General features: G+C 41.9%; 1 protein-coding gene across 1 annotated transcript; it reads right to left on the bottom strand.

The window, feature by feature from the left end:
• Positions 1-82,562: 82,562 nt before the first annotated feature.
• FOXO1 (forkhead box O1) lies at positions 82,563-143,735 on the bottom strand. The gene is made up of 3 exons (XM_021526612.3): positions 143,115-143,735; positions 87,277-88,633; positions 82,563-86,881 (listed from the first exon to the last, which is right to left on the bottom strand). The coding sequence occupies exons 1-2, from the start codon at positions 143,718-143,720 to the stop codon at positions 87,290-87,292; spliced, it is 1,950 nt and encodes a 649-aa protein (XP_021382287.1). The 5' UTR covers positions 143,721-143,735; the 3' UTR covers positions 82,563-86,881; positions 87,277-87,289.
• Positions 143,736-144,179: the final 444 nt, after the last annotated feature.

The raw sequence follows: 144,179 nt of genomic DNA, 5'->3' as shown, positions 1-144,179 counted from the left end.
TGGAGGTTTCTGTCTTGCTCTTATTTGGTTGTTCATGCATAGGCACTTTTACAAGTTTATTTTTTAATCAGCACACTGCTGTGTATTTATGATAGGGATCGCCAAAGAAATGACCTAGCAAAGAACTGGACCATACACTTGGAGCAGAAGGAGGTGTGATTCATGACTTGTCTTAATTCCTGGAGGAATTCATTCCAGATGTTCAGATAACAAGCTGAAGCTTGTTTCAATGACCAGGAATTACATTATTCCAGCAGAGTGAAATCTGTGACAAGGGTGACCACTTAGGAACTTTAGCAATTCAAACAACCTTCAAGAACATCCAGAAAGGGCAAGCTTAGGCACTTAATTCACACTGACTTCCATTGGGATTTAATCCTCTCTCCTCAGTTGATCCATCTAAAAGCTTGGTACCTCCATTGAGCTCTTTCAACTGCCCATAGGGAGAGACAGATTTCTTTAGGGAGCAAAGAGAGCAGGTGCCTCTTCCTCTCCCCACTACAAAGACTTGGCTTTTTCCAGATGCCTGGTTGTTAGGCAGCTAAAGAGAGGAACAATAAATCTCATGCTTGGAGTCAGTGGGCAGTAGGCACTCCAGAGGAGTCAATCTCAGTACTCTTTCGGGCCTCAGCAGGAGATTTTGAGTTTGTTTTGATGATCCATGCAAAGCCATGTTGGAGAATGTGAAGATGAAGTCCAAAGTGCTCTACACAGCCTGTGCTGCTGCAAAGGCTCTGTTCTGTAAAGGGCTAGAGGCCTCTATTCCCAGATCATCTGAATTGCTACAGCCCATCCAAGGCATGGTGAAAGTGTGGATAACTGAATTAAGTTTATTATTAAGAGTAGGATCTGGACTCTGGATTCACCCAAAGCCCATGGGGAGTGTTTTTCATGGAATCATGGAATAGTTTGAGTTTCAAGCTACCTTTAAAAGGCGGTCTAGACCAACTGCCCCTGCAATGAGCAGAGAGATATCTTCAGCCAGATCAGGTTGCTTAGAAGCCTCACCTGGAATGTTTCCAGGGATGAAGCATCTAACACCTCTCTGGGCAACCTACTCCAGTGCTTCCGCAATTATCCACTGATGCTCCTTTGAGTAGGCAGGAATCCAAGAGCATTTTTCAGCTACAGGAATATTGTCCCCCTGCTCACCAATCTTCCTGCCTGCTCAAGCTCGTCTTCAGCCAACTTGTGGCCGAGCCCTTCCAAGACACAAAATTACCAGGGTGACAGGAAATTATGTCAATCCCTTGTTGCTATTACCTGGATTAAAGTTAACATAGCTGCTCACATTCTGAATAATTAAAAAAAGTTTAAAAAAGTAATAGTTCCCTTGGGAATCAACCAACAAAGAGCCTGGTATTAGGGATATAATTTCCCATCATTGCAGCATTCCCTTTACCCAAGGATGCCAAACTACTCTGACTGCTTCAAACTGTGTGAGCTAAACCAATAATTTCAAATTATACTTCCAAGGTCTTTTGTTGAACAAATTGAAAACAAATTTCTTGAACAAACTTTTTGAATCTGGGGGACATTTTAAAATTTTGGCTGTGTTCAAGAATTGAAGAATAAATGGAAGGGTAATTTGGAGACCAAAACAGAGAAATTTTACATATTTTTGTGAATGTGTCAGTCACACTTACCCACTTTCTCAGCATGCAAGGGTCACTTTGGCACACCTGGACTGAAATGAGTGGCATCTACAGCTTGAGTCAATATTATTTGAAAAGAGCAGAGGCTACCAGCTCAGGCTCTTTGATGTTGCTGCTTGGTCATTATCTTGTTGAAATGTCATCCCTTTGACATTTGAGGCAGATACACAAATAAATAAAAGGAAGGGCTTATTTATGTTGAGTGCATGAAAATGACACTTGTGCATTGAAATGGACATGGAAACTGCATTTACACGAGCATTTTATTTGCAAAAGACAAGGCTCCATAACAAGATGCCTGACACAGGAACAAGAAGCTAAGGCAAAAGGTGTATTTATCTATTCTAATGTGTAATTCCAAAATATAACCTTTCCCTTCAGTTATTATTTATCTAATTGCACAGCCAGATTTAGTTGGTACATTTGAAAGCATAATTAATTGCAATGCACTTGGTAATGTTCCATTCTGCACCACCTGTAAATCAAACTGCTGTAATACAGAATTGACTTTTGGAAGGGTTTTCATCACACTGTGTGCACTGAAAATAATTAGTGATCCAGGAGGGCAGTTACTTTTATCCTCCTAATTGGATATGCTGGCAGTCCTTATGCCCTTGTGGTCAGATGTTAGCCTCATTTGCACAGTTCCAACCAGTAGGATTACCACACTTGGGTGGTCATGTGTGTATGTAAGAATATAATTCACACTTTTCAGTTCTGCAGCTGTTGAACTGGTGTGAGCTGTGACTTTGCTCTGAAATTATCAGAATCTGTGTTGTCCCAATACAGCACTGAAAGACTACCTATGGCTGAGGCTTAGGGGTGGTTCTCACAACCCTTTGCAGCTACCATCAAGCCTTCAAAAGCATTCTGGTCTGGAGCTGCCTTCTCCACTGATTTTTCACCACTTGTTAATGTTGGAAGAAAGTGTTTACAGAATGTGACAGCGTGACAGTTTCACAATACTTTGGTTCTGGCAGCAGAATCAGCTTAAGAAATTCTCTCCTTTCTCCTGCCTTTGACACACAGGTCACTGACCTTTCAGTTGTAGCAACACAACTATTTGTAAAACAGTATGATGCTCTGGACAAATGACATAATTTGGTTAAACTGCCTTATTTTCTTTTTCCCTACTTTTGACTTTTAGGAATGAAAATGGCAAAAGGAGAGGAAAGCTTTGGTGAAAGAAGGAGTGGCTGTGGAGGGAGGGAACTGACTACAGAGATTACCACTAAAAACCTCAATATTGTGAAGCTACTATTCTGAAGCTCTCTTGGTGTTTGGGGTTTTGTGATGGTTTTGGTTTTTCTTCTAAAGCATAGTAAGAGGAAGTTGGCAAAAACTAAAAGCATGAGACTCATGTCTTTTTATCTGCCTCAAGTGCAGATTAGTTGTTGGAAGACCAAAATAACCTCTGTGAAAAATTCTTAGACATGTTTGGGGCTTTTCTTAATTAATGGGATAAGCTCAGCCAGTAGCTTTCCTATCCCACATTTAGAGAGCTGCTGCTACGGCAGTTTGAACACTGAGCACAGATCTGGATCCACAGAGCAAGCCTTCAGTGTGCACCACATGGATGAAACCCCTGAGAGAAGAAGCAGGACTGAAAAAGAGAAGGAGGACAGGTCAGGGATTGGGATGGAGAAAAAGAATGCCAAAAAATCTTCATCTCAAAAGAAAAGGGCCACTGGGCTGCTGGGACCTGTTAGGGCATGAACTTCCTCACAACTGGAGATCCTGGAAAAGAGTACAGCCATGGGATGGCCAGGATGGTTGGCAGATGACTTTGAAGCTAAGGAGATCCAGAAGCTTCATGTACTATAAGGTTTCCTACTGGAAGACTGATAAACCTGAGATTTTTTCACTGCTTTTCAGAACTTACTTTTTTGAATGAGCAGGATTACACTGGTTATCTGAAATAGCCAAGAGGCAAGATAACAAGGAGGGAAAAAGAAGAGGAATAAGACGAATACAGAAGAAATATGTGGCTGAGGAAGTTAACACAGTTTCAATTTGCTAGAAAATAGCTTTCAGTGTGCACAGCTTAAGAAAAATGGGAAGCAAGATGAGCACCTCTTATAAAATAGTAATACTTATTTTCAAGTACCCTCACTAAGAGTTCCTTTTACATTATTTTTCACTGGAATAAAACTTGGCAAGTCCAAGAAAACATATCTGAGAAGATTTTCCTCAAAGTCTATCAGATATTACATGGAAAGTGTATATAATTCCCAAAAAGAAAGCAGTGTTGATTGTGAAAAAAGATTAAGAAAGAAGTTTCAACAGCTCAGAGTAAGAATATGATGATATTTGGGTTTTGGGGTTTCAACAACAGTAAAAAAATTTTTCAAAAGTCAAGAGACTACACAGAAATTAAATCTCTTTTCTAAACTGATTCTAATAGTGATGATTTTAATGTCATTTACAAACTGAGCTCTCTGTACATGAGCTATTTCCACGACTGTTATAAGAATATAATGAAAACCCAGGTAGGTATTCATGTGAGCTAGTTACAGCAAAGTACATAAGCAGCGATGGTGGTTGTAGTAGTGGAAACAGTCGTGCTTCCTAGGTTGTCGCAGCACTAACATGCATTCAGAAATCATAAAAAATTTATTAATTAATCCAAGGTATGGAAAGTTCTTTAAATTCCAGACAGATAATAGAGACAATAAATTTTTAAAATGCAATAATCCATTTTTGTGAACCGTCTCTTTGACATAGATTTTTACTCACTTGTTTTGAAATGCAGTAAAATAGAATAAACTAAAATAGATTAAAATGAAATGTGTTAATAAAAATACTAGCTGGAGGATTAAGGACAGATGGCTTAGAAGTCAAGATAATAGTAATCTTTTTCCAATAACTACTTCAGACAGAATCAAGGTTATCAAGAACAAGAGTGAGGTGAGCCATTTGCATACTATATAACCAAGCTATCCTCTTCTTCTGCCTGAATTGCAATCACTAAAAGGGCATAGATTTTTGGAAAATAGCATGTTGTCTGTAATATCCCAGCAAATATTTTCCATCAACAAATGCCAGCCTGCTCTCTGTGGGTAAGGATGTAAGAATTCAGTATCAGCAAATTGCAGGGAGTGACGGGTCTTCAGAGACATACAACGGTCTTCCCACCCCCTGACCTGGATGAAAACAATTCCAGACTTCTTCAGGGGGTAGGACTGAAACCAATTTCTTAGAGACAGCCTTGGACTTTGCAGACTTCACCAACTGCCAAGCTTTTGCCTGCTGTTTGGCAGGGATCACACAAGTATGTGCACCACAATAATATGTTTGCTGGTAAAATATTCTCATATAATATATTACTTGAAATAGTGTCTCAGGAAACCAGATAAAAGGTGTTCTGAAAGCCAAAGCAAGTTTGCAAGTCTTTGTCTATAAATATTTTCTTTGGTGTACATCCAGCTCTACTGGGAGAGACCAGTTTTACTTTAATACTAGTACACTAGCTAAGTAGCTACTTTCAGCATGTAATTGAACAAAAGTTTCTGCAGATGACGGAGAGAAATAAATACTGCAAGAGGGTAGTTCATTCTGTCTCTATTAGACAGCATTTAGGGGATGATGAACCATCCCCTGGAGATACACATATCTCTTGATTGCAAAGAGAATACAGATGATTAATTTGGAGAACACGCTGCTGAGTCAGATTACTGCTGTTAATGAATTACCTTTTCACCAACTGACACAACTTGGACAGGACTTCCTGGAAGAAATCAATGGCTGTGATCTGTTTTGTTGGTGCCAGCCATCATTCTCTTCCATTTGCACTCACACTCATGGGGTAGGTGAATCCAGTTTAATTGAAACACAAAGCATGACTTGAGAAAAGTTCAGCTGTGGCAACCACCTGCAGACAGGAATGGTTATTACACAGGCCACAGGTGAGAGTGCCCCCATGACTGCCTTCTGCACTTGCCTACAGCAGCCATTTTCAAGACAGGGCTAAGAGACAATCCAATATCCACCTGCTGAAAGGACAGCTGCCAAGATGATGGAGCAAAACTGCTTTTAGTAGTGGCAGATTGTATCAAGAGGGGTCACAAACAAGAAGCACAGATTGGGAGGTTCAATTAGGAAGGTTTAATCAAATAGGCAGGGCATGCAGTGCTGGAACAGGTTATTGAGACAAGTTTTGGGGTCACCATCTTGGACAGACTTCAAGGCTTGACTGAAGAAAGCCAACCAAGCTAACAAAGCACCAGTGACAGTCCTGCTCTAAGCAGGCAGCTGGACTGGATGAGATGAAGAAGTCAGAAGTCCCTTCCAACCAGCATTTCTGTGGGAGACTGAAAGTGTCTCAGAAAAATTCTCCACTTGAGAGAGATGTGTGTGCTCCCTTCCTGTTCTTTCCTTCTTCTGTGCTCCACATACGTCAAGCAGCAGCTCCCAGAGGTCATACAGGAAGGATTATTTCCTCAGTATGCCTTCCTCTTCCTCATACTCCTTCTTCTGACCTCAGCAGAGCTGCACACATTTGCCTGCAGAAAGAATGTGACCTTTTGACAATAGAGCCATCCAGCAATTTGTTCTAGTTTTAAGCTATTTCCCCCCATTACCTCTTAGGTTTTTCCTCAGTCTCTTTGCCACCAATGGAAAGATTTGCTACACCTGGAATGCAAAATTTGGGTTACCACTAACTGCACTGTAGTGCCCAGTTCAACAAAATGTACCAGAAACTTGGTTTCAGCCAGGAGCTTTTCTCTTCAATGGAACTTCCCAAACATTTTTTGAGGTTTTTTAAAGCAGAAATGGTAGAGAAAGGTAAGTTTGTTAAAAATTATGCACTGCATCATGGAAAAGCAAATAAGCTAGGCTGAAGCAATAGTGATGACATAGATAAATATATTACCAGTTATGAAGTTCATAATTCAATTCATATTATAGCTATGAGTTGTGTACATTTATAAATAAGTACATATACATATATCTCAAATTATAGGGAGATACATGTTTACATGTGTGTGTATATATGTATATAAAAATTACACACTAATATTTGTGCGGATTAATTGGTTTCTAAGCATATGCTTTGTGGTTACAGAGGAAAAAGGCAGATACTGCATAATAATGCAACATGGAAGCCACTTGATTCTGACTACTTCACCTGCTCTTTCTACAATAATTGACTTACACAGCATTAGTACTTAAATTTAATGTCGACAGCCATACAAATACAGAGCAAAATAACTACCTTACAAGATTTTATTTTTCCCATTTCAGTGTCTCCCCGTGCCACAGAAGTCAGGCAATACAGAATATCCAGTAATGCACCATGCACAAGCTGAAAATTGGCACTTACCTAGAATTAAAACTTACTCAGAGCTGAGAGCAGACATCAGTGAAAGATGCAAATTCTTTACTGCCCATTTCCCTTCTAGAAATTCCCAAAATACAATTAACATTCTTTAAATTAATTACAAGTTGATTTTAATCAGAAGCAACCTCTCACAAACAAGTAACATCTTTAAGAATGGGAGACGCTTTTCCAGGTAACAGATCTAATGACTTTAAAACCATAATCTTATTATATATATGTAAAGTTTTGATGGATATTTTCAGTTAACATTTTTACTGGCCATAAACTATTATTCCCTACCAGACTGAGACAGCTAGCCTGAGGGGAAAAAACATTTCAGTCTTAGAACACAAGGCACATAAAAAAAACCAAAAAACAAAAAAAAAACCAAAACAAAACAAACAAACAAAAAAACATAAACAAACAAAACAAAGTTGGGAAAATGCTATTTTTAAACAAACTATGAGCATTTTTCTAATAGGTTTTGTGTACAATATATTGCGATCACTGAGTACGTGGTGTGTCAGAGAGCTTGGACTGGTGTTCTTTTGGGATGTCTTGCACAATTTGCTCTTGTTTTTTTTTCCAATACAGATCACTGTGGTTTCCCAGAAAAGCATATTACCTCTGTTAAAAAATGTGAGGAGATTTTACTGCTAAGTTTTCCTTTTTTCCTCAGCAAACATCAATGGTATAAGTGGTTATAATGGATGGTCAATTCCATCAAGTTTCATTCACTAGGAAGCCCAGAGCATACATAAGCACAGATAAGCTGAGCTAGAAGGTGCCCTCACACCAGGTGTTGTTGCTGATACCTTTTCTGGTTTTTAGCTGTAGGCTTTCCTTGCACCTGACCTTGCACCAAGGACTTGTCAGAAACTGGCCTGTCCAGCCATACTTGGCACAAAGGGCAGATATAAGACATCCTGCACTATAGGGGTTGGGATCCCTTCCTAGCCCTCCCTCACTGCCCTTAACACGCAGCATGAGTGTTTCTGCATAGCCACACCATTCTCCTTGTTCAGCTTGTAGTGTCCTCCCCTAAAAGGTGACAAGGAGAAGATGACCCACCAGCTCCAGTGTAGCCCTGTGCCAGTAGTCACTGTCTCTCTGTAGCAGCCCTAAGTCTGTTGAAACCTCTTGTTCTCTTTCAGCATAGGCTAATACATTCATACTGACTGAGCAGAAGCACCAAAATCCACATTCTGGTCTCCAGCGCTGTCTTCTTGCTATACTGCCTAGAAGGATGAAACAGGCACATATATAACAGACATCTTCTAGGACCTAGATGCTAAGGTTGCTCCCCCTCTGTGCTACCTGCAGAGTTAAGAGGTAGGTGTCTGAGAGACCATGCTGGGTCCTCATCAGGAACAGCTGTGTGCTGGTTTCAACATTGTCGCTGCTTTGCCTGGTGAAGACATACCCTGGGAGTGAGCTTGCTGTGAAACAAAAATTCCTCTGGACAGAAGCAGACACAAAAACCACCCACCTTCAAAGTCAGAGCCATAACCAATTAAGAAAACAACTCCAGAGTCCAGTCGTCATCAGCTGCTTATAATTAAGCTGCATTTCCAAAACATTTGAAAATGTTTCCCACCCACAGAATGGGTTGAAACACACAAGCTATCACAAGAAGAGCATGAAGGAAGAGTGGGACATTGGTGATCTCTCTCTTGAGAAATCTATGGTACGGAAAATGGGAACAAACCCTCCAAAAATATCCGCTAGGGCTGGATTATGGTCCACAGGCATCCCAAAATCAAGTAATTTGTTGACTACTGTTAATTGTTGAAGGGATTTTCTTACACAGAATATGATCTCAAAAGGAAACCCTCCCAGGGAAAAGGACCTTCCCTTATTTGAGAGCTTGTGAGTTCCTGCAGGCCAGTGATTTCAATGATGTTCATTGGTGAAAACAGTCGGAAGCCAGCAGTGATTTAGGAACCTTTCAGGAGACAGTTTGATCCGCTAGAGTGTCTGGGTTCCCTCAGCAGTATTTTGACACAAAGCATCAGTGTTCTGTGCACACAGTGACACAGACAACCCAGGGCTTAGCTTGACTAGAGGCACCAACAAGAGACTCAAAGGAAGAATATGCAAGCTGGCTGATTACTGATGTAGCCTCTTTATGCATAATCTCCGCCCACTTCTTCACTTCATCAGCATGAGACAATGCCCTATTGTATTGGTTCAAAACAGGCAGTTCCTCCAAGACAGACATCTCTCCCTTGAAGCACAGGGATCTGCAGTTCTGTGCACAAGCACAGGTATTTGGTCAAGTACCCATCTTATCCCATTCCAGTTTTCTTCAGTCCATTTGGCAACAGATCAGCAAGTGAATCCAAACAGCAGTATTTAAACCTCTCCGAACCTCTCATTTCCTAATCTTCTAGATAATTCAATTCCCTGCACATTTTCAGCATTAACATTGAAAAAGATATTTCCCCTTTCTCGTGCATTTTTAAACATGTGTTCCAATATCCTGAAGAAAGCTGAACTACAAGCCTCAAGTATGTGTGTATTACAATACACTCAAAACAGATTAGAAACAAAATGTTTTCCATCTATCAGCTTCTGCTTGTCACAGAGGCAAAGCAGTTGCATGAAAATCTTTTTACAGCACCCACCATCATTTGCAACCTAATGCCACAATGCCCCAAGGCAAGGCATGTCTTTTACTGCTTGCACTGAACTACCGGGGCCTCTGTCCTCCACCACACCTTGCAAACCAGGCAGGCTGGCAGAGCCTCTGCCAGCCAGCTGCAACTAAGGACGTGTCCCACCAGGACCTGCAGCCAAAAGGTGCCTGTTGGAGGGTCACATTCTATTGCCATGGGCTGCTGAAGGTCTTCTGCACCCCAACACACAGTGTGCCAGTCATCCATAGCAGCATCAAAGCTCAGGACACAGCTGGCTTTGTTCACCCACTTTCAAGTGTCATTTGACTGTTTTGTCACAGTTCAGTCATTGTCCCAAATGGCATCAGACTGGGTTTGGCTCCTAATTAATATGTATTTTCTAGGAGGTGAATTTGCTGGGTCAGAGTACAACAACAGTGTTGCTCCTGTCTGCTCCAGAGAGGACAACCCTGAGAGATCTCCCAAGCCCTTCAAACACAAGCAATTTTGCTGCCCTTCCTTGCATTATTAAAATCCAAGCCAAATGTTGTTTGAGGATCCTGCCGGGGGTATGAACTGTGGGAACACCTTACTCTTTGGGCTTAGTGAGTAAAACAAGACCACGGATGACTGAAGAGTATAAAATACTGAATTTAACCTTGGGTAACATGGCAGTGTGTCCTCCATTTCCAACAAAGTACTTAGATAACCTAAATTACCTAATCTTATGCAGTAAGTATTTCAGATTTGTAAGAGGCACACAACAAGGAGAAAAAAAACACTTTGCATCTTACATCCCAGCCAGAAGAATGCATGCACAAATTGCACCAAGATTCTCATACCTTGTTGTGCACATGACTTAGAATCATACCTTACAAAATAGAATATTTTTTCTTTTTTTCAACAGGTCATTATAGAGACAGGTTATACTTGACTTTTATAGGTGGATTACCTTGGTTAGGGACTAACAAGGCTGGGGGTACTTTGAGGCAGCAGCACAGATCTGAAGCCAGAGCAGCTGCCTTCGCTCTGGGGGTCCTGGTGTGAGTGCCACAATTTTGTCCCCAGCCTCTGCTTCCTTTACAAACAGTCACCACATCTTCAAACAAGTTGACTTGTATTAGTTCTGTCAGATTTCAGGCTTTGCTTTTTTTGAGGTTAATTTCTCCTTTTCTCTTTCCAATGAATCACAGAATCATAGCATATCCTGAATTATAAGCGACCCACAAGGATCATTGGGTCCAACTCCTGGCCCTCTACAGGACACGCCAAGGATCATACCACGTCAACACTTCTTGAACTCTCTCAGGTTTTGTGCTGCGGCCACTTTCCTGGGGAGCCTGTTCCAATGCCCAGCTGCCCTGTGGGTGAAGAACCTTTTCCTGATATCCAAACTAAACCTCCCCTTACACAACCTCAGGCATTTCCCTCTATTCCTGTCACTGGTCACCACAGAGAATAGATCAGTGCCTGTCCCTCCCCCTAACAAGGAGGTTGAAGACTTCAGTGAGGTGTCCCCTCAGTCTCCTTTTCTTCAGGCTGAACGGACCAAGTGACCTCAGCCACTCCTTGTGTGACTTCTCCTCAAGGCCCTTCACCATTTTGGTAGCCTGCCAGTGAGGCATGTGGTAGGTAAAGAAATGCTCTGGGCAGGGTTTGTTCTGCAACAGCCTGCCAGCTGCCCAGCAGATACACAGCAAACTGCTGATAACCAGGTGCTGCTGGGGAAGGTACAGGGAGCCTGGCAATCACCCATCAGGTACTTATTAGACAGGTGCTGTTCTGGCCAAACAAAGGAAGATTATATTCAAGCTCACGACAAGCTTATTGAAACATAAGACAAGCAATTCAATGCAAAAATTTCAATCACAGGACGATTTCCAAATTAAAATTGCTTCTTTTGCTATTTTTTTTACTTTTCCTCTCACAAGCATTTGACTGCTGGCCTCCTTTAGAACTAACCACTGAGCTTCATTTTGGATCATGAAGCTGTGGGGGAAATCACTTAAGTGCACTATTAATTAGGAAAAGAGCCAGAATCATCTTTAGCAGAAAATCCCCAGGCTTGCCCAAAAGCTGTATTCTGTCCAGAATTGTGATTTACCTGTACCCGTAATTTCACAGGGAAGACTTGCAAAGAGCATGTCAGAAGAAGCCACTCTTTGGCCTAAAATGCAGTGTCCAAACTTTCTTCACATACTTTCTGACAAGAGGTAGCCATCTCCGGCAAACTTTTTTATTACATGCCTCAATGTATAGCCTATAGCCTGGCTTTTCTTCCTTTCCAAGTCCCAAGGCTCCAGATGAACTCCTACATGGGCAAGGAAGACACTGCCACATTCAAGGGGGACAAAGAGACTTCCTTGGCCCTTCACTTTAGCAACATTTCCAGAGAAAGGGGCAAGACTAAGTTACAGCATTCCAGGTCCTGGTGAGGAGACCACAGCCTGACTACAACCCATGGGAAGCCAGATAAGTGTTTGTTCCTCTTCTGAGAAGAAGCCAGAGTATAAGAACATGAAAATTCCTGGGATCATGTCCATCATGCTTCATGTACTGAAGATACCATCAGTGACCCTTTTTGTCATTTGGGGAGGTTAAGGTTAGATAAAAGGAAAAATGTTTTCCCTGGAAGGATGGCCAGGCATTGGATGAGGCTGCCCAAGGAAGTGGCAGATTCACCATCCTGGAAGTGTCCAAAAGATGTGTGGATGTGGCATTTAGTGCTGTGGTTTACTGGTGAACACAGCTATGCTGTGCTGAAGGTTGGATCTGATGATCTCAGAGGTCTTGTCCTATGTTCATAATTCTATGATTAGCAGAGCCAAGTCCAGCCATGATCACAACCATGAACATTGTCCATCTATCCCCTGTCACTGGAGTAGCTGGTCTGCTCCAGAAAGGTAAAGGAAATGGAAGAGGCATTAGCAGATAGACAGTGCCTCTCATTGAGCTTCAAACTGTGCTTTGGGTAAGATCCAAACCAACATTTGTTGTGTTGCTCTTTTCCTAGTGGAGAGCAAGACATGCATTTTCTAGGTCTAGTTTCAAAGCAGCAATTTAGCATCCTTACTGGGACCTATCCTCCTAAATCCTTCCGCATGGTTGATCCTCCTCTAAGTCTTGATAAAATCTAAAACTAAGTAACATGACCATGCTCCTGCTCTCATCCAAAGTAGGTATGGAGCTTTGCTGGAATGTTGTGTCCCATCTGGCCCTGTAAACACAGCACCAGGCACAGCCCATCTTCATCTGCATGGTCACAACTACTAGAAGGAAGGACTTGTATTGTGATATAAAGGTAGCAGCTTTTACCCTGGCCCTGAGAAATATCTGGTGATTCCCCAAGCCCTCCAGAAAAAGGGTGGGGAACTGGGCTTGTACAAATTCAAGACTTTCAGGTGTATCACAGTATGGGAATCCTTTTTTCATGGCACTTAGTGAGTCAACTCCCTTTTGCAAGCTTATCATGTTAAATCACTATTTTTCTGCATCTCAGCAGGGTTTGCTCAATATGAAAACAGACTACACAGGGCATTAACTTGTCTGTCCTGGACCTGCTCCAGCAAAATACAGAATTCCCAGCATGTGAGAAAAATTCCCACCAGGAGCATTGCTCTTTGTGAAATTACTATATCCAGTGTTGGTCTCTTGGGGATTTTTGCAGTGAATGTATTTGAGTTCAATACCAAGTTGTTTGTAGTCCATTTTTGCAAATATCAGTCCCTTTGGGAAAACAGTTCGGGATACATTGAATTTTACAAGTCATTCTGCAACTTCCATGAAGAAACAGTTCTTGGTCCATCCTTACAACTCAAAACTCTGAAGCAAGTTTTCCCTTGGGCAGGTTTGCACAAAAATAAAAGAAGCACTTAATTTTCCACATAATATTAGAAAGTGAAAGCTGTGAGCTCAGGCCCAAGTTCAAGCCACCTCCAGTGTGTTATCAGTTAAATTGGCCCCATTGGCCAATGGCACAAGCAAAGTCATCTGACTGAATTCTATTTCATAGTGAGCTAAGGTTAGATAATAAAAACACATTGTATTTGTCAGAAGCTGAAAGTACACTCATGGACCTTCAATGGCTTGCAGTAACTTGTTCTGGCACTGTTGAGTGGGTTTGCATCTGAGACTTGAGATTTCTTTGTGATTTTCAAATCTTTCAGCTTCTTGTAATGAAACAATTCACATACCACAAAAAGAGAAAAACAATTAGACAGTTAACCAATAAAAAGGCTCATACGGGTCCATGTACTCACCAACACATTTGAAGCCATGCTATTTTACAGACTAACAACAATTAGTTAACATTTCAGCACCTTGTATTTGAAGTTTCAATGCATTATTGTTGATTGCATTAACCAAGGAAAACTCTTTTGGTTAATAATTGCATATTCTGGTTGTAGATCCAACGGGAGCCCTCCCCAGTCCCTGACCAGGAAGTAACACCCATTGTACCAGAGCTGCTCCAAGCAGCATGCAACACGCCACGTGGCTGCAGACGAGCAGTCGTGTGCCACCCCGTCACAGCAGGGCTGGCTCCAGCCTCATGCACTGCCTTGCTCCCAGAAAGGGACAGGGACCCCAAGTCCCATGCCTCGCTGCAGCCTTTGCAGCACAGCCTTTATGTCAGAAGTGTTTCCCTCTTCAGCCTGCTTTGCAGTGATGTGTGGTCACCCCACAAGCACTGATCTGCTCCTGGTTGTGTGACCACACTGCCACTAAAGTTTTCTCCTCTAAGGCTGCAGCGCTGGGCCAGCTGAAGCAGGGATGCTGGCAGTCTGAATAGCACAGTGACCATCTGGGGAGGGAAATGTATGCTGGCAGCATTGGCAGCTACTGTGTGGTGAGCTAGCCCTGCCCAGCTCTATCCTCACAACCAGATAGGGACAATGCACTTTGGCCCATAGGTCTCACCAAACATCAGATCCCAGGCTCACCTGTGCATCATTCATCTCTTACACTGTTTTTTTCTTCTCCAGCTTCCATCATAAATGAGGACAAATATGCCCTGGGCAAAAAGTTTCTGAGAGCTTTCTTCCTTACTCAGATGGTGGAAAGCATGCAAGTTTTGGCACCTTGCCCCATTTTCCCCAAGACAGCCAGACCTCTTGTCTCTTATTGTCTTTCATTTTCCCCCAAGGCATTTCAAAATAAATAAAGACAGGTGCCAAAATCTATTTGCTCTTGCTTCCTAATCTTTTTGCATTTATCATAACACAGACCAGTGCTTTATTACATGAGTTGCCTATTTCTTCACATAGGCACCCCATATCTGAACCTCAAACTCTCTGCCTAGACAAACAACACCAGTGCAAAAACAGAAAATGATTCCCTTTGCTATTTCAAATGCATTGAATAAACACCAACAGCTACACTTGTCCAAAAGGGACCAAATGAATTTAATATTTTCTAGAATAAAAGGTCTTTGTTCAAGCAGTTCTCCCTCCTGCAAGCCCTAAAACAGTAAAACTTAGTGTGGCACAAGTACACTCTAAATCAGCATAAGAGAAAGGTCTTTGGGCAACTAAGAGAAGAAAGAGCTCAGAATAAAACAGTCTCCAATTCAGGGGGAAGACCCAGACTGAAAATCCTCCTTTCAAAAAGATCAGAGTCTCCCAAAGATTGAGGTTTACTTCCCAAATATATACAGCTATATACAGCTCTTCAGCCTGGCTCTGCACAGCAGTTGCTGTGCCTTATTCTGGGCTGTTCTTGCAAGTGTTGCTATTGCACTGGTCAGAAGAGCATCTCCCAGACTGTGTCATTCATTTTGTGACCACTCAACAAGGCCACCTGAACCTGCTGGTGTCTGCTGGTGGTGGCACTCTTTTGCAGGTGCCCCAGCCCAGTACAGTCTCATCTGTAGCCGCTGCCACTGCCTTGGCAAATCAGGACTCCTATGAAGTCCATATGGATGATCTTGCCCTGGAATTCCCCTGCCCTTTCTCAGGCTATTTCCACTTCATTATCTATAAGAAGTCTCTCTGGCTCTTTCCTTGCTGGAGGAGAATAAGATTTTCCCACATTTCAATCTGCTTGATCCAAGGCTATACCAAGGATCATCTTACTAGGACATGTGATGAAAGTATTTCCAAGAAGGTATCTCCAGGCAGAGATAGTAGCTCTGCTATGCACCATAATTTCATGTGTAATATAGAATAACTTACACTGTCATATAAGGGACCAATCCTGCCTCTTCCATGTCCTCTTATATTTTGTTCTTTCATAGAATCATAAAATGTTTGGTGATTAGAAAGGACCTTAAAGATAATTTAATTCCAACACCCTGCCATGGGCAGGGACACACTTTCCAACTGAACAGGTTGCTCCAAACCTTCTTTGTACTGAAGACCTTCAGTATAAAATACTTGTGGACCCTCACTTCCCTGGGCCATTTCTCTGATGAGCATCAGCCTCTCCATTAGCACAACTTGCTGTTTCAAGGCTGAGAGCTAGATTCATTTGCCTAAATACAGGTGAACAAGCCATTGCCAGCTGCCAACAGCATCTGAGGCATTGGCACAGTGACAACCATACCCTGCTGAAGCGACAGCCAGAGGCCATACAAGCACCCAAGGATGCCTCAAATGGCACTACATGTTTGGGTTTAGGCAACTGAGTCAGGTCCACAGCATGTACAAAGCACACTTCTTGCCTTGGGCAAAAGTGCCAGCCTTGTACTCAACCAACTACAGCCTCAGTTCAGTAAGCCAAACCAAAGATGTCCACATGCTTGGGAAGGAGCATTTTGGGGTGTCCAAGCCATGCCAGCGTGGCAGAAAAACTGCATGCCCCAAAGCCTTCAGGAAGGGACACAGTCTGAAATCTTGTCATGCATGGAGCAGCAACAGCTACAGGGGCAAGGTGCTGAACTTGAAGCTCTAGGCTGATGCAGCAGCCTCCACTTTGGTTTCTCTCAGTAGTAAGTTTACTTCAATGGTTGATACCATTTTAGAATGTTGCCTTATATTTATTTTTTTTATCTGTGCAATAAGTTAAAAAATGCCATATGCCTGTTTTTATATTCCTCAGGCTTCATCCCCACACACACCATACACACAGTTACCAGTTGAGTAAGGAATGCAACGCATTTTTCTGTGGCTCGGCACAGACTCTGGTATACCAATGCATACATCCAGTGTGGGCGTACGAGAGATATAGATGCCATATGGAAATCACATCTGACACATACAGCTTGGGACAAATGGGAGAAAAATCTGTGCCGCTCACGTGCACCATGGAAAGAACTTTTTCTGAAAATTGTTGTTAGCTTTGGCTTTATAACTCTCTGATACACGAAAGCACAGATGCCAGCTTGTTATCAGAAATGAGTTGGAGGGAGAGATAGGGCTTGACTGTGTCACAGAAGGAAAATTGGTCACCCTCAGCTTCCTTCCCTCACCCAGACTTGCAAACAGGCTGGACCCAGCCTAAGGAGGCAGCTGTGCTACGCCCACCCACCGACTGGCAGCCCCACATCGGCATTCCCATGACTGCCAGGAAAGAGCTGGCTGCCATCCTGCCTCCCAGAGCTCACTCCCTTCAGGGGACAATAAACACTTCACCTTCTAAAAACTGGATTGCCAGATACTTTATACAGCCAAATGATAGCTGATAGGCAAAGAAGAGAAATCAAGCGTGGCAAGGATTTTAAGGTGGGTTGAGAAAAAGATAAGTAAGAAATAGGACTTAATTATACAGATGTTATGGTGATTAGGGTCATCCAAGTAGGTAGATAGATTTGCAAATCCAAGAAGTTTTGCTCTGGTGACATCAATTTCTTCCCCTTCCATCTTGCCTCCTAGACAGCACAGCCCTCAGAGTGCCTAGAGGGAGATGACCTTGGCAGTCCCCCTGCTCCTAATGACAAGGGGGGTTGTACCAGCACTGATGCCACTTGTTTGGATGCTCAGGGCAGGCTCAGCCCGCAGCAGCACTCAGGCAGTCTGAAGAGACGCTGCTTTTCCAGGGGTGGGGAGTGAGGAGGAGGAAGACGTGATTTATGGAGGAGGCTGGCACCGATCCACCGATCCAGAGGTTTGCAAGTAGAAGGTTCTATCACCCACTCTCTATGCAAAAAGATTCATACCACCATCAGTGAAAGTCTGAACAAAGACCCAAGGGCTGGGCTGGTGAAGGGAACATGTTGTTCTCTAGTGTGAAATGAATGTGGAGTTGAAAAAGTTGGATTTTGGGTGGAGCTGGGGTGGTCATGCTTCTCACTGGTTGTGGGTGATGCAGGCAGAGCCCTCCCCTCAAGCCCCACAAAACCAAAACTGCAACACTGGGAGCTGAACTGGAAATTCATTTGTTTAACCCTTAGAATGCAACTTCTAACTGACTGCAGTTGCTCATAATCATCTCAGCTGAAGTGAAAAATGACAAAAGGTCCCAGTTTTTATGTCCCCAGCACCAAACCTGTTTTTACTACTTACAAAGTGCTTTGGGGGTGGTGGTATCAGTTGTTGGCATTTCCCATACAAACATTTCCCTCAGCAACCATTATTCTCAGTCAAGCTAATCCAACATGAAATCCTAGTGCTAACACAGTCCTAGAGAGGGGACTAATTCTTGTCGGTCAAACAGCAATGGAGGAGGAAAAGGAGGAGGAGGAGGAAAAGGTCAGAAGACAGATGCAGGCCAGGTTATTAAAACAGAAGGGAACCAAAAGAGTCTCACAAAGCAAGGGCCAAGGAACGTGCCTGCTCTCCTTCTCCTTCAAGCAACTGCACAGCAAGGTACTGACTGTAAAAACAAACACAGCATTACAATGCAGAGGCAGGAAAAACCAAATCCCAATCACACAGAGGCAGAGAAGAAAAAGATTAATCAACTTATGCCAAGCCTAATAATAACATAGTCCTCACCATTAGCCTCCCCAAAAGAGAGGAAAGGAAAACAAAGGCGCTGAAACATTAAACACAGGAATTAATGGAAAATATCAGGCAAATTTAAGAATAACAAGGAGTACAAGACTGCACACTGGCCTCCATTTGCCTTTTCTCCATTACACATACAGAGACAGATAGAAAAAGAAATCACCATTCCCAGCCATAGTAAATCTGGAGTTTGTCTTTAGGAAAATTCTTTGTAAGCCAATTGAACTAAGATAGCTAAATTTTGTTCTTCTGAATGCTCTTGACTTGGTAGAGTCATTCTACTGAATTAGATATGAAGTCATTGTGATTGTATTTGAATCCTGCTCTGAACTCTAACAGAGAGAGAGACCTGTATTGCTGGAGTTCAGGAGTTCTCAGGGAAAAGCCTGAAGCGGAGCATGTTCATCCTTGAATGGCATCCTCCAGCCAGGCATGAGCACAGGCTTCTGCAAAGCCAGGCTCTTGGGTCTGCTGTGTTTTGTCCCACCCAGCACAGTGCCCAGGCTCAGAGCAACATTTTGCCATGTCTTTGGCAGCTGTCCTGACTGAGGGATGGAATTCATTTCACCCAGCTGTGAATCTCTACAGAGGAGATATTTCCAGATGAAATTGTCACCAAAGGGATGCTCTTGGCAGACAGTGCAGAGAAACAAGCCTTTCTAAAGTGAGATTCATCTCACCTTCAACAAGGTGTCTAAAGTAAATCAGGCGAGTCAGTCTCAACAAGTACCAATTGCCCTCCATTGCATACTAAGGTACTGTGGGTGTCTAGTTCAGGTGAAGGTATAGAGTAGTATGAGAATAATTCCATCTCTAGTTTATTTCCTATGCACATATTCAGAGGATGCATTTATTTATATTTTATTTATTTTCTTGCATAAGAGCAAGAGGATGGGAGTAAGCACATTCTCCTCAAGGACTGAGAACCATAACTCACATTTTCTTTCCCTTCTAGTTCCCAAGCCTCTTTCTATTATGTTTTTTCCAACCTCAGCCCTCCCCACAGCCCCATCATCCTTTTAGTCATGCAGTGATTCTGCAGTGATTCCTCCTAAATGGTCCCTTTCCTCTTCAATCCTTCACACTGGCTATCCAGCCTGCCCAGCCCAAGTTTCTCCAACCAGCCCTCTCACTCAGCAAATCCAAAGCTTGTCATTGTTCACCCTTTGCAAGAGCATTGAGACTGCAAGAGAAGGCCAGAGAAGTTCAGACATGGATGTCACAGGAGAACCAGTGCCCAGGCTGGGGGAAAATCCCTTTTCACTCAGTTGCTCCCCTCAGTTGCTCCTGCCATGCAGGAAGGAAGAAATCTTTTATGGATGTAAGTGACAAAGCCAGTCATTTATACATGGATGAGAGTTTTGCAAGCACTGGCAGATTTCCACACTGATACTAAGGTACATCCCTGATGCAAGACCAACATCCTGCCAAATTTTGAATCCATGTCACAATGTGGGGGATGCAAAAATTCTCAGAGAAAAGGCCAACAGAGCTTTTTAATACTGATACTTATTTTCCCACTGTTCCTCTTGGAAATGGATAAGTCTGGCTGTTTTTTTTCCCCTCTCTCACATTTCTCCACATCAAGTGTCAAACACTTGAGACAGGTGAGGAAATTCTGACATGGTTATAAAGACTGTCTCCAGCAACTTCTGTGACAGTGGGGCTGTTCCCCATTGCATAGCAACGTAGTATAATTTACTCACAATTCTCATTCAGCTCTGAAGCTCATATGACTGCTTCTAAAACTTTCCATGCCTGCTTTCCAATAGACCAATTCTGCTCTCACAAAGAGATGGCCTTTGCTGACAACCATGCCAAATCTTATGTAAACAAGGTTAAAAATTTATTCACACCGGATCTTCATCTGGTTTATTCCTGGCCCTGTTTCAGTAGATGTAAGTATGCTGAAACACTGAGTCTATAGAGTCCATACCTTTAAAGAAGCTCAGCTCAGTACCTATAGATGGTGGTTTGTAACATGCCTTTCTCAAAGAAACCACAGCAATGTTCCTAAAACTTATTCAGAGTGCAAGGATGACATGAAGAAAAAGGCTTTGAAAAGCTAATAATATACTTTTAAGGAGTTCTTCTTGTATGTGAGGATGTGAATGGGCTTCCTGAGTTCTGGTCCTCCCCTCTTGTACAGATTCTGTTCACTTCCTACACCTATAAAATCCTACACTCAGTGTCACATCAGCTATGTTGCTCACATAGAATCATTAAGCTAGTCATTAAGTTTCTCCAAAGCAAGGTCACCCCTATCTGCATACTTCTGAGGGTCCAGCCTACACTAGAAGTTGGAGATTCAGCTTTGGCACACAATTTCCTGCAGTATTTCATTCTCTCCAACACTGATCTAACCCTGAATTTCCTTGCTACTCTTTCAACCAAACCCATTTCCCCACCATGGACCTGGAAAGCTGATGGTTTCCTTTCTTTATGCAACAATGTTACAGATATCTGAACGCTGTTACCACTAATTCCCAGCCCTCTTTTCTTTCCATTAAATCAGGCCTGTCTACACAGCACAGGACTTTCAGATCATAGACCACTGGCATGAATCTCTTCTGAATACCTTCCACAGGCTGACTTTTGTCACGAAGCCCAGTCTCCACAACCAGCTATGTCATAGCTGAGGATCCACTAACAGTGGGCAGGATGGACAACTGAGGGAGCATGTCAGGTAAGACTTCTCCATGCACACAGAATCATAGACTGGTTTGGGATGGAAGGACCTTAAAGATCACCTAGTTCTAACCTTCCTGCCATGGGCACGGACACCTTCTACCAGGTTGCTCAGAGCTCCATCTTACCTGGCCTTGAACACTATCTGGGATGAAGCACCCACAACTTTTCTGGACAATTTGGTCCAGTGTCTCACTACCCTCATAGTAAAGAATTTCCTCTTAATATCTAATCTAAATCTACCCTCTTTCTTGAACCCATTCCCCCTTGTTGTGTCACTATGTGCCCTTATAAATCATCTCTCCAGCCTTGTTTCTTGTAGGCTCCCTTCAGGTACTGGAAGGCCATGCTTGGGTCACAGAGTGTAGTTCATAGCAGGGGCCATGTAATGCGGTCTGTGTTATTGCCATGGTCCTTACATCTCTCTCAAGGCTGTATGGCAGAAATAGAGTTAGAATATTGACTGAGGCTCTTAAATTAGCCTGCCCAGGTGGAAAAAGAAATAACACATGCCATTCAGGAGGGGATGAATAAGGATAGGCAGAGTGCACCCTGGAACAATGTGAGAAAGAGCTGACAGAAAGGCCCAAAGGTGTGACTCATTATTGAATAGCTGGAGGACATTAGTTTTTGGTTCATGGCATGTGGAATGAGTGCTGGCAGACAGGATACCCACCAGACCTCTCCTGGGAGCTGGTAATACCCACCCAATGGCACCAGTCAGGCTTCTGCATCAGTACCACAAACCATAGAAGGGCACCTTGCCAAGTGTTTTTTTCAGGGTGTCCATATACTTGGCATGGCTACACTCACCAATTTTCAGCAGGCTTCAAGCCTTTCCTCGCATCATCCTCTCAAACCACAGAGCCTGGAATATCTCTACGTCTGCTTATATAATACTCCCAAATTGGTTTTCACATTTTCTGTGAACCACACACAAAACCTTTGCCTTAAAGCAAAACACCCTTCTGAAGCAACAAGGAACCATAACAGGCACTGGGATTCCAGGACCGAATTCCCCCTGCTAGTAAAGAGCAGCCCCACACCACATCATCCCCTGTGTGTAGGGCTTGGAGAGGTGTGTGACAGGAAGCAGCTTTTCCCCAAACACCTGCTGCTCCCCTAAACTCCCCCACCTCAACCTCAGCATGCATATAAATTGCTGCAACTGTGTCAGAAGACCAGGAATGCATCACGGAAACCCTTCCCCTGTAACCATAGCTGGATGTAACGTTTGCAAGTGTAAAGCACTTATGTTTGTGCAACAGCATTTCCGTACACTGTGTTCCACCTGGAGCACGGGAAGAGGAGTTCACTGTGACCCTGTCACAGCATCATATTTAGGCACAATCACACTCTGCTGCCATGAAGGAGGTGAGGGAGTGGGGAGTTGAAAACTCTCGTTCAGTGCCAGCTGAAGCAGTAAGTGACAAAATTCAGGTTTCCACCCACTTTCTTCTAAATTTGACATTTTGCAGCTATCATTTTCCACAAATCTGAGGAAAACGTACTTTTAGGAATAGCAGCATGACTCTAGTCTACAAAACTCTTAGAATTCAAGTCACTTTATTGATAAATGTGCCAAACAGCAATGCAGGCATTTAAGAGAGAACATTAGGAAGAGTACTGTAGAGGTCAGTGCAGCAGGACTGCAGGAAGGACCCCACAGTGACTGCCAGCTTGTCAACAAAAACACTCAGATGCACATCAAAGTCTTTGTTTGAGGGTAAATCTGTTATCATTCCAAAAAACATGTGATGAACTTCATTTCAGTAAGGGATATATACACCTCTATTTAATCTCCCCTTAAGCAGAGACAAAGAATGCTTTTATTAGCTCAACTGTCTCTTTATTGTCACTACTACCTGGCACATGGCAAAGCAAATGGGGGAGAGACCAGACAGCAAACTAGGCTGGGAAATTACCTACCATTTGTCAATTTGGTCATGGATGGTTTTCAAATAGATAAAATCCAGTGGCAGAAAGGCAGGTAGCTGATGAAACTAATGAAAATGCTGCACAGATGGAGTGACCTGCAGTCTGGTGGTGTGTGGGGTTGGAGGCTAAGACATACTCCACACCCCAAGGGTCCTTGGAGAGCTATGAGGAGCTGTCCCTCAGCCTCCCACTGGACTGTGAAACAGCTGTAGAACAGCTCAGTGCTCCATGGAAGGAAACAGGGCCCAGGGAGTGACTGTACAGAAGATCATTAAAGCTGGGGTAGAGGGATCCAGATAGCATTTCACTGTTCCAGTTAATCACTCTGTGAAAAGTACAACAACTAATCATGAGAAATAGGGAAGAAGCCATCTCAAAATATTTAACAACCTGGCTACTGAAGGAACATTCAGGACCCATAAGAAAGCAAAGATACACCTATCCAAATCTACTAGATGAAGAGTTGCATATTGCTTCCCCATCATTTTGCATATCTTTCAAGGGAATGTTTTCAATCACATCTGTTTCACCAATTTAAGTTAAATTTAAAGAATATTGGAGTCAGCTCAAAACTGCATTTCTCAATTATAAAATTATTTTTCACAAAAAAACCAAAAAAAAAATACAAACAGAAAGGCGAAGGGAGAGGAAATGTGCAATCCCAAACTGCAACTCCTGGAAACAGATGGAGCTGAAGATGATTTCAAGGAGAAAAACCAGACTGTTCTGCACCTGGGGAGCTCAGCCAAGTAGAGGCATTGTAGCAGTGTCCTACCACTGCTGCTTCATGTGGCAACAAGAGTTTGTGGTCCCACTGCTCTGCTGCAGCTCCGGCTGCAAAGGTGGGTGATACTGTGATACACATCTGCCAGGCTCCATCAGTGCTAACACACCTAATGGTTGTTTGAAACACTTCCCATCCTTGCCAGAAGCAATTTTGCGAAGGTGTAGTTTGGAGTTTTGCCCTCCACTTGGTATTTATCCTGCTTCAAATGCAGTGAGATATTTTTTAAAGGTAAATATGTTTCCTCAGTAAAAAAAAAAAAAAACAAAAAACACCATAGTCAGAGATTGTTACAAGCTTATAGATGTTGCCAGACAAAGCCTTACCAAGATCACAAGATTTGTGTAGCAGAATTCAGAATTTGCTGTTTGACTACATACTACCCTATGTTGCAAGGTCCCAAGATATCTGGGGCCTCCAGATGCTCTGAAAATAAAGTAGCATACTTAAAATAGCAATATGTTTCAATAAAGCTACCAGTGCTACTAATTATATTGCTATTCTATCAATATTCCAACCGATTATTAGTACCATTAATTATGAAAGTAAAGTAATAAGCCAAACTGAACTAAAACTGAATTTTTAAAAATGGAGAATCCTGAAAGCTCTTGCATTTTAAGCAGTTTGCTGAAGAAATTGATGTTAGTCTGTCAAGAAGCAGCTCGTTTGCTAACAAGCCATCAGAAAAGCTGACAAAAGTCAGTACACTGAGCATTACTGTATTTGTAATAGTTACAAAGGACAGTATCTGGATAAACAGCTTTAAACCTATCCATATAGTGCCTTTTTTTCTGAAAAATATATCAAAGTTGTCTCCTTCGGTAGCTAAAAGTAGGTGCTTTCTAGGGTTTAAAAAATGTGGCATTGACCTAGACTGTCCAAATGTAAGTTAAAGTCAACACTCAGAGGGGCCCAAAGCAAAACCTCGGACCTAAATATCTCAAGTTTTAAGAAGTTCTAAGTCTGGTTCATAGAGATGCTTCACATAAGAGGGAGGTGCTCTCTGAGCTTCCTTTGTCCTGAGGACTTCCATAGTCCTGCCAGTGGTGACATGCAGGTTGCACCTATGTGTCAGGCAACCCTCCCCATCGCCTGCACCACAAGGACAGTTTCTGGCTTGCTTTCGGCTCTCAGCCACCAGCCCTCAGGCTGGCTCAAGAGCTCTCTGTGTTGTGAAGGTCCCTGAAAAGGAGAATCCTGCTCTCAGGGGTGACCTTACACGGCAGGCACTTGTTTGTGTCCCCCACTTGTCTGTCACTGCAGAAATGAGCTCCTTGATGTGAAGACCTGCTCAGACCTTCCCATCACTGCAGCCCCAATGGTCACTTCAGCCTCCATCGGTCTCCTGTTTTTGTTGTTGCTGCTTCTTTGGAAGAGTGCGGGAGAAGTCAACACTCATGTATGAAAACAGAACTCACTTTATGTTACATCAGTAGCCTATTGACATGGAACAGCACAGTAAGCTTTCTTGCTGATAAATAAAAATTATTAGTTTAACTGATGGTTGTATATTCATCATTCTTGATACACAGCAAACATTCTGGTTGTCAAGCAGGTAGTATCTGACACATCTGCCCTGTTGTTTATCTCTTAGGCTACACTAACTCAAGCACCTCATCCTGTCTTCATTCTTTGCCCACCCTCTCAAAAGGGGTATTGATAGTATGGCTATATTTGCATATCCGTAACGTATTTTCTTTTTACTTCCAACAGTACTAGTCTAATAGCGGACTTCTGAAAACTTCTAAAACCCGCAGCATACACTTAGTACCATTGTTAATTCCAACCAGTTGCTACCTGCTAATATAATAAACACATGCTTAGGGTTATATTCAGACTCCCTAAAATAGCCTTAACACTCCAGTTTTGGAACCAAAGCTCAGGGAGACAGGGGCAGTTTGGCTTGGCTCCCTGCAGAGCCTTTGGAGACAAATAGTCACAGTGTCCACATTAGGCACTGTATAAGTACTGCTTCGAGAACACAGCCCCTATATCTCTGTTGGCTGGACAAAAAGCCAGCTCTGTAGCCCTGCAAAGCCAGTGGCTTTTTCAGCTCTCCGTTCCCATTAATTTAGGATTTGTATGTAAGTGCAACTCGTGTGAGGCTCTCTAAAAAGCAGACAGGGTACTGCTTGAAGGGTCCCATTCAGAGAGAGTAGAATTTTAGCTAAGTTTGTATCTAGAATCATTAAAGTCTGTCAGGCACTTATAAATCCTTTTCAGAGCAATTTAGAAAATTTACTTAAGCTACTGAGTGCCATCTTGCTACATTATTGGAATAGATTCAGAAGTCAAGCAGTTCTTCTGTGATCATGACAATTTCTGATTAATTAAACTATGCTCTTTACATCCAAAAGTACATGAAACATGACTCCAACCCCAGCTTTCAGTTTTTACAATCAACAAGTACAAAAGTGTAGTTCTTTCCTCTTCCACCAAGATTTAATGAATTTCCTTTTGGAACTGTTAAAATCAAGAACAGCAACTGAAATAACAACCTTATAATAAGACTGGTTTATACACTCATTACTTTAACAAAAACTGGAAAGAACACAGGCAAAAATAGAGAAGATTTTCAGTGCTGGGTCTCACATGCAATTGAATTTCAGACTCCCAAAATTGATACAATGCCACATGCTTTGTCCCAGAATCATTATTTTTCCCAGCTCTCCCCTCAAAATTGCCACAAGGTATAACATTAGCCTAACCTAAACATGGAAAGAGACAGAGAAGAAAACTGACACTTTTGGGTGATGATTGGACAACCAGTAGCATCAGTTCACAAGCAGCAGGGCTGCAGGGTAGACAGGAATAGAGAAGGCTGCAGAGCCAAGAGGAAATAAATGTGGTCCCCCATGGCTCCCTGCAGAGGGGAGGCTTTGGGTAGCAGTGCAGGAGGAAGAGCATTGTAATTGGCTGAGCTTTTTCATTTCACAAGTAGCAAATCTTATGCTATGTGATGCTTCCCTGACCACGCAGCCCCTGCCTGATATGGGTGATTTCTGCAAGCAGAAAATAGGCAGGTGTGCACCCCTTTGGCTGAGCTCATGTCAGGCAGCTGCTCTGCACAAACCCCACACTACACCAGGACCCTGGGCCCTTGCTTACAGCTTACCCACATGGGTTCGAATTCCAAGGAAATCAGGGAGTCTGAGTAGCATTGGAACCCATGTGTGGTGGGAAACTTACCCTCTCAAGCCAAGGGGAGGATGGATTTATCTTTTAAATTCATCTCTTGCTTTCTCCACTATAAATAGTCCTGCAATTTCCTTTCCAAGGTTCTATCAAAATTCCCATGTCTTGATAATTGGACAAGATCAAGAGACAGTAATTGAATGTGTGTAGCAAAATAGGAAGGACAAACGGGAATGAGAGAATTACAAAAACGAACGAGTCTGGAGAAAGAGATGGGGAAAGTTCCTCACATCCCATGATTGACTAAGAGAGGGATTGCTGAGGGAAAGGTAAAGGATGACCTGACAAAGAGCTATGTTGTACATGAGAACTGGGCAGATTTATACTGTGCAAAACTTTGACATTAGACAAGCTGCCCTGGAAGGAATTTTGCCCATGGAGCTAATCTGGAGAGATGACCAGGAGCACAAGAGAAGATGGGGAATGGCAAAAGGGAAGAACTCCTCAGCAACGAGAAACAGATGACCAAATGAAAGTGATGCAATGCCAGGTGGGAATCATACAATCACAGAATGGTTTGGGTTGGAAGGGACTTCAAAAACAACCTAGTTCCAATCCCTCTGACATTAACAGGAATACCTTCCACAAGACCAGGTTAGTTCCAGCCAAAACCAACTGGGGAATATTCATTGGGAGGTCATTAGAGCACCTGCTGAATGAGGAAGCAGGAATTTGACACAGGAGAGCTTACAATGAGAAAAGGAAACTGGCTGGTTGTGGAGAGAAAGGTTGGAACAAGCAGCCAGATTTGGCACAGGATGAGGCAGAAGGATGTGTTGATCCTGTACACTGAAGTAAGCAGTGCTTCTGAGCCCTTCATCAGGAAGTTAAAGGCTGTGCCAGGAAATAGACATAGAAAAAGTTATTATTAAATTAAAACCCAGAAGGTGCCTTCACACTTGGCCTAATTTGGAAGAGCTGGATTTTGCAGCCTTGGAGTTCTTGTAAGGCACTTGGTGCATGTATATATTTGTACTTTAGAGCACAGGAGAGGTTCAGTCTGTCCCATCACAGAAGCCAAGAGTGTGAAACCAGGGCTTTCCTTCTCTGTGATTTACAGCGTCTGAGTCTTCAGCTGAAAAGTTCATTGGCCTGTCTTGTTTGTGCTCCACATTACAGTACCTAATCTCACATCTGATCAGTTGTCAGACAAGGTTCATCAGAGCTGTCTCATCTCCATTACCTGCCCCTATCCCAGTTTTTCAAGCTTACAAATCCACCAGTTTCTCATTTCTGTGGGAGGAGACCTTGCATCACCTCTACAGGACTGGCTTATTTTTACCTACTTTTAATTTCATTGTGCTGTGTTTTCCACATGTTTTGAACACTGATATATCTCTTACTTATTGTTTTTCTTTACTCAGTGAGACTTGGATAATCACTCTAACTTCCTTGGGACACGTTGACGTCATTCATGAGTCACCATTCAGCAGAGTCCTTAGCAGGCCACTCCTTGGGGGTGCAGCTCTGGGAAGCCACCAGATAGCCAGGTGCTGCTGAAGTGGCAAGAGAACAGACCTGACAGCAGTACTAAGAAGAGGACAACAGCACATACAGCCCCAGCACTCAGCTGTGCTTCACAAGCAAGACCAAGCTTCTTGTACAGCACCCAGTGGTGTGCAGACACATCCCAGCCTGAGCAGAGCACTTTCCCTCAGGCTCCAAGAAATTCCACATAAATTAGAAGCAGCTGAGAAGACTCATTGTTAACACCAAAAAGCTCATGGCATAACAGCCTTTTCCTCTCTCTTGCCTGTTCTGCTGGAAGCCCTCTTCTTACCCTTCTTCAAAACCCAGCTCCCCGAGCCAAGACCCCCAGCCCACATGTAATAGGATTTCTGGTTCTCTTATTTCCCAAACCCCATACTGCTTCACACACAGCCTCAGTGCCTACATTTCTGCTTTCCAGCTCTTCCTACAATTACTTCACAGATGAAGCACTCATTGCTGACCTCTTTCACAGCCCCTTTCCCTTACTTTCTGAGCCCACCCCCCTCCACATCTTCATCTGAAAACATTGACTCGAACATTCTCTAAATTCCTCACTGAAGTGTTCCAGGGATGGCCATAGAACAGATATCAGAGCCAAACTCACCATGTTACACAAGATCAAGTTAGCACCTCTGAGCTGATCCTTCCTTAGCCATAACAGCTCCTTTGCTCACCCACATCATCGCTGCACAATAATTTCTTCTCTATCACTACCTCAGTGTTCCTTAAGTCCGTGCAGTCCTAAGAGACTAGGCAGGAGCAGCTGATACCTTCCAGCCACCTCAAAACTAAGACATATGGAGAGAAATGCTGATGAATTTTGAGATGTATTATGTGACAGGTGCTTTTGACTCTGGTTATCTGAAATGAGGGGGAAGAGGTGGAAAGGGTCTCAGATGGAGAGTTTCCTAGTGGAGGTTTAAATATGCCTAGCCATGAATCATTCTTGTCTATACTGACCACAGAGCATCACATCTGTTGTTTTTATGGTCAAGGAAAATAAAAAAAGAAAATGACTAATACATCCTTATATAGACAAGCCACTTGAGTCAAGCCTAAAGCAGAGTCTGCTAATTGGACAAAACCATGGCTCATAATAGCATTTTAACATTTCTCCTACTTACTGTTTGTCTTTCGGTTAGTTACTGAAGGGTGTTAACCTAGAAGTGGTCACCTTGAGGGTTTGAAGTTACAGTAACACCCCATTAAGCAGTACATGGCAAATTTACTTCACACCTGGCTTGTCAGTGGTAGCATTTCACACTCTGAAGGCTGCCAGCCAAGCCAAACAGCAGCACAGGCATCCATGCAGTGACTGGCAGTTTTACAGCCAGGAAAGCGGGCAGCATTGTTCCCTCTCTTGAAAAAAAGCATAGGGGCTTTCAGGCACACACTGTGAATCAATCACATTTATACCTGAAACTTAGCTATGTCTTGTCTGTCAGCACTCATTGTACAGAAATATGTGCACATGTGCTCCATGGTGGACAGAACTACCCAGTGCATGTGATAGGAACAGCATCCACATTGTTGGAAGCTCAGCACATAGACTCATATCCCAGCAGGGATAAAAACACATGACAAAAGCACACACAACACTGAAGCTGTGGAAATAGATCAAGTATTGGCTTGTATAAGTGAACCTCACCTTCCTTTGCTGTCACTAAGCTGGAACCTATGAGGTTCCAGTTGTGCTCTGGTTAATACTTCTGTGCACTCTGGAGAAGTCTTCATGGTTGGGTCTGTGGCTTTCAGTCCTTTTTGCCCTTATTCCCTACTGATACACTTAACAGATTACACCACTGTGGCCTCAAATCTCCTCTGCTACCATTAGACCAGCAAAAATACAACAAGGGCAAAAAAAATATTTCTGTATTCCTGTAGTTCTCCAGTCTCTGTTCCCAAATGTCTTCTGAATTTATGCCAGCTGCTTTACATAGGTGCTATTCATGTTTTTATTTATGTATGAAAATGTATTTAACCTACAGGGTGGGGTTTGCTTCTTGTCCACCAAACAGTGCTGTCTTCAAACATGCAAATTTGATCTGTTTGCAGCATCCAAAATAGAAACATTGCACTAACAGTAATTAGATCAGAGTTTAAAAGGATCAGATCCTCATTAAGGCTTTTCCTCAAAGGCTTTACAAGCTTAGAGCTTGAATCTAATCTTCAGTGTCAGCTGAAAGGGAAGCCAGGGGGGTTGATAAAGGGGAACAACTATATCTGGCACTGGTTGATGCTGGTGAAAAGAAGAAAGAGGTTAGTGCTGCAAATAGTTAAATCCATAAGATCTTTGAGGGACAGCCCCATCCTGGGGGCTCTCCTAAGAATCCCTGCTTTCAACAAGACTTTGGTGCATTGTAAAGAAAAAAGCTGAAGTGTTGAGTGCCCTGACTTTCTCACCCTTCCTCTCCCTCCAAAGCAGATGTCACTACAGGCAGCCACATTGAGTATGTGGAACATCTTTGGAGAAAAAATTAAAAATGAGGGTGTCGAGCCAGCCAGATTTACTCTGGCCTGTCTTAATTCAGTCTTCCCAGAGCTTCATTCTCTCTTTTTTTTTTCCTCTCTGTTTAATCTTGGTTGTTTGTTCCCTTCTTCCTGCACTACTTGTGCCCCTTCTTCCACACCCTGTTTCTAAATAGCCCAAACAAGTCACAAAAAAATCTGGTGAATTTGCAATGGTTTTATCATCCATGTTTTACAGATAGAAACGTGAGAGACAGAAATATTAGGTACCTGACAAAATCCAAAGAAGTGGATCCTGACCAAATTCTAAGAAGTGTTTGTGTCAGGGCACAGGCCCAAGCTACAAAACCACCTTTCCTGTCTCTATCCATCCATTCACACACAATGTGTTTCTTGTCTACTGTCCTTGCAACCAGTTTTCTTTTCTTGCCTCCTGTTGAAATCTTCAGTTTCATTACTCCTCTGCTCCTTAAAGTTCTTATTTACTTCTTGATCTTTTGCTTCTATCCTCCTAGGTCTTTACTGGCACCCCAAAACATCCCCTTATTGGGGTTCAGTAGATTGTGTCAAAGCTTTGCACACCCCAGGAAAGCCTTACACTTAAAAAGTATGAAAGGCAGCAAGAACTTAATATACAATGGCAGATTTATTTCAAATTATAGGAATGGGTTTAAGATACAACTTAAGAGCCTGGGATTTAATATGGAAGATGAGATAGAAGAAGTAATCCAATTGATCTAAGTCTTAAATATGGCACAGGTCTCTACTTGTAAATTAAAAGTAATAATTATGCATTACCTGTAAAAGCATTTCATTTAATTTTAATGGCCTTTGCAAATTGCATAACTAGATCATTTGTTTACAAAAGTAACACACGCATTGATCGCAACAAGTTTTACAGGACATAAAACTGAGTGGAAATACATCCACATGTTTGACAACTATGAACTTCAAATTTCCCTCACATAAGGAGAATACATATCCTCTTTCAAAACCCAAGATCTTTTTAGTCTAAATCTTACAGTTTTAAGAACTGTATTTGTATCAGATGAATGATGTAAAAATGCTCGTATACAAATGAATGGATTATAAAGATTCATGAGGCAAACTGTAGTCTATAGCCAGAGGAAGACTAGAGGAAGCCTGTCTACTATGAAGCAAGGATCAGAGCATGATGCTCATGAGCCATTGAGGATGTGTGATATTACCCATTGTGTTACCTCTTAACACTCCTCAAATAAGAAGGAAGAATCTAAAATATTTTTTCAGCATTGCAGTAGTGCTTCTTCTGCATTACATTTCACTTCCATTTATTAAGATGGATTATCCACTTCATGCTAAACCCTGACATCCTTTTAGTCACTAATTAGCTAAATTCCCATCAGACCTGCTGCTACACAGTTCTGAGATTTGTGTAATCAGTTAGGCCTGACCTAATAAGAGTGGTTTCATTGTACAATCAGACCTCAGAGGTATAAAAGTACATGAACAGATAAGAAAGAAAAAACAGAGTGTTACCTCATATTGATTTCAGCGAGTCAATGGGAGGTCTGAATAAAGACTGGGTAAGAGCCTGATAAAATATTTCTCTAAGGTGTTGATGGCCCTCTTTTTATTCACAAGAATATCATTTCTATAAGCTGACAATGTCATCTGTATTGTGCTAATTTAAGTGCCTCCAATTTTAAGAGAAACAACAAATAAGTTTAAGTATTCTGTACAGAAGACCAAGGATCTTAGATATCAAAGCAAACACAGTGAAGAATTCTCTTGTTCAGTGGTCTCCATAATGGAAAAGGAGGACTATCAGGACTTTACCCCTCAACCCCTTTTCCCCCTCTCTCTAACATCCCCCTGAAAATCAATCATAGAATCACAGAATATCATGAAGTGGAAGGGACCCACAAGGATCATTGAAGTCCATCTACTGGTTCTGCACATAATCATCCCCAAGAGTTAACAGTGTGCCTGAGAGCATTATCCAAACACTTCTTGGATCTTGTTAGGGTTGGTGCTGAGACCATTTCTATGTGATGCTTGTTCCAGTGCCCGACACGTCTCTGGGTGAAAAAGGTTTTCCTGATATCAAGCTTGCGCTTCCCCTCACACAATTTCAGACCATTGCTGAAGGTCCTGTCACCAGTCACCACAAGAAGAGATCGGCGCCTGCCCTTTCTCTTCCCCTCTCAAGGAAGTTGCAGACTGGGATGAGCTCTCCCCTCAGTCTCCTCATCTCCAGGCTGAAAGACCAAGTGACCTCAGCTGCTCCTCACACGCCTTCCTCTCAAGGACCTTCACCATCCTCACTGCCCTCCTTTGGACACTCTAACAGCTCAATATCTTTCTTATTTTGCGGTGCACAAAACAGCGCTCCAGATGAGGCTGCCCCAGCGCAGAGCAGAACAGAGCAGAACAATCCCTGCCCTGGCCCAGCTGGCCCTGCTGTGCCTGGTGCAACCCAGGACAGGGTTGGCCCTCCTGGCTGTCAGGGCACTGATGGCTCCTGCTCAGCTTGTCATCAAGCAGGATCCCCAGGTCCCTTTCCTCAGCACTTCTCTCCAGCCTCCCAATCCCCAGTCTGTCTGTACATCCAGGTGTGTCCCATCCTAGGTGCAGAAGCCAGCACTTTTCCTTTTAAAATTGATATGGTTGGTGATTGCCCAGCCCTCTAAATGGTCAGGGTCTCTCTGCAGGGACTTTCTTTGAGGCAGTCAACAGCTCCTCCCAGTTTATTGCCATTAGGATTAGCTGAGCCTTGGAGAGCCAGAGGCAAGCACAGTGTGGATGCATCCAGATCATGTACAAATCCAATCTCCCACCTTTCTGTGGGATCTGGGGCCAGACCCATATAGGAATTTGCCAGGATCACTGCAGCCAAAGAATGCAGTGTGTATAGACACTACTGATTGCTGTACTCAGAGAAAGGTAGAAACTTTGGAAGAGGGGTTAGTGAGGCAGAGTACAGATTATGTCTCTGAGAAGATGGGGTCTGGAGGCAGGTAAGACAAAGGAAGACAAACTATTGAAATTTAAATAATCCAATTAAGCCATTAGTGAATTCAAATAACTTGTGGTTGTTTCTTTTTTACAATTGAAAGCTATGGAGAGGAAAGCAGAAAACCTGACTGAGAATTGCTGTCGTGCTTTACAGATGTGCCATTATACCTGCTGAGTGAAACCAAAAGTAATAGGATCACTACCTCATTCAAGACTAAAACTTCACCTGCTAAGTGAAACTGATGTCCTGTTCACACAGGCCAGCCAGGGCTCTGGGCCCAGATCCAACAAATAACAAAAATAATAACTTCATTTTTGCTTCTACTTCTTATTTCACTTAAGAAATATTATAAATTAATAATATATTAATAAATACTACTATATATTATAATAATATAATAATATATATGTTATATTAATATTATAATATTATAAAATAAAGTTTTATGCCTTTAGTTTGGTAATAAATCTGACCCCTTCAGATTAGGCCTTTCAGATTTAAAAAAAAATTATATTTATACCAAAGAAAGAAAGTAGTGATATGAAAAAGAATAAAGAATCTAGGCAGTGAGACACTATAATCTCAGTAATGCTAAATGAGAGAATTTTTTCCATGGCAATAAGACCATACTCCTATCAGAACTAGGAACAGGTACTTTGTTCAAATCTTTTCTGCTTGTCAAAAAAGAAAAAAATATTAACAGCAGTACGGATGAAAGAGGTAGAGAAGTCTCATAAGCCAATATCTGCTGTCTAAAACAAGCAATGGTTCATCTGGACTTCCATCAGACTCCTAAGGAATGTCTTAGCTCAGCCTCTGGCTGCAAGTGAGCAAACAGTGTACCCAACATAAATATATCCTACAGTCAGAATGAGAAGTAAACCTTTCTGCATGTCAAAACATATTTAGTAACTGAACAGAAACATACAGGTGTAATGGACTACCTTGCATTAACCATGCAGATCCCCTCAGCATGTGAAGATATTTGAAAGAAGTCAGATTTTGCCTTTCTCTCCTCATGGAGTTTTGCCATCTTACTCCTCCAGCCACAGACATTGAATTTCATCCCTATTCAGGTTTGCTTGGGTGCAGCCACCCTGTCACCCATACCTCTGTTCAGCATTCCACTGCTGTGACCTTCACACAAAGCAAGGAACAGCAGCAGCTACCTAAAATTAAAAACTGAACAAAATCTCCTCCTGAGCTGTGAAGACACATGTATTACACACACAACACCAACTGTAGTATTTACTAAATTACTGTCCTTCACTTTGTCTTGTCTTTACATTATTTACACCCATATGTCCCAACCCTGATGCCAGATTACTTCAACTGCCACATAAACAGTCTCTGCTCTATTATTCAAGATCACACTTTTGTGCCCTTAAGTTGTCAGAGCCTGCTGGGATGCAATAAAATGTTTTCTTTCTTTCACATATTTTGAAAAAGGGCATCCTATATAGGAAGCTGTGAGATAAATTTCTGTCTCCATCATGCTCCATCTTAAATTATGGGTCTAAGGTTCTGGAACACAGAGCCCTCTCTAGCTGTAAGGTCTGGGTAAGAGGTGAAGGGCAGCTGTGACTTAAATACACTTCAACGCACTATCTCAAAACACATTCTCCAATTATACAACTCTCCCTTAAGCCCTATAAATTAAATTTCTAGACAATAATTGGTCTTCCTCTAGTTTTTTTTTTTTTATTTGATTGCTTTTTTGGAATGAGGATCCTCCACATTCACACCTGACTTCTTAGGTCTGTATCTTTGTAGATATCTCTCTAATGATTCAGATTTTTTTTAAATGAGGCATCATATACAAAGTGTGATTTTTTTATTCTATTCATTCTTTTAATCCTTACACAAACAAAATATTGGTACCAATTCCCTGGTTGTAATTTCTTGTTGATTGATTCATTGTTCAGCTATAAATGCAGTGATCAAAATATTTAGAAGGCTTTCAGGAGGTCATCTAGTAGTGCCCAAAGGCAGAATTGACTATACATCAACAGTTCTTGGCAGCTGCTCGTCTAACCGGTTTTTAAAAACCTCCAGTGATGGAGATTTCATCATTTCCCTAGGCAACCTGTGCCAGAGCATAACTACCCTTATCATTAGAAAGTTCTTCTTCCCAGAAAGTAGGATCATCTACTGGAAGACATATCAGTCACTGAGAAATGCTTTGAGATAACGCTGTGCTGTCATCCAAATCCACCAGGTGCTTACTCAGGCTTAACATTTGGTAAAGGAATATGCCATCCTTGAAAGATACAGAAATGTTTTTGAGCCACTCCCAAGACAATAACTGATAGCAACCGATTCTGATTCAATTAACCACTGGCTCCTGAGTGGTAATAAATATCTCAGTGGCTGCTCCTGGATATCTTCCACACAGTGAATAAGAATGAACTGGGAACTACACTTCTCCAAAATATTTAATTCTTAAAGAATAGATATTGGGGGGGGGGGGGGGGGGGGGGGGGGAAATTGCCTGGATCAAACACTGAAAGCATCCAGCCTGTGATGAGATCCAGATGGCATTGTGAAAAATCATCTTAGGCTGGATTAGGCCAAATATATATTCCAAGTGGTTTTGCCAATGAGCAAAAAGAAGAAAAGAAGCTTCCAAGAAGGCCTTCTGAGTTTGCAATTTAAACTGGCACGCCCCGCAACATTATCAAACCACTTTAATGACAGGCAGCCTTGTGAATGTGTGCTTATTTCATACATGGGTGTTTTAAAGCAAAGGGAAAAAAAAATGAGAGCAGTTGTTTCATGACACAAGAGAAAGGGCAATTTCAATGGTGTTATAGCTAGCAGCTTTTGTTTGCTCTCCACATTTCAAGAAGGAAAATGGAGGCCAGGAGAAACCAATCCATTTTGGCCAGTTCAATTTTCCATGCCTGAGATTCTTGACTTTAAAATGAAAGAAACAGAGATTAATCTTATTTCTTCATTAAAATTTTTAAGAAAAATATTGAAGCTGTTCTCCTGCTCTATTGAAAAAGCTTTCCATGGTAACCAGATAATGAGAGTTAAAAAAGAAAACGAAATACAAAAAAAAAAAAAAGGCAACAGAAACTCCAAGTCACAATCACAAACCCTCCATTAAAATTCTATTCTATTCAGTTCCTATCATTCACTTGGTCTCCATCCAAATGATGGCTAAGCCACCTCCTTTTTTTACTTCCATTATTTGGCAAGAGTATCTGCAAGCTCTGTGCTTGTGTGGAGGCTCAAACACGTGCAGAGGCTATGATGTAAAAGGAAATCCTACAACCCCTAGAATGAACCAGATGGCACATGAAACACTACAGATGTGAGAGCAGATGAACACTGCAGTGGTTTTCAGTGGTCCCATTCTGGACTTCCAGGGGACTTGTGCATGAATTCACCCCCTCTGACTCAGGCACATAATTGAAGAGTCTCTTCACCCGTGGTCACCTCATTAGTCAGTGGAAGGAGACAAATATTTTGAGTCCACTCAGGTCCTGTGTTGCTCTCAGAGAGCTCATTCTTCCACCATTACAGAAATTTGGAGCATCCAGATTCCTATATTAGATATTTCCTTTAAAAGGCAAAAATTAGATCATAATGTAATCAGAGTTTACAGTTTGGTGGAATTCCATCAGGGCATCTTACCTAGGCAACTTCATGCCTTGTGCAATGTGTGCAGGCATCTCAGGGACATGTGAACCTATGAAAAGAGCAGGGAGGCCTCTAAATTTTTCTAAGAAATAACCTCTGAGAAAGTTTAGACCCCAGAGTGCAGAAAGGAGTTTTCATCCCTTTTAGATTCTCCATTACATGGATAATACAGGAATTCTGTCTCCTCTAGACTCAGTTGAAAAAAGGCAGTGCAAGAAACCTCAGAGAGGACTCCCTGTGGGCACCAGAACCCCATGGCAAGCCCTCCCCTGGTGTGAGGGTGTTTCAGACCACTTCCTCTACAGGACAGCTGTAATCACAAAGGCATGGAGCATCCAGAGGAACTCTGTCTGATTCTGGTCATACAGTTCCCATCTTGACAGACCAAGTGATCAGTTCATTTCTGTAGCTATGATTAGAACATGTCAACAGGGTAGGTCCTAGAGCAAAACTCAATAGACCAAGCTGAATGTCTGCTTTCTGGTTCTCTTTGTGTATGTGCACATAGGCATGTCTGCCTGTGACTTTCCCTGTGGATTCCTCACCAAGAACCAAGGGCTTAAAAAGCTGAAATCAAGACTATCCCAAAATAATGCATCCCATGTTTTAAATCAAACCTCTCATTTTCTGGAAGTAGGAACTTAGTCAGTATATTGTTAGTCTTCACACATTGCAGACATGATCATTTAAAAAGGCTTAGGATTGTCTGCACGCCAGATTCCCTGTCATTTTGCAGCACTGAGGCTTGTGTCCTGGAAAGGCTGTAGCAGCCCCCCTAATCCTTTAAACTCAACCCTTCCAGACTACCAACAGCAAGCAGGGCCGATTTTGGTTCAGCCTTTGGTGGCTTTTCTGTTGCATGTTAGGCTACCTCTTTTTCACTGTCCCCAGCCTGAGGCTGATATTTTTGGCTGCAGCGTCTCTGGTGTTTAACTCACAGAGGGGTATCAGAAGGGCAACTGCCCTCCTGCCCTGGGGCAGTGTGGACTGGGAGGAAGCAGGAGATCCACCCAATCCTGCATCCCTGAAGGAGCTGCCCCTGCCTGGCTGGGGAGCAAGCACCTGACTGAGCCAAAGGGCTTTCCCTGCTCAGGCTCCAAGGTCTGGGAGCACCTTACCTGTCATCTCCAGCCATTATCCCGCAACAGTCACCCCTCCAAAGCAAAAAAAGGAGTAGCAACAAGATGTGAATATAAGGAAAGCAGAGTGTCCTCACCTCTCCACAGATATAGTTGCCCAAACTATTAAGTCTGCAAGAAGAAAAAAAAAAATTAGAAGAACTCTTTAATCTTAGTTTGGGCATGACTAGTAATTAAGCTAAGTGTTGTATTACCAATATGTACAGCGCATGAGATTTAGTTTCTCAATGATGAACAGAACTAGAAATTATGCTTTGACAGACTTACTTAATTTTATTGATTGAAAAATCTAGCTAAATATAATATAACTAATATATAGCTATCAATTGTTCTGTTATCCATGTAACAGCAAAAATTGCCCTGGTACTGCCTGGCAAAAGAAGAAAAAGAAATTACATGAGATGTCTGTCTCTCTTTTTACTTCCCACCATGAGGTCATGCAGAGACATGCATTATCCTAATATGGGCTAGTTAATAACTCAATTTAGAAAGAATAAGTATGCACACTTTCATGTTGTGCCATAATTACTTGCTAATGATAAATATAAATCTGATCAGGCAGGAACTCTGGAGGGTTCAAAGTATCCTAAAAAAGTCATTATTTCCAAAAAGGGTATGTTGAACAATTAACATTAAGTTATTTTCCTAAATTCTTGGTGAAAACCAGCCCAGCTGCAGGTCTGACATTCTGAGGTAGGTCAGAGCTTTATGGTCCCTTATGGGTTAAGAGATACCCAAATTATAGAAGGTAAATCTAAAGGGAAGACAGACAAGTGGGAACTCAAGGATTAATTCATGGGTCTGGTACTCTCAGCCTCCAGATTCCTCTCCCGCAGATACCAAATCTGTACAAAGAAAAATCCACTTCAGTATTCCATTCTCCTTTTGCTTCTCAATGAAGACAGGTCAGATAAGCTTGTTCCATGTGAGTCTGCTTTGCTGTTTGATGTAAGGGGCCTATTCTAGTACCCCTAAATCAGGGATGCATATTAAGCACTCATTGCCATTACAATCTTGACTCAACCAAAACTCCAGGGGTAGTTTATCTTTACCATTGCAATTAGAAATAGAGGTGGCTTTATCCTTCTGAAATGGATATATCAGCAATGAAATTAAAAAAAAAAAAAAAAAAAAAAAAAAAAAAAAAAAAAACCACAAAAAAACAAACCTTTGGTGTATCAGGATCTTCCACCATTCTCTGCTGAGAAGTTTGAAAGGACAGTGGGCTCCTGGCAAAACAATATTCAAGCTAAGACTGGCTTTCAGGTAATATAAAAATGTTTATTCCTCAGTGATCGAACTGTTGTTGTAATTGGCTGGAATTTGTGTGTTTCCAAAATAAATGACTGACTGCAGGGGATGGTCTAATGGGTGGAGGCTGGTATCCAGTCACAAAGGCGTATCCATTTTTAAATAAAATTATATACTAGTGATTGCACTTTGGCTCTCATTCACAATGGACCAAACCCCAATAATTCTCAATAAAACAGCCAACCATCAACTACTGAGCCCCAAACAACTCAGACGGAGGATTAAGGTCAGGAAATCACTTCTGCTAAGATATGATGTTATGAAAATGTTTCAAAATATGAACACTGAGGACATAAGGTCAGCTTTGGGGCAATCTGCCAAGCAGGCTTTGCTTTCAAAGCCTCGCTTCCCACTCACCAAGCCAGGGAGGGTCTGATTTGGTGTAGATGTCACAGTTTATGCAATATCACCCAGCAGAAAACCAAAATGCACGTGTCCCTCACTGACTCAGCAGAACAGGACTGCAGGGATGTGGTCTGATGAGGAGGAATCACACAGAAGCTCAGGTCACCGGTTCCCCTTTCATAGTCTTTCTCCTCCTAGGCAAATAAACAATCCACAAGCTGGCAGATACTCAGGATTTTCTGTAGCCCACAGACAGGGCAGCGCAGCAGATTTGGCAGCACCCAGTCACTGCTGACCCCCAAGTGCACCTGTGGATATGGGACCAAGAGCCCAGACACCAGAGACCTCTGTGAGCTCAGGGATGCTGATGCATGGGAAACATATCATCCTCCTTCCCTCTTTCTGGGTAATTTCTTCCCTCCCCCAATCCCACTGTCCCTCTGCCTTTCCCCTGTACCCTGCTCCCACCAGACCCACATCACGAGAGGCATTTCTTAATCTTTTCTCATCATCCCACTTCCTGCACCTCCCAGCTGTGAGCTGCAATGTGTGGATACTAACTTTGGCATTTCTGGTTTGTAATGAATTCATGCTCCTCTCTTCTTGAACTTAAACTCAAAAGTCATCTGGTGGGAACAGCTATCCTCTCTTTTTCCTTTTCAGTTAATTGCTGAGGGACTACCCTTCACAGGCAGACCCAGAAGTTAACCTCACAGGCAGACCCAGGAGTTGACTTCCTTGTCACCCTGCTTTGAGGTTTCCTGCTTCAATACTGCAAATAATAAAAAAAGAGGCAGAGACGGGGAAGCCTCTCTTGTAACACCTGGTCACTATCTGTTTGCCTAAATAAATATTATGCTCCTCTTTTTCTTGAGTTGAAGGTGATCAGGACTATTTCCCTGCAAGCAGAACTAAATAAGCATCCAGTTAGACTGAGTGGGGAATGAGGAACTGCAGTTCAGTGTTTGACATACACGCTGCTATTGACATCAGCAGGTCTGCCTGCACACTGCAGGTGTGGGATGTGCCAACCAGCCACATTCACAACATTTTGGGATTATCCCCTGATGGCAAAGGGGCTCTATTATACAGCACATGGCCCTGGATCTCTTCCACTGTGGTCCCTCATAACAATATCAGACTCAGGATCATAGAGTATTTCAGTTTGGAAAGGACCCATAAGGATCCAACTCCTTGATCATCCCAGGACTACTTAAAGCTAAACCACATGACTAAAAGCATTTTCTGGATGGCCCCTTGAACTCTTGACAGGCTTGGTGCCATCATGACTTCCCTAGGCAGCCTGCTCCCGTGATTGAGTATTATTCATTTTCATACATTTCTTAAATGAAAAATTCTGAAGTAATGAGGATTTGGCTCTAGCCCAAGGTATAGTGCTGTGGCACTATGAGAGAGCCCATGTTGCAGACTCCTGCTGTGGCAAGAGGGGTGTGGGCACAGGTCAGGGCACACAGCCCTCCGAGAGCACAAAGTGACTGTGCAGGGCAAAGGCATGCACACCTGCTGCCCTCCTGGGACAACAGGAGCTGTCCCAGGACTGTGCTGGGACTGTCTTAGACTCAGTTCAGCTGGCAGATTTCAAAAGTGACCCAGGGAATAAGTCAAGCTGAAGAGACAATCATGGCTCCAGTGTCCACAGTTCTTTCCTGACCTTTTCTCTTTAACACTATGGACATACCCTGGGGGGCCAAAGGCACAGAGTGCCATGTGAACACAGAGCCTTTCTGGGAATATCCACGGTGGCCTGCCTGCAAGGCTTTTGTCACTGGGAAACAGGAGCCAGCAAAGATGCAGGATCCATTTAAACCAAATGGTCCATCTAAACCACAGTAATAGGGGGCTAAGCTGCTCAGATTTCCTCCCATGTGCCAAAGGGTAGGAGCATGCACTCAGTCACTGTGCCCCAGCTGATACTCAATATATTTACTGTGCTACAATATGCTGATCATATGTCTGAGCCTCGAGAAATAATTAACATTTCTGGTTTGATTAAGTGAAAGTCCCTTTTGAAGCTGCAAATGATGCTGCTACAATCTATCAAGCAAATATGTACTGATGAATATTTAAAAATGCTAGTTATGCAAATGTGCACTTAGGGAATTTAAAAATACATGTAATTAATCTCTTTGGGGTTGCTGAGATCTGTTGAGTGAATACATATCCAAGAAGAATAATCAAGTCAATAAGCCAACAATGACTATTCCAGGAGGATACTTTCTCTTGTATCTCTCTTCTCCACAGATGATGGTAACACACAGTGGTTCTAGAGCAGACTGTCATCTTGTTCTTCAGTCATTTCTGTTAGATTGCAATAACTGAGGCTAGCTGATGAAGCAATCCCTGCCACAGCCACATTAATCAGGATATTAAGTCTCATAACAAAAACATTGCTGCAAAAAAGAGAGTATGCAGCATCTTTTCTAGATTAAATGTTTGTGGTTACATCCTTCATTCCATCATTTCCTTAGTGAATGTCCTCAAACATACTCAAAGTCCTCAAATATACTCAATTCTTATTTTTGTAATGTCTGGGCCCACGGCACCCCACTCCATGGTGGAACCCTCATCCCCAAGTGTACGCAACTCCCAGGGAGCATGGATTATCTAAAGAAAGCCATCCTTGTCCAGAGATATTAAAAACCTGGTGGAATGTGATCCTGTAAAACTTGCTCTAGGCTGAACCTGCTTTAGCAGGAGGATTGGACTAGATGGAGATAAACATCAGCTTTCTAATACAGGGAAGAATCCTTATTCTCCCAAATCAAGTGAATATCATACTGTTACTTTCCCAATACACTAAATATCAGCCTTGTTGGAGAAAATATTTCAGGTTGTTTTCAAAAGTAAGGCTTCCATGTTTGTTCAGCATGTCAGTCTGTCTCTCCCAATAACCTTTTAAAACATACACCAATATTAGTTAAATTTGCTGTAAAGGCTGAATGGATCAGCAGCATGTGTCTCCTGGCCACTTATCATTCCCACTCTAGCTGCCCAGTTGCCCTCTCATGACTTCTACTAAGCCTTTCAGTCTGTCCTTGTGGAGCAAACACATGGCTCTAGGAGCCACACATCATCTCCAGGCTATACAGTGTAAAGGACCATTGGAGGAATCTGGCATCTTTGAGATTTCTTTCCATTTTCTTAATTTTATAGACATTAGACAAGGGATTTAAAATTTATTGGGGGATCGATTGGGAAAAAGACAGCAAAAACATGCATGCAGAATATAGTCTCATTAGACTTTTGTATAATTTTCTCAGAAGACAGTATTTGACAGTATTTTAGAAACTACATTGACACATAAATCTCTGTGGTTACTTAACTGGTGACAAAGTAAGAACCTGGAGATTGTTCTACCTAATTAATCTCCTCTTAAGCTTTCATATCTTCTTGGGTATAAGACTCTTAACCTTTCTGGATATTCTAGCTAGAGCTATTTCACTTCTTCCCTTATTCATGTCAATTGGTAATTGGCTTCATAATCTGCTCAACAGGGTTTCTATCTGAGGTACAAGAGACTGAGGATCAGATCCTCCTCATAACTCATTTCTACAGCATTCAAAAACCAAGATTAATAAAGCCTCAAACCATAATTCTCCACAGGTTCACCTTGCCACCAAGGAGAAGAATTTGTACCTGAAGGAGGAAGCTTTTGACTGTCAGGGTTCCTTCTTTCTGCAGAGGATTCAGTCTGCAGCAGGCTCCTATCTCTGGGGGTCACTGGTATCTACTGCTGGCTTCTCCATTAACCCATCAGCCCCTACTGCCCACATGCTCCAGCACCTAGGCTCCAACAAAGGCACCCAAGAAACTGTATAACTATTTAATCCTTATACTCAGATAATAACATTGAGCCCCTAATGTCGCACACTGACAGCTCTGTTTAAGAAGCATAGCTAATTTTTTATTTATTTCACATAAATAACTAAGACAAGCAGTCCATCTCCAGACTTGCCAGAGTAAAACAGAAAGAAAAAACAAAAAAAAAAACAAAAAAACCCACAACTTTTCAGTGAGAAAAGTGAGAATGCAATACAGGCATTTAAAAATAATGGGTTTAAAATCATGGAAGATAGTCCACTATTTCTGGAAAGTATATCAGGATCCTCCAGAAGGCATTGAACAGGCTGCAGAGCTGGGATACAGAGAAAGAGCAATGTTTACTCTGTGGAGAGGTCTACGGTAAATTTGGGCTGCACTGAAGCTCACAGTCCACATGGACCTGAGAACTCTCCATCACACACATTGTGACACAAGCACTCTGCACTTTGGGCAGCCACCCCACCCAGGAGCAGGGCTGGTCCCAGAGCAGGCTCAGGAAATGGAAGGGCAACAGGGTGCCAGCACAGGCCAGCAGATGGGAGTGAGGATGGTTACATTCCCTTAGCAATTCCTTTCCAAAAGCATGTAAGCACAGCACAGTCTTTCACAAAACCAATGGTGAAATCTAGACCTAGGGCCAGGCTTGTGCACAGAGGTTAAGCTCAGCCTTTAGTGATAGTGTTAGCTTCACAGATACCTTTTTTAGTTACATCTGAATCCATCACTACCACACTTGTGACCGTAGGAACAGCACCTGTACCTCTAAACCCTGCCTGATGGAATCTGATGGGTGTGAACAGGAGCAATGAACTGCAGCATAGTTCAGCAGAACTGACTAAAGTTTAGGAAATGGCAGCTTGTTTCTCATTTCAGACATCTGTGAGAAAAGGACTATCATGTTCAGCAGTGCACTGATATTTTCATATGCTAAGTTTCAGTAACAAAACCACATCTCTAGTGGAAATATTGACACAAATATGAACAGTGGCACTAAATACTTTTAGAAAGGCATTTTATTTCTGAGCTTAGGACTTACTGTTTCAAACGGCCACGACTAGTCATTCTCATAAGCAAATTAGGTCCAATTATCTGATGTCTAAATTAGAATCCTCTCCCTCCTCAGCTCCATTTGCAGCAATTTTTAGCACAAGAGCAATAACAGTTAAACACACTTACCTAATTATAGATAATGATCTTTATAAAGAGCTGCTAGAATATATGCTAAGCATCTTAGCATAAACATACTCATTCATTCCTACAGCAAGATTATGGTAAAGCCTAGTGATCATGGCAAATAGTACCCCTGTGGAAGCAACCTGCTCAGTAACAGGACACCATGTTAGTTAAATGGTCTACCTCCTCCCTTTCTTCCATCCCATCAGCTGCAGGTGTTCATTTCCAGCTCAGAAAGATCTCAGCCCATACCTCACATCAGCACTTTTGTGGAAAGAGTCCTTTATTACCTCTGATTTGTGACACTGTCTCTTACTGCTGCCATGAGGCAGACCAGCTTGAAGACTCATTTTGTCCTAGACCCCCAGTGCTCTCACACTGTTAAATAAAAATTAATGATCAAATTCTTCTGCCAGGACAGATTAAAGTCACCACTTGTCACAAAAGGTCCAGATTACTTCAATATGACTGGGACAGTCAACATAATAGAACTCAAGTTCTTTCCAGTCCTCCTCCTGCCTTGCATCCTAGAAGCTCAGGAGCCAATGCTGCTGGCAGCCAAAAGGGACTGTGCCACACTTTCCACCCTTCCCTGCTTGACAAGACCAGTTTCATCTCACAGAGGGAAGCTACTGGAAAGACAAGCTCTCCTCCTGTGACCATGAACTCCCATTGGCATGTCTCTGACAAACACTTATGCTGCTAAGAGAGAACTATTAGGAGCTGAAACACAGCCCTTGCACAGGAGAAGCAGCTGCCAAGGCTCTGGGATGATCCTTTGGCCAGCTTTGGAGGACCCAGATCCTAACATGCTGTCTGGAGCACACAGATTTTTTCATGTCTGCAAGCTCTGGGGGATGAAGCAGGCAGAGCAGCAAGAGCATTTCCTCCCTTGCTGCCAGCAAACCTGAAAAACCACAAACTGTGGGGCTGGGAGGGACTGTGGGAGCAACCTCTGCACTGCAGACTGGTCTGGCACCTGCATCTGACACAAGAGCCTCCTGAGAGATATTGTACTGTTCAAAAAGTTTCCTCCAGAGTGGTCTGTGCTTTTGCAGCTTTGATAGCACTGGGCTCACTCCCCTGAGATTTTATCCCTGCTTTGTACCCCTGTGAAATAACAAGAGAGAAAGCCTAGTGCAGACCCTGGTCTGCAGTTCTGTGCTCCTGCCCATCAAATTGCCAGCAGCCACCTCACCAGTTTAGGCAAAGGCAAAGGCCTGCTGTAGCAAATTCTGCTATCCTGATCAGAGCAGAAACAGAAATTCCTTCACAGAACATTTTGAGAAGCATCATATAGGACACATAAAAGACATGTTGCCATGAGTTGTTGAGGGTCTGTATCTCTTGAGACAAATAAGCCACTTCTGTCTGGGAAAATACACAAGGGAAGCACCTTAGATGCTGTCAGGAACAAAAGAAGATGCAGCAATAAAAAAATTAGAAACCAGCCCCATAAAAGCATCAGCTGCTTGATGCTGCTAAATTACAAGGTCTAGTCAGAGAACAGCATGGTACTGAAATAAAACTGCTTTGAGAAGCCAAACCCATGCTTGGGAAAAACAGTAAAGATGAGCTGGTTACAAAAGAAGTACGTCTGGTGAAGGACCTGCTTTTACATGTGGTACACTATCTGTGTGAATATCAGCACATCTGATGCCAGCGCCGATGACAAGTTACTGTGCAAACCTTTCGTAACCTAGAGGTGAGGTTGCAAGACTGCTAAGAACACCAGCACAAACCTCAATAATCTGGGCCAACTCATCTTGTGGATGCTGCTTGCAGCCTATAGCCAGACCCTCCCCATGTCTCTGTACTAAACCACCATAAAAAAATGGTTTTGGGAAAGTCATATACTAATAGCGTGCAGAGGAGATGAGTATGTAGCTGGTGTGCTGGGTTCTGAAGACTTCCTGCCTCTTACCAGGAAGGGCAGGGTCTGCAGGTGTCATCTGAGGTGAAAAATAGAGTGCAGCTCCCAATGACTTATTCCTAGTTACTGCTTTGGCTTTCAAGGTCTCTGTCAATGAAAAAAAAGTGAACTGTATTTATATGGAAATACAAATGTCTAGAGAGCACATGTGATAGTAGAAAAAAGAAGGACCATATGATTTTGGGCAGGCAGAGTCCAATTGCAGCTGCATGCACACAAAACCCCACTCTTTGTCTTTAACTGACAAGAAAAAATGTGTTTCCTGCTGGTATGAGCAACAGCACTGATTCTTTCCTGCACAGAAATTTATTTGTCCCATTTTACATTTAAGAAACAAAGAAACAGAAAAGGGTTGGTTCACCTGACCTGGAGTCAGGCCTAGGACCCATCTGAACTGGTGAAGAGCTGGCACCTGTTCCTGTGATTCAAGGCTTTCTCTTCAAGAGAACACACCAGAAGAATCAATATTAATAGCACCAGCCAGGAGCTATTCTCCTTCAGTACCTGAAACTGCAGATTTTCTGCCAAATGAGCTCTGATAAGTGATCTGAAATACTCCATCAAATACAATCTTGACTAGATGAACTCTTCCATAAAATACTGCCTCTGCATAACGAGGAAATGTGAAAGGCATGTTCTCTACTGCATATACAGGCCTCTTGCTGCATAGGTCCAACAGGCATTGACAATCCTAGTGTTGACAACTGCTTGCCATAGACCTAATCTGGAACAATAATTCTTGTAACTTCCTTGAATAGTTTCAAATTATTCATTACAAAGCTCATTCACTACTTTCAGTTGCTATTTTTTTTCCCCAGCTAATCCTATACTTTGCAGAAAAGACGGTGTGCCTAATTGGTGTTATTACAAGGCACAGTGGGTCACGTTCCCACCTCCAAGGCCAAAGCTCTAGAGCACAATAATGTCTGTTTTATTATACAAAATCTAAAGTAACAAGATGCTTTGGCAGCATTGGAAGGGACATGAATTGCTTTCATTCTCTTATCCTGCCTTTTTCAAAAGAAAAGCAAACACAGCATGCTCTTCTAACTAGCTCAAAGAATAAGGAAGTTGCTCCATAGTGAGACACATCAATGGGCACCATATTTCACCCCGGGAGAGATGAGAATTTGGCTTTTTTACAATACTATCAGTGGAGAGGATTAAATCCTTTTATCTATTTCTAAGCATAGTTTTCCTCTGGTTTAGATAATTAGATTAAATGGATATAAAGGAGCAGAACCCACAGTGATTTGCAGACTGATACTGATATCAAATACAATAGTTCAGAGCAAGGTGTCCCTGGCTGTGTTGTACTTTCCTGTTACAATGCCCTCAGCATCCTCCAGGCTTCATTCCCTAGCAATGAGGAGAGGAGAGGAGAGGAGAGGAGAGGAGAGGAGAGGAGAGGAGAGGAGAGGAGGAGAGGAGAGGAGAGGAGAGGAGAGGAGAGGAGAGGAGAGGAGAGGAGAGGAGAGGAGAGGAGAGGAGAGGAGAGGAGAGGAGAGGAGAGGAGAGGAGAGGAGAGGAGAGGAGAGGAGAGGAGAGGAGAGGAGAGGAGAGGAGAGGAGAGGAGAGGAGAGGGGAGGGGAGGGGAGGGGAGGGGAGGGGAGGGGAGGGGAGGGGAGGGGAGGGGAGGGGAGGGGAGGGGAGGGGAGGGGAGGGGAGGGGAGGGGAGAGGAGAGGAGAGGAGAGGAGAGGAGAGGAGAGGAGAGGAGAGGAGAGGAGAGGAGAGGAGAGGAGAGGAGAGGAGAGGAGAGGAGAGGAGAGGAGAGGAGAGGAGAGGAGAGGAGAGGAGAGGAGAGGAGAGGAGAGGAGAGGAGAGGAGAGGAGAGGAGAGGAGAGGAGAGGAGAGGAGAGGAGAGGAGAGGAGAGGAGAGGAGAGGAGAGGAGAGGAGAGGAGAGGAGAGGAGAGGAGAGGAGAGGAGAGGAGAGGAGAGGAGAGGAGAGGAGAGGAGAGGAGAGGAGAGGAGAGGAGAGGAGAGGAGAGGAGAGGAGAGGAGAGGAGAGGAGAGGAGAGGAGAGGAGAGGAGAGGAGAGGAGAGGAGAGGAGAGGAGAGGAGAGGAGAGGAGAGGAGAGGAGAGGAGAGGAGAGGAGAGGAGAGGAGAGGAGAGGAGAGGAGAGGAGAGGAGAGGAGAGGAGAGGAGAGGAGAGGAGAGGAGAGGAGAGGAGAGGAGAGGAGAGGAGAGGAGAGGAGAGGAGAGGAGAGGAGAGGAGAGGAGAGGAGAGGGGAAGCCCTTGGGAACACCTTAACCAGGGCAGTTCATGTGTGGACATTGTTTCTGTGATTATAACTCAGGCATGTTGAGAGACTACATCTGTTCCTCAAGTTCTCAATTTATTTCCTAATTGTCTAGATGTGTAAACATTATGTTTTAACTTACATGTAAGATTTAGTTTTGTGCCTACTTGCAAAGTTTATTTCCATTAGATGTTGCTACCTGCCCTCTGAGGTGCTGAGCTTCAGCCACTTTAATCCACTTAGGAGTTGAGCTGCAATTCACAATGAGCCAGAGGTGATGGTAACTGCATAAACATCAGGAAAAGTGCGTTTTCTTTCCAGCACAAATCCCTCCACTTTTCTAGGTCTCTGAGTCTCATTTACAGAATGAAAATATTTTGCCTCTTTGGAAATCTACAAACACAAAAGCATGAGATAAGTGCTAAGTATTAGCTGAGGGATTGTAACACTTCAAAGAGACATTGCCACCACGATGCAATTTCCTTAGCAATGAGGAAAAGACGTTGTTTAGAGTAGAGGAAGAAGATATAATTGCTTCTTGTTCACACAGTGAAAGCATAATTGAAAACAGCCTTGACCAGATGATAAGAGAGGAAGAAATGCTGTTTCCAAAGTTGCTTAGAAATCAGTGTCACAAGCATTGACTGCCCCAAACAGTTGCTTTTAAACTGGGGACAGTAAAATTACAGTCCCTGTCATGCACACCAGCAGTGACAGATAATGTAACTAAACAGCTTCTATTCTGCAAATTAAATGCAAAATTAAATGCAAGTGCTCTCAAAGGGATGGGTTTATATTCATTCAGTGAACAGCCACAGGCAATTGATTACTGAGTGTATACACTAGAAAAATTCACGTTCTCTGCAAGCAGGTGGTTCCAGCTACAGACCCTGTACTGCTACTAGGAGGTGCACATCCTAAGACCTGTGGTGTTCAGTCTGTTTATGCCAATGGGAAGTCTATCCAATTATAATCAATGTGCTTATCATTGTTGGAGTCTCTGTAAAACACACACACACACACACACACACACAAACCATGGGCTGGAGGAAATTACCAGCGAGCCATTATAATGATTAAGTAACCGAGCAACCTCTTGATAAGTTCCAAGTAATTTAGTTTCCCCTGGAGCCACACCATTGAGTCCATAGAGAGAGCAGTGCCAGCAAGACAGTGAGGGTCTGGCAGGGAGGGAAGCCATCAGGCAGCTCTGCTCGTGCAGGCAAACAGAGTTTCTGGAACATTCATCTCCTTAATCACACATCCACTGAGCTCACTTTTTAAAGCTACAGTTATGTTACACACTCCTGTCAAAAAAGCACCAGACACATGATGAAATTTTAAAGAATTCTATTTCCTCTCTGACTACAGCACTTGTTCTGCCTCACATTATTTTTCTTGATAACTTTGTAGAACGGCATTAATTTCCTGTTTGGGGAGTGAGCACCTGGATGGCAGATTCCAGGTCTGCCAACTTTTTTCTTTTAGAACACTGATTTTCAAGAAACAGGGAACACTCTTCTGAGACAGAGATGCTGACAGACTTCTTTATATTAAAACTACTTCCTAGTCCAGTCTTGGTGATTAAGAAACCAAGTCTTAAAGATTGATTGCAGTTTAGCTAGGAGCAACCCTGCAGGAGAAGAGCATGGATATGAGCTTCCAGAAAAACCTGGCTTAGCATTTGGAAGTATCTACAGTGCTATGTTCCTCTGACACAAACCCATAAAGTACAAGTGCCCAAGTAGCACTACTCCATATGCACAAAAATAACAGCACAGGACCTACACACAGACCTCTTAGGCAGCTTCAAATGTCTCTCACCACACAAACAAATACCCAAAAGGTTGGAAGGAAGGAAATGGGTATCAAAGCACTGGAGGAGCTCCCTGCTCAGTGAAATCTAGTCCTTGGAAGCATCATCTCCAGTATTCAAGTGCAACCTCATATTTCTGCAGCTCTGATCCTAAACAAACTTCAATTGCTGGGGAAAGACATCTTCACAACTGTTGTCCTTCATCTGCTAAATAATCAGAAGCTTGTCACCCGTTTTTTTGAGGGTCTTAGTTCTACTTACCTACTTGCAGGAATATAGCAGCATCCCTGTAACTTACTTCACATTATAATGGAACCATAGCAATAAGAGAGCAAAATGTTCTGGTTTTAACCACAGACCATCAGTTAATGTTGCATAGGTAAACATAGTTCAGAGGCAAATAAAGTTTTAATCAAAGGCGATGAGTGTCCCTGTGTCATTTTTCTAAATGGGAGAGAAGCAAACACCAAACTCTACCCTAATGCAATTTTCCATGTTTTTCATGAAAGAAAACATATATTTGGCTGTAAAAGTAGATCTGATCTTTCAAAAAAATATGTTAGTGGCATTTTTTATTATGTCATGCTGGCCCACCACCACCATCAATGAAGTCACAGGCGGGGGGAGATTGATGAGAGCATGGGAAATCAGCTGCATGGGAGCAGCTGATTTCAGCAGAGCAAGGGTAAACCTGTGCTGCCTGCCTTTAAAGACCCAGACCCTGCCCCGAGGGTCCTCCACATGCAAAGGTTTGGCAAATTCAGGGCCCAAATAGCAGAACTTCAAGCAGGAAGTAAGTAGGTTAAAAAGAGACTGCAATGAGTTTTGATGAAAGGGGAACCATCAGTCTGTGGAGAAGCTACTAATAGCAATATTCAGGGAGCAGCCCTGGGTCTGTCTTCTTTAATGTTTTTACAAGTGACCTTGATATGCAAAGCAAGTGTGCTGCTGGTATTTGCTCAAAGCATAAAGGAGACAGGCCTCATTTTTCTTGGAGAGGCTTGCAAAGCCAAGAACTGGAGGAGAAGGTGACAGGAGACACTAAAATGGGATGAAATGCAAAGCTACTCAACACAAGATCATATATTTGTGGAGTAATAGTGAGAACTGCCACCGTAAGCTGAGAGCTCATTAACTGGAGATGACTGAAGAGAAGAAGCAGAGAGCATTAGTTAATTATAGGATGACTTAAGCTACCAGGTAATGCAACTATGAGAAAAAGCAAAGGTGATTCTAGGATATGTCAGCCAAGATATTTCCAGAGAAGACAGATAGTGGTTGTCAGGACATAAAGCAGTGGTGCAACAAGGAATGGTAATAAAGTAAAAATGGCAGTACTAGTTCAGGCCAAAGCTTCTCCTAGCCCATTGCCCTTTCTTCAACTGTGGCCAGAGTAAGAACAGGAAGAATAAGAATAGGACAAGCACATCTAAAACTTCCTTCTGATACTCTCATAGCCTTGAAGCATTTTCAGCTGAGGGGATTTCCTTCGTTAATTGTCATTTGACTGTTAAGCAACCCACAATGGATTTTTCTTCTAAATTATTTTCAATCTACTTGTGAGCAAGTGTAAATTTCTTGAACCCACTTCTGCAAGGACTTCCTTACATTTACTTATCATATGAATAATCACTCCCTTTTATAAATGTTTTGAGCCCTCTTTCAAGTAATTTCATAATATTTCCCCTAATTCTTCTTCAGGATGAAACACAGGGTAGCCAATCCCCATCAACCTTTTCCCAGATTTTGTAATCTTCTGTCACATGTTCCCAAGAGACCTCTGTTTCAGACCAAACAAGTCCCATGTATTCAGTCAGTTTTTACCCCTGGTCATTCCTGCTGCCCTGTTTCATATTAAATAGAACCTTTCTAAGCTAAGGAAAGCAGGACAGTTTTCAAAGTTGGTTAAGTCATACATTATGTCATAAAGATGTGTCCTCCTTCTGCTCCTAATAGTTCCTATATTTGATGTGGATGTGGATTTTTATTTTGCTTTCTGATGGGTATTTATTTATTATTATGGGTACATATTCAAATGTAGTGTTTGTATGTGTAATCCAGTCATCCACGCCCAAGAAATATTAGTTTCACCTTGAAGAGGAACTCAAGTACAAAATCAAACCAAGACAATGAGTGACAATGAAAAGTCCACCGTATGAATTGAATTTAAAGAAAAGTTATGATTCCTCTCTGTATAAAGCACTGAAAGCATCAGGAAAAGAGCAGAGTTATTGAGAATTAATAATTCTGTTGGGACAATGTTGGGACAAGGATGTAAATTTAGTTTGGATGTAAATGAGGCTTGGATTACAACAGACTGTTGATTAGAACAGAGCCCAGAGACTCTGAAACAGCCTTTCAGCCTTTCAGCAGAAAAGTCGGTAAAAAATGAAATTAGTTTCAGGAAGGGCCAGAGTCAGTTTGTGAAACGTTGGTTACCTGCAGTACTGGGAGATTCATAACACAGGAAGGCCCCACCTAGCTATGCATTTAATAACAAATGTGCTTCACACCAGCTCCCTCTGAGGCTGTATTTAGGCCTTCCCAAGGGCAATGCTGCTTGCTTTCCTTTTAGGACAGAGTACAACTCTTTGTATACAGGCATCCAGAGATCTACCAAAAGCATTCACAGAGAAGGCAGAGAAAGCAAGAAAGGGTATAAAGCTTGCTGCTGGTTAGGGTTACAAGCCATTAAGAGATGAAGAATTAGCTTGAGCAGATATATGGGAGTAAGAAACCCACAGGAATCCTACTGCAGAGGAATGTGGTGGGAGGAGCAGGCTATATAATCCCTAACCATTTAAATAATTCTATGCTTATTAAATAGTTAAATCATTTAAGCAATTATTTATGGATTGACTAATCCCCTCATTTATTGTTCCTTGTGTAGACAATCTTGGAGTAACCATTACTGCAAATACTGGAGCTTATAACAGGTCAGATAAAAGAAGTGTGCAACTAGCCACCAGATAGACCAAAAAAAAAAAAAAAAAAAAAAGAAAAGAAAAGAAAAACCAAACTGATTTTGTTTGGAATAAGGGGATCTTTGGTAGTTTTTTGGCCTTTTTTTTTTTCACCAGTCTTAGCATTTATAAAAAAACATCAGACTATAACCACACTAAAGAGAGGGGGAGAAAAAAAGAAGACAGAACTGCCAGAAATCTTCAGAATCACTGGATTTATAACTAAAACACTAGAGGATACATGCTAGAAAGCTAACTAGCCAAAGGTATTATTGTATATGCTGGCATAGCTCAGACACATTTCAGAGAAGTGTAAAGCAACTGTAAGGCATTTCTCTTGGAAAGGAAGAAAACTGGGAGGATCATTTCCATGTGCCCAAAGAGGTCCTGTCTCACAGGCAGGGAGAGTAAAAGTCTTCTTTACTAAATTGCCAGTAGAGGTGACAACCCGTATTCAAAAGAGTAATACTAGTGCAATGAAACTCTCTTTACCTCAGCTGCCAAACAGCTGCCAGGGTTTTGACATTGATTGTAATGCTGTGGTTTAGTGACAAAGTCACCCAGGCAAAACCTACTGTCAAGAAGGACAAAGATTAGAAGTTGACTACAGGTAGAGCTTGTTAAATAATCTTACAACATGAAAATATGAAATATGAAAAAACAATGTCAATTTTCTATAAGGTGCGTGGAAAAACGCATGTAAAAGTTGTTTAAAATTCTTTTTCCTTTAGTGTATGTAGATAATGCACAGTTCATTCTTTTCTCAACAAAAATACACTTTTCTCATCAGAGAAGCACACAAACGTGTGTCTGATAATCACTCTGTAATTTTTCTTTCGAGGCTAGAGAAGGGGTGCATCACAAAGGCAGCTGCAGAGTTGCAGAGGTAAAGATTCCCACCACCCACCTGTAAACACCTCCCAAATGCACATGCATGGAGATCGGCAGAGCATAATGCAACCTCTCTAAAACACAGTCTCAAAAAATTAAAATGCTTGAAATCTTGTTTAGGAAAAAAAAAAACACACACACACACAAAAAAACAACAACAAAAAACAAACAAACAAACAAAAAAAAAAAAAACAAAACAAAACAAAAAAAAAAAAAAAAAACCCACCAAAAAACCCAAAAAAACCCTCACAATTTCTGTTCTATTCCCACTGGGGTTGTATCATCTCATCATCAAGAATAACAATAAAATCAATTCATTACATTCCATTTAAGGCAGCCTCAGGAGAGAGATCAAAGAATAAGAGGAAATGAAAGCTGACCAACTTTATCACCTTTGGAGTCAGTCCCAAAGATCTCAAATTAATTTAGATTGGTGGGGCAGTGCATAAAAGCTGGCAAGTTCTTTTGCCAGTGCACAGCCTCTATACAAACCAGTGAAGTACTGTTATCTCTGGGGCTTTTCAGTAAGCCAAACATTTTTGGGAGTGCTAAGTACTTTTTCCTTTGGCCATTTCAAATTTATTATTGTATACGGGAGGAATATTTTCATGTTTTCCTCTCAAATCCTGCAGGGAGCCATCTCTCTCTCCTGAAAGACCCAGCTGTGACATTTCTGCAAGAAAACTCTTCCCCCATGGGAGGCTGTAGGCCACCAGCCCTTTCTGCTCCCAGCAGCAGCCCTGACTAGCCAGCCACCCTGGAACACCATCCCAAGCAGACAACGGTGCCCACAGGAGCTGGGAGCTGCCTGCAGCAAACCTTTCTCTCTGCTCAAGAGAGCAAAGCAATTCCCCAAAGCTGCAAGTCACAGGGAACTTGTCAAGGCTGCTGCAGCACAGGAGCTGTCTGGAAAGGGGCTGTGACCAGAGGGGGCTGCTCACATGGAGAATGCAGATCCCCCCTCCTCCAATGATTACAGTGGGCAGCACAAAACCTGACTCCAGCCTCTCTTCTCTCATCCGCAGCAGGTCCTGGACATTCCTCACTCTGCCATTTATTTTTGTCTCTTTCCTATGAATTTTATTTCAGATGCTTGCGAACAGCCTTCTGAGCACTAGTTTTCCCTCCAGGGTTTCCTTATTGTGTTTCATTTTCAAACCAGATCATTATTTCCTTTTCAGCCTTTGTTTTAACACCCAGGTCCTAGACAACCAGACGTGAGACTGGCTCTATGTAACTTCTGTCTTATCTCAGGCCAAATTTCACAGCATCTGTGGCACCACATGCCAGAGGGAGAGACATTCTGATAGACACCTTCCTTTCCGTCACTTCCTTGGCAAATAGCTGCCTCTTGGAAACACCCAGTTAGTCAGTGGATCCCATTAGCCCCAGTGATTCAAAGCTGTGTAATCTGCAGCTGCAGACAGGCACTGCCTTTTTCCTTTCCACTGTGTGCAACTCACCAAATGGCATGAAGGTATTTAGCATCTCTGACCTGATTTCTTAGCACTCAGCAATGTGGAGCCCAAGACTACAAGGCTGCAGCATCTCCTTCAAAAAGAGATGTGCTTGATACCTTAACACCTCCTGCATGAGCTGTAGAATGCTTTGAACTGTGCACTTTAGAGAGGCTTCTGGGTACCTAGGCATTCCTCACTGTGAGATCACTGAAACCAGGGCCCTATGACTCTCTTTTCACTCCTCACCAAAAACAAACAAACAAAAAAAATTTCTTAATTCAGCCTCAGTTCTACATTCAGTAGGACGTAAAATCTCATTTAAAAAAATTCATTTTATGGAATAGTTCCTGATCTTCTAATTTTACTCCTTAACTTACCACCTGAGGACTCCCACAAGAGAGTCCCACACTACAAAGTTTACTATATCCTACTATATAGGCCAATTTTGAAAGTTCACTCATGAAAGAAAACTGCTCTAAAGAGCTAAGAAAATAATAATTTACTGCCATCAGAGATCTGTATTCTTCACAACCAGTTTGAAAACCAATACTTTCTTTTGCTAGCCCCCCACTGGAGAGCAGCTAATATTTTTGGAGGTTCTCCTTGCCTGTTACATAGCATGATGGAAATAGGTCATGAATAAGCTTCATCATGAACTGTGTGCTCCAAAAAGTGAAACTCTACCCTAAGTCCATCTATTCATCCACAAGCATTCAAACTTATATGCAAATTAAAAAATAAAGAAAGTTGGGAATTTTTTTAACTGTCTGACCAACTGTTCCTGGACTTGAATGCGAGGAGTCATTTGTCCCAGTGGAGCTCCTGATGGATAGATCCACATGATCAAAACCACTTTCAAAAGCAAAGTGTAGTCAGGCTGCTGGCAAGCTTAGAGGACAGAAGGAAAGAGAGACAGAAGGACTTTTCAGCTGCTTTTCCTGGTGGTCAATTCAGCTGAGTGTCAAAGTACAGCAACAGTCTAAAGCAGAGATGCTGTCACAGGCGCATGCCAGCCTTGCCTGTAAATAAATAAAAGGCATCATTTTCCTCTGCTATGAACCTGGCATTTTTCACCAACACTAAATTAATTTAAAACCTTCCAGAGGAAAAGCCTCAATGTTTAATTTTTCTGGCTAGCCTTAGATTCTTGGCCCTACTTTTATTTTCCATAACATCCAGTTTATTTCTTTTGACGTTTGTTATCCTTCAAAAATGCTATTGTAATTAGATCATGACACTCTACAACTATCTCCAAACTTAAATATTCCCTTTTATTTAAGACACTTTATGTGTAAATTTCATGAGGTTTTGAACAATGTTATCTTGAAAGTACACTGTGTTCAGAGCCAGGTGAAAGGAAAATAAACTCACAGAAAATAAAAAGCAATTCAAACTTCTACCCCAAAACTCAAATTAAACTCTTTTGATCCTCCAGAATAACTTACTTGACTTTATTTATTTTCCTATTCTTCTTTGCTTCCTCTGTTCAGACTGGGAGGGAAACACTGAAATACTGCATGAAAAAAACTGCTTTTTACTGTATTTTCAGCTCAGCAAGTACTGGAAAAATAAAGAGAAAGCAGTGTGGCCTGAAAGTAATCTCTGTTCATTCACCTCAGGAAAGTTGTCTGACTAAGGGATGTTATGTAATAAATTATCTGAAATATGGATCTGTCTGTTTCAAACTGTGTGATTCCTCAGACTCAACCTAAGGTCACTGGTCCTGCCAAACTCATTGCTCCCCAAATTACTTTGAGTTCAACCTCACATAGCTCACCATCAAGTAGTTCTCTCTTCTCTTTTTTCCAGAGTGGCAGTGTCTTAAACCAGAAGGCTGTTTTGTTTTCCCAATGAAACTCATCTGCTGAGAAAACCTCTCCAAAAAGCAAGCAAACTAAATAGCAGTTGGCTTTTAAACATTAAAAGTTCATGCTCAGCCCTTGCTTGTCCCCAGGCGCTCATGACTGCTTCAGAGTTTGGCTGGAACCTATTTCTAACTGCTGGCTACCAGACTTGAGGGCCCCTTTCCACACAAGCATCCAGGGATTGATCTATACATTCCCCCCCAGTTTATGTATGGGCCAGAAGCAGGTGCAGGCCTTGACTTGGCAAAGCTTCATGACCAATTGCATTAACAAAACCTTCAAGATGCTGAATACAAGAGCAGATGAATGCCAGGGGAGGAATCTCTTGAGCTGCTCTCAAGCAAGCCCAAGGAAAGAAGAAGCAGGGGGAAAAAAAGGCAAGAAAAAAATAATAGAACCAGATCCAATAAAGTTCACACTGCCTTTGTATACTAATGGCACAAAATTCCTGCAAACCAGTGATCCCACCAAAGCAGGGTAGTAGGGCAAACAGCAAGAAACTGAGTCCCAGAGGTGGTTCCTTTTACCACAGTCACATTATGGGGTCCAACCACAACCACCCACAGACTATCTGACCTACCTGATCCTGCTGCTACACAATAGCTGACTGTGCTGGATATGACTCAGATTTTATGTTCATGCTGTGGGAATATAATCTCCACCAAATCTGCTCAAAGTGGCATCTAAATCACGCTTGCCTTGTTGGCTTGATTTCCTTGAAGTTTCAGACTACGCTCAGGCTTCCAACTCTCCCATCCCCATCTCAGCCCCCTCATCTAATAACAAAGCACCAAAAGTCAGCATTTCTAGATGCTAAAAAGACACCAAGCATGTTTCTTAACATGCTGACGAGAGTAGAGACTTTTTTTTACTGTTGATGTATTCAACATTATGGAGCCCAAACCAAACTCCTGGGACTTGTAAAGCTACAGAGGGTTTAAGGCACTTGGCTTTGGATCAATTTACAGACATCTATTAATTTGGTGGTATTTTTCATGTCAATTGGTAGATTTCAAAGCAGATGGAAGTAACACACCTTTTTGACACATTTTGTAGCAGCTTTCTTGGGCCTGCCTGTGGATTTGTCCCTCCCATTTCAAAGCCGACTGCCTTTAACATCCAGTCACTGGGGCTCTTTGCCCAAACCATCAGCTGTTCCTCTGAAGGTGCTTCTTCTGCCTGGTCTCTGCATTCCCCCAGTCCAACAGACATGTTCTGGAGAATAGCCCTGCAGTGAAGATTTGATGAAAGCCCTGAAGGGTTCACAGGATCCACATGGATGAACCCAGTCTCCCCGCAGTGAAACACCTACAGAGTCCCAGTGCTGCATACAGTGATCTCTAGCAACTCTCATGCTACAGCCTTGTTTTTAGATCTGCTACTTACCACTTACGCTCATGTCTCTTAAACATGTGGAAAATGCTGATTCAGCCTGTACTTAATGTAAAACTTCTTGTAGTATTAAAAAAAAATCCTCAAGCATGTAATCTAATAATTAAGAAAACTATTTGAGGCAATTTTGAGGTCCTTTTCTTTGAGATTCGTGTTGCTCCACAAGGCCAGTTGGCTTCAGAAATGAAGGATCAGTTCAGGATCTTTAGGATAAAGCTGTAACTGAAATCCACAGGCATTTTTTCTGAAGGGTTAAAAGCAGTGACCATTAAAAGGCTCTTCTGAAGGTCTCCCCTTTAAAATCTCCTTTTTTTAATCCAATCTAGTCTCTAGAAGCAAACACATGGAAATATCATTAATACCCTTTTCTGCCATACAGGTTTGTTTCCTTCCTCTGCTGATATCCAGTACAACTCACAGCATAAATTCACCACTAGAAGGAAAGGCTGTGAATGAGCAGGAGTTACAGAGGTTTCAGCTCCTCTCACCATTTAGGGCACTGGAGTAATCCTTAAAACACGATTCCACACCTCTCAGTTGAAGTGCCCATTAGAGGGAATCTGGCCTCCTCTTGTACTTTTCCTCTTCTTAAAAAAACCATTTCATACTGGGAGGAAAATCATCCAGGCTTAATTCCCCCACTATAAAACTTGATGACATTTTGGGTGTTTTATGAACAGATCAGAGGGACTGACTGTGTACTTTGTATAAGTCAACTAAAGTATAATTCAGGTTTAAAAAAATGTGTGAAAACAATAGAAGTGCAAAGATCCTGGGAATGAAACTGACCTCTTTCTTCTACTGTTGAGGGAATTAAAGGGAATGCTCTTTCCAATTAACAACAGTAGTACAGTCAGTATGTCCCAGGGTCAAAATGCTCCTCCAGTTTCCGCAAGTACAAGATGGAAAGAATTTCATGAGACATTATCAGAAAGAATTCACAGTGAGATAAACACTTACTTCCATTTGTTTTCACTCAGGCTTGACTTGTCACTAGTAATTATGACAGAGGATGTGATAAATGTCCGTCCAACATTTGTAAGAACAATATACTTTACCTAAACATGAGAACACACAGGAAAAAAAGACTAATCATAAGCTAATTACTTCTTTCACTAATTGTTACTGCTCTGAGTCACTGTTTCTACACATTGCCTCCCTTTTTTTTTCCTTCAGAAGTGAAGCAAAGGCACATTTCAACCTTGTCATGTTTCTTACCTTGAATCTTTTTCTTTTAAGGTTATTTATTTCAATTCTCCTTGACAAGAGTTTGTTGATGTTCCAAAACCTACACTTGAATTTTCCAGCCTTCATAAATCTATTTAATAGCTAAGAAGATGTAAAACACCAAAATGCTGTGTTTTCTTTCACCAAAAATGTCTCTCTTGGGGACCTACATACTTTTCATGGAGCTGGAAGGAGCTTGAATGACAATTTAAACCTTTAATTTAGATGCTTTACTCTTCTTTCACCTGCTACTTTTCCAGGGGATGGAAGAGCTCTTCTGACACAGAGATAAGACCTGTTCTGCTTTGCTTTCATACCTTAGCAGTGAGTGAACATCTCAAGCAGATAACCTTCTTACCATTCCTGAAGGAAAAAATAAATATGCTAGTTTCAAAGTCTTGACACTTCCTGCTGCCAGGAGAACAAAAATCACACCAACAGCCCTGGAGAGCAGGTGCCATAGGTAGGTGGTGAGGAAAATGACACAGGCTCTGTTGGAAGACTACAGCTGATGAACCAGATACATTTAGAAAAGTTGACATTTCACTGAGTTGAACATTTCCATCATGAACTGTTGTGGTTCTTTCATCAAAATGTCTGTGCAAGATAGCAAAACTGAACAAACATTTTGGAGTCTTGTAATTACGAAGGGAGTTTTACAGATGCAGATACTTGTGCTACTTCTGGGTACATTCTGTAGAGCCACATGGGCTCTCAAACCCACCATCACACTGTGCAGAAATGGATCCACATATTATGCTGGACATCTTCAGGGATCTGTGCTGCTAAGTAAGGTTTCTACTTATTATTTTATCTTAAATTACAAAGTCTAGATTCTGCAAATAGCTGTGTAACTCCCATGGTACTGAGTGCTCTCCCATTCTCTTTGGCTTCCTAAAAAGTGCAGGATTCTCAGCTTTACAGTAGATTCTCAGCAACCTGCTGGATTTACCCCTTGATAAAAATGTACTGTTTCTTAAGTAGGAAACTCAGGTCTATAATTTACTTAACATTTGAGAAATGTGAGAAGTTCTGTATATACCACAAACTCTGGGGAAATGAATAAAAAAATCCACCAAGTACCAACAAATGAGCAGGGGTAAAATAATCAAATTGCTCTTTAGAAGCTGCGCAGTCTAACAGTTACACAGCAATTTGGAGTTATTGTCAACAACCCTATTGCCTTGGAGACTGGCTGACGCTGGAGAGAAATATTAGATGGGAAATTAAGGTTAACAAAGGGTTTCCTACTGTTGTTCCTAGTAATATAAGCACTTTACACATCAGTTCTAATTCTGTTGAAATGGGAAAAAGGAAATAGGAGAAGAAAATTTAAACACGGACCACCCATTAAAATTAGAGGTACCCTGTCCTCAATAAACTCACTTTCCCACCAGAACTGCTGCAGCCTTACTTTGCTTTGGCTGACTTGTTTGGAGACAGTTTTTTGATTGCAATTGCTTTAAAGTTCGTGATTTTGCCATTAACCCAAGTTCAGTAGCTGTTTTCCAGCAAGGTCTTGCTTCTGTTCAGGTAGAAATATGACATGGCAATGCCCTCAAAGACAGGACAAATTGTTTATCCAAAAACTAAATGCTGAGAGGCAATGTGCGAGCCCAACAAGCAGCGCCATTGATGCAATGCTGTCTCAGCACTGCTCACCCCCGTGCAAATGTTCCAACTGAATATGAACTCGAGACTCTTGATAACAGCTGTGTTGTGCTTTGCTTTCCAGCAAAACTCTGACGTGAATCAAGTGAAAGAAAAAAATTCCCAACTCTCTTACACAGATGCATCAGCAGTAATGAAAGTATTTCAAGAGGTTTAGAAATTCATTTCTATCAAAGACTGCCTTTTCTGCTCTTTTCCCCAAGCACTGTAATGATGCCATCTTGCACTGAGAAACCCTCGGGTGTTCAGCAATGGTACTGCCAAATCCACATTAATATGAGTGGTTATGGTTCTCCCATGCTCCCACATGCTTGGGAAAAAGAAGTTGTTTACACTGAAGTAGAAGCAGCACAGTATGTGCACTTAGGGCATCTTTCATCAGGAACCTGAGAAGGAGCAAACATTTCCCTGGTCAGGAGCATGTCTGAAGAGAAAAGCCTCTCATGCTTCTCATTCACATGGAGAGGAACATACCCAGCCTTGGACACTGGACTTCACTGATTACAGTTTTCCCTGTTTAGTCAGTCCCAGCCTCTCCTTCCCTTCAGCCACAGAGCTGACTGTAGCTATTTTCCCATGCACCTGCCTCTTTGCTAAGTCCTTCATCCACTTACACGGAATTTCTCAGCCTCCATACCATTTTTTCTCTCCCCTCTTGCTACCTTGACCTGCTGAGCTCTACATAAACCTCTATGTGTTTGATAAGATAGCTTTCTCCTCCATACTACTGTGGCATCAGGAAAAGACCATGCACAGGAGAGCTGTTGTCCATTCTGTTCTCACTTCCAGCAGCTGTCCAGAGCAATTCAAGACACCGCCACAGGAGATACTTTCCAGCCCACCACAAACGCAGATGCTTTGCAGGGATGAAGTCTGCACATGAGGACATTGCCAGGGCTGGAAGTTGACCAGTAAGGAAGGTGTCTTCAGGAGATCTGAATTTTAAAAAGACCTACAAGTTTCTACCGTGCAAATTTGTGCAAAATGCATATTTCACATGACTCGTAGCTAGAATAACTTGAATAAATTTGGAGAGATCTTCAGAGGGATGGAAAAGAGCCATTTTTTATAGAAAAGCAACAATTTCCTACACTATTTTGAATCTCTCCTACAAAGCAGGGGGAAGAATGGAAATGAGAGCATTTAAAAAATCACTAGAGTAACAGTAAATTTTAAGTTGTTTTTAATTCTGTCTTGAACTCTTCTTTGGGGAATAAAAAAAAAATAAAGCCTTTCTGGCCTCATTCTCCTGTTACATTTACCTTATGGCAGCACATTGCATTGAAAATTTCAGCCTGCCTGGTTGAGCCTTAAGAACATGAGTAATAATTAAAAACATAATATTGCGCTGCCAAGAATCACATGACTTTAATGATAACCAAAGCTACCAGCTCCACCTATAATCACATCTTTAAAAGAACAAAAATTAACCAGCCACTTCTAACCTCTTTATGTTCATTTTTACTACACCTTTATTTTTTCCCACCTGCCACTCATCTCCAGCTCCTCCCATCCCAGCCTGAGTACAACATGGAAAGAGCAGTCACAGCCTGAGGGCTATGATTGTTTACTAGGACATGTACAGGGAAGATTTCACTACATCTGGCCATTTAATGCTACAGCACATTGTACAGTAACATCGTAATATTTTCAAGCAGCTGTGTAATGCTCTATTCTTTCTGAACCAGTCAAGAGTTTCATTATCTAAATCCATGTGAGAACAGAGGAAGCTGTGTTTCCCCAACTCCTGAAATATCTGCCTCAGGAAGGAAGGTATATTGTCTTTTTGATGCCCCTGTTTTGCTTGTGAGGTGATTCTGTGTGCCTGTTTTGCAACAGCACTATGAAAGCAAACTAATTCAAATCTTCTATGGAAATGCCATGTTTGCTAGACACAGTTTGCATCCTTTTAACTCAAGGGTGACTAAATCTTGAGCATATCTCTAACGTTATCAAAATCTCTATGATCTGAGTAGCTCCAAAGAATGATTGTTGCAGTGTGAGCTGCAGTAGGAAATTAAAAATATGAAAATGATACCCCCGCATTTCAATCACCCCATGTTTTTGTTTTAAGAAAGGGAAATATACTTCCTGTAAATCTTTGGCTAAGTCCAGGACAAAAAAAAAACCACCAACCCTAGTTTAATCCTTCATTTTAGTGTGTGAAAAATAATATCTGTGGCAAGGGCAGATTTTTATGACCTCTAAAGGCATGAAAGCAGAGCTGAAATAATAATGATTATTCAGACTTCAATCTTCCTTACTTTTTGGCTACACAAATCCTACTTCAGGCACCAGGATTTTGATCTGACTAATAAAAACTAAAGATACAGAGATTCAGCACAGTTAGGGAAGCAAGTGCAAGTTGCTGACATGATAAATCTCAATTCACAAGTGTAAATCATCATATTTCTGTGAAGTTCAATCTCTTGGATTTAAAAGGAGGGTAGCTTTATAAGGCTTCAAAGTAGTTTTTGTAAATGATGCTCATTTTTCTATTCTGCTCTTCCTTCCCTACTAACAAGAGACACAGCTCAGAGAAGCACTTACACATACACGTACAATGAGACACCATCAAGTTCCACTATCAAGTCCCACTGGTGTCAGCTGGGAGCTGCATCTGGATTTACACCACCCTAAACTACCCTTTTGACTGGGTTCAGGCCTGGGAAAAGCATCGAGAGCCAGGCAAAGGAGAGGATTGTCCTGCTCTGCTCTGCTCTGCACTGGGGCGGCCTCACCTCAAGTGCTGGGGGCAGTTTTTGGTGCCACAATATAAGAAAGATAATCAACTGTTAGAGAGAGTCCAAAGGAAAGCTACAAGGATGGTGGAGGTCCTTGACAGGAAGGCGTGTGAGGAGCAGCTGAGGTCACTTGGTCTGTTCAGCCTGGAGATGAGGAGACTGAGGGGAGAGCTCATCCCAGTCTGCAACTTCCTTGTGAAGGGAAGAGAAGGGGAAGGCACCGATCTCTTCACTCTCACAACCAGTGACAAGACCCAGGGGACTGGTCTGAACTTGTGGCAGGGGAAGTTTAGGTTCAATATCAGGAAAAGGCTCCTCACCTAGGGAGTGGCTGGGCACTGGAACCCCAGGGAAGTGGTCACAGCACCAAGCCTGACAGAATTCAAAAGCACTTGGACAATTCTGTCAGGCAAGTGGTGTGCTTCTTGGGGATGGTGCTGTGTAGGGTCAGGAGTTGGATTTGATGATCCTTGTGAGTCCCTTCCAACTCAGAATATTCTGTGATACAATTAATCACCATGAGTGCAGGCAGAAACAAGCAGGCTTTGGAAGAGTTGTCAGTGACTCTCCTTCTGAGCATTGTTTTGGTCACCATGGAGTAGCAAGAAGGACAGAAGAGTGTCCTAGAAGCTGTGCAAAATGGGTAACTCAGGCCACCAAGGAGTCATCTCCCATGACAAGAGGGATTCATCAGAAAAAGTCAATAGTCAGGAAGAATCTTTATACAAGGAAAAGGAGCACTGGGGATCCAGAGCCCTGCTGCAGCCTGCAGCGCAGATTGCTACTTATTCCTGTGGTAAGAACACCAGACAGCTGTAAGCAACAGCTTAGCTGAGTGCTCACCAGTAATTCAGGAAATTTTATACTCACCACATCTACTGTTCTCATATTTACTGCTGTGGGAGAGCTGGCATATTCTAGCAAAGCTAGTGGAAAGGGATAATGCTTGAAAAAGGTGAAAAGTGGAGCTTTCTTCTTGGGCTCATAAATAAATGTTTTTAGAAAGGCAAGATTTTACTTAAGTTTACAGGATAACTTCTCTCCTACTACTTATTAGACTGGATAAACATTTTGCAGCAGAAACATTTCACAGAAATAAAGTCTAGAAATTGTCCCAGTGGGCTCTGGTAGTCCATATCATTTGTTATTATTTCTCTCTCAATTTAAAAATACAACTTGATTGTTTTTAAAAGTTCACATATCCATCTTTATACACAGTCAGCATTGGTCTACTGGTCTAAAATAGGGAACAAAAACCCTGAAATGTTAAATACAGTGCTTTTCATCCATGTATATGACCAACTCAGAAATCCTCAGCAACAATCTATGGTAAGAAATTAAGAACAAAAACACACAAAAGGCTGCTGAATGAGATAGAACAGTTGTTCAGGACTCCTTAATGTATTCTCCCATGGATATATTTGTACTTTATAATTCAGTTTCTCCACTGTCTAATTATCTACAGACAATTTAGTCTTGGGTGGATTATAATAGGTTCTGCTTCAGTTCAGCCAAGACAGAATCATAGATGTTTGGTACAAGGCCAGCAGCAAAGGAGTAGAAGATTGCTGAATTATTTTCAGGGTCACTTCTTTTTCTAACCTTCCTACAGTGTGTCCAAATATAAAGTAATCTTACCTTTTTATGTTCAGCACATATCCAAGTCTGAGGTAGAAGTTTTTATGTCCAGCATATATATATCCAGGTCTGAAGTAGAAGAGAAGTTTTTACTTTCTGCCTTAATTCTAACATCTTTGAGAAGTGAATAATCCTAAATCCACCCAAAATCCCAAATCCCAACCCCAGCTCACCACTTGTGCAGGGTCCAGATATAGCCTGCCTACCTACTCTCTAGACTTCTAATATCACTGGTTCTGTCCTTTTTTCAAGGTCAGATGCTACAGACAATGCCTTCTACCTACCAACTTATCTGATGTACAATTAAGAATAAGAGCTTGGTTTTCACTACTTTGCTTCAACCTCTTTACATAGGAGGACCAGATCTTGGGGGAAATGTCTCTTTAAGTGCTTTTGAAAATGACAAGTCTATGTTCCACAGTTCAACCAGTGTGATACTGCTTGAGCCTGGGAATATACTGAAAGAGGGATAAACTGAATGTAGGAGACCTCCACTATTACAGTGCATTAATACCACAGACTTTAACTTCTCTGTAATTCTTACATGCAGCTTCCTGTAATGGTATAAAGTCCCTATTGTCTTGAACAGAACAGAGACTGGTACTTTCCTCCTTTTTATAACATACTTGACATTTACAATACCATCAAAAGTCTTGAGGTTTTCTGACAGAAGCTCTCAAAGCCTTGCTTCCTGTTCTGATCTACGGGCACACATAAAATTCACAGCAGTGCAATATGTGCACTAGCAAGTTCTCAGTTTCAAAAGTGTTCCTGTACTTTAGGGTTGTATTTTTTTCACTTTGCCTCTCCCAACATTGCACTAGTAGCTGATATTCTATTTGAAAATCAGCATCAAGGTGGTCTTAAGCTCCTCTTTGGGCAAAGGAAAACTTTCAAAGTATTATCTGCCAGATATCAACACACACTTCAAATACAATTTTTGGAGTCCCTGTATAACCTTTCCATTGCCTGATTTGCTTTTTCCATCACCTCTTCACCAGAGCTAAAATCTGCTTTAGGGTGTTGATGTGGCAATCAACATTCTATATTGTGAGATGGAAGAGACCCAAGAGGTGCAAGTTCTCACTCTAAACACAAAGGCTCTCCCTGATCCCCCAGTCTTTCTGCCAAACCATGGGAAGAATCTACCTGATTCATGAACACAAGTCCAACTTCAGCGGTTCACTCCAGACTTGGAGTCCCTGGCTGGCAAGAACATCCTGCTGCGTAGGTGTTCAGGGTGACATGAGCTTTAGCTCCTGCCAGCAGAGACACGCCTGGATCCTCCTACAGAGAGCACCCAAGCTGTTCACAAACAACTATCCTGGAGAGCAAATGTTCCATTCCCTCTACAGGTTTCTCGACATTTTTGAATTTCCTATTGTTCCCAGAGAAGTAACTCTTAGATTATAGTCCTGCTTGGTGGAGCACCTTTCCCTAGAGCTAGGAATATGTTGATTGTGTGAAAAATAGAAGGACCTTGGCAATAGCTTCCACCGGATAATATCCATTTCCTCCCACTAAACAACTCAATTTCCATCAAAAAATATCCTTAGAAGGATATTTTTCATTTAGATAGTTGTGCTGTCTCCAAGATCAACCAGTCAGACAGGTCTATAGGTTAATTCCTTTCTCTAATTGTTTTTTTTTTTTTTTTTAGTTAGATACATCCTTATAACCCAAAGGCACAACTAAAAAGCCAATATCCTCAACATCATTAAATCCTTTGCAAAAGATTTAAATTCAAGACAATAAACTAATGTAGTCAGTGGGCTAACATAAGCTAGGTTGGTTTTTGCTATCTAGATTCTTGCAGAGACTCTGCTACATTTATTTGGACTGTTTACATTGTAGATGGCCCCTTAATTACCCCTGTAAAAATCTAGCAGCCCATCTTGGTCTACACCCTTTTTTTACGGCAAGCTTCAATGCCTTTCGATGCCTCTGAGTGACTGTTCTGCAATTAAGCCTGTTTTGCAGGAGTCTCTGGGCTGCAAACAGCTAAGGACACTCAACTCATTCCAGTTCATCCATAGGTCCTAAAGCAACCACCAAGCAAACCTAGATCCCTGGATGTCGTTTTCCATTAACTATTTCAGAGTCATGAGGAGTGTAGCAGCAGAGAATATAATATCTGGTGGTCTGAGAAGTATTTCAGAGAAGAAACTAGTGTGCTGTGATCCTGTTCCCAAGGGGAGATTGCAGTCAGAGGTTGAAGAAAGTTAACTACTCCCAGTTCACAGAAGTGAAGAGCTCACATTGCAAGTGGCAAATCTGATGTGCCAGTGAAACACCAAGGGTACTTACAATGGGTTCAGAGATCATTAAGATCCACAAACTGCAATTTAAGAATCACCAGTTTAGGCTTTAATAATATAGATAGTTCATATATGGCTTAAATTTTTTTGTCTAAACTTTTCATTATGGATCTGCAGACAAACAACAACTTTTCTCACAATCACTGCTCATATCGTAAAGCTAGGTTTCCAAGCCTCCTACCCAGCATTTTCAGGTAACCAAAGGAAAAAAACCTCTCACACTACAAATGTTTTTCATGTAGGATAATCAAGACAGTCCAAATGTTTATTTTCCTGATTCATCTGTAGCATAACTTCTGTATGACTCCATTCAGAATATTAGTTCTGTGCTAGGCAAAGTACTAGGCAGGCTAAAGACAGACATGCATCAGGACTTCAAAAACCCTCAGCACTCAAGGGTGAAAGAAAATTGGAAAAGAGGGAGAGCATGGAGAAATTGTAATGTCAAGTTAGTAGCCCAGGCTAATGGATAAATAAATAGGTCAACCCCATTCTATCAGTCTAACACTGACCCTAGTAAAATACCAACACAATTGACAAAAGGATTGCAAACTATGTAGGAATATATAGACAATGATAATCAACATATATTTATGGAAAATAACTCCTAGCAAATAAATTGATGTCCTAACATGATTTTTTTATAGCAGTAATAGGGGTGGTAGAACAGCTTAAATACATATAAAGGATTTTGATGGGCACCAACATTTGCACTGGAAAGACAGAAGATGAATAAATAAATAAAGTGTGTGGTAAGTTTAATCAAAACTGTATTGTCAAAATGTCAGTTGCCATTGGCAATGACATCAAGCAACAGTCTTAAGAAATGCTCCACAGGCAGAGAATCCCCTCAGGCATCCATGACGCTGACCAATCATGGGTAATGATTTGATAGTAAACTTGCAGTGCTGCACTTTGGCCAAAACACAAATGCAAACTTTGGATCTTTGAACAGATCTGCACTAAATCCATTGTGGGGATCACAGGACTAATGCTGCTTCAGTGCACCTACTTCTGATGTCAAAGGGAACTCTGGAAATCAGACAGGACCCCATAGAATGGCCAAGGGATTTTAAAGATGTGCCTTGTGAAGATTACAACCCATTACTCCATTTTTGTTCTCAAAAGATAAAGAAATAAAACTTTACCAAGGAGCAGAGACTCATCCACACTATCAAAAATACAAGGACAAGATTCACAGGCTGAAGGCAGAGGCAACTGAGGCAGTACCTTCGACAGGGTTGGTTACTCTGGACTCCCTTGATAGCTCAGGCAAAAAAAAACGGTTCTTGCAGGATGCAGTTTATCTGGGAAACCTGGTCTAGTGGAAGGTATCCCTGCCCATGTCAGAAGGTTGGAACCTGATGATCTTTAAGGTCGTTTCCAATCCAAATCATTCCCTATTTTGGTGATTCTCTGATTCACCAAGCAGACCCTTACTTTAGCACAGCAGCAGTTTACACCCAGACACTTAGAGTGGTGAAGAGTCACACGTTTGTTGACATCGTGTTTAAAAAATTAGCAAAGTTAGTTGATACTCTTTATTGATCCCCTGTGAAGCAGTAACAATCTTCCTCAACCCAGAGGGATGGGAGCAACTACAGAGAGATATCCAAAAAGACCATTTAAATTGTTTTGCTCAGTAACTAGACATAAGGTGTTGCCAGCAGTTCTTCTTGGTTTGTCCATGCTCTGGGCAAAAATGGAGATTTTTCAAGAAGCTACCTACAATGCTGGCCTAGCATCTCTAATAAAAATGTTCACACCTGCTGCTTGTTTTTGTTTTCTTCAGGTTCTGCCTTGGTGAGAAGCAGAGGCTGAACAAAAGGCAGGAGTTACCTGGGCCAGTTCACATCTTGTGTTGCAACTTTGTGGGAGGGAATGCGTGCTCTTGCTATTGTAAATTAGGGAGAATAATTCCCTCATCTCTGTCTGGGGTGGAGCTGCCCCTGAATTGCACACCTTTGGTTTCTGAAATACAGCCAAGGGTTATTACAGTCCTGTATGTGACCAAGAAGCAGACAATCAGCTTAATTTGTCCATGCTACTTTGGTTCTGGTACTCTCCCTGTCCTGGCAGCCCTGGGAACCAAGATAATAGAGCAATGGGTAAAGAAATAGAGAGTGACATGGCTATTTTCAGACTACCAAGTGGAATCTGTTCTCCAGTCCAGCAGAAAACTCAGATTTGTTGGGTCACTCTTAAACCAAATAAGAACAGCTGCCTAGCAAGAACACAATCCACTGACAAATGATCAAGCTGACACGTGGAGAGAGGATAGTGTTACTAAGAAAAGTTGCTTAGAGGACATCTGGTCACTTTCTGTAGTGCCAGGTGACAAAACAAAACAAAACAAAACAAAACAAAACAAAAAAAAAAAAAAAGAAAAAAGAAAAAAAAAAGGATTGCAAGATGAGGAGTTTTTTAAGCACTGTGTTTTCTGTGAGTCCAAAACTGGAAATTAGCTCAAGCATCTGTTGTGTTTACCAGCCCAGTTCCTTAAAAATATCAGGTTATGGCCAAAAGGCTTCTCCGGTTTTCCTGTGCAGGGCATTTGCACATACAGATCTTCATTTTATGGTGTGCACAAAGGTGAGAGGGAAGCTCTAGCCTAAGTAAACAGCCTCTGTAGGAACATTTAGGCATTCCTATGTCATTTCATCTGAAGAACTCAAAATATTTTTAAACTGTCATTAACTAACCTCCCAACATTTTATGTGAAATACATAGTTAGCCTCATAGGTTTGGGGACATGATACAGAGCCTGTGGAGTAATTGTTTTTTGGTTTTTTGTTTGTTTTTTTTTTTTACCAGCCCATTTCAGTTACAAGTGAGATGGCTGGAAGCTAACAAATGCTGAAGTTGAGATCTTAAAACTGGAACACATTTCTGGATTTAGCAGATTAAAGTTTCCAACAAATGGAGTTTTATAGCATGAAGTCTCCAAAGCTGAACATCTCAGACTTAAAGACATCAGGCTTAACTTATGCTTAAAGGTCCCTCAGCACCTGATAATCTTCGCAGCTGCTGAGTTTTATTGCTAGAACCAGACAGTTCAAACTGGGGACATCAGCCAGTTTAATAAAAGCACAGCAAAATATCTCAACTGTGACCTATTTCAAGTATCATGTGTTATGGGCATGCTCATGCCTTATCACAAAGCGATGAAAGCCAAAGTTTGGACAGGATGTTGGACTGGAAACAGCAGTTTGCTACACCTGGTTGTGGTGTACTTGTCCATTACAAGGAGAAGCCCAACTTTCTGAGAGTGAAATCCACAGTTACACCAAGCACAGGCTTAGAAAATTCTTACACTGAACAAAACCAAAGGAAAGTAATGAGAGAAGGAAAAAATCTCAACCTTCTCCTCCAAAGAGACTTTTTTCTTCAAAATTATTATGAGGACCTAAGAGTGAACTTGAACATCAGACTATGTCTTTGCACAGATCCATCCAGGCCTAAAAGTAAAAGGCCTCCTAGAAATCTTTTTATAACACAATAAGGCATATGTTGGTTTCTGCTAGCTTCTGTAGGGGCCTAAACTGCAGAGCAAAGCTATCAGAGGGTGGGAAAGTGGCTGGAGATGATATGTCAATTGTCATGAACTCTCTCAAATAAATGGGAATGTGGTGGCTAGCATCCTTAATGAGGCTAGACCCATCAGACCAGAAATGAAAAAAGAAGCACTTGGGACCTTCCATGCCAGGAATAAGTTTAGACTCCAAGTCAGACATACCTTACTGCATTTGCTGGAAAATTTGAGGTGCTAAATCCACAGCCATGTTCCAGTTTTAAGATTTTGTCTTCAGCATTTGCTTAGTTGCAGCCAGGTCACTCTCAACTGAAATGGGTTTGCAACAGGATAAAAAAAATAAATTATTCCAGAGTTTCTAGACTGGAAGCACTGTTTGTAGTTCTGTAAATCAAATGGACCTGACTTTGCAGAGAAAAAAAAATTGAACTGAAATGAGAGAAATAATATTTAAAGCTTGATCCTTCAGGACTTTCACAAAAGTGAAAGCATTCTTGCTTGGCCAGTGCTCACTATCACCTGGGTTCACAGGTACAGTCAGTGGTGTAGGTCTCTACACTTGCCTTCTAGGCTGGATAGTAATGCCTGGGTTTCCCTATGCCTTTCTGGGGAGGCAGTGCTGGCCTAGCAGAGCTCCGTCTCCTAGCCACAGCTGCTAACTCCATAACTTCCAAGACCTTTTTTCTGGCATGTTATGTTTTGGCTGAATCAGCTCCCTGAGCCAGTTCCTGAGCAGCTCCCCTGCATGGTCAGCAAAAAGGTCAGGACAAGAAGCCAGAGTCTCCGAGGCTCTGTGGCCACCAGCCTGTGGAGCCGCAGACGATGTTGGGTTTGGCTGGAGCCAAAAGGTGTGTCCCAAGTGTTTGTTTTTGCAGGCGACTGCTGGTGAGCAGACAGCTAACAGCCCCATCCCAAAACTTGGCACTTGGCTAGATGAACCCCATTTCCAGTTTCCCTAAAGAAAAGTAGCCCTGAAAACATGTCTCTGAGGTGCACATGCACCTACCATTTTCTTGAGACTGTCTACCTACACACCACAAATTCATCTGCTTCACCTTAGCCCTGTGAGCAAATAGGTGATAGATATAGAAGCTGATATAGCAAGCTAATATATATTTAGCAAAAACTGAGAACATATTTGATGTCTTTGTAAGAAACCCCAGGGTATATTCCTGCTTATAGCCCTAGGGATTGAGGAAACATTTTTGTTTTTTGAAGACTGCTTTTGGTTCTGAAAAACCTCCATTTCCATTGCCATCTGCCTCATTTCGACTCCACTGGTTCCAAGTTTGCACTGACAACATTGCTACCTGACATCAGACTCTCCCAGTGACTGAAAATGTGCTCACATTTAGGGTTCACACCTGATCAGCTACACAAATTCCATTAATGACTTCTCAAGAAGCTGTTTCCCAGCAGCCTGGTGGCCAAATTCTCTCCACATGTAGTCCAGACAATTAATTTTATACAAGACTGTAAATACAATCCATGCTATGACATAGTTATTCATTTAGCTATGAATACCTCCTCCAAGTTCATTGCTTTGGCTTACTTTATCAGCTTTGGCAGAAAGACCACACACTGTCACATTGCACAAATGGGCCAAGAAGCTGCTTTGCCTGGATGTGTGGCTGAGAAGATGCTCTTCCAGTAATTTTGCCTGGCTCTGTGCACTATAGCACATCTCAGACCAGGTACATCATGCCCAGCCACTGGTTCAAATGACTGATAACCCTCCCTCTCTCTCTGTTCTGCACAGACTGAGTTTGTTCTTTGCCATTTCTTTCTCCACCTAGCCTTTACTTCTCCTCTCCCAATCTCCATTCATTTACTTTCCTTCCTTTCTGCAGCTCATGTCCTTTTAGTTTTCCGTCTCCTTAGCTTCTTTCTTCCCAAACCAATTAAAATCAAATATGAAAGACTTGGATCATAACACAGATTGCCAGCATACTATTCCATCCATTTATTTGTTTCCGCTTTTCCCAGCTTGTTTCACCTTTTCACAACAAAGACCAGATACTGCAAAGCAGAAACTACTTCCTGGAGAAGGTTTTTCCAACACTCAGGCAGGTAGGACCCCATTCTGCCACATACAGTGCTGATAAGCAGGAGTATAAAACTCTTCAAAGAGTGGGGAACCATAGGAATGTAATAAAAACAGGTACCCAGAAGCCCATTCCTCCTTGATTTCCATCATCTTTCAAAGAGTATGTTTATATCTATGCTCCACAACATTGGACTTCTTTAGGACTATGTCATATTAAAAGCAAGTTGATTATTTCTCCACATAAAACTAGGAACTCAGATGTGCTTTGTTCAAATGTATAGATAGGTGTGTTTCAGAGCTTTCTATAAGCTAAAAGAGCATGAAAGAATAGATTTTTTTTTTTAAATTTACATTCACTAATCAGAGACGTATTTTCTTCTTGCTTTGGAAAAAAAGTCAAAATAAGTAATTAAATATGTTTGTATTGGTATATCAGATTCCTTTCTCAAGTGAGAAATAAGCAAATAATTTTCAAATATGGTTAGATATATCTTGACCTTAAAAGAAATCACACTTAAGAATTTTTTAAATGCTACTACTGTAAATAACACAACAGTTTCCAAGAGAACTGGATCATCTCTTCAACAGAGAGAGAACACCCCTAGTAAACACAGATGCTGTTTAACTATGGTTCTCAGTGCCACTGTAGTTAGAGGTTGCTCTTGCAGCTGCTGAGTACAATTTATTACGTCTGCACCACTAAAGCCTCTAAGAACCTGAACATGCAGAAGCAGAGATCATCCTCCCTACATCCTCCCTTTTATGAGTATTTTCCAACTGGGTAAAACAAACTCTTAAACAAAAACCATAAAACCAGTGCCACTGTGAGACCCACATGCAGCCATCAGCAGGGAGGGCTCAGGGCTCTCCGTGGGCAGCTCACAGGCACTTGTGAAGCAGCAGTGCCTAAAGCAGAGCAGCCTTTGGAGTGGGGCAGCCATGGGTTTGGCAAAGGAATAGGCAAGCATTGGCTGGCCAAGGCTCATGCTCCCCCCTTGCTCCATGGGTAGGAGTCACATTCCAGCAATTAGCACGGCAGCCCCAGGAATGCAGAGCGTGCAGGGCTGGCTGCCTGAGACCCTGCGCCAGCAGATCTGCCAGCTGGATTTCATCCCCTTGGCTGCCAGAAACAGCTTTGTATCATCACTCAGTTAACTAATGCGCAGAAGGCAACTGTGATGTTGATATGCAATTGCCTCTTAAATTATGGAATTACGAGGCCTTCCTCAGTCAGATGATGAGGATGCACAGTAAGAGTGAATAAGGTAGCTGTCTCGGTCAGCTGTGTTCTGGGTTCCCTTTACCCTGTCAGAGGTAAAAGAAGTCATAACTTCTCCACAAAGCTGCAATAACTGACTGAATAAATACCAGCAGATCATTGCACATGAGGGAAAAAAAATGCAAATTAAAAAAAAATTAAAAAATAGTTAATACACATCACCTCCAAATTAACTTTATTCAGAGGGATTAGGCTCACATTTCACTTTGCATTTGCAATAGCCTGAGAGTATCTGCGCAGCTTCTGGAGTGGGTGGCAAAGAACTTCCTGAAGTTCTCACAATGACCTCAACACCTCTTAACATTGCCAATGGCTAACACAGTCAAAATAGGGCTCAGGACAAACTAGGAAAATTTTAGGAGAGATATAGAAGCTTTCAGAACCAGTCACACAAAACTATTGCTTACTACAAACTGTCAGTTGCAAGCTTCTTCAGAAATAGGAATATTTTCATCCTCTTTGGAAAGTGCTGAACACCTTGCGAACACTGCTAATCAATGCACACAAAAGAAGAGCTCCTAAATAACAGCTGATGCCAATACAAACAGGAAGGAACTCTGGATGTCCAGATGCTGACACTGCACCCATTGTTTGGGCGTCCCTAAACCACCGCCAAACCTATCACCAAGGAGAAGGTGGGCAAGAAAAGACAGAAAAGAGAGAATGGATCTGCTTGACAATAAAGTGTAACAGTGCTTTATAAAATGCATGGTTCTCTGTTATTCAATTTGAAATACATTAAAAAGTCAAGATTTCAGTCAGTTGAGGTACCAAATATTAAGTTAATTTAAACACCTTACAGTTTGCATTAACGGAGGTTTAGGTGTCTCCCTTTTCTTTTAAAACTGAAAATAACCACTCAGTCTTGAAGAGGAACATACAGAGGTGACAGCTTTCTTAAAAATTTATTTTGAATGTTTTGAGAACAGTCAGCATTGATCAGACTTCACATTTCAAAGCTTCACAGAGGAAGCAGCTTTGGACACAGATCTAAGGAATGAAAGCTACGTTTGCAATGCATATGGTAGTCCATTAGCATTATATTCTCAACACTTGAGTGAAGTCTATGATTTCCTGCCATGTTGACTGGTGAGCTACAGTATAAACTCACTCTCACAGGGTATTTATAGCTGCTGGCATTCCAGACTCAATTGCAAAGTCTACTCAGCGTCTCTTCGCATGAAGTCCTATAATGGGCTGGTTTAGCTTCGGGCAGCGTAAGACTTACCTTTCCTTCATCCTTAGGCCAGCACTTCTTAATCACTTGCTGAGAGTTAACAAGCCTGCTGTCATTCTGTTAACATCCAAAGGAAAGAGCTCAAACTATAGATCTGGTAAGAATATGCTGTTCTATCCTCCACTGAAACTCCATTCTGCATCATTAAGGCCTTTAAAAAGCAGTAAAACTGGAAATTTCACACACATTTCTCTTCTGGCTGACCTTGGCTGTCAGCACTGGGGAAGCTCCTGCTACTCACACACCACTACTTCTAGACCAGTACTGCTAGGCTCACTGTCCAGCATCACTGCAGAGTATCTCTGAAAAGCTTTCAAATGCCCACATGAATGAGTTTAACTCCTTACTGGCCAACAAAGTAAAAAAAAAAAAAGTAGTGCTTTAGTTAGTCATGGGTGTGAATGGGAGGACGGATTTGTAACACTGTCTTATCCCTGCCCTTAGCACAGCCTCCATAGAGCTGCTAGGGAAGAGCTGCTTGGGATGAAAAGATTTTGTTCCCCCTGCTCTGTCTTCCTCTTGACAAATATCTGTGCTTTTTTTTTTTCTACCCTAAAAGTTTAAAAATCTAACCAGGTTTTTTGCATTTGTTACATGACAGCTTATTATGTTGAGAGCAAAATCTCAGTTGATGCTTCCTGGTGAGAGGTATCAAGCAAGACAGCCAACACAACGTCCATGACCACTGAAAGACAACTGGAAAGGGACTCATGGAGGTTTGAAACCTCCCCACAGAAGGCTGTCAGGCAGCTTCTGGCTGTACTTATTCCCAGCATAATTAAGACTCTGAAGGCAACCCTTGTAAGGTCAGATCAAAAGGCTCACTTAGAACAGTATCCAGTCAGTAACACTGGCCAGCAGCAGATGCAGAGAAGAAAACAGAAAAAGGGACAGGCTACAGACTGAGAAATCCCTTCCCTGGTACACACTCCAATCTTCCAGCACTGGCCATTTAGAGACTTCCTGAGCTAAAGGCCACATCCGGACCATTGTATTTAGTAGCCACTGATGGACATATCTTCTGTAATTTGTATAAACTTTTTTTTAAATCCATTTATACTTTTGGCTTCCACCACATCCCATGGCAATGAGTTCCAAATTTTAATAATACGGTGTGTGAAGAAGTACTTCCTTTTGTTTCAAACCTGCTGCCTGATCATTTCATTGGGTGCCTCCAATTCGCGTCACAAGAAATACTGATTAATCACTTCCTATTCACCTTCTCCACAGCACTCATTTTTCAAACCCCTATCACTTCACTCAGCTATACCCACCCTCACCCTTTCTGCTATTTAATCTCTGCTATGGGCTCTTCCAGTCCTAGCATTATTTGTCCTGTGGGTTTCTTCATCCACAGTTAATTGTAAGCTGAGGTTTGCAAGAAATCATTTTAACAACTCCAAGATGCTTCTCATGGCGGTACCATATCACCCAAAGTTCATTATGTATCCCTGTGTGCTAGACTCACTTTCCCCTTCTCCCTGTGCATTTATCAACAATAATTTCTGCCGGTTTATCAGCTAGTCACAAAATATGCTGAAAACTCTTGCAGAGACCAGCATCATAATTTTTTAATATACCTGGACCTATTTAAGCAACAGGACCCCAGCAGCGGGAGTCCAGCATATTCAATATAATTAGTCACTACTATCCCTATCTGCCTGGCATTCTTCTCAGTCACCAGCAGGCTCTTGCCTTTCTGTACCTACCACACCAGGACCATGGAGATGGAGACAGTTAACAGCTCAAGGAGCCTGCAGGAAAGAGTGCTATACGTCTTATTTTATGTTGAAAATAAACTTCCAGACAGATGTGCTTACAGCAAAAGGGTTTCCCAAGGAAGAATAAGACGTGGAAAGCCTACTCAGAAAGCCCTCTTGTGAAAGCCTTGCCTTGCAGACCCAACAAGGGTCAGTGAGAGCCTCAGCATGCTGAGGCTGGGTGAGATAGGGCCAGCAGGAACAGATGCATGGCTCCAAGACAAGCCCCCTTCCTAGGGACTCCCCTGTCATCTCCAGGTTATTTTCAATTAATAAGCCCCCCAGCAAGAGAGCCTCAGGCAGATAAAACTTGCCACCTCAAAGGCCTCCTGAAGTTTTCCAAGAATGGATGAAGGCTCCTGAGAATGAACTTTGGCTTTGGGGGTCATTTGGGCATTAAATGGAGAGATCTGTTTTATGGGCTGAGAAAGGAGGAAAAGAACTTCCTTAACAAAGCTCAGCTGCCCATTACTGTGGGGAATGGAAAGAAAGACACAGAGTCTTGCTTAGTCCAGCTTCTCTGAGCAGGGTGAATTAAAAAACCTCAACCAAACAGGAACACTTCTCTCAACTGCTATAAATCGGTGGGGGGGAAAGGAGGAAGAAAGGGAGGAGCAGGAAGTGGTAACTTATTTGGACTCCTGAAATGAAACTCCAATACTCACAGGGTTTCACAGCTCACCACTTGTTTTCACCTGGTCAAAAAAACTGAAGCAAAAATTCAGGCCAGGATTTTTGCTGTCTTTGGTTGCTTTTGGACACAACTTCAAACTCCAACAAAAAGAAAGCTCTTTTCTTTGCAACATTAGCTCTTTCCCTAGCAAAAATCCAGTATTATTTGGTCTTTAAAGCAACTACTTAGCATGCTTTCTCATCCCAGCATCTCTCATCTCTCCCCACTCTTTCCAAAGCATATACACTTTTATAACTTCCATGAACTCTGCTGACTTTACTGAAGTTGATTGAATATTTCAGAAACAATTTAGACATTCCTGCCAAACATAATTCCCTGGAAACCCAGCAATGCTCTTATGGAAGATATGGGCTGTTGCCTGCTCAGGTGGTGTCACTCTAAGATACTGAGAAAGAAATATAACCATAGAATCATAGAATCATTTAGGTTGGAAAAGAGTTTTGAGATCATCAAGCCCAATCATTAACGCAGCACTGCCAAGTCCACCACTAAACCATGTCCCTAAGTGACTCATCTACACGGCTTTTTAAATACCTCCAGGGATGGTGACTCAACCACTTCCCTGGACAGCCTGTTCCAATGCTTGACAACCTTATGGTGAAGAAATTTTTCCTAACATCCAAACTAAATCTCCCCTGGGGCAACTCGAGGCCATTTCCTCTTTTTTCTTGTTACTTAGGAGAAGAGACCAACACTCAACTCATCTTTCTTGGAAAAGCCCCTTCATTTAAAGATGGCATGAGCAATTGTAGATGAGCAGACAGGAAGGATGTAAAATGTTGAGGCTCCAAGTTATGAATGAGCTCTTTGTCTGATTCTTCCTTCCACAGCCCTATTATACCCATCAGAAGCTCCCTGCAAGGCTCTTCCAGTTGTACTGCACAAAGCCCTCATCCCTTTTCCCATCATCTCAGTGATAAACATCCCCAGAAGAAGTTTACTTGCAAAAAATACATGCAAAATTTCTGCATGCCCCAGGGTCCAACAGCAAGTAGGAGAACATAAAGTAAGATGGGGCGCTGTCCCTGCCTCCTTATTTTAGCTATCATTTTGGCACATGCCAGAACATTACCCCAGGCAAAACATAATCAGGTAATGAACAGGGATTTGCATGCAATTCCAGCAGTGGGCATGATCACAGCCACTGATCACTGCAAGTTATTCCCTCCAAGGATCTTCACAAATCCCATCTGTGCACACCAGCTGCACAATAAATGGCTGCAAGACCTAATGTCATTTGTAGTTTTAACTGGGTTATCAACTGAGGTGACATAGTAGTTGACGTTTCTACATAAAAACATGTTTATTACAACGATGTAGAACTGAGAGAACTGACTCAGAGCACAAAGATGCTTTGAGGTTTTCCTGCTTGATCAGCAGATTTAAATCCTTTGTTGCCAGATTGGCATAAATTGCTAGCCAGTCCCTTCCCAAGAGACAAGTTTTGACTATCTCTCCTAACAACAGTAACTAGTCATGTACCAATTAGATGTGCATCCTTTCCAAAAACAGCGTCATGAACACCCAAATAGAGTATCTTTGGATCTTACAACCCTCTCATTCCAGAAGTCAGGCTTTTGAAAATGTCAGGGAAGATATCCTCAGCTTCCCCTAACATGCAAAAACTCTTCCAAAATGTACAGTGATGGAAAAAGGGTGAAGCTAAAATAAAGATGGAACTGCAAGGTACAAGCAGAAATTATTTTTTAGCTATCTTTAAATATTTCTATTTCTACATGCAATTAGTTCTTTCATGTTCTTTAGGTCTACCTCTGCTTATTTTAAGATCAAACTGACAGCAATTTTTTTTTTCTGCCAGCACTTCACTTAGAGCCTGCTCTCTGCCACCCCTTCCCTCCCCACCTGCAGGCAAGCAGGGATCTGGGCCTCTCAAGACAACTGTGGCGTGGGTGTTATTGGCTGTCTGTTTTGGCAGCCTCTCATCCTTTCTTCCAGTTCTGTTTTGAAACACAATCTAAATTTAAAAAAATAAAATTAAAAAAAAAAAAAATTAGACATTCTTGCTCTCCCTACTCACTCACATCATCACAGCACTCTGATCACCACAGCCTAAAGCATGGCTGCAAAAGGAGCAGCACCAGGAAGGCTGGCAAATGTTCAGCAAGGAAAAAACTTACTCTGAGAAAAGGTACAGACTTCAGGAGGGGCAGAGGCAAAAACCAGGGCAAAGAGGACCAGGAGGGCTTGGGCCCGCTCTCTTCCACATTTAATAGCATTAGGTTCTAACATGTAATTTGGACTAAAAGACTAATTCTTTCCTGTGGTTTGATGGATGTTAACATCCCCTTTTTTATTATTTTTAATAATGTATTACATAACATTCTGATACACTAATTACCATCTCATGTCATAGCAATTTTATTAAGAGCTTATACTTACAAATACCCATTCTGAAACGATTTCAGGACTTTTTGCCATTTTCTCTGAACTACATTTGTTGAAGCAATGGCAGCATGGTCTGACACCGCTTCGTGCACCTTCCAGTAACAACACATCTCTACACAAAGCTGTCTCGTGAGCCCTGGGAGTCAGGCATGGATTCTTCTTGCGTTTAGTCTCAAAGACTTGTAAACAAGTTACTTTTAGCACACTAGGTTGTGATTAAACACTGGTAACACAGCCCTGTTAGGTTCCTGTACCTGCTACAGTTCCAAATCCAGAAGCAATGCTAAGAGAGAAAAATTCCTTTATACCAAGTAATGGAAAATTTGTTAACTATTCTGCAGTTAGTGTTTGCTCATTAATATGTTATCATCTCACCAGGCAAGACTTGAAACCATGAGGTATTTTTCTGTATAAAATTGCTAATGCCATCAGGATTGTCCAAATGGGATCATCATCATTAAAAAGATTACACGGTGAGGAAAGTGATTACGACAACATCTCAGTAGAAGGATTACTAATCACAAGTAGAATCCTGGTACAAATCTCATTCTCTGTATACAAGAAAGGACACAAAATCTTTTAAACATAATTTATATACATTTATGGCTTTATACAACAAACTGTCAGGGATTGTTCTCATGTGTCTGTAGAAGTACATCAGGCACTTTTTCTGAAAATATCCACGTATGAATTTTAATTTTGCAATGTGACTAAGTCAGAGCAGTGAAGCGTTGAAGAGCTGTCACACCACTCACAAATAGAACTAGCAGTATGTACATGCCAATCTCTCAGATATTGCTGGTTTGTGGAACACCTTCAAAAAAGAGGCCAGTTTTTGTGTTGAATAATTTGCTTTTTGCTTGCATAAACCATGCTGCATCTTACATTATGATTACTAAAATAATAATAATAATAATTATAATAATGAGAATACCTTATTTAAAATCAGTCATAAATTAAGAATCCTAGCAATTTCATATTGAAAATAGGAATTTCAAATCAGTAAAAAAATAAAAAAGTACTAACATACATCCAGTGGTTTAACAAGTGCAAATTTTATACTGTTTTATAATTGGTCCAATTTTAACTTCTCAGGGATGCTCTGTTGACCTAAGCCAATAATAAGCAATATGATTTTTGCTTATAAGTGTAGGCAAACTGTCAGTTTATCAAAGCAGAGCTTTCCAATTAATGCATCTACTACCTAAACATATATCATATAGCTATATTATGGAAACAATACATCTTTATATTTAAAATATCTCAACAGCTCTATAATACAATAAACTTTTAATAACAGTACAAACCAGAGAAAAGTCAAAAACAAGGCTGCATAGGTAAGATCATCTGCACAATTCACAAACCAATCATTTACAACAATTCTGACAAACTAAGTTACTCCAGAAAGTTGGTACTTTTACTGAAAAAGGATTTATAACTAGAGGTCACATAATGTTTGTTTTCAAGGCAGACAGCATGCTCCTTCACCAACTTCACAGTATTCCAGAATTACAACTGCAAAACATTTGAATGGCACCACCAAAAAAAACCCAAAAAACAACCAAACAACAACAACAAAAAAAACCCCCAAAAAAACCCCCCAAAGCCCACACACAGAACAAATGAACGAAAAAAAAACCCCTCAAAATTAAAAAAAAAAAAAAAAAATGCCAAATAGACCATGCAGCCCAAATCTCTGATTACCTACAACCATCTTCTCAAAATAATTAAAAGGGCTTTCTACAGACCGTTCTAATTAAGGTAAGGCTACATTTATGTTATTCATAGGTATAAAAGGAAAGGAATAAAATAGCTGTTTACAGGAAGTTATACAGTAGCAGTAAATAATAAACAGGAGGTATATTGTTAAATGTAGCATGCTCAGCTGCATCCCCATGGAGCATAGCATTGATTACTGCTTTCTTTACATGCAGAGGTGGATTTCATGACAACTTTGGCCTATGTGTATCAGTGCCTATTTGGGAGCAACCATTTTTGCTCATGCAGCAGAATTATCTTCAGAAACCCCTGTATGAGCCCTCCACTTGCTCCACTTCCAGGATTTACTACCATATTTCAGAGACTAGGCATTTGATGGTGAAGATGCTACTAGAGAGATTTTCCTGCAAAAGCAGGTGGCTTCATTGAGGCTTTGTCACTAAGAATATTTGATTTTGCTCAAAACAAGTTCAAATACCAATTTCATGCTGGGGAAGACCCTGTGTCACATCAGCCTCTGGAACTGCCTGACAACCATAATAGCATATCTAAAAAAGTAGGACCCACTGTAATTAATAAGTGATTTAAGCCCAACAGGGAGCTAAATGCTAGCACATCGATAAATACATTGCAGAGCTTTAGGAAAATCATAACAGGATGATTAAATATATGGCTTGTTACTAAACATCATTTACTTGGCATGACCTGTTTCCTTCTCCACCATACACCATCACTACAGGGAAGATGAGTTTCAATTAGAACATTTCTGGTTATGAGCTATTTAGACAAAAGAAAAATCAGTGTAAAAATATTTGATTCTCCTCTTCTTCATATCAGCCAGCCCTAGCAAAAAAAAAAAAGCTGTTAATTCTGTCAGTGCATAAAAAGGGCTCCAAGGAGTTCTGCGACACAAATGTTGTGTAGCAACCAGTGAAAAGACAGGTGAGGCCTCTTATTCATACATCCATGAAAACTGCATCATGCAATTACAAAAAATCAGAAATCATTTATTCTAAGACCCAGTCCTGAAAATGCTCAGGTGCCTTGTCAGTGTGCTAACTCCAGCAAGACCAGGTTTTTCCACAGAAACAAGGTGTCTGTTATTAATACTCTCCCCTACCCTAAACATCATGCATTTGTATAACTTTGCCACTTACTTTATCTTTCTTTTTGAAAAAAAGTAATGTTTTGTCCTGCAATAAGGTCAAAGTTTTTGCCTCCCACTCAAAATTAGCATTTTTGCCTCTTCAAATCTACTGCTTTACAACAGAAACACTGATAAATCCTACAACTGGTGATAATTAAGACAAATTACAATTTTGTAATAATTTTTACTACAATTACGAATTTTCCACAAAAGGTCCTGCTCTTGAGTGCACAAACATTATGAGACCTCCACGAAATAAATATAAATGTGAAGCATTGTACAAGCATCTTAACAATGAATACTTAACACTTTGTGGTAGTTAAAATGGTAATAGAAGCAGATGACATTTCTAAAAATGCATATATAAAACTGATTAAATATTTCTAAACATAAAGTTGTCTATATTTATACATCACACAACAAAAAAAGGGACAGAAATGTTTTGTATTCAAGATCCTTATTAAGCTTTTCCATTATTAGCACTCCCAAGTGCTAGGGAAATTTATAAAAACATGTACTTAATCCAGTTAAAATACTGTACAAAATGAAGAGGTTATGAATGCTGCCAGATCTCAGATTTATTTTTTTTTAAGTTGCCTATGTAACAAAAGTAGATTTTAATTATAAGAAAAATAGCTTGGAAAGTATTCCAAAAATTATCTTAAGCTCAACAATAGTGATTAATCGGACAATGAAATCCAGATATATTCTTGTATAAATTTACACAAATACAGGTAACTTATCAAATGGCATTTAACCTACTGTTTGCTTTGAATAGTCAGTGAGTTTAGTAGGATCATATTTAACAGGCTATTCTATTTCCATATGAAATGTGTGGCAATTTTGAGTAAAATAACACAGTTCATACTGCTGCAAGGCAAGTCCACAGTTATCTCAATTCATCAAAACACAGGTAACATCAACAAAGGTTAAACTTACTTAGGGCATGAGATCATCACAGTATTCTTACAAAAGTTTATAAACTTTTCTTAGACCAAAACAGATAGTCTTAAAAAACAATTCTTCTTCTACAGATCATACTGTACAAAACCGAAAGCACGACATGATGTAAGTAAGAGTCTTTGCTGTGATTATATGGTGTAGTGAATTTGGCACTTCAGAGTAATGAAATTTCCAATGGCACAGTTCTTATCTACAGCAGCACATAACCTGCAAACCTTGGGCAAACATCCTGTACAGGAAAATGCTCTCTCTGCTGCCAACTCTGATGAAGGAAAAAAAAAAGAAAAAAAGAAAAAAAAAACAACAAAACAAGACCCCCAAAAAAGTTAGTGCATGTGCACAGCTTTGTCAAGAAAATTAAAAAGAAAGGTGAAGGACATCTTTGTACTGCTTTTCTCAGTTCCTGCTGTCAGACAAGTCTGGAGAATTTAACCATAGCCTAGGAAGAAAGAAAAAACAACAAAAACAACAAATTAACATTCACAACAGATGATTAAATCTATTAAAAAATATGCTCAAGCTAGCTTTAAGATATTTATATGGAGAAAAAAAAAAGAAATATTCATTACTGGCTAGTAACCAGCAAGTTTTTGTTTAGAACTTCGGTGACAAAACATTAGCACTCCACATGAAGTAAGAGATGTTGGTACTTGACAGTCCTCATGCACCAGTGCAAACCTGATTCTCAAACTAACAAAGGACTGGAAAGTGACTGACTGTTACCAAGGGAGTTCACATGCCAACACAGAAGAACTCCCAGATTTTAAGCATCTTGACATTTCTTTCTTTTCCCTTTAGCTGTTTTGCAGATTTAGTATAAAAAGCACAGCTTACCTCCTACTACATCCTAGCCTGACACCCAACTGTGTGTGGTTGTCTTTACGCTGTGCTGAAAACTTTGGTTAGGCAATACACTGTCAAAGTTAAAATCTAACGTTTCTCCATCCATAAGGTCATTACGGATAATCGACTCCATGTCACAGTCCAACCGTTCAATTAACATGTCATCTAAGTCACTGGGAAGCTTCTCCTGGTGGAGGGAAACAATTCCCACCCTCCCGTAGCCATTGCAACTGTTAACAGGGGCATATGGATTCATGGCATTCATCTGCATCGGGTGACTCATAGGCACTTGTAACGAAGTCTTCACTGTCGACAGGCGATTTAGCCCTGATGTGTGTGACATGGTGTTCACTGTGTGTGACAAGGCACGGCCATTGACTGCAGGCGCTGGCTGGTTATGTCCCTGGTGAGGGCGGGCATTGGGGTTCATCATTTTGTTGTGGGGTGGCTGGCTGCCGTAGTTTGGCACCACCGAGTTGGCGACCATCAGCACGCTTTGGCCCAGTGCCCTGCCGCCAGCCTGGGAAACACCAGTGTCCACTGATGCCAAGATATCATTGTGCGGCGGAGAATCGGAAGTCAGTAACTCCTTCAGAAGTCCCGCAGGACAGTTGTATTGGCTCATCGATCCGTAGCTTGATTTACTGTCTTGGAGAGTCTGCATAGGAATCTGGGACAAAGAGCTCATGCTAGCTTGAGCGTAAGTGAATTTCCTGTAGTCAGGATTTGGTGAACCTATACTTGTGGTCGAGGATGCGAATGAGTAACCCGGTGTTTGCTGCATCAGGGTGCCAGATGAAGACTGGGTTGACACAGTCATTGATGTATTCGGTGACAAGAGATTGAGATTATCCAAAAGATTTTCCATGTTCTCAGAATTACTCATTTCTGAAAGGCTCGGTAGAGTAGAAGTCATTTTGGTGGTTGATGATGGGTATACCATGGAGTGCACATCCCCATCTCCAAGGTCATCTTGCTCTGGCAAAATTGGAGAAAGTCTTCCACTAATTGTGCTAGCATTAGAGCTCGTTCTAGGTCGAAATGTACTCCAGTTATCAAAGTCATCATTACTGTGAGAGCTGGGACTTGCAGGCCACTTTGAGAACTGTGATCCGGGGCTGTCACCATTTCCCTCCTGACCAGACTGAAGGGCTGCTTTTTTCTTGGCAGCTCTGCCTCTGCTTTTGGCAAACTTGCTGTTGTTATCCATGGATGCTGCCCGCCTCCTAGGAGATTTGCCACTCTTCCCTCCTTCAGGATTGAGCATCCACCAGGAACTCTTCCCTGTTCCTTCATTCTGCACTCTGATGAACTTGCTGTGCAGAGACAGGTTGTGACGGATTGAATTCTGAAAAACAGAATAGCATGTAAGAAATGGAGAAGACATGCATCTTTTATGGCATACTAACACCTGCTTTTGTAAGCATGCTCTCATTTTGTTAGAAAACACAGGGGTAATCATCAAATAAGAAAACATGCCAGCCTGGAAACCTCTTTTATCTGCTCTTCGCTCTGAACTGGCTGAAACAAGCTTGCAAAGAGTCACCATGTCAATTTGTCTGTCATCTGCCTCCATCGCATCTGACATTATAAAAAGTTCAATAAAACTGCAGGAACCATTCTGAAATAAAAATTCCACATAAAGAAGAAAAAATAAGCCAGAAGATCAAGAAAACAACTGAAGTGAGTCATCTGATGAGTGAACCTGATTGTATTTATGATTTTTTTTTAAATTATTATTTTATGCAAAGTTCAGGAATGCTAGATCCTTCAGGAATGCTATGGTCCTTTTAATGGATTCTCATCCTGCACATCCCAAAATCCTACAGAAACGCAACACACAAACCGTCACTATTGCCACTGAGCATTAGTGAGGTTTATATCACTTGTTAAATGAGAAAATACATATAGAATACCAGTTGAGGATTAAGTTCTAATTTTTGTAAGTAAACATCATAAATTGCCTAAGAAATCATAGAATATAAAGGCATGTAAAGAGCATAGACAAGCTTGTAATGAAACCCTCAGTCTTAAAACCATAATTATCTTTCAAAATCAACATTTTAATATGCAAAATTGACTCTTCAAATACCTGAGGGCACCAGATATCTTGTGCCAAGAATGGCCAGAGGTACTGGAGCTTTTGTTGACCTCCTCAGCCATGAGTAATGCTTCATGTTTTGCTCTTAAATACAGACAAATTTGAAGAAAAATCCAAAATGGAAGGCCACAGGATGACCTGTTAATAAGAGACTAATCTTTGCATTACCAAGCTATAAAAAAAAAAAATCTATTTTGCTTATATAATTTTCTGCTGAGCACATGTAAAAAACATTGTATCAACAGAAAAGCTTTCCTGCATCTTGACACAATTGCTAACAAAAGGCCACAAGTTCAAAGAGTGCTGAAACAGACAGCCATATATGTTAATAGAACGGTGAGACAGTACATGGTCTATGCTAGAACTGCAATAAATGCAGAACAAGGACAAGGGAACCATAAAACAACACATGTAACAAATGTTTAAAGCCAGAAATTAGACCTCAATGTCAGAGAAATCAGTAATTCACGACCTGACTTCCATTCAGAGTAATTTTCAGCAGCTTGTCTAAAGATCTTAAGTAGGCATTCCAGGCACGAACAGTCATCTCATGGCTTAAATCAGAGACAACAGGCTCAAATTCCCTGCAAGAGCCATGATATGTTTTGGACCATGGAAAGCAGAACAGACAAAGTAGGACTGGCCATCTGCAGAGCTCAACAGTAGTGGTTACTCTGGGATCACAGAAGAGAGTTTCAGTAGATGAGGGCAGCAAGGAGGTGTTTGAGTCCTGCAACACCTTACAGGTGCTACTGACTTGAGACTATGCCCCCAGAAGGGCAGCTTCACCCCAAACGGGGGCACAAGACACTCCCTAACACCAGAGATGGCAGAGCATGGCCTCAAGGCACTGACTGTTCAACCAGAACAGCACTGAGTCAAACCATGTGCCTAAACTCAGAAGCCTTTCCAACCACTCCTCCGAAGAACCATCTTTACAAGTTGTCCCAGTTAAACAGACAGCATCAAAAATTTCCCATTCCTGGCAGTATTCAAGGCCAGGCTGGATGGGGCTTGAAGCCACCTGGTATAGTGGAACATAACCCTGCCCATGGCAGGAGGGATTGGAACTAGATGGTCTTTAAGGTGTCTTTCAGTCCAAAGCATTCCACGACCCTATGACGACTCTATGATTTGAGTGTTTTCTTACTCAATTTCAAAAGAAAGCCATTCTCCTAGAAACTGCTTCACTTCACTTAATCTTACAATCAAAATACTATCTCTGATCTAGCAACAGAGTGCTAGGGAAGGCCTTGGAATTTTATTTGCACCAGGTGCAGCTAACACATAGGGAGGGTAAGCTGGAAATCCGTCTTTGGACTTGCCCGCAGCCCTAGGGGCCGGCTGAGAAGCCTTGTAAGGCCAGCCTGGCGCAGCTCGTTGTTTTCAATCAAGGGCCACAGATAAATCTGTGGCTGACACAAGTCCAGCTCTACAAATGTCGCAAGAAAGTTGCTCTGTGTGGCTGTTGATTAAAAAACCTCCTGCGCCAGTTCATTTTTTTACTGTATTTTGTAAACATACCCGGTTGGCTCAGGATCACTGTTTACTATCAAAATATCAAACACACAAAACATTGGTCAGTGAAAACACCGTGATGAGGCTCAGCTCCCTCTTCTTTGCTACACAAGTGTTAAATATTTAAGAAATCGCTGCTATTCCTTAGTCATCAAAAATGTTATAATCTGGTATTATTGTACTGAGGACATTTGAGGTCGCTCTTTGAGTAACAGAGCTGTCTCCTAACTCTGCCAGCAATGAAAAAAAAATTTTTCCTAACAGGAAAAGGTTTGCGGCCCAGAGCTTGTTACATAAATTCCTGTTTTTCACGCAGCCAGCAGGACATTAAAGAAGCTATGATTTACTAACTTGGAAAAAGTGTTGAAGAGGTAAATCTTGTGAAAATATGCACTGCTGCTAATGATGTTGTGTCTACAAATGCTTGCCAGATGCAAACATGACCTGATAAAAAAGTATAGTTTCAGCAGTGGATCTTGGCAGCTGGAGGAATGGCGCAGCTGTTAGTGGCTGGGGCATGTGGCGGCACCACCAGCCCCAGTACACTGTGGAGATGCCTTCAGCCACAAGTTTCACCTGGACTTCGAAGCAAAGCCTCCCAAAACCTGATCTGAGTAACTCCAAAAACAAGCATCTGCATTTTGAATAGGGTCTTCACACAGCAGCAGTTCATGCCAGATTGCACTGAGCATAGCTGCACTGGAATTTTATCAAAATCTGGGTCAGGATGGCAGCAGGGCTGCTGCCACCTGTGGAGTGCTTCCTGGGATTGAGTTTTTGCCTCTGAGATAAAGTAAATTTACTTCAGCATTCAGACCAGGAATTGTGGATATGCTTATTGCGACTTTCTGATTTAAGACTCAAAATATGCAAAACTGGTATCAGCTACGTGCAATGTGAAGAGCACATCCCGGCTAATAAAACTCATGAAGCCAAGATAATTATTCCCTTGAATCTACATATTTATATCATTCAGCTGTACTTCTGACATTTCCAACAACTCTACCAATATCCAACACTGCATTTAAACCCAAGATATAAATAGCAGAACACACAACTTAAGTTAAACTTGACTAATTGCTGAGAAAAATTATATCCCTATCCAAAATGAAGTTGAGGTATTTATTTTTTTTTTCTTTTTAGCAAATTGGGTTGGTGTTTCACTAAACACCTGAAAACCCCGTTGCTCTGTTAAACTTGAAAACATTGTACTTACTGAGGTGAGACCATCCAGTGACACTTGGCCATATTTCTTCCACCCCAGACCTTGGAGCACCAAAAGCAGAGGGAAGCAGAGCTCCCCTTTAGCCCAACTGCAAGCCTCTCCAAGTAGGACCTAGCCGTGGATTTGTTTTTATCTGGGGCACTGCAAATTTGTAAAAGCCCCTAGGAGTGCTAATGGTCTCTCCCACCCTCATACTTTCATCCATGGGCACAGGCAGGTCTCATCCATCCCACCAGAGTGCCATGAGAGCCACCAAAAGGGAGAGTGAGGAATGGATGTGAGCATCAATATACTTTACAAAAACAAGTGTGTTTGGTATCAAGGTGTATATGCTGAGAGCTTTACAATAAAGCACACCACGGCACCTCAGGGAGATGTAACAAGTAACTATTAACAAAGGTAGGAAGGAGTTGGCCTCTGGAAGCAGATGCAGTCATAATAAACTGAGAGGCCATAGGAGCAACACTGCTTCTATAACACATAGGTCTAGGATTTCCATTAAAATGAACAGTCTAACGACTGCCCACTAAGTTTTCATTCAGAAAACATCCCAGGAGTCCAATGCTTTCCACACCTCTTCCAAGGGGATGGCCTACACAAATTGCCAGCTTGTTCTACCATCAGCTGTGGCGGAATGTCCTGTTAATGACAGCTTACAGCAGGTTTCTGAGCCAGCACAATCTCCTTGTGGTGACAACACCAAAGTTTAAGTTTCGCAGCAGAGAAGTGGAGACCCCCATCCCCCCCAGCATTTCAATATGCTCTTACAGAAGACATTCAACCTGTCTCTCTAGGTCTTTGTATAGGGACTCTACAGCAGGTCCAGATGTTCACATCATCCTCCCCCTGGAGCTTCAGTGGCAAGAGCCATTCTAAGAAGAAGTCATTAACACTCCTAGGAAAGTGTAGAGGCCAGGAAGTTCTCCAGCACACTTGCTCAGAGCTCATTCAGCATTGACAGCCGGACAGCAGCAGCAGGGGCTATCCATAGCAAGTGGCACCATGCGACATCTATCCAAGGCTATGTTAGATCATGCCTGGCAAAACAGGCAGGTTTGCCTGCAATAGCTACACCGCCTGCACCCGTTTTGCTGTGGTTTCCCACTGCACTGCCAAGTTTACGGCTCTTGGATGAAGAGCCCAAGGAGGAAAGAAAACATTGGTAACTCCAGACCTACCAGAATTTCCTTTGGTACAACAGTCTGGTGTAAAGCAATCCTGTTTGTCTTACCTAATAACTATGAAATACAAAATGTTCAGATGCCGATGCTACACATGGAGCTTGGATTTGCCTCAGAGCTAGTGCTGGACAGTCATAAGCACTTGGTCTACAGACAGCACACATATTCTGACACTACAGTGTTCACCAACACAACCACACTGCAGTGTCAGAGGCCTCAAACACTAATGAAACAGCTAATTTTGCCACTCTGTTGTGGTATTTTTTTATTACAGCTCAGAAACCTTCTCTGTTGTCCAGTAAGAGTATGGACAGAAAGCATGTCACTTAGCCTCAGGTCAAAGAGTCGTATTTAGAAGATGCTGGAAACTTGCCACCTGCAGCTGCATGAAGGTGGAAGGCAGGATTTCCTCCCAAACAGGTCATACTTTTTTGGGTCCTTTGTTCTTGGGGAGGTGCTTTTGTTTGACTTCATTTTTTCTCCTGCACTGTTAAACAGTTAAGAAGTATCAGCTGGAAAAAGTGAAGAAATAATTCTCTCTTCCTAGGGGGACCTTGCACTGTTTCTCTGTGCTTTCCATTACATCTGGTAGCATAGTGAGAGTCTTTCCCAGACCACCACCTATGAAATACCACCTCCAAAACATGGAAACACTTCGATAAACCTTAAAATCTTCCATCTTCCATAAAATCTTACCATGTGGTAAGATTTCAGCAATGCATCCATTTTTCCATGTATGAATGTATAAGGACAGGATGGAGTGTGTGTTATTGCTATATGGTTGCTATACATGTCTCCTGAACACAAAGGGGCTTCCTGTGGCCATATGTCAGTGGCATTAATCTAAGTCCTGTACATTCTGCATTCAAGTTCACAGATTTATACTATCCTGTGATTCCTTCTCATAGCTGTTAAAGACTAAAAAAACTTTGAACACTGAAAGTGCTTGGCCATCCTCCAGGTTACATCCTGCTGCCACCGGGGACTGGAGGGAATTTCTTAACCACTGGAGTGTTCTTCTCTGGATCATGGTAACATGCAGGAACAGAAAATGCATACCCAGCTTCAGAAAATGATGTTTAAGACTTGGATGTCTATGACTACATGTCAGAGTGGGCAACTCTGTTGACATGTATTTGAGTATTTTCCAATTGTCATACCCTATATCCTCTTCCTCATCCTAGGCAGACTCCTTGAAAGCACATTACCATAATGGCAGTTTGGACATTTCTAATGAGATTATAACACTGCCTACTCTCCCTGCAGGCATTTTGGAAGAATTAAAGTAAAAAACCATAAACAAGGCTCACAGTATGTCAAGTGTGCACACAGGACAAGCACACACCACATATGATGATCTCAACCAAAACTTTTAACCACTCTTACATTTTCTGTACCTCCAAGAGAGAGACAGGGCCACAACCAGGTTAACCATCACCTACATCAGTGTCAATATTGTGTTTTGTAACTACATTTATTTCTGTGAGCACAATACAGGCATGATGTATCATCAACACATATAGACCAAAATACATAGACATTTGCTAGGATTTCAAAGACAAGAAAACTACATGACACCAGCTAGGGAAAAAAGGGACAAAAAATGCACATGAAAAACATGAGATTTTTAAATGAAATATGATGAATTTGCACCTTCATCCCTCTGGTAAAATCATCTGTGGAACCAAGGCAACCAACAGATTTGTCTAAAATCTATCCATTTTCAAAGATGAAAGAAAGGCAACAATAAGAAGGCACCACAGTGTCATTAAAAAAAAAAAAGGCAAATAGCCATCAGGATAGATGATGGCTTCATTTATCAGCTTCATTTATCACAGCATTAAAAGTTGTAAAGTGTATAAAAATAAATATCAAATAAAAAATTTCAAAGATAGCAGAGAACTATTTTTGGTGATCCAGACAAATTTTAATATTTCCTTTACAAAACTGATGCTGCAAGCTTTCTACTTCAACAGATGGAAAACAAGTGTTTGACAAATATAAGGGGTCCATATTTGTAAATAAACATTTCTGTTTTCCACAAATATGAAACATATATATGCATATATACAGCTCATGAAGAAGTGAGTTCATCAGTGACACAGGAGGCCAACAAGGAGGTCTCACTGAAGAGGAACATTTCAAAGTCAGAATGCCCTTCAAACTAAGGCTTCTTCTCTGCTCTTCTTAAGCACTCTCTCTGGCCTTCACAAGCAGCCTGTGCAATTAGGTCAGTAACACAAAACCAGCAAAGCAGGAGGACATGTGATTAACTTGAGAGACCAGGTGCTATCACAGAAAAGCTGGTAAAGGACTCAATTAATAAAACATCAGAGGTCAAGGAAATAATCAGTCTTTCAAACCAGTCCTACAAAATATTGCCATTGCACATACAAAAGCCTCCATCTTTTGTTCAGGAAAGGTGAGGGAACACCTGCATAATGCCAACACCAGACCAAAAGAATGACAGTGCAGTCCAGGTGAGCACCACTGCTAAGGTGTGCCCATCAAAGGCATTAAAAGCATTGGAATCATCTGTAGTCCATCAAGGCCTGAGGAAGCCTGCTGTGATCATGGAGAGCAGATAGCCCATTTACAATTATTCACTGTGAGCTCTAATGCAGTGACCAGGAATGTGACTCTGCAGGGACACAGGCGCCACACAGCCATAATGGCCTGAGGAAAAGCTATCCTCAAATGCAGAGCAAAAGCAGGTTGTTGCAAGGAAAACACAAATCACAATTATAGGCCAAGTTCATTAAACTGAAAAAAAAAAAAAGTAATAAAGTAGCAGTTTATCCATACAATGCCAGAATGACTAACAGCTCAAATTTTATTCTGCAGCTATATTAAAAAGACTAAGCAGTGTTTATTTTTTTTTCAGCCGGTGGGAATAATTATGATCAGTAGGACAAAAAATGTTAATCAGTCGTTTCCTGTTTAACAGACAGCCTGCTTCACCTCTGCCACTCTCCACTGTTACACCCAATTCATCACAAAGACTACAGCACTGTTGATAGAAATCTTTCCCCTCAGCTCTTTTTCTTTCTGTAACTAAACTGCCTTTTATTGACATGTGTTAGCTCTAATGAAGAGGTACAAAAGTGTATACATGCTAAATATATCAATGCTAATTAGACTAGCCTATCATCTTAAAAGGAACACTGGAAATATGTTCTTACCAGTTAGAAGCAATAAGGTCAGAAGTAGGCCAAGGTCTTAAGTGCAAATTACAGAGGTGAAAGCACATTGTAGTAGAAAATAGGGTTGCTTTTTTGCGGTAGCCTTTGAGAGCACGCAGAGAACTTCCAAGAAAAAAACCACAATCAAAAACCCCAGATAGGATTACTCAAAAAGCTTTAACTGGTTAAGTGAAACAACTGTAAAGATCCCTGCCTGAGAAGCCACCTAAGTTTTACAAACTAAAACCCCTGCATTATGACCGAAACAGATCCCTGCCACTTGTCTAGGTAAAGGCACAAGCAAACCTAGACCTGTATGTTTGGTTTCACCTGGTTACTTTGCCAGGGAGCCGCAGATGTTCATTTTCATGAATTAAGGCTATTTGCTTCCACAAAACCACTGATAACCTAAAGGGCTGTAATGACTGTCAGGACCTGATGGATTTACAAGCAATGTGCTGCCCACAACAGTTGAAAATGAGTTAAAAGTGGGGCAGGTAAAGCAAAGCAGGATGTACTGGAGACATGAACTATGCTCATGGCACTTGCCCCATGCATTGTGCTGCCCATGCCTGGAGAAGCTTGAGGCTGTCCATATTTCTCACCTTGAGAAGCAACATACCAAAGGGGATGTACAGAACCAACAGTATAAAAAGTTCCGTTGACTGAGCCTTTGCATAGAATACAAAAAAGTAAATACATCTCCTTATTACACTTGTATTAGTACAGAAGAGGGAGTCTTTTGATTTAGCAAGAAAAGGACTACAGGACTCATATTCTGTGGTCATGGATGTCACTGAATATCAGTTTTTCAGAAACAAAGAGTCAATGAAAGCAGCAAGCTTCCTCTGCAGCAGGGTTAGCTGTGCCCCACAGGAAATCCCTGGCTTGAGGAAGCTGCAAGGCTTGTGAAAAGAAGGGCAAAGCCTTTTATTTACAGGCTGAACAATATCTTAAGCTACATCTCACTATGATTTGATCTTTATTTTGACTAAAACAAGTGCAAGGATATGCTAGCAGAATTTATACAGTCCCCCAAACTACTGAAAGAAAACTAAAACAAAGTTAAGTAGAATATTTTGTTTGGCTTAAATAATCTTTAGAAACTATTTAGTGCCTCTAATGGTTAAGATGCTGAAGGTTTCATATTTGTAAGGGGACAGTGTCAGCTTAAAAATAACAACCACACCATGAATTTCACCTACTGTTGTAAATATCTGATGTTGATGTAGTAAACAAGAGAAACTGAGGAAAGAAGAAAGTGACATTCCTCTTTCCCTCAGTTTCTTTTGCATCTGAATGCAGTCCAGTACATAGTCACTGTTTCACTATTTATGTTTCCTCTAGCCAATTTACTCTTTATCTGTCTTAAACATGAAAAGAAAATAAATTATCATTTTCCTGTTAACAAAGCAGTAGCAGAAAAAAACTGATTTCTTACATTTTTATTGAAATAGCTTAAATAGTATCATATTCAAGTTCTCTCTAAACTCCTGCGTATCTGCAAATAGGTAAAGGATATTGCTTTATACAGTCAATATTTGTTCATTTCTCTTTGTGTTTTTATACCCCAAATTCACAAGAAGCAATTATACATCTTCAATTACTCCTCTTTGTACATCCCAAGAAGGCACCACATAAACTAGGCATTATGTTTCTCCCCAGCTTCTTAGAACACAGTTTGCCTTGGTACTTATTTTCCCCTACCACAGAAGCAGGTCAGACCACCAGCACACTCTCTTCAAGAGAGCTCTTTCCAATTCAAGTTTGCTCCCACAGCCTAGCAGATTTTATGTAACACAATTTACTACTCCAAAGCCAGCAAAAAACTCTCATCCAATTTCAGGACAGCCTTTGGCTATATTCCAGCGTGCACTGCCCCTCTCCACTGTCTGGCCACTTGCAGCCACCCTCTTTCAAAAGGTAAGGTTAATACTTAAAAGGGATTTTAGTTGATTTCCTTGGGACTTGAAAGACTCCTGTTGGGTGGCTGCACTGTTCATGCCAGCGTCTTCCTCTCAGATCCAGCTTTTTTGTGATGTTCTTCAGGCCACAGTTCAAGAATCACTGGCACTCATCACTGGGTTTTATGACATCTGCTCAGTATTATAAAGCCAGAGTTGTCCAATCTTGCAAAACATGTAGCACCATCTCTGAACAGTTACCCCCAGACAGGCTCACAATTTTCAGTAGGCTATGGGAGGCAGAGCAGTATTCCTCAGAGCAAGTTGGGCACCCACAGGAGGGAAATCTAAAGGCCAATTTCTTTCTTCACACCCATTTTGGAAGCATTCCTAGTCCCTCTCTACTGTAGGCTGTACTCTGTATTTAAGAGACCCTTATTAAATCAAAGAACTATTTACAATCTGCATACTGGCAAGTCCACATTCCCATAGAATGTCATCTGGCAACAGTGACTCAAATCATCAGCTCTGTATTTATTTGCCTTCCTCCTTCACAAACAAGAAAAGTAAAAAGGACAAGAAAAAAATCATGTTTTTAATGACAAGAATGGAATTAACAGAGTAAAGCCCAAGAGCTCTGATGCACCAGCACTCATTACTATACCCAAAAGTCCTTTTTTTTTTTTAAGCAGTAAAATATTACAATGAGGACAATGAAAAGGAAGACTAGCAGCAAGCACCATTGTGGCTTGAGATCTTTTACGTACACGTCTGCTGCTAGAGGTGCAGAACCCCATTGAATACAAAATAAGACAGCTTCCAGAGTGGGACACTTGTGCAAAAATGAGTTTTGTTAGACATTTCGGGTGCTAGATTTCTCCTACCAACTAGGTCTAATAAATTACCCCTGCTATTTCTTTCCATGTGATATACACGGGTGCTCAGAGAGCAGACCTCATTCAGCATCCCATTCCCCTGGATAGAGCCTGACACAGGGAAGCTCTAGGCACAAGGTGCCTTTTAACCAGCTGGAACAGGAGGTGTCCCAGGGAGTACATTGTATCACTCTTATCAGTTCAGAAAAGAAAACATTGTTTTTGAAAAGCCTCCCCTCCTCTATGCTAATCCCTCAAACCCAAAAAACTCTTATCAATTTCCAGATTAGGCTTCCTCCTCCTAGAGGTCACAGTCTTCACATGGTGCAAGCTTCACCATCATCACCACAATCCCCCTTGAAGAGAAGCCCACGTGTAACTGGGCAGCCTGAGCCTGCCAGCCTCAATATTCAGATTTAAGGACTGCAACAGTCAAATTCCCAATCAAAAGGCCTGCTAGGGGCCTCCCATCCTTTTGCCCAAAGATGAAGAAAGCAGTGGAGCTTCCCATCAGCTTTCCCCTGATATGCATTAAAACATATCAAGGCAAAAGCACAGCTGACACTGAGAGCTAAAATGCCATAAATCAATTCACAGGGGTGCAAGACGGAAGTTTGAAGTTACTCTAGATGGACTTGCTCAGTATTTGTCTCCCAGCAGCTTTTCCTTTTTTCAAGTACTGCAGTTTAGTTCTGCCTCTTGCAGACAGTCAGAGAAGCAACACAGCCCCTGTGCAGCTCCAAAGATGTGCAAACTCTTTAACTGAGCTGGTCAGAATAGGGCACTCGTTTCAAATAAATAAACAAATAAATAAATTTACAGGACATTGACTTACATCTGATTAAAAATAGCAGGAATGTCAGCAGTAGGAGCTGTCATTTGTAATAGCTATCAAGACACAGGAAGTTATTTATTCTGTGGGTCAGATAAAGCCCTCTTTAAAAACAAGGATGAAACAAGAAAAAAAGAAAGCATGTTTACTGAAGCCTGTTTCCCAATATTATCTAGTCAACTTTGTTTATGAAATTTTATAATAATTTGTCATTGATATATATTTGGTTTATTTCCACAGATCTGGAAATACAGCAAAATACAGCTAATACTGTTAAACAGCTGGCCACTGCAGGAAACACTGAAGCCCTTGCTGCTTGTGCTTAATTTTTGGATTCTTTTCAGTTTTGAAGATATTGCAGGGAAATTTTGTACATTTTCATTTGGTTTTAAAAAGAAATTAAGGTCTTCCCCCATAAAGTCAGGTGTTTTCAAGTATTTTGTCTGTTGATTATTCATGTAATCATAAATTACGCAGAGTATTTGGCAGGCCATGCCTTTCTCTGTTAAAACATTTGTTTTTACTTTTTCAGTTATTGTTTAGATCCTGGTCATAACATGCTCCAGGTTGTTTTGAACAGCAAAGAGGAAATAAGCAATATTTTAACTTATATCACACTGTAACAACATTAAATGCCTACGCAGCAATATGCTGTCTATTCAGTATTTTCCACTTTCTTCCTGTCTGCTGCTAGCTTAAAACAAGGAGATAATTCACAAATTTACAGTTTTGCAACATGTAAAACACAGGCTCACAAGCATGCTCAGAACAAAACACAAAAAGGAGCAAGAAATAGGGCATCCGAAAAAAAAAAAAAAAAAAGAAAAAGAAAAAAGAGAGGGGCAGAATATAAAGTAAACATATTTGCTGAAGGTTGGTTTTGAAATCACAGGAAAGCCAACAAAGCTCTTCTGAAGTCAGCTCACATGCACCCAGGCATTGCAGGCGACACAGCTGGACAAGGCAGAGCCCCAGCAAGGCACTGTTTGCCTACATTCACCCTGACACCACGGCAGAGAGTTGGGAAAGAGACTTTGAACTACGTGCCATCACTGCTGCTCAGCACGATCACGGTCTGTGGTGGATGTGATTACCAAACCCATCGTGACCCCTAGAAAATGCCCTATAGATTAGAAAAAATTGAAGCAACATTCCAAACACCACACAATTCAAACAAAACAGTCTCTGTGACAAAGTAGGAATTACAGCACTACATTTCAAAAATTTCTCAAGGATTTTTTTCTATAGATTTAAGTTGAATATTGCATTTCAAGCATTCAGTTATCATGGAGAACCATTTCCATCTCTCCTCTGTTAGCTAAGTCTTAAGAATTTGTCATTTACCTAAGAAGATGAGAGATGAAGCGAGGGAGATGAAAAAAATAACATTTCTTCCAAGACTGGCTTTGCAAAAAATACTTCATAAACTTAGTTTTGGAGCAGTGAGTGAAGGATCTGAACCCTGTACTTTGAAGATATCTACATACCAATTGCAATTTTAAGAAAGTTTAGTAGCTCTTAGACACTCTTTTTAATAAAATTCTCAAGACATCAGAGAAGTTTAGGACCTATCACTTTAAAGCACATTCCTCAAATAATAGAAACTGGCAAAGCAGCCATGGGCTTAATCCTCCTTTTTCCTCCTCTGTCAATTATTCAAGGACCCCACATTCACTCATCCACTGCTGCCTACTTCCTTCAATGCCAAGCATTTCTGGGGCATCTGATAAGGAAGTGCAGTGTTATCTTGCTCAAAGTTTTCGTAACAACAGCAGCCATCCCACAATATATCAGACTGATTTTCCAAGGAGACTAGTAGCTAATTTTGACAAGAAAAAGTACAAATCTCTGTGTTCCACAGCTCTTTTTAAAAATGAAGCATTATTTTAAACTTGAAAGAGTGGAGTTTTTTTCTATTCTCACCTATTTCTATTTTTGTGTAAAGGTTTTAAACGTCAAAACATTCAAGAAAAAGCATGATCAACCAAAATATTAAGATACATATTCAACTCTAAGAATTGAAGAGAAGCCTGTGATTTGTACAAATCCCCTGGCTGCAGTGATTTCTGTGCAGTGTTGTTGGCTAAAAAACACCACAGAAACCTGTTAAAAGCAGATTTAAAGGCCTTTTTACCTTAAGAAAGAACTTGCTTTCTGGCACAGCTAAAGGCACACCACAACTTTTGCATGAGCTTGCTTGACTCCTCTACACTGCCAGAGGCTGCCCACAAATCAAACAGCCCTAACCATGTGGATTTCTAATTTTTTTTATCAAGTCTATTGACAAACTCACATCCTTTCTATTGTAGCTGTTTTCAGCTTGTAGTCCACATACTCTTAGGGGCTCCAAAATACTTCCAAAATCCCTCAGAAGGCAGCCAGGGGAGGTAGTGGCAATTGAATGTCCTCTCTCTGTTTGCACTGGGCTTTCCTGTAATCCTGGCTTAAACACACGTGCACCACAGGAAGAAAACAGACAATTTTAAATTGCTGACTCTAGAAAAAAAGCAAGAACCATCTAAGATTAAACCTGGCCCCCAGACTTCGTCAAAAGGCTGACTTAAAGGATAAAGCCAAAGAAGATTAACTCAAGTACGATGTCAAAGTACACTCAAACAGCAACAGCTTCTTGACAAACACTGAGGGGGTTGTAAAAACCAGAACATTTAAGAGGAGGATTCATAACCCTGCAGTCTGTGCCTGAAGGAAAGCTCTCCCAGTCTAGGTTCTGGCACCTGGCAAACTCCAGCAAATGGTTCTGGTTGTAATGATGCAGCACAACTCACTGAGTCCATAACCAGAAATGCAGACAACCCAGATGACTTCAGAGTGTAAAAATCCTCCGAGAGACACACTGTCCAGTGGAGAAGGTGACATTGCCATTCTTCCATGCACTATGGGACCAGACAGTTTTCCTTTCATCTGACAGCAGTCAGGGAGAGATGCAGTAGCAAAGAAGTGCACAGTTCATCCATTGGCAATGTTAGCAAGGTACAGGGAAAGAGACAGATGCTTTGGCTGTGTCCTCTCACTCCTGCTCTGAGGGGCAAAAGGCATTTAGAATTACTTCTATTAAAAAACCTATCAGCTCCTCACACTGAGGGACCAAACAAGAACAGGTCACCAGTCAAGAAGCTCTACCAGTTTGTGGTTGTCTTCCCAGAAGAGTGAAAAGACATGATGAAAATAGTCTCCACTAACACTGTCAACAGAGAAGACTACGGCTTTAAAGACAGTGGCTTGTATTGTGCAGCAGTTTCAGCACAGCTGCTTGACAAGCCACAGTAGATACCAGTCACTCTTGGTGGGAAGGAGTATCGACTTCCAAAACTGGAAATGTTTCCCTGAACACTCTGGGTCATCCAGCTCCTCTGAGGCAGTCATAGGCTTACAGAGTGGTAGGAGCACCTGCCTCTGGTAGGGGGTCTGCCACTCAAGTTAAGCTGTTTCTGCCTCAGACGAAATGAGGAACTTTTAACCTCAGCAGCCATTTGAAAATAGGAAAGCTGCAGCTTCCAACAGATGACCAGAGAGTAGCCCATGAGAGCTTCAGCCCAACACAACCCCAATTCTCAAGCACCACCCACTAAGAAACTCAACCAATGCAAGTACAGGTTCCCCATACAGAAGATACTGCTTCACACCTCAGAGGCCATCCCCTGAGTCTGCACACTACTGGGCTCAATCTCATCACTGACCTAAGTTTTCCTCCTCTTTCTCCTCCTGCCCACACCAAATTTTATTTCTACTTGGAATGATGACATCCCCAACACGAAGACTGAACATGAGGACTGGCACTTTCCTCAGTGAAAGAACAAATTCCCCCACACCAAAAAGCTACCAGTAAACAGGTTTCAATGACTCAATACACAGACAAAACTTACCTGACTGAAGTCAGAATGTTATCATTTCTCTATGTTCAACACACATTTTTCTATTGATGGCATTAAAATACTAAAGTTAACACTGCTAGTTAGAAAAGGCTCCAGGGAGACCTCATCGAAGCTTTTCAGTACTTAAAGGGAGCTTTTAAAAAAAGGTGGAGAGTGACATTTTACAAAGCAGATGGTGGTAAAACAAGGGGGAACAATTCTAGACTAAGAGGAGAGATTTAGATTAGATGTTAGGAAGAAATTCTTCAGATTGAATGGTGCCCTGGGCAACCTGATCAAGTGAGAAGCATCCCTGCTGATGGTACGGTTTGAACTACAGGATCATTACAGTCCCTGGAACTACAGGATCATTAAGGTCCCTGCCAACCATTCTAAGATTCTATGATAGCTCTTCTATATGAAGATCTTCTCTGCTTTGGTGAAGTTTTTCCTTTGTCTACATTATGTTTAAATCTTCTTGTTTCATTTTTTTTTTTCTGAAGATTAACTTATTATCCATTCTACAAGCCCTAAGGTAAGAGAAAAGGCAGTAAAAACAATATAAAGAGTACCCGTGAAGATTAAAGACTATAATGACAATGGGAAGTCACACACACAGAGGAGGCTGACACCCTCACTGGTGTTCTGGTTTCTCTCCCAGTTGAAGCTCACCATGGCAAGTTGAGGCACAAAAACCTGTGAGACAAAATAAGCTGCCACCCGTTATCTACAGCACCATTAGAAACAGGCATTTCCACCAGCCTGGTGCCTGTTTGAGGCTGGAAAGCTGGAAGGAGAAGAGGAGGGAGACAAAGAGGTGCCTGGCACCTTTATTCGAGGCTGAGAAAACACCATTTTCTCTTGGGCAGAGAAGGAAGCAAAGAGCAAGCGCCATCCCTCAGCCATGGCAGCACGCACGCACATGCACACGCATTTCCTGCGGCTTCGCGAAAACAATGAAGTGTGGGGAGCCTGGCTCTCATATGAAGCACACACCGGCTATATATAAAATAAAGAAAGCAGCTGCTTCAAAAGCTCAGTCACGCTTTTATCAACAGGGCTTTAATTAGTACCCATCTGCTTCCTGTTTTATACTACAGAACTGACTTTCACCTGTTTCAGCAAAACACCCCTTCCCCCAAATGGAAGTGTGCACACACACACACACATGAACACACACAAGAAGTTCACAAACACTTCATGCTTAAGTAGTTAACATCTGAAATCCTTGTTCTGAGCGTGTGGGCTATATAATTGCTTTTTTTAAAAAAAGTTAGGCTTTGTCAGAGCTATCAGATTTCACAGTCAACACCTTTAAATCACACACCTTATATGTTTCACCATTTAACTCACTGGCACTTGGGGACCCAAAGAATGCTGGAGCCCTGTTGTACTGGCACTGCGCTACAGAGAGGGCTCACAGTGGAAGTGTGGGCTTTTCCTGAGGTCCCTCACACACATGAAAGGCTTTAAATAAACAATGGCAAGGCTGATAGTTTGAATCCATTCTTAACTCACCCCATTGTTTGAAGAGAAGAAACAACACGTAGAAGAAAAATATTACTCAGGGAGGAAATAGCTTCACCTTTGAATTTCCTGACATTTTTCCTCCCACGCTTTTCCCGTTCACTCGTCAATTATTTATTTATTTTGCAGGGAGAAGACAAGTGAAAGTTAAGTACACCAGCACAGCTACGTGCGGTCAGACCTGCCCACCTCTCCTGCACAAAGGAGCTACAAGCACTTGAAAGCCCGCCAGGAGCAAGGTATCCAGAGAGCAAAACAAGAGGAAGCAAAGCACTAGGAGAATTAATTTCTTGCCAGTGACTGAACAAGGAGCACCACTTGCCTGCTCCTAGGCACAGCTAGAGGAGTGGGAAGAGGGGCAAGTGCCAAAGAAGCAGTATTCATAAGGTCTCTATGTGAATTTTTTTGGTTATGCAAAGCCTTCTCAAACTCAAAGTTACCCATCACAAAAGTGCTTTTCTTAGCACACCTTTAGCATCAGCCACCACTTAGAATGCTTATTTTGCCAAAATAAACCTGGCAACCACACGACTCATGCTCCAGTTTTGGAGTGGGAGGAGATCATTCTCTCTTTACAGTTAGAAGCCTCATCTGCAACAGCTTTCCCAGATACACAAAGCTGACCTAACTCAATTAGAGTTTTCTTCCATAACATCTTGGAGCTGCTTCCAGGTTTTGGATATGTCTGTCAGTAGGGTTCATGAGATTCACCAAAGACTGAAAAGTAAGAAAAAAGTAATTCCAGTAAACAGAATTATAGCAGTAACCCCTTTGATGTAGTTACTCGTGGTGGTGGCAAAAGCAACCAGCCTACAACATCCTCCTGTGCCCCCTGTGATCTCTCCCAGGGGGGAGATCACAGTGTTGGCAACACCAGAAGGGGCAAACACTAACATGAAACACTTGACTGTAAGACTCAGTATTCTTGGGAGCCTACAAGAAAGATGGGGAGAGACGATTTACAAGGCTATATAGTGGCAGGACAAAGGGGAACAGCTTCAAACTGACTGAAAGTAGGTTTAGATTAGATATTAGGAAGAAATTCTTTACTCTGAGTGTGGTGTGGCGGTGGAACACGTTGCTCAGATAAGCTGTAGATGCCTCATCCCTGGCAATGCTCAAGTCCAGGTTGGATGGGGCTTTGAGCAACCTGGTCTTGTGGAAGGTGTCTGATAAACAATAAGAATTGCCTTCAAAAATAAAGATCAAACTTTTTTTTCAAATCTCCAACCTCTAAAAGTTCTCAGCAACTCTTCTGCTACCTCACTGTCCAACAAAAGCAGGATGTACACACACTAAGGGAGGTATTAGTGAAAGGAATGAGCTCTGTTGCTAGAGGAAAAAAATAAAATGAAAACACACAGGCACAATGAATGCTCTGAGCATGTGAAATAGGTGAGAAGGGATGGAGCCAAATGAGCATCAAATGTGAGAACTCCAAATATTTCTCAGAAAAGTAAAGGTGGCTCACTTTTAACTCAAAAAAAAATAGATGCACTAATCTCTTGGGTTGTGTTTTGTTTAATTTAGAAATTTTATGAATTAATAAACCTGAATAATCAATTTTTTTCCTTAAAAAAGGAAATAAATTCTTAACCTTGTGTTTTCACCTAGAAGATTACACCACCACTGATATATTTTTCCATGGTATCTCAAGTAACATATTACAAAACTTCATCCAGGACTGAAACAACAGATTGTCTCAAGAGCAAATGACAAAATATTTGTACCAGAAATCCTGGCAACGTTGCATGCAGATGGGTTTCTGAAAAATGGGGTTCCAAGAATAAGTCACCCATGGTTCCAAAAATAAGAGTTAAATTCAAACAAAAACTGGATGTTCACTTTGCAGGGTACTGCAGGCCCTCTCCAGGGTCCCACCCTTGCCACACACAAGAGACTTGTTAACCACAAGCCTCTGAAGTCTGAACCTCAGCTAAACACAGGAGGCTGGGGAAATGCAACCAAGGCCAACGTCCTGGCTGCATAACCCAGAAATGACACGGTCAGCTACCCCACTGCCAAAGCACTTTGACCTGAGTATCGGGGAGCCCCGAAACCCATGGCCACCATCCGTGGGGGTTTGAGCTGCAGCAGGAGAGGGATCACCCCATCTTGCAGGGCCAGGAACATCTCTGCCTGCAGCTGGAATGCGGGCACGCTGGTTGTGTCTCTCAGGCTGCCAAGGCACAGCTCAGCGTGACCCTCCCCGAAGCACCGGGGGAGCCCATGTGTGCGAGGCTCAGAGACGTGTCACGCTTCAGCGGGGGGCACCGGGGCACGACCGCACCGCAGCAGAAACAGATGTCTGAGACTGCTCCCATAAACAGGGATGGAGAAACTTGAAACCTGTACATTATTGCTCCACTTCGCCTTTTATAAGGGGAATCAAATGCAAAGTTCACTGGACGGTAGTGACCTTTTTTAAGTGATTCCTGGGCTTTGGGACACACTGCTTCCACACTGCTTTTTTTGGTTTTGATAATCTTACTCAGCCAGACGTCCATGCTTACTGTATTTTTCTGTTGTTTTCATGGTCAATACATACTGATCTGATAGGGAATCCCAATATTCTGCACTAAGAGGAAGAAAATAGATCCTTATTTGAAAGACACATTTAGTCAGTATGTTTCCGATCCCTGAAATCTAGGGCCTTCAACAAACTTTTCACCATAGCTTGTCTTCCTTGGCAAAGGTGAACTTCTTACAGATAACTACTGTTCATAAAGGCCATGCAAAACTAGTGGTGTTTGGCAGGAGACAGGCACACATCAACATTTCTAGCCTGAGACGAAAAACCTAATATAATTCTTCTGAAATTCAGCACCCATCTGAGACCAAACTTTTCCGTTGAGATGACTAAATAACTGGTTTGAAGTGATTTGCATAAAAGACTTAAAATATTGAAATATGGATATTGGGGAAGGAGAAGTGAAACAAGAATAGGATAATGACATTTCATGATAACAGAGAGCATTACAGTCTGGTGCACATAAGAAAACAGTGTCCTTCCTTTCCTTTCTTCCCTTTCACATTTCTCTCTAAATATGAAATTAACAAAATTTTCTTTAAGCATAAAAATCAGGACTTAAACTTAAAGCTCAGTTGTACACAATAGTCCAAAGGAATATGGTATGGGGAATAGAAAACAAACTCAGAACCTCATAACATCAGCAGATACAGTACACACATATATTTTTGGTTATAATAATTACAAAGCCACACACTGAAGTTTGTTCATTCTTTGACATAGCATAAACTTCAAATTTAAAATCTTGAGTTTTCCAGAAAAATCAAAGCTGTTGGTGTTACCAGAGCAGCCATGTAGAGTATACACAGTTCTCAACATGTAAGTAGTTCAACTGCCAATTACACCAAAACCTGTTTCCTTTTTGGGGTTCAGAAGGTAAGTCATCAAGTCATCTGATGACTCTAGAAATTCAACCACTTTCCAGCATTTAACTCTCTCCATCATATTAGTCTTACTTCAACCAAATACATTTACTTGTGTTGGACAGTCATGTGCCATTTTTGTTGCTTCAACACATTTAAGACTTTTCTAAGCCACAGTGCAAATGTATCTTAAAAAAAGACACACACAAGAAGGCTTGAATTAATGCTCATCCAATATATGTTTATTTTGAGTAGGCCAAATCGCCGGGCATCTAGGCATTGCAATAAGAATAAAAAAGAGTAAGAACAAACACAGTTTTTAGAAATTCCAGCTTTTTAAAAATACTGAATATATTAAAACTAGAATTTCAGAGTCATCAGTGTAACAGTAATCTCAGTGATGAAACACTACTAATCGTCAGTTCAGTTATTCCATTTTGGAAAGTACCCCTTTAAAAAGGGCTCAGGTATTCAAAGCCAGCATTTAACTGTCGCTGTATCCCTATGACTGCTAATGTATCCCAAAGTTTGATTTGCTCCTAGTAAAAGGCAAGCACAGCTCTGATGAGACAACTTTCTGCATCCAATTATAAAGAGAATCTTATTTTTAAGTGGATCCATTTAACATCAGTGTCATTTACTTCTGTACTATCTCTGTCATGGCAAGAACATGCTTCAACTTTAGGCCACAGACAGATGTCACATTATAAGAATGAAAAGTAATTTTCTGTATTAATGCATCAAGACCTCTCACGTTTTTCTATGTAGTGATGTTACCTATTTAACATCTCAAAAAGAGGAAAAAGCATGTTCTAGAAACTATAATATAGCAGTCACGGACTCACAGCTAACTAGTCTTGCCCACTGGTGGCTGCTTTGTATTGCAAGCACAACCACAAACAGGACGGGGTAATACCAGTGGTCCCCAGATTAGGCTGGTCACGCCACCAAAGCCAACAGGACCACACCAATCCCCCAGCAACTGCATCACTTCTCCCTGCCTCCACCCCAACCACCAGCAGCTCCTTGCCACCACAAGCACAAGGATGATTCGGGCAGTGTATTGCCCAAAACCAGAGATGGAATACACTGGAGTAGAAACACAGGGAGTTACACCAAAAATCTCAGTAACCAAACTTGTTCCAGGTTCTTTTCTGTGGGCTTCATCTGGCTGATCTTTCTCGATAACCCTGCCTAAACTGATGCAGAGCAGCTTTGCAAAAAAAATCACCCCACAACTGTTACCCCCACACACAAACCAAGCCCAGGCTATTTAAGAATTCAGACCTCTTATCTAACAAAGCTCAATTTACAAGATTATGTCTGTTGTCTCCTTTTATATGTTTTTACTTTAGTACTTAAACTTGACTGCACCTTTTGAACCATAAGTCTCGCTGTACAAGGGAGCTGTTCATCCCAGTTCACCTACATAACAGATCAGATCCCAACATCATAGATCCACCATACTTTTCTTGTTTTGTGGATTATCCTGCCAACCCAGGTATTGTATCCCATTCTAGCAGGCCTCCTGCAGAGGAGGAAAACCAGCAGCCTCACAGTAAAGATGCTACAATCTGACATAGCAGAATACAGGAACAGGCAGCCAGTGATAAGGGAGAAGTATAGTATAGAAGTATAGTAGGACTGCACAGTGTTAGTGCAGTTCCCTCACTGCACCAATGAGGGAACATCCATCTGCAAGGGATTAGCTGGAGCACACAAGCAGCCCAGCATGTCACCAAGGTCTTTAAAACCCTACAAAGAGCTGACATAGGCTTTTGAATGAGGATAATGAAGCAGTTTGGTAGAAGGTTTCTCTCCAACAGGAGACCACTGAAATAGGTTTTGTACAGGTGCATCAAGTAGGCAATGGAAAACAGATAATGCAGGCACATTAGAGGCTGGTGTGAACATCACAGGAGTGAGTAAAAGTAGAAGGGAAAACAAAGGCAGGTTTAATGAGGCCCTAAAAGTGAATCTGAGCCATTCAAATCAGATGTGACAGGGGAGGGTGGAGGAGGTGGTTAAGAAGGATGCGGCATGGCCCAGTTAGGGATATGGGGTGTTAACTCTGCAACCACACTGTGAATGGATACAAGCATGATGCTTTTCTCATGGTTAGAGGCAGAGTTCAAACATAAAGCAGCTTCCTACTTCTCAACAGTGATCTCCAATTTGTTTGAAATGTGCTTCATATCCTTTAGCAAAATAGAAAGCAGTCATCTGCTTTCATAACAACACCTCACCAGGTCTCCAGCAATATTGCCACTTTTCCCTAGGGGATCACCATTTCTATGTTGTAAGAAAAAAACATCTTTACTGTGATGTTGGTCGAGCAGTGGCAAAAGGTGCTCAGACAGGCTGTAGAGCATCCACCCCTGGAGGTATTCAGAACCCAGCTGGATCTGGTCCAGAGTACAGCCTCAGCAGATCCAGCTGTGGGAAAGGGCCAGAACTAGACAATCTCCCAGAGGTACCTTCCTATCTCTGTTACCCTTTAATTCTGTGGTGTCTCTTAGCCTGTCTCCACTGCTGGTCATCTTATACAGCCTGGAGGCCCTATTCTGCCACAGGAGGGATGTCCATTTCCCCAGTCTTAGACATCACTTTGATCCACACTGCCTTTCTGCTCTTTTGACAATTTGGTCAATAGCAAATCCAAAAGAATTGCACTCTCTGTATTTTACAAAAAGCATAAAATATTTTCAAATATTAAATGGAAGATTACAAGCAGCCTCATGTTCCCAAACCACCCCAGACACTGACTCATCACTGCTGGATCTTTCCAAAACCATGTCACTGTTGCTCCAATGTACAAAGCTGGCACAGCACAACTTTGGTTTACCCTGCTCGGGGCAGTGGAGATTTTGGTGAGACAGTGGAATTCCCCTGTAGAATATAGTATAGAAATAATTATGTTTCTCTAGAGAACGGGATGGATAGAAGAATAGATGGGTTAAAGAGATATTAGTGCTTCTCTACTTTGGAAAATAAAGTTCAGACACAGGCACTGCAAGCTGTATTCCAGCTACTATACATTTAATTTACTCTTAACAAGCCCAGAGCATGTATCTGAGGAGCTCTGATCCCAACAGCAGCAAGCCTCTCCTCATTCCCTTTGTGTCCCAGGGACATCCATCAGCTGTAAGGCTGCTCTGAAAGGATCTGTGGTGTCCAACTCTTCCAGCTTCAACCTTGCAAGGATGGTGTTGGGAGGTATTTGGAGGCTGGGTGACAATGTTTGTAGTACTCTGGAGCTGCAGGGCAGCTTTATGGCCAGAGGCTCTCATTTTGGAAAAAAAAAAAAAAAAAAGACTGCAGAGAACGGAATACACAGGTCAAACAGATAATTAAGTCATTGGCAAAGCAGCTACTGCTTTGAGTAAAGGAAGGTCACCTTAAACTGTATCAAAGATTGTAAGTATTAATTTTCTTGATATCTATACTTCTAAACTTCTATTAGCCTGTGAAATTCTCTCTCCTGAAGAAATTACACAGGTAGAACAAATACAGTTATTACAAAGTAATATCCATCAATAAGGACAACTAAGCAGTTTCCTTTAAATTAACTTGCATTAAGTATTCCAAAAGCATTTCTTTTACTGAAAAAAATGTTCAGTATAAATTCTAATTCATTTTCAGCTCATTACCTTCTGATGCATTTAAATGCCATCAACAAATAGAGACACAAGAGAAGAAATATCATCTCTCTCTTCTCTCATTTATCATTATGGAAGTTTGGTACAAAACAGAAAAAAAAAAAAAAGGAGGGTGGAAGAACAAAGAGAAAAAAGGAAGGGGAATTGGGGAATCAAACTCCACAAGCTGTAGCAGTCCCCCTGAAGATAATATAATTCTTAATGAAAAGAATGCAAATAGCTGTCCTAGTGGACAGCTTTCACAATGGACTAATCTATTAATTTATTTTTAAAACAAGAGCATAGGAGAGGAAAAAAATCAGCAGTGAAATGAATCTATATATCATTCTGATGAACCACAGCTAAGACTGTGCAGTATTGCAGTAAATTTCTGAAATAAAATTCTAAGCATGTACACAAAAATCAGACTATTTTGATTTTTTGCCAAACAGGCTACCTTCCAAGAATAAAAGTCTGGGAAAAAATGCTAGTACAGTGACAGAACAACATCCTTACTTCTCACTCCCAAAAAAGAGACAATCTGAAGACAAAATGAAAAAGTTGACAACTACTTGGTGGATCTTAAAGCTCAAGTATTCCAGGAACCAAGGTGTGAGAGTAAGTGATGTCAACTGGAGAAAGGGGAAGAAAAGATGAAAGAGAGTGCCTAAAAAGCACCAGGATTTTCCTGAGTGTATATCAGTGGCAAATACTAGAAGTAGTCACAAATGTATTGATAAAGGCATTTTTCTGTTAATTACTCAGAGAGAAAAAGAACTGATAAACTTTAAACCACTGTTTTGTCGCCAAGCATTTTTTTTTCTTGTGGGGAGGGTCTGATACATTTACTTTTCCAGTATTTTTTTCTTCCCCATGGTCAATGCAGAGACATCTTTAATATGCAAACTATGTAGGTTCTACCAACATACACTGAATGTTTTTAAGTGTAATCAAATTAACAAGGTTTCAAGCATATCAAGTCCATAAATTTTGAATATGCTATAAAGCAAGAGGCACTTAATGCAAGTTTCTGTTTGTAAGGAACCGGGCAGTACTCGATGGTGTAAACACGGCCACCTGTCTCTCTCTAGAGCCTTCACGTACCGCGCGGGAGCCAGTGTGAACATTTGTTCGCCTAAAACGCTCGGCATATGGTTGAACTGACAATTTAATAATATCTTGATAAGGATGCTGCCAGATTTTTGGCGGGAGATAAGCATGTTTTATCATTAAATATTTGTACTGCAGTAGCACCCGGAGACCTTGAGCAGAAAGGGCCTCATTGTGCCAGCAGCAGAGGGCAACCGAGTCAATGACCCACACAGCTGAAAACCCAGGACAACCAGGCTACAAAAAAAGACTGAGCAGAGTATGTACCACACGCACTACACTGGAAACAACTCTTCCTCCCAGACTCACCTACACCTACCTGCTCAGGCTTCTGCTACAAGTCATAATTGATCATCTTCCAATTGGGAGGATCTATTCTGCAGCAACTTCCCACTGTGCTGGGAAACCACAGTGACATTCATGGGGGAAGAGGACTTGTTTATTTCTGAAAACCAGGATTTTGAGGCAAAATCCAAGTGTGCATTGGTTTTCTAGACATAACAGCTAAAGGCTTCATTAACAGCATCGCACACTGAAGTTTTGCTCTTCACATAGTTTCCTTTAAAGAGTTGCATGTAAACATTGTTCTCCCATCCCATTGCAGATAATTCTATCTGCAAAATGTATAGCTTAATCTTATCCGTGATCCAGCAAAAATCCCTCTTCCTACCTACAATTCCATTAATGCTTGTTTTGTTGTTCTCAGAATATCTTCTATCTTTAACAACCAGTGAAAAGTTAACAGAGGAAACTGATTATGCACAAAATCAGGTCTTGGGGTACCTTCACTCCATTCACACTGCTAAAGCTGAGATAGTTACATAGACATTACCAGAGGAAGTTTCCCCAGGGTGCACATTAAAACTAGTTGCAACCCCATAAAAACAGAAATGCCCTGTATCCCACAGCTGTCTAAATCTTATCCTTCAATTAATATTTCCTACTCAGTTACTTCCTATAATAAATGGGCTTTATTAAACCATGTTTGTGCTTGGAGAATCAAAATAACTATGACCCATGGTACAGAGAAAATGAGAGAAACAGAAGTTTCTTTTTAAAAATAAACTGTATATATAGAAACCAAGCAGTAAGACTACAACAATGGAAGACCTCATTGCAAGAAGAAATGTCTCATGTCTGAGTCACCTTAATCTTTGCACAATACACAACACATTTGCTTCAGCTTCAAAACCACCCCATGAAAATAATTGCTGCAGAAATAGAATTTGGGCATATAGGTGCATATCCCTTTGCAGCAGCACCATTATTTGGGCTTTGGCCATTTTACATGGCTATGTTTTTTTAAACATAGACACGTCATAAATTAGAAACAGAAACGCTACTTTTTAAATATTTAATGTTACAGGTAGGTATACCTGTATATATATATAAATATTTGTATTTATAATCCTTACATGTTAAGATGAGGCAACCCTCATGTAAATGTAATGTAAGATGAGACTCTTACATTGCACAACAGCTGTTAACACCATCTTTTCCACAGCTCCACTCTCAAAGGAATAAGCAGAGGCAGGCTCACATAACTTACTTTCATCCAAGGCTCACACCAACACACAAACTCTTAAATATTTTTGCCTGGCATGTGTTTTCAATTGCTTTTTGTGTGTCACATTTGCCCCATCTTCAGATTTAACCAGAGGTTTAACTTAAATAACCCCAAGTATTCTAATGTGCCTTTACAAGTCCCATTCACAGCTGACAGTGAACTCTGTCCTTACTGCTATTTGCAGGCATGCCTGTACACGCAAGGCAGCCTCACTCTGTCATCTTATTTCTAGGACTTGGGGTAGTATGCAGAAGGTATCATTTCCAAGAAGGCTCACAATGATTTTAGTGAAAGTTGGTTTATAAGACCAGAGAGCCCTTACTATATTTTTCTAGGGTAGTCAACAGGACAGGATTCACATTTTTATTTAATAACTTTTTTGTTTCTACCCCTTAGCAAGAAATATCACTGAAAACTTCAACAGCAAGTAGGTACTTGTTTCTTAATTGTTTCTTAATGACGACTCTCAGCTTGCAAAGTTTAACAAGTGTTTTATGCACACAAGTAACAGTAACACCACATCATATTTTAGGACCCCGATGTGACAGCAATAGCATTATTTGTTTTTAACTTAACAGGACAAATTAAAAAAATAAAAAGGTAGTATTTATGAAGATATATGCACAACTTGAAAATTTAGTGTTCCAGTTATCAATCTACTTTAAGTCACAGGTACATGCTTTCAACTAAATAAATTCAAAACCCTTGCTTGAGCAGGATGGATACATGCCTTCTTGCACTTCAATTAGAATAGATCCCAGGCACTAAAAAGACTGGAGCAGAAGGATCTTAGGCCTTATTCCCAAAAGGTCACTTTTATATTCTGAAATTTACTTTTAAAACATCATTTGACTGCAGTCAGGTAAAAAAAAGAGCCTCCAGACAGTGCTAATTGAATTCATATTAATCCTGACAAGTCAAATATCCCCTGTTCTTGCCAGCTACAGCTCATGGATTCCCCTGCCATGAGGTACTGCCTGCTTCCTCCCAGTCCATCCTCCTTCCCCAGAGGGCAAGAACACACAGCTCTCCCTGGACAGACAGCAATACTAAGAGGGGAGAAATCCTTTTACAACTGGAGCTCCTCCCGCCTCCTTCCTCCCTGCCTTCACTATCATTGTGCTGTAAGACAAACTGGAAGGGAGATGTCGGGATAACAATCACAGGAAGAGAGTTTGTGACAGCCTGGCCACAGAGTTATGGTGCCCCGAGATGGGAGGGCAAAGGTTCATGCAGGAAATGATGCTGAGATCAGGACCCTGCCCCGGCTGGCAACAGCCCTCTCAGGGCTAGGTTTGGGAGAAGGAAATGTATTTTGCTCTTTACCATTTTGAAGTGCCACCGTACAGTACAGGCTGCAGGATGTTTGCATTTACAGATCTCAAGGACTTGCACTTAGAGAAGCCTGCTCTGTGTGGCTCTGCACTGCAGCACGCTCAGCAGCATTTGAGCGCCACACAAGGATTTCAAGCATCTCTCTCACTTGAATTGACAAAAACTTCTTCACCTCCTCCCAAAGAAGGACTCCGGATCCCAAGATGACTTCCAATAGTGGCAACAAGTTAGTCCATTGAAGAAAAGCATTTGCCAAACCAAAACACAGACTTGCAGCTTCCTAGGGACTCGGGTACATTTGAGAACTGCTGCAGCTTCCATTAAACACCAACTACAGCAGAAACTGTGCATTAAGGAGCATGTCTTTGAAAAATAAATGTTTATTTTAGAGGATTCAGCACTTAACTTTAACTTAGAGCACAGAGTACAGTGTGCTCTAAGTTAAAGAACTCCCTGTGAAAGAATTTCAGATTACACTTAAGCAAGTTATACTCCCTTCTTTCTAGTAGCTCCCCCCTCACCTTCTGCTGGAGGAGAAACAACATCACATGCTGTGCTGCAGGTCTGGGACAGGATAGATGTTCATAAACACTTGGTCATGTGTCTATCCTGTTTTCCACGTTTGTAACTTCATGCCATTTATTTATGTTTTTAAATTCCAATACAAACATTAAGTTTAAGATCCCCTAAAAGCTGCCTCTTCTGGCAACAGCAGATTTTCTAATTTGTTTACCTAGATATATATACAGAATAAAAATACAACTTTCACTTGTGTTTCTCTACCCTATTTCAGTCGAATTTGGCCATTCACAGTAGAAACACTGGGCTTTGGCTGTGCATATTCTCATACAGCTTCCCTTATATTTCACAGCCCCACTAGTGTGTTACTGCAGCCAGTGACTCCAGGGCTGTTTTTTGAACTCAGCCTCCCCACATAAATGCCTCTTTTAGAAGCTCTAGCCTGGCACCAGTTTCATGCTGATGCATGTGATAGAGGCCAAAGTCTCAAAGCTATAAAACCCGGCAAGTTCAATCACCCACGGGAGCATGAGGCACAGAATTCTGCCCACACACTGCTGTAGAAAAAAGCATACCCAGACGTCCTGATCCGATTAGCAATTCTGGCACCAAATCCTCACCCAGACAAAATACGTGTGACTGATACTTGCCTAGGACCAGCTCAAGGTTTCTCAACAGCGTAGGCAAAACTGAATCTGGTGGCATTACCAGGTTCATAAGTGGGAAGCTGAGAACAGCCCCAAAAAGTTGTTTCCCACTCCCTCCAGCATGACCTTCTCCATCCATCTACCTCATACACACTCCCACTGCAGCACACCCATCCTCTATCTCCTCAAACCTAGACTCAGCTAACCAGATCCATCCAAGCTTCATTCCTTCTACAAAAGCTATTAATCCTCCACCTTGTTGTGTTGCAATCCTTAATCATGGTCAGGCAAATTTCAGGCTGCTGCAGGAGGGAAGAAACCAGGTAGGGGGTTTCTTCGCCTTGGGGAAAGGAGGCAGTGGAATGGGGCAAAAGGACACACACTGAGGGTCGGGCTTTCTTCTTTCATCACAGTCCTACAAGGCTAGAGTAATGACTGATGCTGCTGAAGAGGGCTTCCCTCCCACAAAAATGCGGACTGCTCCTCGCAGTTCAGCAGAGACCTGTGTGAAGGGGAAGTAAAATAAGCTATCTGGGCACTAAATCAGTCCTTGCAGCCTCTGGTCCAAGCAGCACTGGCAGCTGTCACCATAACTGACAGCTTCTCACACACCATAACATTCCCTGACACCCTCACATGTCGTGCACAAGGGCTGGAGCTCAAGGATGCAGGGAAGTGTCTTTGTCCCAGCTCTGCAGAAACCATCTTTAGAAGGTCTGTTCCCCATAGGTATAAAGAAAAAACCACCAGATGCCATGCAGAACACCTTTCTGGCAGCAGTTATTTTGTAATAGAGATAACTGTAAAAAGGAAGAAGAAACCATTTTAAAATCTAAAAAACAAAAGGGATGGCACCCAGTTGTACAAACCAATGGAGAGCAAGAAAAACTGTGTGTGCAGGTAATGCACTTAAAAAAACCCATCATTTCCATCTTTCAGAAACAAAAAAGACTTAAAACCACACCTAAATACTTCCGACAATGCAACAGCTTAAAACTTCTTTGCTGCCTTCTCTGATTTTCCATGTTAATTACCTTAGGACACAGGGGCTTCTTGGCCAGATACTTAGTGGTAGGTTCACAGAGGCAGCAATGGCTCAAAGTAATGAGATAAGCAGAGATCCAAAGGCAGTACGGATCACACCATGGCTTCTGACATGCTATGGAATGGGTTTTTACCACACTGTGAGCTTACAATCATCTTTTAAATGAAATACCATGCTTCCTGGAAAGACCTCTGCTATTAAATATTTGGGATAACTACCACAAATAGACTCTAGCAGAATACTTCCCATGGAAGTTTTTTAGTGTCTATATATGTAGAGCAAATTTAGAAGTCGTCCAATCAAAAGTACATGCTCTTCAAGGAAAAATTTAAATTTTTACAAGTGCAAATTCTCAAGTTTTTCTTAGAAATTTAGAATAAAATATACACGTATATCCAGCTGAAGTTTTTCAACAAAAAATCTTACTGTAGAGCAAATGACGAGGTAGGCACACATTCTTGAGCTTAATACAAATCCAGCTTGATAAATAAATAGAAATATGGGGTTAGTAGGAATTAATTAATTCTTAGCCTTAAACCAGTCTTTAATAATAAGTGTGAAACTAATAATACTAAATAACTGTAGTAGAAAGCTGTTTGGCATGTGTAGAGTTAATCACCTGTACATTCCTGGTTTATGATTACAACGATGCTCATTATCCAGCATTGTGCATCTAAGGGGACATGCAACCACTCTATGTTTCTTTACTAACCTGGATGTAAGTACCTAGAATTTAGTCCTGCAATTCTTATTTTTATTTCATCACTTTTTCTCCCATGTGCAGGTACATCTTTTCCATTTTATAAATAATTATTTGCCTGAGTCTTTTTAAGTTTAAAGGAAAGCATGAAGCAGAAAACTCAGCTGGAGACCTGGCTTGCCTAGAAAAAGGCTTGTGTTAACTAACACCCAATGCAGTGCTACCATCAGACCACGTAACAACAGCAGAGCAAATACCTAGTACTTTGACAACACAAAAATCTCACTTAAAAAAGCCACCTTGTAACTCCCAAGCAACAGCTACTTATACCCTCTCTGTTCACAGACATGCAAAAGTAGTTTCTACTTTAAATTATCAGGCAGCTCTTCCTACTTACACAGTCACATGGCCCCAGTGAAAGCAGTGACCGACTACAATCCTATCTCCAAACCTGCTACCCATCTCTCCACAGGACTTCCAGGGCTATTCACATGTTAAGCCTGTTCTGGAAGAAGACCTCTGGTTCAGCAAACAACATAGTCAAATTCTGTTCAAAACCTGTACTTTCCAGTTTTCCTTTGTCTTATGCTCAGGCCAGATTGAAAAGAAAAAAAAATCATTAAAGGAACATGGTCTGTATGATAAATAGTATAAATTTACCCTTGGACTTACATTGTCTATTGTCTTTCAACTTCTGCATTTTGTACAACATCATTACCTGCTGTTACCTCTCAGATTAGATATGTCTGTATTTTAGCTCAGAATCTTCTATTTCCTCTGCATCTTGGAAGAGCTGTACAGAGCCATGAGAGCTGACAAGCCTACAGAAAACCATGCACAATTTTGAATCCTTGAATGATTTAAGGAGAACTACACTGGTTGAATACTTTAGTAGTTTTTTCTAAATGCAAATATGCAAAGATTCATGAAGATGTGGCTTAACATATAGACAGCAAGTGATGAAGCCTGGCATTAACATTTACTTATTAACAAAACTGCATGTTCACCATCAGGTTTTTTCCCAGAAGGTCTATGCCTTCAGCCATCATACATTCTTTGCACATCCTGAAGCTTCAGCACAGCTGGTGAAATTCCTGGGCTCCTACAATGAACTGCTTGTAAGCCTGATTTAGCCATTTCCAAGGAGCCTGAAGCCATGAGACTCTCTCTACTAAGTTTCAAACAGTGTGTTTTCCTATATCCTGATTAGGACAACACATTAAGTAACACACACTCCGTAAAGGTGATCTAAAAAAAAAAACAAGCAAAATTTGCTATGCAAACAGATTTTAGAAGCATTTTTGTGATCCCTTGCTCAAATCACTCTGCACAGTTAAGTCAGCAACATGCACGGAGGTAAAGAAACCAATTATTCTGACCCTCATCAAGTATCAGATTTTGAATAGATGCAAAATTGCAAGACAGAAATGCCACAACACTGGTGTACTTTCTGAACAACCAGGGAGAGAAGAGACAAAGCAATAAAATACATGTGGAGTAGAAGAGCAGGCTTCAAGAAGACAATGATGAGTAGCCCCCTTAGCAAGGAGAAGTGAATATATGAATCTTAAGGGCAGTTTAGGAGTCAATCATACTAACTCCTTTGGGAGAATAAATGGCAAAAAGTTAGCTCTTATATGTATAGGAAGAATCATAAAATCTTGACTTGGTCTTTGTACTTAAATATGCACTCAGTATCTGGCAACAAAAAAATTATATACATATTACACAAAATATTAACTCAACAGCAAACCTCAGCATAAGCTTACTCCGAGGTTAACTTCTCCATCTTCCTCATAAAAAAGCAATTCAACTCTTACGCACCCCACAGAAAATCAAGAGGCCAAGATCTTCAGCGCTTCTGCCTGCAATTTTACTCTTGCAAGTAACTTTTGCATGTGTTAAATGTGGAAGGGCACATCTGAATCACACTCCATTTGTCACCCTCTGACAAAAACCACGTCAACATGAGGGTCTATCAGCTATGCAGCTGACAGATAAGAGCTATGCAGCTCAAGGAACATTTAGCCAGATTTTGGATTGAACCAAATCACCAGCACAAACAAACCTACAGAATCACCAGTGACCTCCACTCTCAGACCTCTGCTGTTGGAGGAAAGAGCAATGAAATACTGGCAGAGCTTCTGTGTGTGGAAGGAGCTGCAGTACTCACCTGCAAGCAGGAGTGGTCCCTCTCACTGATAAGCCAGCCTTTCTCCCAACATGGGGAGCAGAGCAGGGCACTGCCTACGCTCTTACTTTTGAAGACTGTCAAAGCAGACATGATTTTCTGACCTAGCTTCCTGCCTCTCTGATTTACTCTGTACATCTGTGGGTTTGAGCAGACTGGAGACATCCAGCCATGGTTGCCTCCTGTGTTGCTTATCAAAGAGCAGAGACCACTGTGCTTAAATAGCTAGCTACATGGGAAGGGTCTTAGCTCATCCACTAAAGATTATCTTGATATTCCCTTCCCAGTCATCTTTCAACACCTAGCTATCTTACACGGCTCTGAATTTCACAGATGCCCTCATTTATCAGTAAATGCAATAAATAGGCTCTTACTGAAAAAGTAGAGAAGAAGATGATGTCGCATATAGTAAAAGGAGCATTTTAGGAGTTGGCTTGGCCAATCAAGCACCCAAGTTCTGGTTGTTTTTATTCCCAGGCCATACACAAGTATTGAAGATAAAGGGATAGAGGCTTTTACAAATGCAAAGAATGAAAGCCAGCACTTACCATCCAAAAATGAACCCGAGCATTTCTCACGCTATGCACAAGTGCAAGGTTAAAGCCACTCACCTGATGGCAAAATACAGTTACCTCTAAGGTGCGACTAAGCAGCGACTTCAACTCAGTACCACAAGAGTGCTTACAAGAAGGGAAATGAACCTCAACTTCTCCAGGTACAGCTGTAGAGGAATTCAAGGCAGCCAGAAAGTAATTATTCAGCTGGAGTTTGGCCAGGACACTGGAGTTAGCACTGCTGCTCTCAAAGATTTTGTCAGGGGTATATGCAGTGACCACCAGCACCATAAATTGCCATCAGCACTGCTTCCCAGAGAACCCAGGTTCTCCTTGGAAAGCTCCCATTTCTGAATTGAACAAGCCCAGCCCTAGTCAGTTTGGGAACAACAAAGGACAAGGAGGAAGGGTGAGAAGTATAACTATTAGTGTCACTTTCAAGAACAGTAAATTTTACATGGATTAAAGGGATGAAATCTTTATATATAGCAAAAAGGATAATTATAATGAAGGCATCTGTCTAGCTGGTACCACCTACAGCAAGACCTGCAAGCAGTAATTGTACAATAACAACGTGATGTTTAGTGTGAGGTTTGGGATATTCTGCCAGAAAACCTAAAGTATCCAGGTTGTAAAACAGTGTAATAAGTAGGTAATCTCCAGCCTGGCGTCCAAGTTACTGCCCTAACCTGTTCCTTATGATTATAAAATGTCTCGGTGTCAGCAGGTTCACTGTGAGTCAGAGCTGAAATAATAAATGGCTTATTCTCCATCCTGATGGAGGAAATACATCATGGCTCATTGTGGCTCACTTACTGAAGCTTTTTTTTTTTTTTTTCCAAACAGGAAAATGTAAAAATAACCAGTTCATTCTGCCTTATTGCACTTATTTTTGATTAACAAGGCCTTTATTACAATCAAATTAGAAAAGAAAAAACAGTGTGTTTTCAATATGGTCTGCAAAAACAATGCCTTAGGAAAAAATACAGAAGAAAAATACTGCACAAACAGCTGAAGAACACAAAATTTGTGACAAATAGTCTCTTTGCCAAAGTGATTCCAACACTTGGATCCTGTAAGCAACAGGTTGCCTGAGCTGAAGAAAAGGTCTAGGCTGTAACCTTGAGGCACTTGTGCTCCCAGAAACCTGTCTTTAGCCAGGTCCCTGTGTTCACAATATGATGACAACTCAAGTGATGTGTTTGCACACTCAGGACCTCTAGCTGTGAACTCCAGGAGAAAAGTGCCATCTCCTGCTTCACACATTGCTGGCAAGCAAACAGTGCCCTACTTCTGTCACGTCTGTGCCAACGCTCCACATAAACCACACAAAATGTCCCCCTTGAAAGCTCTTAAGAGACCCATAAAACCTCAGCAACTCAAAAAAACTCATCCTTTACTTAGCACAGATCTATATAACAGAAGGAGTATTGTAGGCAAGGTGCAGTCAATCCTTCACACTTTTTGCAAGCTGAAAGAACAGTAACAAGTAGAAGAAAATAAGCATCATTATTTTATGGACTTAGACAAAAAGTACAGATATACTAAGATGATTATTTCAAGCTCAAATTTGGAGCACATGTATTTTTATACACATACAGAGTGGCCTGAGTATGTAGAACACTTAAAAGAACAGAATAATATATAAAACCCAGAACAATATAGGAAAACGTATAAGCAAATTTTTAAATTTTTAATAACACCCGTTATCAAAAAAAAGAAAATATCTAAAACAGTAGAAAATAAAAATAGAGAGCAATTTTCATAAATTATTAAGGAAAAAATGTGAGTGAATATCACAAAGATGGCCCCAATTGTTTTCAGAGAAATATCTGTCCAAAAGGATTGCAAGTTCTATGACTCTGCATATTTGAAAGATACAATAATTTACATTAGACTTACAAAGAATACAAAATTCTTTGAATTAAAATAACATGCACTAAGAAAATAAAATTCCTTCAATATTTTATTGTAGGAAAAAATATTTTTACATTTTTATGAATTATATGTAGAATAACAAATTGTAAATTAATAATTTAGACTGGAGTAGGAGAAAACAAATGTTAATTCCCAGAGTACTACTGTTAATAAGCTGGTAATCAATAACTAAGTTATTAATGACTAATACTATAGCAAAATGCAGATTAAAGTACAAAATTAATGTTAAGAGTGGCGTCCCTTGACTGAAAGTTTTTTAAATGTACAGTTCAAATGCACAAATGAACTATTTCCATTTCTTGCATATCCTTTCTGCAGCTTCTTGTGCACACTTTGATAACTCAATTTTATTATGACCTTTAAAACATCAACATCCTGTGGGTAGTAGCAGTGGCCAGGACTCAGAGCTACAACTGCAGCAGGGCAGGCATTTTCATCCTGTGCACGTTTTGCCCTGCCAGAGCTTGCCTGCGAGACACTGCAGCACTGGGTTCCACCCCACGCTGTTTTCTAGCTGAAAACCCCAAATAATTTGAGTTCTGTTCTGGTGCTATCCATCAGCCCTAATTCTTGGCAGCTACTTAAAAGGGCCAATGATCTTGCAATGGAGTCATGGGACTTTGAGTCATGGTCCTATCTCCAGCTCCAGGTTCCACCACCAGCCCCCATGCTGCTCCAGGCCTGTGCTCCTCCTCAGCTGCCCCACCACCGCCAGCGAGGACACAGGAACCCCACTCTCTCTTCCTGGGCCTGTCTCTAGGCTTCCCAGGATTTTGTAACAGCTTCTGATACGTTCAAGGCTGTCCCCCTTGCACCCTCTCATCTCCATTGCCCCCAACAGAAATCCATGCCAAAGTGAGTGAAAATGTTGGCGTGTGAAAGGTGGATACACTGAAGCTATGCAAGCACAACAAACCGTGTCATGCTTCCCTGCTTCCCACACCATCACGTCCCCACACCACACATCCCACAGCTTCCCATGGACATTACCTTAATCCCACAATCTGCACGCCCTCTCCAACTTCACTACTTTCTCTTCTTTATCTTTAGCAGCCCCCAAATACCGCAAGCCCCGAGTGAAAGGCCTCCAAATTCCATAGCATCCTTCAGCTCCTCCTAAACAACCCTCCTTGGAGCATCCACCAGGTCCATAAAAGAGCTTGGACTGGCCAGAAGCTGCTATCCACCAGGAAGAAAATGGCAATCCCAGGCATGGTTACTTAACTCTTGAATGGAACCTTTTTTTTTCAAATGATGTTTTATGACATCCATAATAATGAATATTCCAGTGATGAGCACAGAAGCCAGATTCATTACTGCCTTGTGACTCATTAAGGGTTTTTTCTAAACTGAGCAAAGTTTCCATAATTTTTGTGCCACATCTCACATCAGAGCTACACGTCAAGGAAGTGTTACAAATCAAAACAACTTCGATGACAACACTACAAAGAAGTACAAAACACTCAGCATTTGGAATGGCAAGAAATTGGGACTTATTTAGAATTTTTAGAATTTTTAATCCCTTTCACACTTTGGACTTCAACCCTTTAAAATGCAGGAAGAATGGTTCATTTTAAGCTTCTGGACTTTCTTCTTTTAATTTCATTTCCATTTTGGCTTGTGATGTGCACAGAGCTGTTCAGTGACATTATACAGCACTGCTTTGGAAAGCAAAAGTCTGCTCTTTTCTATCCTACATCAGTAAGAGAGAAAAAATTTCCTCCTTCTAACCCAAAGATCACAGAAAAGAATATATTTGTCTAAAGACAAGATTCGCAGACAGTTGTCACACCTTGTACTGAACGACAAAGTTGGACAAAGACACTAGCTTTGTATTACACAAGGTTTTCCTTTAACTCTTTGAACGGGTATATTTATTTCCTTACATACAATTCATAGCACATTATCTTCCTTATTAATTGCAGCTTCTTTTTGACACTCATTTAATTCTCTATCTTTTTATTTTATTCTTATCTACATTTACCATGTTAATGAAGAGTTCCTGCTTCCTGGTAAAGATTGTTTTGAACTGATAGGAAATCCTATAAAGTCTTACAGTTGCAGTTTTTCTCCATAACAAACAGTTCCATTACGTTGGAGATTACATACCTTAAAGATATTCCTTTTCTTTGTGACACATATTGTCTTGTCTCTAGAAAGTAAACTTTCCTAAGCCTCAATGACAGAAAGCAGGATTTTACAGAGCAAAAAAACCCCAGAAAAACACAACTCATGGCATTTGTAATTTAACTCACATTTCAAAGTCTTTCTCATTTCCTCTCTTGCCTTTTCTTACAAACACCACAACCAAAACACACTTGTTTGTTTTGATTTTCATTTTTCTCTACTGTTTCCAAAGACAAGAAAATTTCTCTGCAACCCACTGAGGTTACCAGCATGTTACATCTTTTGTTCCTATACGAAGACCATCCAGCCTTTGCAGACTTTCTAGAAAGCACAGAACAACTCGCAGTTCAGATATGTCCTCCATCTGTTCTGGGAGGGAGCAAGCGCAAGACTGATGGATGTCGTGGCCATCCCTAGCTCAAAGAACATATCTCATCATATGCAACCCCGACACACCACACTGCTATGTAGCCCTGGTCTTTTTCAAAAGGAAACAGGGTGACAATCCTCTTAGACCGCATCTGCATGGAAGTTATGTTATTTATCTGAAAAAAGATACCTCTGCTATGTGCAAATTGTGTGGCTGTGCTCAGTATTTAGGAGACCAGAGTTAAGACTTCCCAGCACTGGCAAGCAGGGAGTTAGGTGTGCATTAAACCCCATGTATGGCTGTCACCTTTCTACCTCCTTGGAGGAGCAGACTGTTACTGTCACAAGTGAAACCTGTGATTTCTCTACAGACTAGAAGATACTTGCTTTTTTTACTCCTTCTTACAGAACCTTTTTTCCAGTCCTTTAGCACCCATTGTGTTATGGGCAAGAAGATACTCAGATCTTGGTTTCCAAATCAGTTTGACAAACCCAGAGGTTCCTGAACTCTCAGTGTCTGGAAAACATGGCAAATTGGGCCAGTCCCCTGTGAAGTCAAAATGCAAAGCCTTCACAGGAGGTGGAAACAACATAGTCCAAGATTACCATCTTAGTTCCATGCACTTGGAGCTGCAGGCCTGAATTTGATGTCAACACTTGAAGCTGTCCCTTGGCCTCTTCCCTAAACCAATGGCATCTCATAATTTGAGTCTAAAAAGACTTCTATGGAAGGTCACAATGGCTGCCTCCTTTCTCAGGAATTACTGTGCCTGATGAAGTTCCTCCTTGCAAACATTTAGAACAGGAACCTATTCCCCTCCATCAACTACCATTCCCACACAGACCAGCCTTCTAATCTAAAAGTACACTACGTAATCCTCTTCACGTCTATCTTCTTTCCCTTCTAAAGTTACCCAAGGGCTTTCCGTGCAACACCAACAGGTACTTTGAATCACAAAAGTCAACAAATGAATAGAAACCGCTAGGCTTGAATAAAAGTTCCTTTGAGGTAGGAAGGAACCTGCAGGAAACCTCACATTGTTCAGAAGAGGACTGTGCTGTCCACAGTGGGCCTTACTGGACTCTTCCACAACTGGTTTGCATCAGCAGTTACACACCTGACATTTAGGTTACCAGTATGAGATGAAGTAAAACCTTTAACAGTAAGCAAGACATATTTTTCTTATTGGTGTTGCCTATGTGAACATTAACATGATTTACGTGGCAGAGGAAAACAGGTGTTAATAGGGAGAGGGAATATTAAGTAGAGATATTCTTTGCTACTCTATTTCTATTCTTCATGTTATAAAATTTAGTCTAAGTGGTACTCAAGTAAATCAGCAACATTAGCAATAAACCCAGTCAGAAGTTTCTGACTATAAAAGCATTCCAGCCTCTGGGTTTTTTCCTTAAATTTCAGTACAATTCTAATCCATGTTAAAGACATTTCTAGGAACAGGCACATATCCTACAGCAAAGCTCATTTAACAGTCACTTACCAGCAACAAACTTAAAGCCTTTATTGGCAATTTCAACTTCTGCTCTGCATGATTCATTTATCCCTGGGATAAGCCTGAGCAAGGGATTCCCCCAGTGAAAGACAGACTAATCAAATTATTTCAAGTCAGTCAGGTATTCACTTTACGCCATCCAGCCCCAATGGCAAAATCACTTGTAATAGCAGATCTCCCAATGTTAGACAAAAAAATACTTTCAGAGGCTAAGTGCTGGCTTAATCAGAGCCAAAAGACAAAGTTGGCACAGTCAGAAACACATAAAGGTTACACTGTCTCCTTCTCACTTCTAACCTTTCACACTGCGCTGGGAAGTGGCTTCTATACAGATACATAAAGGTCTTTTCCAGCCTGAACAATTCTGTGTTTCTATGACACGCCCTAGACAGAACACAAAATTACCTCACACGCAAGGCAGCACTGCTACATTGCATTCCAGTGGCTGCCATGGAGATGACAGATTTTTGCAAGATGCTGATAAGATCCCAGTACTGATCAACAAACCCAAAACAGCTTGAGGTTCTCCATTCTTCCTTCTGGGGGAGTTGTATGCCATGCATCCACCAGGTGTAGATACTTTTACACATCACGCCTAGCTAAAGGCGCTTAACCTGGTAAGTGATTTTTGGTGTCAGTTATTTCTTACCTCTGTCTCATCCTGGATAATAACTTGATAATTAAGAGGTTTGGTGCACTTTCATTCCAGCCAGGTTACTGAAGGACAGGCTGCAGCACCTGCACGGTATAGCATGGCAGCTAGCTGGCAATGGAAAGTACAGGAAATACCAGCTCTTGTCCCAGGAGTAGACAGGAAACATGGGTAAAAGATAAGCAATTATACCAGTAACTATGCAGGTTTTTCTTTTCCTCTGCTTCTACCCACCTCTCGAAACTCCAACAGCTTAGGAGAGCCATTCAGGCTTCCACCTCCCCTGGTGCCCTTGCTCCACACCTGCCAATGATGTTCTTGCTCTCATCATCTTTGGAAATGGAAATATTTCTTCTCAACCATATAGTTTTTGATGTTGACAACTTTTATTTCACACAGGAAGAACCTCCTGCACACCTGAAAGTTTGACAGCCTTTTTTCCCATGGTACCCTTTCTCTAAGAAAAGGCACTGCTTCCTTTAAGAGCATCATCATGCCACCACCACCACTGCTATTCCCTCTGTTCTCAAATCTAACGCAATGGGGAGTCACATGCTCCTGTTTATACATCCCATAATACAAGGCTGCTATTTATCAATAAATGCCTTGAGGTGCAGAGCAAAGCCCAAGCTAATAAAAATCTCCTGGGATTATCTGCTGGTGTTTCACATCAGCAACAGTCGTGGCCAGGGAAAACTGAAAGGGAATTAAGGATGTGGCAGAGAGCATACAAAGAGTAAAGAGCAAAAGAAAGGGGATGCTGCAGGTATTTGAAGAGTTGGGGATTAAAGACGGAAGAAAGACAACAGAAATAGAGGCCCAAGCTTTTGCTTTTTCTTTTCATTTTTTATTTTAAACTTTAATCCAAGGCATTAAATAATGAGTTAAATATACACAGGTAAACAGATATTCTCTATGTTCTGCTCAATAAATAACTAACCATTGGAACCCATGCCTGCAGGATAACTGCTGGAAAAATGACTTGCAGTGATTAAAAAAGGATTAAATGGGTTTTATAAGCAACAGTATCTATTGTTAAACATGCTAAAATAAAATTACAAGAGTTAATAATCTGTTTGCTTCAGGGCATAAACTAATCCTCATCTAAGGGTAGTAGAGATCTGCTTGCATGTCAGCTCAATATCTGGTGCAACAACTCCTCTCCATTGGCAACCAGACTTTGCTTTTGATTCCTGGCATTTTAAAATTGTCTTTCTTGCCTGAAAAAAAGAGCATGCTGTTGCTCAAGCCTTCAATGACCTCACATAATTAAGTGGAGTTTACCAGACGTATCATTCCCTTGAGGAGCGGGGGTGAAATGCTTGAAAAGGGAAGAAAACAGTTTAATTGCTCCAGATTTCAATATTCTGCTCTCAGTTTCTTTAAATACAGTTGTCAGGGCATTAATACCAAGCACGTGAGTTGAAATTGCTGGGAAAAGTTTAAAGACATGAACAAAGCACGCAATCTATCCATACTTTTCAGTGCAAATGGTTCATCAGCCAAATCATTTTATGAGAAAATAAGATCTTTGGGAGAGTCAGGGAAGATTTTTAACATATTAGAACAGAAGAATTTACTCTGCCTGGTCATAGTTAAAGCATTATCTAGCAAAGTATTATCACAGCCTGGTTCTCAAAGATGGAACAGGGCTGACATACAAACTCCTCAAGATTATGATCCCAGCCCTCTCCAAACCCAAACCCATGAACCTTACTAACAGATTGGCTAGTCTCCCAAATAATTGCTTCCGGACAAAACACAACACAGAACATGACACATCCAATGCGGTTATGAACTTTTAGTTTCAAGCACCAGTTTGCACATTCTCACAGGTAGGATGGCTGCATGCTGGGGACACTCCTCCCCTGGCTCAGGACAGCTCCTAGAGGAAGAAATCTTGAACAGGAGGCACACAGAACTCTTTCCACAAGCAACGTTTCCTTCCAAACTCCTAGGCTAAACCCCTCAGTTCTACTGCTCTACAGACTTTATATTATTATATATTATTTTTAGAGGGATGCAAATTCTAGCAGGTCCAATTTGGCAACCCAAATACTCAACATTTGAACTGTGTTTTCAGGAAAGGACTTTGCAATGGTCCACATTAACTCACTAGAAATTCAGATCATGTCCAGAGTGCTTCTGCAAAGTTTAGCAGTGACCACCCAACTGACCAGTATCAGTGCTGGAGCCCCATGTTAAACTCACAGCTAAAGAAAGACACATAAAATGCCTGCTAGGGTAAAAAAAAGTCCAAACAAGTAATTTTAAAAAAGAAACAAAACAAGAAAAACCTCTGAAACTTAAATTAGTTTTACAGAGAATACAAACATACTGGTCCAAATCACTGTATGTATATATTCCCTCTCCTTCCCTACTGCTGAAACAGCAGAGCATGCATGGCAGATGGTATGATTCATCTGAAAATTACTCTAGCAGCACTCTATTAGCCTCTAAGGAGTAAACTAGGATAAAAATATTCTGAATGTTAACTAAAAGTAGGCAGTTGTCATGAGGAGTCGTCAGGTCAGTCTACTTGCTTAGTTTGCAGAATTTTCCTTTCCATCAGCAAGAAGCACTACACATGAAGATAACATCACTTACTTGCTCTACCTACAAGGAATTATTGCAGAAGGGAGGCAACTGGGACACAAAAAGGTTTATTTTCCCACACTGAAGTAAAAATGTACCAGCTACAGTCAGGCCAAGAGCCACAGGACATCATATTAACAATGGCCTCAGCCATTTTGGGTGAGATGGGTGAGATTCAGTCTCTAGAGGCTGCACATCTTAGCTAGGAGAACAACTTTCCACATGCCCAGTAGCTGAATGCAAATCTGCTCAGTGGAAAACACGGAAGAAGGGACCTCAGGAAGTCTGTCCTTGCCCCAAGGTATCAGTAATTACACCCATCAGCCCACATAGCACACAGAGTAACTCGGCAGGGAAGAGACAAAACGAATGCCTGCATCACATTCAGTGTTAGGGCAGCCCTACCAAGCAGCCTGATTCAAAAATGCAGTAAAAGCACCATACCATGACTCCCCCTGCTTCATGCAAAAGACAGGAGTCAGCAGTGCCGCATGACTTCTTCCAGAGAAATTAAAAAGTATAGGAAGCAAGGAATTGGGTTGCCAGATGCAAGGAATGCTGAGCACTCACTCAGTGACCTCTTGGACTAGCACAGGATGCCTCCAACTGAAACACCATCACTCATTTGAAAATAAGAAACAAAACACACTCTTGGGTGATTCAGGTTATGCTGACAGTAAAAAATTCACCAGACTGCAGCCCACTGCCCCAGGACTGAGTAGTCTAATTGCCTGGGCTCTGGGCCCCAAGCTAAAAAACTCCTTCCCAAATAAACAGTCCACAAGAACTGATTTATTTTTCTGCTCCATCAACACTAATCCTTAGTCAACAGAAGCTGAGTATTTGGTGTACATTATATATGCAGGTTAACCAGGTGAAGCCAGAAATCCAGTTGCCCTCATCTTTGGGGGAAAGGTAGTGAAACTGTGCTTAATGTAGTATCTTCAAAAAGGCATTTTCTACATATGTATACACTACCACCACGTCAGCCTTGTTGCATAACCGGGTTGTGCAATCATTGTGAATTAATTTACATCTTCTGTTCCAGAGCTTCAGAAGTGAGAAAGAGGGATCACTGTCAAGGCAAAATTTGGATTTTGCAGGAAGATGGTCTGAAGAGAGGTCAAAGGCAGTGGGGAGGACACCAGGACTCCATCCCTAATGCCTCTACTGCTCACCCAGAACAGACATTTGGAACAGAATTTTAGTTAGAAACCTCAAAGCAAAGAATGACTTCATAGCATCAGGGGATGACTAGCGTTGGCTCGGGCTGCAAGCAGAGAAGATTATGGTTTCTCCTTTTAATGCTTATGACTATGTCATTGCCACAGAACTGTAAAGAAGAAATAGGCAAGAGTGCAGTATCAGGTTTTCATAGACTGTACAAACTGGATTATTCAAGAGTGACTCAAGTTCCTAACAAGCATGGAGAAGTCTGCATTAAGATAGTATCTTTTGATTTTTCCCAAAATCAATTGCAACAGGCTGCATTTTAAAATACTGCTTTAAACTCCCATCCTTGTTTGTATTTCAGGGCAGCGTTTAGTGGATTTACTACATTTGCACATAAGGAGGACACAAAACACAAACAATACCAGGGACCAGACCTTACATCAGCATTAAAACCCTACCAGCCAGAACACACACTCACACAATGTCAGCAGAGATGCTCAGCTCTTGCCACAAAGGTAAACCCTCAGCCATAAAAATCTGACACCATAGTTTTACTCAGAGGTTGCACATATTCATCTAGGAAAAAAGGAGAAAAATGCAATAAAATTAATCCCCCAATTTAAGCCAAAAGAGAAAGATCCAGGTTAAGCCCTCTCCATCCATCTCTGAGGTTTCCAAGCATTTAAAACATAAAACTGCCTTCCAGGTCTCTCTTAATACTATCCAAATGATGGCAGGGCCAAGATACCATAAAAACTATGAAAAATTAAACGTGCTCTAAGTTGAATATGCAACCACACTCTAGGTTTTAACATCTTAAAAAGAAAAAAGTGGTGGGGTTTTATTGTTATCTTTCTCCACTATAGATTTCTAGATATTAATCAAAATCTGAAAATATATCTAGCTAGATAGAAGTCTGTAGAGCATTTCTATTTGAGTTTAATTTATGTACTACAATTTGATCAGATCACACATGAGGCTGCATCCTCATCCTGAATTTCAACTAGCTTCTGGTTTGAGCTGCAGACACATCAGCTCATCCCAAAGAAGCAGGGGTGAAGCACAAGAAGTGTAGCAGCAACTGCAAATACCTAAGCCTGACCTGGCTCTGGTAATTTAACCTTCCTTAACACCACATCATTTAAAAAATCAGTAGAAGTATAATCCATCTAAAATAAATTAGTAGTAATAATAATGAATCTAATCAATAATCATTATTTACCTTGAAACAACATCTCATGGATTCATAAAATGGCTTGGGTTGGAAGGGATCTTAAAATTAATCAGCTTCCAATTCCACCACCACAGGCAGGGACACTTTCCACTAGACCAGGTTGCTCAAAGTTCCTGGCCTTGAACATTTCCAGAGATGAGGCATCCACAACTTTTCTTGGCAAACTGTGCCAGTGCCTCACCATCCTCACAGTAAAAATTTCTTCCCAATATCTGATATAAATTTACTCTCTTTCAGTTTAAATCCTCCGAGTTAGCACAAGCATTGCTTCCCTCACCTGAACCTCCAGAGACATTGAAAGATCTTACTGAGGAGCAAAGGCAGCATGGCATCCTCTGGAGAGGCAAAGGGCTGTACCTCAACTGATCTAACGAGTGAGAAATCTGTGCAGTGAATCACTACAAACTCCTCTGGTAACTGCGAAGAGGAAACACGGTTACTTTCCCTGCCCTCCTCTGCACACCTGAGCAGTAAGCGGCAGAGCAGCCACAGAGGGGCCTGGCAGACGGAGCATTCTACACCGGCGGGCTCTGCTCCTGCGCCAGGCAGCGGCCAGGTCCCGGCCGAACACCCCTGGAACCCGCACAGCAGCACCGTGCCAGCACTGGGGCAGAAGCCGGGCTCCGGGCTCCCCACCCAGCCTTGTGCTCACACCTCCCAACGCTGGTGCCCGCGGCCAGGGGCACCGGGAGCAGCCCCCAGCCCCACGGCGCTCGGACGCTGGAGCCTGGCAGGGCAGTCCTGCAGGGAGCGGTGCCAAGGGGCAAGCAAAGAGAGGGTCCAACCAAACAGGCATGAATTACACCTGCTTACTGCAGGTGCAGACAACAACAGCTCATAGAATCTCTCTTGCCCCAGAGCACCACCAGCATGCCTTCAGAGACCCAGGTTTCCTGGGAGAAGGGGTTGGGGGCTGGCAAATAATTACATTTAATCTGAAGGCTCAGATTTGAGGAGAATATTTTTGGTAAGAGAAATCAACACGTTTAACAGTGAGCGGGAGAACAGAGCACACAATCCTTTCACATCCTGACAGGGTAAAACTGCGGAGGCCTGCTATGAAGCATGTCTGAATAACAGTATCTTCATTTTTTGAATATCTAATTAGGAGTTTCTATATATTGCAAAGCATTGCTATAAGATATAATTTAGTTGGCAAACACTAAAGATCTCAGTCTGTAAGTATGATTTTGGCAATCAAAATTCAGATCTGGATATATATCCAAGATATGTATGGAACCAGTACCTTTTTTTTTAATTCTAACAATTACAATCAAATTAGAAGATTAACTCATATCAGTTTTAAGCAAATGCAAGCTACAAGCAAATGAGCCTACACCACCACCACCACAACAGCGTATTTTTGGACTGTTAGTATCCTTACTCCCATTAGCGACTTCACATATATTTAACACATATTAAAGGGCAGTAAAAATCTAAGAAGGCTACGGATGCCAGAACTTAGCACCAACTTAGAACTCCCATATGCCAAAAAACCATTTACAACTGTGCTAATTCCCACAGTGGGAACTGAAAAGCAGATTCATATAACACAATGGGCAACAAACCCATTCCTTTAATTTCAGTCGCCAAATTTTAATTAATTTCCATCCAGGCAAACACCAAGCATTTCTGCTGATCTTGCAGGATGTAAGCTCATTTGCACAATAAATGCGGTTTAACAAGTCACCACATTTATAGCAAGTTGCTTCAGTCTTATCTAACTGCACAGTTTGAAAAGTCAGTGATGGGTAAGTGAAACCCCACCCACGTCACAGTTTCTGGAGTTAAGCACAAGAAAACTGAAGAAGTTGCTACCTTGGCATTGCAAGTGAGACTGCCAACAGCAAATTGACAGAGTCCACATTCTGAATTATGTGCATATCCCTTACTCAGGAAGGGGAAAAAGCATGCACTTCACACTTCTGCGTTTTTCCTACAAAAATTAATGGCCATACTCCAATGCTCCTCTTCCAAAAAAAAAAAAAAAAAAAAAAAGTGCAAAGACCTTCTCTGCTGTATGAATTTGAACAGGTCACATATAAATAAATCCTGGGAGGCACAAAGCACTGCAGCACTAAAGCAGCCTTATGCACTTTCAACTTTCTCCAGAACCACAGTTTCCATGGACAGCACAAAAAGGCTGCTCACACGCATTACTCCTACACTTATGCACACGGTTCATTTCATTAAAAAAGGTTTTAATTTCCTGATTTCTGCAAGTGATGCAAATTTCATTCTGGTTTCAAATAAATTAAAGGAGGGGCATTTCTAACATTTTCTAAGAGGGACATCAACATGCAAGAAGTAGACCCCAGCCTACTTTATCATTTTACATCCTGGTACAGAAGCACCATGGAGACCTGGCACTAAGTGGTCTTTAAGAAAGAGATACCAAAAAAAAAAAAAATTTAGATGCTAATAAAATAAGAATTCTCACATATTACAGCGCACAGCTAAAAGATATAATTTAATCAGCAAATATTATGGTTAAGGGCCCTCTGCTTGCAAGCACTTTTCTGGTAATGAGTCCAAATTAAATCCGAATATGCACAATTTCAGAGACCATGTTCCCAGCACAATCTCTCAAGTACACATGTGCCAGGCCCAAGAAGCTACACTCCATGGATCTACATAGCAATAGCCCTGACAAAGCTAAAAAAGGAGCTCCACACGCTCACATCAACATGAGCCTACATTGCACACACCAGTAAAGCACTTGGAGAAATACAGGCTACTTAGAAATGCGATCACAGCCATCCCTGGCATGCTCTCCTGAAGTATTAACAGAACTGAATGCACTTCCAACTGCATGGTTTCTCAGAATTCCCAAAAGCCAGGTTTCCAAGACTAGAACAAAAGAAGACGTGTACCTTTAAGTTTAATTAACTCTAGAATAAGGTGTATGTTCAAACAGAACTAGAACATCATTGATACTGTGCAGTGATGCAAGATGCCTTTAACAGCTCAGTAAGTCATCTGAGCAAACTGAGTGTTGTCCTCCACTCCTCCAGCAATTCCTAATCTCTGTCTGATGCAGAAGCTGTCAGAGTCCCAGGAGGTTTTGAGTGACTACATTTTTAAAGACAGAGCCACTTCTGGTTCCATCTACCACAAACCAAAGCATTGCTAAGCCTTCACCATTCATTACAGAAGTGCTTCAAAACTTAACATGTGCCCCTTTAGGCATCATTTTAAGCAATTCAGCAAAGATCAGTGTCTACTATTGAAATCTAGAACAAGCATGAGGCTTAATGAAGATCTTAGAAGCTAACTGATCTTGTAAAAGCACCTTAACTCTTTTAATTCCTTTTCCATTAGGAATGGAGACCTACCAAGAAACCTCATGATGCTGTGCTGCTCACTTAAGACATCTGCATATCATAAACGACAGTGCAGGAATGATGCACCTTTGTTTGATAAACACACATGATTAATGTTTACTAAGTAGATTTAGAAATAATACTTAAATGTGAATAGCGCTTATCTTCACAGATCAATTCAACTCACGCTGAAGCTCATGGAGCAGCAGAGATGCTGTTCTTCAAAATGTGACTCTTTCCAATGCACTTAATTTCTGAAGCACAACCTATCATCACCAAGAGCAGTGTTTCCCCAATATTTAAAACCCGTTTCAGCAACTAGACTGACAAACAAAATGCTACAAAATTCATTAAAATATTAGTATGCACTACCATATGCTTAACTCTATCTGCAGCCAGCATCAGCAAATTTGAAGTTCCTTTCTCACGAGAATTGACAATGAAGTAAATATATATATTGTTTACATATTTCTGTAAGAGGAAAACAAACTATATTTCAGGTTATCTTCACTATATTTTAGTCTATTATTCATTACTCAAGGTTTTAAAATAATTTCCATCAGAAACCCTTCTTTCATATTCAAACTTCTTCCCAAAACAGAATGGGCTGAGAGCTGAATTTCTGTAGCCACAACCTTACATATTTCACAAATCTGTGGCTGCAAAATATATCTGCATTTTTATTCCAGAAGCCAAGCACTTATTTTACAAAATGATTCACCAGTTGAGTAAACAGAGACACACATATTTAGGCAGCATCATGCTTTGGAAACCAAAAAGATATGAGCATACATCTCAAGACTACACAATTCCTGGTGCCTTACTGAAAAACCCAACCACCAAAAGTACTGCCTATCTTATTAAAAAGACAGAAGTAAAAAGCAAAAAAGAAAACAACCTCACATACCTCACCTAAAAATCTTTATCTCCTTGACCCACACTGCTTCCCCTTTTCATCACAAGCAGCAAAGGCTCCAGTTCCCCAAACAAACAATTTCATCAACTACTTGTAAAACCATGTGATACAAAAATAATGATAATAAGGAAGCAGCTGAGCGTGTCATAAAAAATATGGAGGCAGAGAGCTGTTACCTTGTCTTTGAATTGAAGTTCTTTAAAGGCACTTAAGGAAAACTTAGTTCATTATGTCACGATACAAAGCCACTTACACATTTCATTTTGGTGTTTGGTCTTACCTATAATCATACAAGTAACTGAACAGATACCATAGCAAATAGAAAACAGGCAAAGAAAATTAAAACATTATTCAAGGTCCTGATGGAAAGCTCAAAACCACTGATGCAGCTCAGCCATGAGTTATGCAGACACAGGTGAGGAGAGCACCTTACACCTGCAAAAATTAAGCTGAACTTTCACACCTGAAACTAAGCAAAATTCAAGCTGGTGACTCACAGACAACGTAGGCTGCTACAAGAGGCATTTTGGTGGCAGTGAGCAGGTATGCAAGACACCAAATCGTTTTCTCACAGCAGGGTGGGCTGAGGCCAGGTGTCATGGCAGAGCAGACTCAACTGCAGCTGCCAGCTCTTGAGGCTATTTGCCACATGCAAAAAGGTGTGACTGTATAGCATTGACCTTGACAGAATCCACAAACAGAAAGCCAAACATACACACCTCTACCTGCATATGCTTGTGTGTGTTGTATGAATGTATAGTACACACATTGTATTATAGTATAATAATACAATGCATGATGCTGGGGGGGGACAGATCACCTGAGGAAGCATCTTAAGGGACAGAGGTAAATGCCCACAGGTATGTAACCAGTACTGAGGGAATACACAGGCTGAGTTAAAGGCAATCCTCAATTGTGATTTTTCCCACCAAAAAAAAAAAAAAAAAAAAAAAAAAAAAAAAAAAACCACCAAAATAAACCCCTCACAAAAATGGTCTTTAAGGTCCCTTCCAATCCCAACTATTCCATGACTATGATTTTCTATGTACTCATTTCAATTTAAATAAATCAAATTAATTTCCACAATTTAAACTGTTCACTGATCGAGCTTCAAAACACCGAAAAATGCAGTGAAAATTATTCTTGATTTTTTTCAGTATTTCTAATGTTTTTTACTACTGTGATTTTCAAACCAAATACAACTGAACCAGAACAACCCAGAATTCATTTTGCATGAAGAGCAATTCACTACAGAACAGTGCTGACCACAGAGAGCTCCTATGATAAGGCCACCCAAAGCACCTGTCCCATGTCTGTTTTGTCCTCAGGCTTTCAACCATCCATCCCTCTGCATCTAGATATATATTCTCATTCCTTCAACAATGACAGCAAAGGAATTTAGGTGAACAAGCTTCCTTGGGACTAGAAGTCAAGGAGGTGTATGTGCCCATGGCAACTTAACACTTGCTGCTAAGAAAAATCAACAACACATCCACCTCCAGATGAGTGACACCAAAACTCCATGTTTCCTGTTCAAAAATGTTACAGGGTTTTATTTGAACCCATTTTCAAAAGCAGACTGAAAGGATGAGACCATTCAAGGAAGCTTAACTGTGACAGCTCCTTTACAAAAAATCTCAACCCTTGCCATAAAGCAGATATCATGAAATATGCACATCACAGAGACATTTTATATTTTATATATGATTAGCCAAAAATCTATCATATTTGTGTCAAAAAAATAGTTATCTACAGCTGCAGTGGAGTTCTTGACTCTTCTGTTTTAAGCCTTGGGTCTCCCACTATCAGAATAAGGCAAAATGTTGCTTCTATTTGACTACTGTTCTACCAGAAAAGTCTCGTTCTTCCATGTAACTTTCACAACAATTTCTTTCTTATCTCTACAGCAAATCTTGTTCTTGCTTCGGCTTTCTCTGAGCAACACAGGTCACTATCAGCACTCATTCACAACCAACAATGCAGCAAGTCTGGCAGAGCACAACCCCAGTGCTTCATTCAATGCAGCCACCCCATGGGGGTCATGGGAGACTTTGCTCCCTTAGAGTTCAAACGGGGATTCGATTATAAAGCAGAGTTTGTGACAAGAAAAGCTGGAATAAACAACTGTGTATGTACAGCTGAGAACAATTTACCTACTTAAATAATTCTATGTTACTGACAATTTTATGTTAATACCTTCGGCTTATACCCATATATTAAAAGGCATTTTTATTTTAATGTTTTTATTCAGAAGAGCTTGGATGCTGTTTTGAGCTCCTACCAAAGAATGTTGACACCTCTGAACCTTAAGTGAAAAACAGAAAAGAAGCTCAACATCACATATTAAATCAGGGCAGTACCTAGTCACAAGCAGTCAGCCCTCAACTTCTGCCTGAGAAACATCACCCTGCCACTATGCAGAAAGTGCACATTATTTTTCAGCTCTTGTGTGTTTCATATATTTTGTGAAGAAGAATTTGAAAGGTGCCTTACTGCACTTGCAAACATGCAAACCCCAACAGGACGAAGCATCTCAAAGTTTTACTTAAGGGAGAAAAAAAAATACCCCCCCATTTCCCAGCCTGCGTCAGCAGTGCACAATGTACTCCCAGCCCTAAGTCAGTGCCAGGCTCTGAGGCGAACCTGCGCTCCCTCTGTCAGCAGAAAAGTCAGTCGCTAATCTGTGCTCATCTCTGGAGCGATGTTCCTCCTCTGCAGGGCCCTCGGCTGACTCAGGCTTCGCTCCCAGCCCTACGCCTACAGCAGGTCCCCAGACCACGGGCAAACCAACGGCTCCCAAGCTGGAAAAAAATAAAAGTAATCCTCACTCACACTGAGCCGTGGAGAATTGGTGATAAATACGGCAAACGAGCTGCACGCCTCAGCCAGGCCATTTATAGCATTGACACCCAGTGGCTGCTGGTAACTCAACTTGAAAGTGTGTTAAAGAAACTCTGCACTTCCTTGGCTTAAGCGGTAAAACCTGCAAGTATGCAACTTTCAGAGCAGCCTGGCAGTTATGCAGCCAAAAGGATGGGGGCATAACACGGTGACTATTTAATTATGGAAGGAGAGTCCATGTGTATTTACCCAAAAGCAGCAGCAGGCTATGTACTGCGCTCTACCAGAGGGTACTGCAGCCAAAAAACATGCCAGTAGCAGCTCTCCCTGTGACAGCAGAGGGATGTGGGCATGGGATGTGCTCAGTCTGTTAGAGGGAGGTGTGCGAGACTTCTTCCTTGCTGAAGCACCACGGGACAAGCAGCAATAAAATAGGAAGCGCCAAGTAAGTTACACAGCTATCAGTGTTTCTTACTTGCTCGCCTGAATTTGGGAGCTATTTGATTTTATTTTGGTTTGTTTGGCTTTTAGTTCTCCTCTACTCATTCTGAAAAGGCACTTAAGGAGACTAAAATACCACTGGAAAAAAAAAAGCAGCACTTTCAAGTGACAAGTTACCTTATTTAAAAGCTGTTAGCTATCAATCACTTCGCTCCTATTAAAGTTTTTCATGACAGATGTCTTCAGACAATTATCCTTTAAATTTTTTAGTCAAACACATCGGTAGAAACTAACAAACTACTTTCAAAAGCCCTAAAACTTTCAGCTAAAAATGAATTACAGATCAATCTGCATTTCCTTAGCAGGATGTTGCTTACCTCTGAAAAAAATAGAAATTTACGAAAAAACTGATGTAACAAACATTCCTAGCAGCGCAATTAAAAATACATAAATGCAGGATTTGAGTTGACACTTTTTTCTAAAAAAGAGATAGATAATACAAATACTAAAAGGCGAAGCAAAGAGTTTGATTGGCCCTAACTGGAACTAAATCCCGAACACACCAGAGTGCGCCGATGCCGTGCTAGGTGCTCGCACCTCACGCCATTTACTGCCATCATTTAATCCCTCGCAGGGCGGCGGAGGCTGTGCCTGTACGCAGACGGCACAAGCTTCTTCTGACAATGCTCTCACGCAAGTGTCACAAAACTCGGCGCTGCCTCCGCCGCGCACGGGGACACGGCTTGGTGACACTTTCTCGGCGGAGGCCTCGGAGAGATAGGATTCACTGGCAGCAGCGCTCAGCCTTAGCCTTTATCACCCACGGGGATGCAAAGCTGGAGGGTACTATGCGGCTGGCGCTGCCACCGGGGCCGCACAGGCCCAAGCGCAGCTTCGCCTGGCTCGCCCCGCAGCTGTCGGGGGGCGGCCAGTGCCCGAGGGCTCCCCGGGACCTGGCGAGCGCGTCCCTCGGAGATCCCACCGGGGGCTCCAGGCAGCACCGGCTGCGGCTCCGGCCGGCGCGGGCTCAGCACAAATCCCGGCCGCCAACAGGTTGCTCCGCTCAGACGGCAGGACTGCGCTGCGGGAGAGAGGGAGCTCCGTCCCACCACGTAATACAAGAACGGCGCTCCCGCCACTCAAGTTTAACAAAGCCATCACGTCAAATACTGCGGCTTACTCATTAAACACAAGGTATTTCTGCAACCCTTGTTCTGCCTCCGCTCTTTCCCCATCCCTGTTTGCCTCTGTCCTCGCTCCACCGCCCGACGGCAAAGCCCTGCAGCACCAGGGTAGACGGCGGCACGGACCGGCCGCGTTCCGGGGCCGGGCAGCGCCGGGGCCGCGGCGGAGCTCCCGCGGCACCCCCGGCACACGGGTGCTTACCCCGGGCCCGCCGGCCGCCCCGGGCAGCAGGAGGCGGCGCCGCTCCTGCCGGCTTTGCCCGGGGACGGCGCCGTGACACCGCGTGAACTTTTGCTTTCGGCGGGGCAGGGCTGGGGGAGGCGGAGAGCGGGGGGGGCGGCCCCGGTCCCTCCAGCGCCCCAGCGGCGGGAGGCCAAGAACGCTTTTCTCCCTTAGGAGTTCTCCCTTTGGAAAGGTGAAAAAAATAAAAAAGAAATGTGAGGTCAAACTGAAAGCGCGGAGCCGGAGCACTGCAGGCTGCGCAGCGGGCATCACGCCGCCGGCGGGGCGGCGTGCCCAGCCGCCTGCAGCGCCGCGGCTGTGCCCGGGACGGCAGAGCCTCCCGGGACCCCCCGCCGACGGGGCGTCCCCCACCACCCGCCTCTTACCTTCCAGCCGGCCGAGCTGTTGCTGTCGCCCTTATCCTTGAAGTAAGGGACGCTCTTGACCATCCACTCGTAGATCTGGGAGAGGGTGAGCCGCTTCTCGGGGGAGCTCTCGATGGCCTTGGTGATGAGGTCTGCGTAGGACAGGTTGCCCCACGCGTTGCGCCGCGACGAGCTGCTCTTGCGGGGCTGCCCAGGCACGGGGCCCGGTGACAGACCGGCCACAGGCGGCGGCACCGGTGGCACCGGCGGCGGTCCCGGCGGGTGGAGGCGGCAGCCGGCCTCGGGCGCCGGGAAGTCCCCGCAGCGGCAGGCGGCAGCCTCCGGGGGGGCGGCGGCGGGGGGCAGCGGCGCGAAGTCCTCGCTCTCCTCTAGCAGGCTGAGGTTGCTGATGAAGTCGGCGCTCAGCGGTCCCGAGGTGGCGGCCCCGGCCCCGGCCGCGGCTCCGGCCGCCCCATCGGGCTGCCCGCCGCACGACGGCGCCGGGCTGGAAGTGGCCGAGCTGGGGGTGTTGAACTCCGGCCGCGGCAGAGGCCAGGTGCAGGAGCGCGGCCGTGGCAGCGGCTCGAAGTCGGGGTCGATGTCCACCAGCTGCGGTGCTTCGGCCATGGCGGGGCCGGGGCGGGAGCGCGGCGGGAGCGGGGCGGCTTGGGCTCAGCGCCGCCGCCCCATGCAGGCTCCGGGAGCGGATCGGCGCGGCCCCGACGGCGCTACCGCCGACTCTCCTGGCCCCGCCGCCCTGGACCTCCGGCCTGACCTCCCGGCCCCGTCGCCCTAAACCCTGCCCCTGCCCGGCTCCCTGCCCTCCGCGGCAACTGCAGCAGCAGCAGCGACCCGGCCGCCCGGCGCGCACCGACTGGAGCGACCGCCCCGCGCGGGCCCGCCTCCAGTCTCCCTCCTCCTCCTCCTCCTCCTCCTCCCGGCGGGGAGGGACGGCCCGCGCCGCGCCAATGGCAGCGCCGCGCCGCCGCCCGCCTCCCGCCGCGGGGCTGCTCCGGCAGGAGGGTGCCGGTGCCCCCCGTGCTGCTTCTGGGTGGTTTTTGTTTCCCGGCAGCGCAGCGGGGAGGG

The sequence above is a fragment of the Lonchura striata genome, chromosome 2, assembly GCF_046129695.1.
Source record: "Lonchura striata isolate bLonStr1 chromosome 2, bLonStr1.mat, whole genome shotgun sequence".
Taxonomy (NCBI): Eukaryota; Metazoa; Chordata; class Aves; order Passeriformes; family Estrildidae; genus Lonchura; species Lonchura striata.
This window is presented reverse-complemented; position numbering and strand designations above follow the sequence as displayed.

Bases quoted from the DNA above. Each gene is read 5' to 3' on its own strand.
- FOXO1 (XM_021526612.3), bottom strand. From the start codon at position 143,720: ATGGCCGAAGCACCGCAGCTGGTGGACATCGACCCCGACTTCGAGCCG. The intron at 88,634-143,114 runs GTAAGAGGCGGG...TCTGTTTTTCAG, and splicing joins ACAGCTCGGCCGGCTGGAAG to AATTCAATCCGTCACAACCT.